The 140,914-nt window shown below is 40.7% G+C and overlaps 1 protein-coding gene and 1 pseudogene across 4 annotated transcripts; one reads left to right on the forward strand and one right to left on the reverse strand.

The window, feature by feature from the left end:
* The first annotated feature begins 55,392 nt into the window (after positions 1 to 55,392).
* On the forward strand, positions 55,393 to 121,683 carry TSPAN12 (tetraspanin 12). Of its 3 annotated transcripts, XM_084786058.1 has the most exons (9): positions 55,393 to 55,416; positions 55,661 to 55,816; positions 56,809 to 56,944; positions 68,654 to 68,736; positions 69,633 to 69,768; positions 91,172 to 91,246; positions 94,889 to 94,996; positions 98,426 to 98,569; positions 120,062 to 121,683. In XM_084786058.1, the coding sequence occupies exons 3-9, from the start codon at positions 56,879 to 56,881 to the stop codon at positions 120,365 to 120,367; spliced, it is 918 nt and encodes a 305-aa protein (XP_084642184.1). In that variant the 5' UTR covers positions 55,393 to 55,416; positions 55,661 to 55,816; positions 56,809 to 56,878; the 3' UTR covers positions 120,368 to 121,683. The 3 variants fall into 3 exon arrangements, with proteins under 3 accessions (XP_084642184.1, XP_084642183.1, XP_084642185.1); XM_084786057.1 differs by lacking the exon at positions 55,393 to 55,416 and having other exon boundaries at positions 55,521 to 55,816; XM_084786059.1 differs by lacking the exons at positions 55,393 to 55,416; positions 55,661 to 55,816 and adding an exon at positions 56,436 to 56,562.
* LOC311599027 (large ribosomal subunit protein eL33-like) lies at positions 117,291 to 118,520 on the reverse strand (annotated as a pseudogene). Its single transcript has 2 exons — positions 118,508 to 118,520; positions 117,291 to 117,749 (listed from the first exon to the last, which is right to left on the reverse strand). The product of its transcript is annotated as a large ribosomal subunit protein eL33-like (transcript).
* Positions 121,684 to 140,914: the final 19,231 nt, after the last annotated feature.

Here is a 140,914-nt window from a genome sequence, read left to right on the forward strand (position 1 = left end):
ATTGTTAGCTGGGACTGTAGGTTATGGCTTTCTTTCCCAGGGTTAGACCAGGAAGCAAAGATTATATGGAAATTATTGTTCCTTTTTTACTCGATCGTGGCTTTGGTCCTCTATTGATTCTGGGATAAGTTTCCTTGATAAGGAGCAGCCACTCCTAACAGTGGAATGATTAACGATGCATTACTCTAGAAACCCAGGTACTTATGTGAGTGTGGTAAAATGATACTGCTGCAATTGAGTTCATCACAAGCTGTCATGATTAATGACACAGAATTCTCTAAGCAAAGGCATTTATTTATACGAGGAAGGTAGTCACACACTCCTCACAGTAAAACATTACTTCTCCCTTAATATTCTTTTTTCTTTTTTAAAGGCAGATTATATAAATGAACTGTGTTGATTTTCAATGTGTAATATCCTCTAGGAGAAACTAAGTTTTAAGTTATTGGAGTTTAGTTACAGTAATTAATGGCTTAAAGTTGTTCTAAATTATAATTTAGGATAAAAATACAGTAGCTAGCATAAATTGAATCTTGTAGTTAAGTTTGTTTGCTAAATTTTGATTAAAGTCTCTGAATGCATAGTGCAGCAACAATAATCTTTTCAAGAAATAGTTTTCTGAATAGCGTTGGAATCATTAGGAGGTATTATTAAAGCATACATCAGTGACTTGTGGAAATTCACAGCGGAGAGTATATCCCACTACAAATTTTTTAAACACCTCATTGGGCAAGCTATACAAGTTTATTTCTGGCAGTTTCTGCACACTACTCTGGAAGCTCAAAGAATCACAACTTAGAAATGTAGGACAAAAGAGATGGAAGGTTTTTTTCCCCTTTTCTTTGAGTAGCTAGTAAGCTCTTCAGCCCATCTCCTTGTACTCTTCATCCCATTTGCCCCACAGAGTTAAGAAAGGGTATAGAAAGAAAAGATGTATGGAAATATAGAAGATATGAAATTCCAGAAATTAAACTAAAGGGTCACAGACAGCTGTGAGAAACTGCTTCAAAGTTGGAATGTAGATTCCATACTAAATATCTTCCTCCAAACTTAACTTTCTGTCTTCAAATTAAGCATGGCACTGTGTGCTTTAATTTTTTATTTTATTATTATTATTATCTTGTGTGTATGGGTGTTTGGCCTGCGTGGGTGTCAGTGTTCCACATGCATGCAGCGTTCTTTGAGGCCAGAAGTGGACATCAGAACCTCTGGGACTAGAGTTACAGTGTTGTCAGCCACCATATGGGAGCTGAGGACGGAAGCCAGCTTTTCTTTAAGAGCAGCCTGTGCTTTTACCCATGAGCCATTGCTCCAGCTCTGGGTTAACTTTTTTTAAACTGAAGACTAACTGATAGAATGTGAATTCATTGAAAGCATTTGTGAGAACATATACAAACACAGAAAGCTGCATCCATAAGATGTATGATATCCCATAGGGGTGGGATCTAAAACAGCCCTTCCATGCTCATGGATTAGAAGAATTGATACTGGGGAAATGACCATCCTATCAAAAGCAATCTACTAATTTAATTGCAAAAAACAAAACAAAACAAAACAAACAAACAAACAAAAAACACTCAGGGCTTTTATTCACAAGCACAGGAAAACTGATCTAAAACTTTATATGGAAGCACAAAAGATCATGAGTATCCAAGGAAATCCTGAGCTAAAAGCATACTTTGAGTGAGGGCATCACCATAGCTGATTTCGTGCAACCCTACAGAGCTATAGTAATAAAGAAGAGTAGGGGAAAAGTGGGAGGGAGAGAGAAATGGGAGGATACAAGGAATGGGATAACAATTGAGATGTAATATGAATACATTAATAATAATATATATATATAATAAAAATAAACACAGCACATCGACACAAACATAGGACATAGATAAAGGGGTGGGGCAGGGATCCGGGTGCAGGTCCACGAAACTTGTGCTGCACTTTCATTAACAAGGATGCCAAAAGGTACGGAACAAAGGATGCAGGAAAAGCTACATCAGAACCTATGATTTTGTTACTCAAGTGAAAATTATAATAAAAGGAGATAGTAAAGCACATGTGATATTGAGATATTAGATGAGGCATGTTGGGGGCTAGAGATATAAGTGGGGGTGGGGGAAAGGTATAAGGAAAATGAGGAATCAATTAACCAAAACTGAGGATGTATGAAGAGGTTTTATGAAACACTATTAGTATGTAAGCCATTTAAAGCACAATTTAAGAGGAGAAGAAGGAGAAAGAAGAGGAGGAGAAAAAGAGGGGGAAGAGTGTCAGTAAAGGTATCATCCGAGGGTGAACAGTGCTGTCCCACAACACATGGCTTATTAAATAAAAATCTCAGTGCCAGTGCCTCCCTCCAAGTCATTGGTTAAGGAGGCCCAAAGGAACCCAAAATAACACAGGATGTTGCTATTGCTGTGTTTGCCTCTCATAGTTAGATGATAAGACCCTCTTGCTGAGGACACCACACAGTTTGGGGCCAGGAGGGAAAGAAACTAGCCTTACTGACCAGAAACCTCTCTGCCTGCTGAATAGCTTTCACAGTGGTGGGGAAGTGCTGTGGAGGTTGCTGGGAGAGAAAGGGCATTGGTGCTCTTATCAGTGATGGAATCCGCATGCTACAATAATGGCTTGGCAGACAAGATGCCCTCAGTGGGTCTATAGTGGCAAGGCAGTTTATGGGGCTAGCTAACTGCCCTCCATTGTATTTGAAGCCTGGTCCACACAGAAGGGAGTTGATTTCTGGTACTGTAAACATGTTCAAATTCCATGACTAGAGAAGCCAGATGCCCTAGGAGAGAACCTACTGATGTTCGCTGAATGGCCATGTTGTCAAACTCCTTTCAAAATATTTGTTTATAGCCACGGTTTTTGCTGTTGTTGTTTTTTCTTTGTGTTTTTTTTTTTTTTCCTGATTGCAACCTTGGCCAGGAAGGCATCTTATTACAGAGGGCAGTGATTAATACAGTCTGATAGTTTTTCAAAATGCTAAAAATAAGCAACTGTGAGTACTCAGCCATCAATGGAACATGTATACTATCTCCTACACACACATGCACACACACACACATGCACACACACACACATGCACACACACACATGCACACACACATGCACACACATGCACACACACATGCACACACACATGCACACACACACATGCACACACACACATGCACACACACATGCACACACACACACACATGCACACACACACACATGCACACACACACACATGCACACACACACATGCACACACACATGCATACACACACATGCACACACACACCACCCATATCATATCATATCATATCATACCGGAGGGGACAGAAAGGACAGAAGACCTGGAGAGTGGAAGGAGTGCCATGAAAGACCGTCCTGAGGAAATGGCAGGCTGGGACACACAGGAACTCAAAGAAGCTGTGCTTACCTCTGTCAGACCTCCACAGGACCCAGACGATTAAACATTCCAGAGTTCCTCTCTCAGCAGGGTTCCCTCTTTGCCTGATCTGTAGCATCACAGAGCACTCAAGGAAGATTACAGGCCAGACCCTTTCTTGATAAGAAACCTGTTCAGCAAGCCCCTGGAGAATTCCTGGAAAGACACGCCCTATGCTAATAAGACATCTTGATGCCTTGACTTTCAACCAATGACCTTTAAGTACCTGGAGACTCTACCCCACCCATAGGGTAATTAAGCACTGCTTCCCCCTTCTTACCATAGGACTGTTTTGTTACAGGTAGATTAAGTATGCCTGGCACTCCGGACCCCAGAGAATCAAACACTCACCCTCCAACCCTCTCCCACCGCTCAAGTTAATAACGTCCCAGTCATGAAAATAAAGGCTTGCTCTCACTCCACTGCTCCGCTACTACCATCTGAGATTCATTTCCTCTAGGGAAGAATCACCAGGGCTTGACTACCGGTCAGGCAGCAATGGCAGAGCTGCCTTGGCAGCTGCGGAACGTTGCTGCATTGCCTGCTGCCCAACAGTGACATAGCCTCTAGGCCTGTGTCTCACTGTACTTGCCTTCAGGCTGGTCTCAAGTGTGTGCCCACTTACTCTGCCGTGCTTACCATGGTGACTTAACAAAAGGTTGTAACACTCTTGGAGTCACCACGGGCTTTTGGAACTCCAGAATTTCCACTGCTGTCTCATACCAATTGTCTCATTTTAAAAGAGCTAACTGTAACACCTGAAGGCGAGATAAACCTATTGTTTAGGATCCCAAGTGTGGGTTCGGAACAGTCTTGTGAGAACAGGTGAGGTTAATCCACCAGAAGACCAACCACCTCGTGCAGGGAGCTTGATTGTTGCCAGCTGAAAAGATCCCATGAAGAGACTCTGGGAGGAGCTATATAAATGAGCCCAGAACAGGAGGCGAGCCTGCATTTTGGAGACTTGGGATAGTTTTGGCTGTTTATCTCTGCACTTTGAGACACTCCTAGAGAGAACCGCTCGAGGGAAGGCTTCAGGGCTCTGGCTCCTGCTGAACTTCCGGGTTCTGGTTACTCCAGGTTCCAGCAGAAGAAATCCTGCTGATTACACCAGGATTCCTTGGAACTGATATCCTTACAGTTTTGTTATTGTGTTCCTTAATCCTCTTTTCCTATTAGTTTGGTTAGTTGGGTTATAAGTGACTTATGCTCGGTTAATAAGTTGTAATAAAATATATTGGTTAAGAAAATCTAGCCTACAAGCACCCAGTGCAAACACACATTTCTCCCTCCTCAGTGAGACTAGGAGCCTCGCCTGGTACACCAGCCTCACCCCAAGCACTCTAAGCTGCTCCTGAGAGAGTAAGTCTGGAGGTTCCTCTGTTCCTGTCCAGAAGCAAACAGTGCCTGGACCGGCTTGTGGGAGAAATACGCATGTCTGTTTCCCACCCAGCAGCTTGGTGGCCAGAAACGCAGTATAACAGACTCCCTGAGACAGCCCAGGCTACCCCGAGACAGCCCAGGCTACCGACAGACACAGAAGGACAAGTAAGGTGCCCAGGTGCCAGTGGATGCATGCACATATGGGTGCCACTAATTGTATTTACTGGGTTATATAAAAAATCGTGACATGAAGTTAGATGGGTGATTTATTAAGGGGTAACAAGAGGGAGAAGAATGGATATGACTAAAATACATCGTATACATGTATGAAGTTTTCAAAAATTAATAAAACAATAAAAATTTTAAGAAATCTTCAAAGATGATCCCAGAGAAAAGAATATCCCATCTGCTCACTGATCATTCAATTCAAAAAGTTTACCTTAAACTCATGCCAAACATTGTCCTAGATTCACATTTTGAACAGAGCAGAGGCTTTGTCTGCATGTAACGTATCATATAGAGGAAGACAAAACACATGAAATTGGAATACAAAGCACACGTTTTTGTTAAGCTGCAGGAGGAAGGGTTGAGTGTGCAAAAATGACCGAGCAAAGGAATAACTCTACAGCTGTTTGAAGGAGTTAAGCAATAGCCAGTCACATACGTGGGGAGACGCTTCCAGGACGAGGCAGCAGGAAGTTCGGTCTTAGGCAGGCACGTGAGTGGTGAGTTACAAGAGCAAGCAGGCCGATGGGGATGGGGCCGAACGAAGGAAGTAAAATACAGCACAAAACAAGGAAGAACAACTCATAAACACGTCAGCCCATTAATCTGCTAACCAGATAGATTTGTTGTAGACCTATTACCTGTTGTTGAATATTTATTAACCTCTAGAGGGCTATTTTATAAGCTGGCTAGCACCCCCGAATAATTGAGTCAGAGACCTATCGATTTATTAAGACAGCTTGCGCACAATAACTGTGGGCAGGTATGATTTAAACTAATTTTCTAAGCTAGTCTGGCTACCTTCCAGCTGCATTTCCCAAGTTACCTGCCGATAAGTCGGTTTGTCCAATAGGCCACATCCTCTTTCTCCATCTTCTTTCTTCTCTTCCTCTGCTCCTCTCAGCCTCATGGTCCCTACTTGAGATGGCCAGGCTGGGAACTAAGGCTCTGACTGCCTCTGTTCTGCCTAGCAACAGGTTACAGCCTTTCTTTATTAGCCATCCAGAGAAAATAAGAGAGCAAAGTTTTCACAACATTACTTGGTGTGTGCATGGGAATGTACTGGCCTGGGCAGCAACCAGATCTTGGGGCCCAGTGTTTAGCATTTGAATACACAGCAGCACCAGACCGACCCCCAACAACTCCCAGCAGAGTCCGGCTCCGGCGGGGCTCAGGAGATGGGCAAAGCAGCATGAAAGCTGTCTGTCCCCTTTCAAAGCCCTGTGCCTTTCCTGAGACCTTTATGGAACAGGCTTGTTTTGTGCAGTATCTTGGGCTTTTTTTTTTCTTTCTCCTTTTTACTTGTTTGTTTTTAAAGCAAGGTCTCATGTAGCCCAAGCTGGCCCTCAGTTCATTTTCCTCTTGTCTTAGCCTCCTGAGTGCCGGCAGTACATCCAGGGCTGTTTCTTGGTCTTCCTAAGAGTCAGCGTCCTAGCCCTGTTTTTGCTTAAATGTTTGCTTGGGCTTTCTTGGTTTTATTTCTGTCTACATTTAGCACAAAGATATGATATATATGTTTAATTTATTTGAACGAATGTCTTGCAGCCACTGAAAATCCACCATCAGCACTTAGAGAAGGAAGTCTCAGTTTGCTAGGCCATAAGTTAGCCCTGCATGTCACGTTCAGTTTGCTTCGTAGCTTAATGTACCTAAAGCAAAGTCCCTGCCGCCTCGATGCCGAATGTAAATCACTCATCTTCCATACCTAACTAAGGAGCTATGGGGCAGGCAAGCAGCTAAGCTGCTCTCACTCTGCTTTCCACCTCCTTGTAGCTGCCGACATGAAAGCCGACCTTTTGGATCCGTCATTCGTTTTCCGTGATTACTGGTAAAGAGCCAGAAGGAGAGTCGGGTCTCAAGAACAGCAAGGAGGACGCTGAGCTGAGGAAGCTTGAGAGCCCTCTGTTCTCCAGTCTCTTCCTTCTTCTTACGTTTCCCGCCACTGAAGCGTTTTCATTTTCAGTCTAGATCACTATTCAGAGGATTTGCCATTTTTAGGGCAACATATGATTGGACTCTGTGGGCCTAGCTTCTGGGGGACTAACTTTAGGACACCTGAAAATTCTTTAATTCTCTGTGGCCCTGTGTGGGCTGTCCCACGAATCAACTCTGTCACACTAACTACTGGGGGGGGGGGTAGTATGCTGTTTTGTAGGTTCAGGGGCTCTGCTCTCATAAAAATGCTAGGTGCTGCCACCAAGACCCTAGGCACTTCTGTCCAACCTGGGAATAAATGCTCCTCTCCACGTCCTAATTCAGTAGACCTCAGGAAGAGACGTCTGCTTGTCATTTATCATAACACATATAGATCAGAAGCAGCCAAGTCGGTGGGGTGCACAGAGTGGATGGAGTAAGGGCTCTGCCGGTGGTATAGAGCTTCCAGGACCTGTAGGACGCTGCGGGTAGTATAGAGCTTCCAGGACCTGCCTGGTGCTCCCAGCACATCGATATGCTTACCAGCATAGAAGGTCTTCAAACTACACTTTATGCTAAACTAGATTATGGTTGGATATTTTTGCTTTAAGTTTTAGGCTGGCAAGATGGCTCAGAGGGTAAGGGACCTCACCATTAAGGCTGACAACCTGGGTATGATCTTAGAACCCAGTTTGTGGAAGAAGATTGACATACCCAAGTTGAGGCATCGTCTGCTATGGCACACATGTATCTGCTCACACATGAAATAGGTAGATACGCATATTTATATTATAAGCTTCGGTTTCGCTGTGTAGATTAAATTTAATTTTAGATAGATTAAAGGTTGATTACCAATTTTTGAATGCAGTTCCAGCCCTGTGTCTTTTTCACTAGAAGCCTTATCTCAGGAAGCAGGGGTGCTAAAAGGCTTAGGCATCACCCATGAAAGGCTGCCAAGTCACCTCATTTTCATAAACTCAGGTATGGCTGAAGGCATCGTCATATCTAACAGCATGTTTCTATCAGTCAGGAAATCCCAAGGGTTTTAGCTTTGTGCCAGCAACAAGCAACAAATTTTAAATATGTATATTTTTTATTATACTGTACCTACCTATCTTGGGTCCTTTTATATTAGACAGCATGAGAGCGCATGATGCCATTAGGAACTGTGCTACAGGAGCTACCACAGGCAAAATCTGAGACAGATAAATGACAGAAAAAGACACTTTTTTTTTTCATTGAAAATACTTTTTTCATGTGGTACATTATGATCACAGTTTCCTCTTTCTCATCCCCTCCCAGATCTTCCCTAACTACCCACCAATCCTACTCCATGCCTTCTTTCTCACTTTCTTTACAAAACAAGCATGAAAAAAAAATCAAAGATCCCAGAATAAAACCTACCAAAGAAGTAAAAAAGCTTGAAAAGCACATACATGTGTGTGCATGTACATCACACACACACACACACACACACACACACATCTCGTAAAAGCACAAAATAGAAAACCATAATATTCAAGCAAAAGACCAGCACACACAAAAAAATCCAAACATAGTAATAGGAGACAGAAAATATTCTCCAAAAAGGTGCCCTTCAGTGCGGTTTGTACATCCAGTGAGACTACAATGGAGAAAATTAAATTTTCATCAGCGATGCTGATTCATGTCCACTTCATCCTCTCAGCTCTGTGACCCCTTCTGGCTTGCACTGCGCAGGCCCTGTGGTGCTGCCACATTCTCTGTGAGCTCACATGCACATCCGTCCTGTTGTTGCGTAAGGCATTATATCCTTGGTGGCCTCCACCCCCTCCACCCCCTGACTCTTATAATCCTCCTGCCTCCTCTTTCTCAGAGCCCCCTGAGCTGAATGTTCCAAGGTCTCTCACTCTCTGCACATTGTTCAGTTGTGGCTTTCTGTATTAGTTGCCAGGAGGAAGCTCCTCTCCTGGTGACAGAGTGAGACACTGATCTATTGTGGGGCAGGTGAGCCCTGGGACTGTGGGAGCCGGCCCAGAGCAAGAGTGAGATCCAGACTTGTCCAAACCCTGAAAATCTCACCTTGAGGCCGGCAGGAATAAGGGACATTCCCTCCCTGTTGTGGGCCTCCATTTCCCATAGTAAGTAGCCTATGCCACTCTTGGGGTAGACACAGCCTGGTGGCCTGGTGTCAGGTTAAACCTTCCTATTTCCTTATAAGGACATGTCTATCTGGAATTCTCCTTCATGCAAATGAAGACTTCCCAACATCTAAGCCCCAGCCAGTGATGCTCACTCACCCCAAAAGTTCCTACCCACTTCCCCAAAGTTCATATAACCCTTATGCCCTTTACCCCAATAAAAGAGCTCTTTCACTGAAAACCGTCCTGAAGAAAGCTGTTTCTCCCACACGCACAGCCTGATGGACGTCCTGCTAATCTGCCTGCCCAGTTAAGCTTCTTTCCTTCCAGCCAGTGTGCAATGGTATCTAGACACCTTGAGGGGAAAGGAGCCCCTGGAATGGCAGTGTATGGGTAAAGGAGAACGTCACTGAGAGTCATTTCATTGATATGTCTCTTTAGCAGAAAGAAGTATTTGTTTTTTCTTTTTTCTTCCACAAAAAGCCAATTTTATTATTTATGTTTTACTAATGGGATTATACACATATTAATTTATTTAGCCATAATTTTGCAGAAGTTGGCAATCATTTGTAACTATGAAGTACAGTTCTAATGCATCTGTATACTGTAGAATATTAATGTAACAATGAGTAGTTTTGCCAGTAGATCAAATTGTTTGCTCCTTCATATCATCATGTTAAATTTTGGAATTTATGTCATTTGCTTTGAGGGTATGTTACAAGACAGAGTAAAGATTTATATCTTTATAATATATCCAGAATATACCAATATGCTTCATTTAAGTGTATTTTTGTACTAAAGTTTGTATTTGTTTTTCCTTAAATCCCTGGTCTATCTAATCTCAGGTTCTTGGCCACTGGAGCAATGTTAGACATGAGTTCTATTTCATAGAGTAAGCTTTAAATCCAGTCGTATAGTGATTGATCTTTTCACTATTGCACCAATGTATCATGCATGCCAGTCACCACCATTGATGGCAGGGCTTGTAACTGGATTGCTATTGAGCTTTCTCCTCTAGTGTATGCAGAGTACTTCCCAGTATCACAAACTCTAATCAGTAAGGGGCGAAGGCTCTCGTAAGGCACTAGCTGGACTTCCCCATGTTCAGTGAGTTGTGTAGGAATTTTCTTAGGGCCAGTTTGTGAAGAGCAACCAACAGCCTTGCCAATAGCCTGAGTAGTTTGGGAGTTTTCATAAGGCCCTTTGGCCAACAACTGAGTAGTGATACACAGGTCTGGCTTAATAATGGATGCCATTACACATATGCCAAAATGTTATGAAAGATGAGATGTTTGCATAACATCAAAGTATCTTTCCCCAAATATTTATTAATTAGAAGGGAAATGGCAATGGATTTTGCAACTGAGAAGCCAGACAAACCACTAAGCACACATGATTAATGTTTAACATCAACAAAAATAAAGCACGCAAATGTCCAATGCCTCCCATATGAAACTCTGGAAGAATACACTGTCCCTGCTAGAACATTCAGCAAACTGGAGCATCTGTATCAAAACGTATGATCTGAATCAACTAACATGCAATATCAGAAAAACCCAGAGTGGAGGTATTCTGCAAAATAATTGGAGTATAATGTTTAAAACTTGCCATGATCATGTGAGAAACAAATTTAAAAGTAATAGTTTTGGAGTAGACTAAGGAACTTGGCATAGGATTCTTCATCATATAATTGGTTAAGTTTGTTTTTCTTTTAAAAAACATTATTTAGAAGAAAATGAAAGATGCTTGTATATTAAAGCATAATGCTTTATTATTTCTAATGTCCATAGTCAATATATACGCATACAAAACATAGAAATCTTTTTCCTAATACAAATTGAGGTGTTCAGTGCAAAAAAAAAATTGTGCAACTATTCTCTCTCATATATATATATACATATGTATGTATATATATATACACACACATATATATATTTGTAATGCTAAGGACTAAACCAAAGACTATACATTTGTTAGCAAGTTCTCTACCACTCAGCTACATTCTCAGCCATATATATGTATGTATCTATTCCTAGCTATGCATATATATGTATATATGTATGTTTCTTGAAGAATTTGAGAACTATTTTCTGAACAAATTTTACACTGCATGTCTGTAATATAAAGTATATAAAAGGTTGCATACTGTATATGCAAATTTTAACAATTGCAGAATCTGAGTGAAGAAAGAATTGAAATTATTTTAAAGCATAAAATGACATGAAGAAAGTTTAGCTCTCATATTCCACTCTAGGCTGAAGGAATCTACTATGGAGCTGAAGACCTTCAATGACTGTTCCGCCTACTTGAGCTATGGGGGTGGGGGTGGGGGGACTCTTAATAGTAATATGGTCCATTGGTCTCCTAAGGTTGCCATAACAAATGATCAAAAATATGATAATTTTAAACAACAGGATTTTCCTCTTTCTCAGTTTTAGAACACAGAATTCTAAAGTCACAGTGTCTCAGGGCTGCAGTCACACCGGAGACTTCAGGAGAGGGGTCTTCTCTTTCCGGTCCTGACGGCTGTGGACATAGCTATGACTGCCTCACACTGTAGACATAGCTATGACTGCCTCACACTGTAGATATAGCTATGACTGCCTCACACTGTAGACATACCCATGACTGCCTCACACTGTAGATATACCCATGGCTGCCTCACACTGTAGACATACCCATGACTGCCTCACACTGTAGATATACCCATGGCTGCCTCACACTGTAGATATACCCATGACTGCCTCACACTGTAGATATACCCATGACTGCCTCACACTGTAGACATACCCATGACTGCCTCACATTGTAGACATACCCATGGCTGCCTCACACTGTAGACATAGCTATGACTGCCTCACACTGTAGATATACCCATGACTGCCTCACACTGTAGATATACCCATGACTGCCTCACACTGTAGACATACCCATGACTGCCTCACACTGTAGATATACCCATGGCTGCCTCACACTGTAGATATACCCATGACTGCCTCACACTGTAGACATACCCATGGCTGCCTCACACTGTAGACATACCCATGACTGCCTCACACTGTAGACATAGCTATGACTGCCTCACACTGTAGGCATAGCTATGACTGCCTCACACTGTAGATATACCCATGACTGCCTCACACTGTAGACATACCCATGGCTGCCTCACACTGTAGATATACCCATGGCTGCCTCACACTGTAGACATACCCATGGCTGCCTCACACTGTAGATATACCCATGGCTGCCTCACACTGTAGATATACCCATGACTGCCTCACACTGTAGACATACCCATGGCTGCCTCACACTGTAGACATACCCATGGCTGCCTCACACTGTAGACATACCCATGGCTGCCTCACACTGTAGACATACCCATGGCTGCCTCACACTGTAGACATACCCATGGCTGCCTCACACTGTAGACATACCCATGGCTGCCTCATACTGTAGACATACCCATGGCTGCCTCACACTGTAGACATACCCATGGCTGCCTCACACTGTAGACATACCCATGGCTGCCTCACACTGTAGACATACCCATGGCTGCCTCACACTGTAGACATACCCATGGCTGCCTCACACTGTAGACATACCCATGGCTGCCTCACACTGTAGACATACCCATGGCTGCCTCATACTGTAGATATACCCATGACTGCCTCACACTGTAGGCATAGCTATGACTGCCTCACACTGTAGATATACCCATGACTGCCTCACACTGTAGGAATAGCTATGACTGCCTACACTGTAGATATACCCATGGCTGCCTCACACTGTCTGGGCATGGCTCTCTCTGCTGTTGCCCATCTCCACCTCCCTGGCCCCCTTTTCTCTTCCCTTCCCCCTTCTCTCTTTTCTCTTCTGCTCAAGTTGTCTTGCCACTTACAGTCTTCTGTAATCCAAGATAATCTCATCTCAAGTTTCTCACTTGTGTCTGTAAAAACTCTTTTTCCAAATAAGGTCACGTTTACTGATCCAGTGCTATGATATAACCACATCTTTTATAGAGTTGGGCAAACTTCCTACCACCGCTATGGTCATCTATTTTTTTAAAGAATAAAATTTCCAAAAGAAAAGTGTTTTAAATATGTTTGAGTGAGACTTAATGTTTTCTCATTTCAAATTTTCTACTCTCATACTTTTTACATTAGATGGCTTTGATGCTGGTGTGAGGGGATCTCATGGGAAGTTGAACAGGACATGGCTTTAGTGTCAAAGATGCTTAGGTAGTTTGTTTTTGTTGTTGTTTTGCAATTACAGTGAAGCAATTTAGTGCCGGGATGGCTTCCAGGAATACCAGTATGCAAATTATACTGGCTTACAAAGAAAGGTGCAAAGCCATGGACATATTATCCTTATATGTCCTATACAGGAGACGCATCATGTTCCTTAGCAGCAAGTGTTGCGAACACATGGCTCAGACAACAGGAAGGAGGAGGTGGGTTTAATCGCATCAAACTGGAGGTTTGTGGAAACTTCTTCCTGTTACCTTGTTTAGAAATTGTGAGCTAAAAAATTGAATCTTGTCAATGTTAATGCTGCCCAAGTCTTTCATATCAGTAATATACATGTCATTGCAGCATGTAGACTCATAACTTCACACTATTTACATGTAATCCATGTGGAAGTTCATTAAAATTGTACTTCTCAAAATGCTTATGCTTCAAGGTGTCAAATTTTAAGTGTCCTAGAAATTAGCATAACTAGGGGTGAGTCATACACTTTATGCATTGAAAGTTACTAGACTGCTCGTAGTGTAAGTGTTTTATAATGATCTCGAGAAGTATGCCTTGTTACAACTTAAATATGCACATTACTGTCAACCCAGTGAAGTGACCTAATGAGATACCAGTTCTAGTGATAAAACTACACCCTTGACAGAAGTTCACATGTTTTTCAAACAATCTCAATATTTATTATATAGCTTTATTGTATACCTGCAATATGCTTCTGTATACTATTGACATCAACATCAATATTTAATCAATGATTTGAATAAAGAGCAAATTATATTTCTATCCTCTCTGTAGAAGACAATATTACAAAATAATTACAGGATAAAATTAAAAGCAAATATGGCCTAAAACAACAACAACAAAAAATTCATAGATGAGCCAGCCTGGTCAGGAATAATGTTTGCTGATAGGTATGGTTTTTAAATATATGTGATACTTCTCACTCTAGAGGATTTGCACTTGGTTTGTCTTATGCATTTACATGTAGAAAAAAAACCCCTAGCATTATATTGCATGAGATTTCCACACACACAAAATCTTTAACTTGTTATTGTTTTCCTTTTCATTAAGCATGTGTCCATTTTGTATTTATAAAGTTATATTGCTTTTTGAAGAATGAGGTTCTGATGCACACGTATTTCAGGGTTTCCCTTTACCTGGCCTAGGAGACTTGAATAGATGTCAAAGTCTGGACATAGATGAACATTAGCAGTCCTGTCTTAGCACAGGAGGTTGTCTTTGTGGTTGTGGTTTGAATGAACAACGTCCTCCATAGGACCATGTCCTTCAACACTTCCCAGCTGGTGGTTCTGCTCAGAAAGGCTATGGAACCAGTAGAATGTAGAGCCTTGATATATTTTATTACAGCAGCAGAAAAGAAACTAATACATGTACAGATGCAGTGTATCCTCTGACACCATATTACATGTAAAACAAAGTTTATAAGATTTTAAACGGCATTCAGATAGCTCGCATATCTTAATTGTGACTTATTTTTGGAAAGGTAGCCTACAAACAACTAAAACAATTGTCATAAAAAAAACACATATTGGCAAAAATAGAAAAATCATGAGTTTGAATTTGTTTTCTAAATATGTACACTTGTTTCACAATTAGAAAAAGGGAACAACTGTATTAGGTACTTTTTGTTGTTGTGATAAAATATCATGACCGAATGGGTCTTACGGAAGAAAGCATATATTTCGGGTTATAATTCCAGAGGCAGAGACTATAACGATCAGTGAGGCATGGCAGTAGGGCAGGGGCAGGAAGCTCCTTCAACCATAAACAGGAAGTAGAGAGTAAATGGATGTGGGGAGAGGCTATAAACTCTCAAGGCCCACCCCAGTGATGGACGTAGTTCCTCCAATAAATCTCTACCTCCGAGAGGTTTCTGAACCTCTGCAAACAGACGCACTAACTGGGGACCAGAGTTCCAATGCCTGAGTGATGCTGAGGACATTTCTCAGTCAAACCACCACAGTGACCATGTGGACACATTTTCATTTATTTTAAACAGGAATTAGAAGCAGAAATGGAGCTTTCGAGAATCGGAGATGGATCCCCAGCAGCCAGGCAGACAGCGGCAGCAGCGCGTTCCTGCAGTGCCAGTACTAGGGAGGTCGGGACAAGGGACTTCAGGCACCTAGGAGGCAGGTGCTCTAGCTGATTGGGTGAGCTCCTGGTACCTGAGAAAACCTGTCTAAAAAAAGAAAGAAAGAAAGAAAGAAAGAAAGAAAGAAAGAAAGAAAGAAAGAAAGAAAGGAAGGAAGGAAGGAAAGAAAGAAAGGATGAAAATGACAGAGAGGGCATCTGAGATCAACCTCTGACCTCTACACATGTGCACGCGCCCCATACACATCCGTGGAAACCCAACCCCACACCATCCCGCTCCGCATTTGTAGTTTAGTTGTTTTGAAAACGGACTGTTATGTTTTCCACATTAATCTTGGCCCCAAAAGAAGAGAAAAGATATAATTTTTGTTGTGATGCTAATATGCTCCTAGGAAAGTGGCTTGATTATTGCAATTGCTTGTTTTTCACGATGACAGTTTCAGATATTTCTTACTGGCACAAACTGTGCCTGAAAAACGAAACCAAATATATATATATATATAGGAAAGAGTTTTTTTCAAACCAACCTTGTCTCTATCCTGCTGCTGTCCCGCTTCAGTATGAATAATGCAGTGAGTGTACTTACTGGTAATGAACCAAATGCTTGAAACACTAGATCATTAACAAGCTAAACCCGCGTTATATATATTTAGTACACAAGTTTTGTCAATAACACATCAATATTTCATTTTTTAGTTTACCGGGGGATTTCCAGTTAATTACTTTCAGGGGAAGAGATTTTTCATACGTCAGTGGCACAAATGCTCCATGATCGATGTGGTTTGGGACGTAAACTTCATCATTCTTTGGCTAAACTGTAATCCCTCAAGAGGACGGTCCGACGTTGTGTTCGTGGCAGCCTCCTTCACGCCTGCGTGCAGCCAAGTCTTTATCTGAACTCTGACCCCTGCGTCCTCTCCTCATTGCTGTGTCTTCCTAGCTTCCCCCTAACCAGCGTCTGTTCCTATTGCTTTTTGTTTATTTTGTTTCAGTAAATTCAGCCTGATAATTGTGACCGCAGAATCAGAAGAGTCACGTGATCACAATTACCACGGTGTCCCTTCATCAGCAGAGTTCTTAGCAATCGCCAAGCCACGTCTTTGGGGGAATCAAACATTGATCTTTGAGTGACCCAGTACCTTCTGGCCAGGTTTCCGGAGCATGGGACACAAGGCATGGTTCAGGCTATTTCATTTAGTGTTAAGCAACTGCTTTGAGAGCTGGAGAAGAACCAGTCAGCAAAGTGCTTGTCTTACAAGCAGGAATTCAAACTCCAGGGCGCGTGTGGAAGAGCCAGGTGTAGTGGTGTAAATTCTTAATCTCAGCACCAGGAGATGGAGACAGGGGAATCCCTAAAGCTCTCTGGGTGGCCAGTCTGGCCTAATTAGCAAGTTCCCCGCCAAAAGACAGACCCTGTCTCAGAACAAAACGAAACAAAACAGAAACCAAAAAAAAACGGGTTGCATCTATGGATCAATAGCTGACGTTGTCTTTTTCCCTCCACATGCACATGGCCACGTATGCACACACACACACACACACACACACACACACACACACACTTAAAGAAGGCACTTTAAAGATATAATGCACATTAAAAAAAATTATGCTAGAGAAATGCTACATGTGTTCAACAATTATTTCAGCCAAACCAGGATTAAAACTATTACTACATAAAAACATAAGCAGACACAAAGTGGAAATAATACACTAATATGCTAAATAAAACCCAAATTGGCCTGACTGGAAGACAAATTGCCTTCAGGTTCCCAACCAAACTAAAGGTTAGATGAACAGTGGCAGATTCCATATGCTTGAGGCATATTTGTGAGATTCCCATCTGTCATAATTACAGTATGTTATTCGGAATATATTTCATCACCATCAAGTGGAGCCATGCCTTATCTAAAATGACCAGATAGTATCACCACCACCAAGATTCTGGATCCCAGCCAGTTCTCTGGCATTTCAGCCATCCCCAACGTAACCCAACACCACTGTGAACAGGATGTGGACGCAGCTGCTGTTGCAGGCGGCAGGGCGGGGGTAGCATGTATGCCCAGTGGGCAGAGGACCATATCATGATTGAACAGAGAAACCTACAACACTGTAATCATGCCTTCAGCAAAACAATCTTCCTCAAAGTGTACAAGCTCAGGCTAACTTGCAAATCCAGCAGCTATTACTCAGAGAACATTTCTGTTTTTATGAAACAAGATTTCTTCATTTATTTGTGCGGGCATCATGTAGGTTGTCCAATTTTGAACATATCTTAACATGGGGATTTGTTTTCAAGTCATCTTGTAAGTAATTGAAGAAAGAACATCCCAGACTAGGAACAGAAGTGGTAAGAAAATTGAATAGGGGGAAGTGGGGAGTGGGAAGCATGATAAGAATATATTGCATAAAAAACATCTATTTTCAATAAGAGAAACAAAAAATATTTAAATGAAAACACAATCTCAAAAGGAGGCACCAGTGAGCTGAGTCATCACAGAAAGCCATGGGAAATGGACTGGAAATATGTGACCCCAGAGTGAGAAGAGAATGGGCTGGCTTGTAGCATCAGCACCTCTAGGTGCTTAAATTAGAAAATCTTTAAGAGGGGATAATTTATAAAGCAACGATGATACATGCTTTTCTTCTCTCCATTGGCTATCGAAATGCATTCCATCTTTTCAAATTAATTTTCTCCCTTATACTGATTTCAGAAAAGCTCCCGGCTTATTCGACAGTATTCCTGACGAATTGTTAGAAGGAGGCATCGGGGCAGAATGCGAACAATTTGAGGACCAGAGAAAGGTTTAAAAACTAGAGTTTTCAAAGGAGCTCTTTACAAGCCATTTGGTAAAGGACACAGACGCTATCATGTAAGAGGGACAGATGAGAAGGGAACAGGCTTTTATAATAGATTGTGTGACTTCTTTCCAGATTTGGAGGAAAAGACATGACGAACATAAATGATTTAAAATCATTGCTTAGATTTCGGTGTCCTGGCTGCCTTGTTGATCCCTCCCTGGACCCCAGGGACTCTGATTCTATAAAAATTATGTTAACTCGTGCCTAATCCTTAACTTGATCCAACAGCTGGGCCTGCTTCTTGTTGAGACTACAGTGAAGAAAGGGAGCCTAAATAGTGACTTGGATGATAAATAGAGAAAAATAGCACAAAAGAAACTATGACTTGCCTCATTAATCATCATTGACCTTGTCCTTGGTGATAATGGCTTCTTTCTTGCTGTACTGTGAGTTAAATTATATAAAAAGCTTTAATTGGTAAATTTCTAATTTTAGTCACTCCCTTCTATTTTTCTTAACCATAAATTTTCTAAGGAATTTTCAAAGATACGACCTCTGCAGTCAGAGAGCTACTATGGTAGTTTAAATTTGTCATAACTTATTTTTCTTGTCTCAAACATACAATTTCCTCTCTCCTCCCACATATGTCTGATGCATAGATACCACGACACAAACAGGCAGGTAGAACACATGTACAGTCCTCTCCCATCCTAACTTATCCCCTTTCTCCCCACACCCCACCACACACACTTTCTTTATTAACACAGCCTTTTAAAAGGCACAGTGAAAAAAGATAAGATGTCTATCCTTTGGCATAAGGCAAAGCTGATGGTGGTAAGCTTCCATTAAATGTTACAGTTTTAGCCATCATGAGAAGAATCCTGTATCTTAGAACATAGTTAATGGGCTATAGGGATGGTGCATTCGGCTAGAGTTCTGGTTGCACAGTCACGAGGACCTCAGTTTGAATTCCCAACACCCATATAATAAAACAAACTTAGATGTGTATGCCTATAAACCCCAGTACCCATCTCTAAAGCGATAAGGTGGAATGACAAAGGAGAACACCTGAAGTTTTCCTCTGGCTTCTGAGTACACATCCACACATGCTTGCACTTATAGCACACCACACCACACACACACACACACACACACACACACACACACACACACACACACACTCACACATGACATATACACTGCCACACATACATATACCGAAACAAAATTAAATGAAATAATGAAGGCCCAGGTTTCCTGGAAAAATGCAAATTTAATATTGCTACATACTACCTGCCAAGAGACAAGCTACAGCTAAATGGCCTGATACCCTATGGCTGTATTTATATGACTGAACCGTATAGAGACTGCCCAGGCCATAAAAAATTTGGCCAGAAGCCATAAGTCCCCCATAACTTTCCCACCACGATGAACTAAATGTTCATTTAAAGCCCCATGCCCAAATAAATTTTTGGTACTCTGTTAGGTATTTTGTCAAAGCAATAGCAAAGTGATATATGTTAGCCAGAGTGTCTGCTTTTCCAAGAATGACTACTGCTTGACCAAGATGAACACATTCCTTCTGCCTGGAGAGTTTTTTCTCTCTCCTCACTTTCAGGTTAAAGAGTGAGTGGATAGCTTCGATGGAGAAAAGCTTGAAACATCTCCCATGTGGGAAGAAAAATGCCACTAGGACATTTAATGATAACATCCATCCTTCTACTTAAGAAGGGGCCATTTCTAGTTCAATCCATTTGTCCACAAATTTCTGGAATTCCTTGTTTTTAATAGCTGAGTAGTATTCCATAGTGTAAATGTACTACAGTTTCTTTATCCATTCTTCTACTGAGAGACACTTAGGCTGTTTCCATGTTCTGGCTATTATGAATAAGGCTGCTATAAACATGGTTGAGCAAATGTTCATGTTGTGTCCTGGAGCATCTCATGGGTATATTCCAAGGAGTGGAATAGCTGGGTCTTGAGGAAGCCTTATTCTCACTTTTCTGAGATAGTCCCAGATAGATTTCCAAAGTGGTTGTACTAGTTTGCATTCATAATGAGTTAGTTAACCCAGAAGCAGAAAGAGCCAAATGGTATATACTCATATCTGGACACTAGCCCAAGGGACATGTCCCATGAAAGTCTTCACTCACCAGGAAAGTGAGACAGAGGGGAGGACATCCTATTGGGACTCTAGGTGAGAGAAGCATAGGAGAATGGGGAAATAGAAGGATCCAGGGGGTCCTAGAAACCTACAAGAAGAACATTATGATGGGCAGATCTGAGCCCAGGGGTCCTGCTCAAACTATGGCACTAGCCAAGGACAATATAGGCAGTAAACTTTGAACCTCTACCCAGATCTAGCCAATAGACAGGACATTCTCCACAGTTGAGTGGAGAGTGAGGTCTGACTTTCACAAGAACTCTGGTGCCCCATATTTGACCATGTCCCCTGGATGGGGAGGCCTGGTGGCACTCAGAAGAAGGATAACAGGCTACCAAGAAGAGACTTGATACCCTCTGAGCATATACAGGGGGAGGTAATCCCCCTCAGTCACAGTCATAGGGGAGAGGAATAAGGCGAAAATGGGAGGGAGGGAGGAATGGGAGGATACAAGGGATGGGATAACAATTGAGAAGTAATATGAATAAATTAATAAAATATATTTAAAAATATAAATGGGTGAGGTGAAAGAAAAAAAAGGGGGGGCATTTTCCCTGAAGTCCCTCCTGTTCTGTTTTGACATTTTATTTGTTACTATTTTCCAGCACTTGTAAGGCTTTAAGATGATGTCATTCTACTTAGGATAAATGAGAAAGCTAAATCCGTAGGCTGGTGTCAAGGTTTAAAGAGAAATTTCCACCATAATCTTTGGCATTTTGACACTTGGTCCCCAGTCGATGGCAATGCTTGGGAGGGTTTAGGTGGTGTGGCCTTGCTGAAGAAAGTATGTCACTGGGGAATGAAAGATCTCACCAGTCCACTCTGTACTTTGCTCTTGAGGTTGTGAGTTCTCAGCGTCCTGCTTCTGTCACTATGCCTGCCACTTGTTACTATGCCTCCCCACTAGGATGGACTCTTATTCTTTTTTGAATCCATGGACTCAAACTCTCTTCTATAAATTATCCTAGCCACAGCATTTTATTACAGCAACAGAAAGTAATGCAGATGACATTTGTAATATAAAATATTTTTACTTCTAATATCAAGGAAGCCTTCAGACTGTCATTTCTGTATTAGGACTTTGATTGAGATGTTCCATATTTTCCACTTACATGAGTGATACATAAACTACTCAGGTCTAATTAACCAATAGTGCCAAATAAGAACAAGCCTCTGTAATTAATATGGTATTGATAATTTACTTACATGCATGCTATTCCACTACTTAGATAAACTTAGAGCAGTTGCACAGAGTAGAACAGCTACATTCATAGCTGCTTCCTCATGACTTTCCACTAATATTTTATAGATATGTTCTATTTTCTCAATTAAAATATTATTCATAAACAAAGTTACCAATACAGGCTTTAGAGTCACAAAGGAAGATAGTTTTCATAATAAATTCATTTTTAGAGAAATTTAAAACCTTACAAACTAGCTCAATTAACACAAAACATATTACTGTCCTAGATATTTGTATAATTCTTTGGAAATGGCTCACAAATGGATAAATAGATTCTCAATGTATCTAGATCTATGTTAATTTGAAATAGGTTATAAAAATTTTAACATCACTGGCAGAAATAAATAATACATCATACATGTGGTATAAATAATTTCTGTAACCATGCTATAGCCCTAAAGAACATGCTCAGAAAAAAATGAACTTAGTGCATTGCTGTGTACTATTTTCCTGGAATACTGTCTTAAATGATGATTTGATAGAAAAATACACTATATACAATTTAAGTCAGCACTATTTGGTATTTGCTTTCATGGATTGAGAACCTGGCTAGCAGTGGGTCACATAGGAAGTTTAGGAAAAATGGTAAGAAATAAAAATTTCATAAATCTAAATTCAGGGAATGTTTCTTCTTGATGGCACGATTTCATCTCTGTCTCTGTCTCTGTCTCTCTGTCTCTGTCTCTGTCTCTCTCTCTCTCTTAAAAAAGCAATGCTTCTATCTTCCAGATTTAAATGGAGTACATTTTGTATATATTTATTATACTTTCTAGTAATTATTCATATTTCATTAAGGTTTTTTCCTGAAATTTAATTTGTCAATGAAATTATTAAATGAGTTTAGTTATAAGTAAAATCTTCCATTAGTTCATAATTTTAAAAACCATGTCATAACTTTGCTTTTTTTTTTGTAGTTTGAAATCATTCTACAAACTAGCCATTAAATACAGTTAGAACATTTTTCTTACTTCTGGCAAAAGAAAAGATTGATTCTCTATGTACATTAAATAATGAAAACTGAGCAAAGGAGAACAGCTGTGAAGGCGGCATTGCACTTCCTGTTTGGGCAACACAAAGCATACATTTTTAAAGAGGCAGACATGGCTCTACATCACATTTATTCGGGATCTGTAAATTCAATGTCCACAATTTCTACCCCAAACTATAGGAATATTTTGTATCTTAGAAATTCCATAAAAAGAACTACATCAGATTTTGATTCATTTACTGGCATTGTTTTATAGGTACTAGAAAATCTTTTCCATTTGTTATTTCTAGCATTTATTTTGACATTTATTTATTTTGATATATCTCACATTTATGAAATAACTGTTGAGCCTTGTATAACGTGAAGATTAAGAGCACTGACTCTGTGCATAGTCGAAAACAGAGAACTCCTGAGTCTTCAAAAACTTAACCAGCCTATGACTGACCAGCACAGTAATCTAACATGCTTTATGACATAAAGTATATATCATGAAAATATATGGGAACTGCCAAAAATTACTTCTTACTGCCATCTGCAGTTTACAGGAGAGGGACAAACTGTTCACACGAAGATGATTAGTGTCACATGCATCTTATGTATCTTAAATTTAAAAAAATTAAATTCACTGCAAAAGAAAAAGGAAGAAACTATAACATTATTACAGCAATACAACTTTAGCACAGCCAATTGTATATAGCTTTAAATTAGTAATGCACCCTTATATTTGTTTTTATTTCTCTTGGTTGAAAATAGAATCATGTATGATCTGTAAGTATTTGCTCAGTAATTTTAGTAAGAACTAGATATATCTATATTTTATGATATTAAACAATAGACTACTATCAGGATAGTTTTTACATTTTCACACATTTAAAAAAGTTTTTTCTTTGTAATGTCTCCAGGTTTTGTCCTTCAAGACTTTTCAAGTTATCACAAATACATTTGTGTGTGTGTGTGTGTGTGTGTGTGTGTGTGTGTGTGTGTGTGTGTGCAAATGGACCCCTGTACAGTTTGTGTGGTCCAATGGTCTGTAGTTCTTCCTGAGTTTTGAAAGCATTCCACTGTTCAGATATAGAACAGTTCCACCATTTCCCTAGAGTCACTGATGCCCTTGGTACTGCTGTTCCCACACGCAGGCTGTGAGCGGCTCGCTTTCTGCCCCTATTTTACATTCACAGGATGTCACATAAATAGGTTTAGACACCATGTGCATTTTGAGGCAGATTATTTTTTATGTAGCATAATGCATTAGATATTTACCATGATTCTTGCCTATCGGGCGAATATTCCTTTTAATAAGCATGAGGCATTTCACTGATGACTATGGAATGTTTTATTAATCCATTCTTCATTGACAGACATGTAGATTGTTTCCCATCTTAACAATTTTCATAGTTTCTGTAAACATTTCTAAAGTGTTTTGCATTAATGCTTAATTTGGGGGGTACTAATCCTAGGGTTGGAACTGTTAGGGTGTGTGTTAAGTATGTTGAGTGTATGTTTGGCTTCATATAAATTTGGCTGTGTGTTTCCCAAGATAACAGGAATCTTTACAATTCCAGTGAATGACATTATGGCTCACACTCCATGTTGGTATTTTAATCCTTTTAAGCCTTTCTAGACAGAGAGTCATGTATTTCTTTGTGGATTTAACTGACATTTCTCTAATAGCTATTGGTGTGTTGCATGAGTTTGGCACTGCATGGCATCTATCACATCTCTTCTTTTGTTCTTTTAAGATACAACCTCACACTGTAGCCAAGATCTCCTGTAACTTACTCTGTGGCTACGGCTGGCTGTAAACTCCCAGCAGTTCTCCTACCTCAGCCTTCTAAGTGTTCGTGACAAGCCATGGCACCTGGCTCATAAAATTGTTGCCATTGAAAATAGTTTAAAATATTTATTTATTGTTATGTATACAGTGTTTGGTGTATGCCTTCACTCCAGATGAGGGCGCCAGATCTCATGATAGATGGTTGTGAGCCACAATGGGGTTGCTGGGAAATGAACTCAGGACCTTTGGAAGAGCAGCCAGTGCTCTTAACCTCTGAGCCATCTCTCCAGCCCCAAATATAAATTTTAAACTGAGCACAGTTGTATAAGTAATGTACATAAAGGCAGCAATTTTGATTTTCCATTTTGACTCTGACTTGTACTTCTTGCAATATACAGCACTTTATTTTTGTGACATAATTGAGATCAATATTGTATTACTTCAATCAAAACCTTTGCAACTTTATGTTGTAGTGGTCACAAATATTGCATCTTTACACACCGAGTATCCAATTAAAGAATACCATGATTTTAATTTTTATACTTTGTACATATTATAAAGTATTTTAGTAAAAATGACTGATTTTTGTGTTATTCATTTCTTTAAAACATCTTTTATTCTTCATTCTTGAATATTCAGATTTTTCTACTGCAATTGCCCTTTGCTATAATAACTTCAGTTAGTGTTCTTTCATAAGTTTTCTAGAGCTTGCTAGGCCCTTTTCTTATAAACATTCTATATTTTTCTTCTTGAAATATGTTTTCCATAAACTAGTAATTGGGGGAGATAATGCATACCTTTGATCCCAGCACTCTGGAAGCAGAGGCAGGAGTTTCAGGCCTTCCATTGCCACAAAGGGAAATCCAGAAGAAGAAGAAGAGGGGGAGATGTAAAAGAGGAGGAAGAGAAAGAAGGAGAGGAGAAAAAGGGGGAGGAAGCAGAGGCGCAGGAAAAGAAAGAAGAGGCAGAGAAGGAGGAGTGAACAAAAAGGAAAGGGAAGAATAAAATAATTTGGGAATGGAAATTCTTCTCTTTCAGCAGATCAAAGATTTTTCATCCATTGTTATATGGCCTCCGTGAATTCTCCTGAGAAATTCATCACTTTTTTTTTTTTATTTCTTTCGTAAGGAAAGAAATGAAAAGTGAGGGACTTAGCACCCAGGCCCAGTGCTTCAGCACGGTCTGCCTCTTCAGTCAGCTTGCCCTGACTGACTTCACAGTCTATGGTAGAATCCAATCCAATTTTTATTTATTAGTGGGAAGGGTTGTCTCTAGTGGGGTATGACCTATAATAGAAGAGAAATTGTATGAAACACTTTTATGAAATTGTGTGCTTGATCCTGAATATGTTCTTAAGCTTTCACTCATAGAGAGGATGAACTCATGGAAATGGGACCTAATCCACTTCAATCAAGATATCCCAGCACCGTCTTTGGAGATATATTCCTTACAAAGTAGTCTTTACGGCTGATGGTGAGGGCACAAGCAGGTTTTCTTCTCTGGTGTCCTTATCATCTCGGAATTCTTTACCACAGTGCCTGAGACTCAGAACACACAGACACTTGAGCATCAGCTTTTCCACTTGCATAGTTTACTGTGTATGTATAAACCACTAAAATAAGTCCTTACTTGCCTTTGAAAAAAAACAAGACCATAGATAGCAATCATAAGATCTTACCCAGGGGGAAAGTAGAATTCCAGTAGCAAAGTAATGAAAGAAGCATACAGTAAAGGAGGGACAGTGTGTTCTTTTTCAAAGAGTAGCTGGCCAACGCTGTAATCAGTGCCATGTAAGGCAATGGAAAGGAAGCTTACCTGTATGCTCATGACATGGGTAAGGAACTGGGAATGCTGAATAACTGTTTCAAGAAAAGAGGCCAAATAGTGAGCATATATGCTATGCCTGTATGTGTTGATCTTTTTTTGTCAAGACAAATTGGTCATGAGGCAAATGTTCATGCATGAATATAGTTGTAAGTAAAGGGATTTAAAGCCATGGCTTCAATTGCAAACTAGGTTAACATTGGAGTAATTATGTATGATAATTCATAGGTTGAATGCAAGACATTTACTGCACAGACATAGATGAGTATGAAGATAAATCTGTTTGCAAATACTTGTGCATAAAAGTATTTATTCAAACCTTTCAAATGAACAAAACCTACAAAATGTTTAAATGATATTCATAGGGGAAGCAGTAAATGAATGTCAAACCATCTATGCAAAGCAAATATTTATAAGTATGTGTTCTAATTATTGCTATCAACTGAGAGGAATGAAACTACAGTGTTATTATCGGAAAAGGCTGTATATTGATGTGTATAACATTGCCCTACTTCTGTAAACCAGTAAGCAAATGAAAGCTGTGTGTGTGAAAAAGAAAGAGAAAGGAGGAGGAGGAGGAGGAAGAAGAGAAGGAGGAGGAGGAGGAGGAGGAGGAGGAGGAGAAGAGACAGAGTGAGAGATGGGCAGACACAGAACATGCTCATGAACTGGCTTCTATAACCATATGGGAATGTTGATTGTCTGAGTTGAGTGAGGAAAGGAGTACTTAAAACATGAGATATGAATCTTTCCTTATCGTTGTGTACATTTTGCATGTCTCTCTTGTTACCACTACCATCTGACAGCAACTCAACAAAATTTAAATTTAAATATCTGTCTAAGAAAACATGAGCTAGCTTATCACTTCACCTCTGGCTCCCTGCAGCCAATCCATGGTTCATCAACCAAACCTCTTGGGTAGCTACCCACCTTTGATAGCTTCAGAACTCCTTTATCTAGAGCCATAACATGAATTACTCTTTGACTCTGAACATGTTTTTATATTTATGTGTGTTAAATAGAATATCCAAGAAACTTTAGCCTTGAAAATTTCTATGAATATACGTATATACAATATACGTATGTTCCAACTGAACTGATAATAGCAGATGGGGAAAATGAAGTATGTATTGTTTGCTTTGAGCTTCTGCTTCTACTATTTCTTTTCAACCTTGAGACCTCTAAAGGACTCTCATCAACCTCCACATGTAGCACTCTGGTTGAGAAAACTGATAGGTAAAATAACAGTTGTCTTCTTTTTCCTTCACCTTTCAGAAAGAAAGAAGATCAGAATGCATGGAAGTCAAGCCTAGTAGTGAATTTAATTAACATGGATTGAAGCTGAAATATTCTATAATGAAATTTATAGCATATTAGCCACTTCTGTAGTGTATCAAGTGACAGAGTTGTGTAGTAACATATAACAGAAATCTAATATGTATTCAATCATTTATTCTTCTGAAGCTGACTTTTAGAAGGCAAAGATTATATATTTGGGTTTCATAAATACTCCTTGCAGACAGTCTTTCTATTTTCTTCTGACTCAGTTTGGTGTTTGCTTCTGGTAGTAGGGATTGAATCCAGAGCCCTGCACGTGCTGGGCAAGCTTTCTACCACTAAGCTACATATCCAGCCCCCTGGTACCATATAGATAGACTACCATATGTCCAACAACTTGGTTAAAAATTTCAAAAGAAGTCATTGTGTTTTCTATAGATCACCAGGGTATAAGAAAGAAATAATTGCTACTTAAAATCCCCACTAACAAGGAGAAAGTAATACAAGAAACCTTCATCTTATTCCCTGTGAATGTTGGGAAATCTATCTGCTCTGTTGTAAATTATTGAATAAATATGTTCTCTCTACTGTTTATAGGTATAGGCATTCTACGTATCATAAAGAAATGTGCTGTGTGATTGCTTCGGCCAGTAGTGATTGAGGAGTACAGCTATTTTTTTTTTTCGTTTTTTCTTTTTAAAAATAATGAATGAACTTAGAGAAATCTGCTTACACGCCTTTATATACACCACACTTAATAGCAATAGGGTGATTTGATGACCATCGGATTGTAGGAGAACTGGCTAAGACTGTGGGATTTGCAGTCAAACTGCTCAGATGCTCATCTCTGACCCATTCATTACTCTCTAAAGATTCCTATGAGTCGGTTTCTCTCAACATCGTCTTCCACAGATGCAGTTATACTACATAGAGTTGTGAAGAAGACACCAGCGAGAGTGTTCTGTAAAGTGTTTAGTACAGTGCTTGGCACAGGAGCAGCACACTGTTAGCTCCTACTCATTACTGTCTTAGACACACTCAAGGGGTGTCCACATGGCTTACATTCACTGAGCTGAAGAAAAAAGAAACTGCTTTCTGCACTTCCATATGCTTCCATTTTCTAGGTCTTACAAGGAAGCTCAAAAAAGTTATGTGAGTCCAAGTCAGCTAATCCTCATAAGAACCAGATCAAAGAAAATTGTGATCTCCCGACAATAGCGCATCCTATTTGGAAATGCTGTGGTCTTCAGGAAGTTGCCTGCAGTCTTAGTGTCAAAGGAAATAGCCCACAGGAAATGGTCCCTGCAGCTTTTGGGAGCAACAGTTTATTTAAAATAATCTTTAAATACTTGAGATGGTCACTATGAGGAATGAGAGGAAATAGAATGTTTTTCTTTCTTTTTTCCCCCCTTTTCTGTATTCTTTTCTTCTTGGTGTCTGACTACAGTTACAATTTGCAGTGATTCTAGGAAAAAGGCAGGATGGGTTCAGTGGTAACAGCAAAAGATGGAAAGGTAGAACGGTTGCTTTCATTAATTATGTATCATTGTAACCTTAAAATAGCAGATGCACTTTTTTTAATGCCCAAGTTTAATGGGCCGGGGAGCAAAGAGGAAGTACGGATTCCTCAGCTGCCATGTGTTTGCACTACCTCATGGGGTCTTTCCATTGATTGCATAAGATGTTCGGTTGGGTTAGACAGGTCATCCTGTGGTAACAGAGGGCAGGCGCTGACGAAAGCCGGCAATTCTCAGAGTCACTGGTTGACCACAGTGCTACAGCTTTATTTCTTTATTTTGGTAATACATACTTCCCAGAGTGTTCCAGAAATGAAAAAGGTATCTGCAAACCTTTCCCAAGTCGATGAACACATCCTCCAGAACCGTCTTTCCTCATTGGCCCATGCAAGCTCGAAGATACCACTGACAAGGTGGGAGCTACAGATACCGACATGCAGTCTTGTTGCACATGCCAAAGGGCAATTTTTTCTTTCTTTCTTTCCTTTTCTAAAGATGAGAATGTGAGAGTCTAGGATATGTGGACAGCAGAGACAAATTCATGCTGCTAGTTTACAAGCTACTGGGGTGCACCTCCCACAGCTGGTCTTTCTTTTCCATGTTGTTGCTTCACATACATTCGCTTTCACATTAACACCAATGCAACACACAAAACATATATGCGATTTCCCTATGGAGCCGCGAGGGCGTAACTCACAGCACAGTTGAATCCGTGTCCCAGGTTTGAATGAGACACTGATATTTAATCACGCACCTCCTTTATTAATATTGAGATAAATATTTTCAATTTCATAGTCCTGTTTTGTTTTGTTTGTTTTGCTATCCCAAAGTCCCTTAGCACTCATGAGGCCTGAAGAGCCTCCGCGTTCTTCCAGCCCAGCAAAACCATGGCATGGAGTTCAAAGAGAGCCACCAATTAAGCTAAGAACCTTTTCCAGATTGAAGGGAGCCTCTGCATTTAGAGTGTGGTCTATGGATCAGTGGAGATAGTAAGCAGTTCAAAGGAACTGTCCCGTTTAGTAAAATAAGCACCTTGGCTACCCAGTAAATTTGCCTTTGTAAATAAAGTGCAGCCGGCTTCTCTTTGATCTTCGGAAGACAGTTCAGCATGCTATACATAGCACAGAGATGAAAGCAGACTAGGCTGCTTCTAGAGAAACATGCTGCCGAGTGATCTACAGCTTTGACACCGCCGGGAGAGGCACCACTGACTTGTAAGTAATGTCCTTGTTTTGTAGTATTTTCACAGGGCGGTTGACATTAATTTCAGGGTTTTAAAAATTCATATAAATAAACAATGGGCATTTCAGGGAAAGTTATAAAACATGAGGCATAAACATGATTTATGGTTCATAATAGCCTGGGTGTACCTATTTTCTTCCTTAAAAATTACATCGTACTTTCATATTATCTCATCAAGTAGCCTTCGTCAATCTCACTGCTGTGTAGGACACTATTTTTTTTTTAATTAAAAAAAAAAGTCTCAATGACTTACACTTGATTTTTTTCCCTACCTGCTTGGCATGGATCATGTTTCTTTTGGTAGAGGAGGGTGTGCTTAAAACAGAAAATAAAACGGTTATGGTATTCTCTGTCTCAATGAAGAACTATTTGCTCCACGTGGCTTAGGCATACCTCCCCTGCAAAGGTCAAGTTGTGTCTTAGTTTTTAACGACTGCAAGGCAAGGTGTCTGCTCACATCCAGCTTCTATTCTGTGTTTTAAGTCTAATGGAATAAATTTCTATTGGGTTGAACTTTAACACATGTAAGAGATGAGATAGAAGAAATGGGCAGGATAGGGTACCAGCACCCGCTTCCAAGCTTGCTTACTTTACCCTGTAGAAAACTTTCTTTTGAAGAAATAGATATGATATGTAAAAAATAAGCATTTTATTTTAATCTTTTCTAATGTTTGTTAGACAAATTCTTATCTTTAAAAACTTTAAGCCACTGCCAAAGTCTGGGTTTTCAATATTTATCATATTGAGTTTTCTTTAATAGCTTTTAAAACAATGCTTTCAACTATTTTTGTTATTATAAACAATATCTTCTGCGTTTTGCTTAAAACTTATTTTGGATAATGTTTACACTCTACAGTGTATCTTCATGTGTTTAAAATAAATTTTGTATCTTTAAAAGTTAGAAGAAAGTTGCATATAGATAAATACATAATGATGTATTAGTATTTCAGATCCATATGTGACAGGAAGCACAGTGGATCACACAGACGCTCTGTCTGGATCTTTGGCAGCTACATGCATGCAGTAGTTTGTTACAGCAATAAAAGAAAAGTAATAAAGGTTTTGGCACCAGCATTAGCCCCAGACAGAAACACACATCAGGTGTGCGTGTGTGTATGTGTGTGTGTGTGTGTGTGTGTGTGTGTGTGTGTGTGTAGGTGTGTTTCTGAGGACTGAACCTAGATCTCACACACACTAGATTCAATGCACTTTCACTAAGCTACAGCTTCAGCTTTCTTCCCTTTTAATAAGAAATTTGAAAAAGGAAGTTGCATACACAATTTCATTTCCTTTTCCTATGTAGAATTTATGTCTCCTTTTTAATGAAAATAGCTTTATTGAATTTTCTCATTATACCGATAAAAGAAGAATATTAACACAGGAAAAAATTCATGAGCACAATACAGTCCAAATTCGTTTTAACTATGTGAATCTCACCATCTTGAGACATCTGCAGTTAATATTTTGGTGATTTCATGTAAATTGGGAATATATTCTATGCTTATATTAAATCATTATTTCAATACTAGACTCACAATGACTTTTTATAAAAACTATAACACTTCTGACCTATATTCAATTTTGCCAGAAACAAATCCAGGATGACCAATTAAATTTGAATTTTGAATAAGCAGTGAATACTTTATTTTCAGTCAGTCCCTCTAGGACTCACTAAAAAACAAAAACAAAGCAAAACAAAACAGAAACCCCATGGCTTATCCACAATTCAAACTTAAGTGGGTATCCAGTATTTTTATTTTCTGTGTGCCTTATGTTTCCAGTATGATTTGGCCACCTTAAGTAAAACTAGAAGATTGAACATAGAGTTGTAAACTCACATAGACTTGACAAGGTGGGACAACGCCTGTGAAAAGTAAGAGCCCACTGGACCTCACATTTTTATCAACTCTAAGATATTTTTTCATATTTAATATGATTAAATTGTAACCAATGGTATTTTCTAGTGTTGGTTGGACAGAAGAAGAGACTCATATTTTGCTACCCACAGAAGCTTCTTGTTACCTTTAGTAATAGAGGTAGCATATAGCCATAAATGTTTTAGTTAGCCAACCACTTAAGACTGTGACTTCTGCTTGTTGGATATAGCCATGCTTTTGACATATTTCGGTAGGCACTAGGATGTGCAATTATCAAAGCTGGAGAAAAGATGTCTGGTTAGGAAAAAAACTTTGGATCTTTTCTTGGAAATGCTGCAGCCTCAGTTCTATTGGTGGCACAGAGAAAGTGTGTGGGACAGCATCAATGCCAGCGATGTCAGATCAAAAACGCGACTGAAGATAGTTAAGCTTTGAATGAGAAATACTAGGAATATTTTAAGTGTTTCGTTTTTCTATTTACTGTAGATAGTAGAGAGACATAGTGTAGAATCAGTCCAAATTAATCTGGGAGGAGATTTAGTAACTACACTATAATAAGACTTAGCCCCATCTTTAAGAATGTCATCACAGGAATCAGACAGCACAGTGCATAAGAACACTTGCTTCTCCTGCAGAGGACACAGGTTTGGTTCCCAGCCGCAACATAGTGACTCATCACCATCTATAATTGTAGTTCCAAGGGATCTGACACTTCCTTCTGACCTTTGCAAGGACCAGGCATGGATGTGGTGTAGGTACAAGCATGCAGCCAAAATACTCATACACATCAATCAATCAATTAGTCAATCAATCAATCAATTGAAACAAATTATCTGAGAATATGGGTTTGTGGTAGAGTAGTAGGTTAGCATGCATCTATCCCTACGTTCACTCCCCTGTATTTCAAAAGCAAGCACATAAGATTATCATATTTTTATAGACAAATTTTTATGTTCGCTAACAGAACACAAACTAATATTCTGTGTAAGATTTACTAAGAGGTGAGCTGAAGACTTAGCTTGATTAACATAATTCTTGGCTAGCATGCAATAAGCCCTGGATTTCATTCTTGCATAATACAAATATAGTAGAAAAGAATGGAGGCCTGAGGATCAGACAGTCAAGGTCATTTTCAGTAACATAGCAAGTTCAAGGCCAGCCACAGGTACATAAGCTTTTTCTCAAACAAACAAACAAACGAACAAACAAAAATCAGAGTCAAACAAACAAAAAAAAGAATCAGTAGTTCAATAGGAAGTTGGAGTAGATAAAACAGTGTTTGTTAATGATTTGCTTAAAGTGATGTAAAGTTTTGAAAAATATGTAAATCTCCCTTGTTAGGGCTTTCCTAAATCTATTCAATAATGAAACTCAGTTTTTTATGTGAGCTATTTTAATTTTTACACATAGTGTTCAGTGGGACTTTATTTTGGAGACACAATGTCATATATGCCTATTTTTTTGTCATTGTTATGCTGGTAATCGGGTCAACATCAAGAAGAAATTGGTATTGAGTGGAAATTAAAATAGTGATCCTTCTTCTCTTCTTTATCCATTAACTTATCTAATCTGCTTGTTTCCTTTTTTTGAGATTATATTTTAATCACAACATTTCTCTCTTCCTTTTCTTTCCTCCAAACCCTCCCATATACTCCACTTCATAATCTCCTTGAAATTCATAGCTTCTTTACTCACTAACTGTTATTGTACACATATATTCCAACATATAACCTGTTCACTTTGTATAATGTCATTTGTATGTATGTTTTCAGGACCAACTGTTTGGCACCAGACAACTAATTTGTGTGCTTTCCTTGGGGAGAACTGCCCCTCCCACCTCCAGCTTCCTTCAGTTACCTATAGTTGCTTGTTGCCTTTATTCAGGAATTGCTTGTTCTGCAGTGGTTAGATTTAGGAAACCAGTAGATGATGTTGAAATATATATATATATTTCAGTGAAAATTTGATAATATAACATTTGCAATTGCTGCTGATGAGTAAAGAAATAAAATTAATAGAGTACACCGAAGTCAAGCTTTAAATGAAGGAATTTTAGTAACAAATACATAATTTCGTTTTGTTGTATCCAGTATCGCACCACAATGGGTGCATGGTCTAGCAATCATGATTGCAAGGACACAGAAGGGGGTAGGACGAAGGTAAAGCCTTAAGCCAGCAGTTAGAGGAGCAGTTAGATGGCGGAGTCCTAGCTCATCAGCAGTAGACCGTATCTTCCCTCTCCTCTGATTAGTCTTTCCAGTAAGCCTCTCAGTGCTCCTACTGTGAGTCTGCAGGAGCACTTGAAGGGAGTCTCCATTCCTGAATTTGGATTTGAGGGAGTCTGAGGTGTGGACAATGGATCAGAGAAGAGACAAGCAAAAGCCAAGTAGCTTCTAGGCCTATTGAACTTGGCGCCGGTCTGAAATGATGTATTGACAGAATTGTAGACACACTGCAAATGAGGAAATGGATGAACTCACTGTAGAAATATGGGATGGTGAGACCCACAGGGGCTTGTAAATACAAGCAGCATCCATCCTTACTGCGTGTTGCAGACGCAGTGCTCAGCTTCTCCCTGGTCCCTTAGCAGACAGACCTCGCCTCCTTTCTCCTCTTCTCTCTCTCTCTCCTGCCTTCCCTTATCTGTCCCTTGTTCTTTTTCCCACCATATCTCAAGCCTATCTTCCCATATGATGGACACAGACATTTTGGTCTTCTCTATGGCCTTGTGGTCAGGGGCCTAGCTTTGAGGTGGTAGCTGGGATTGAACAATTATTCCAGTAACAGGTTAGGTGGATTAATGCATTGGAAAGGTATTATCAGGTTCAGTTTGTTTCATAGCCAAAGTTTTGCCTTTTATTCATTCTTCATCAATAATACATCTGACATTGTGAGCTTTATCTGTTTGAGTCAATAATTGCTTTTGAGTGTATACTGAACCTGCTAGAGATGGAAGGGACACTGCTTAGCTGGTTATCGCAGGTTGACGTCATTATCCAATAATATTCCTGACTTTTCTTCTTTTGATCCATTGGTATCAAGATGCACTTGAATGCTAACTTGAGCCTTCATGAGGCTTATTTCCTGGGAAATAGTGTGTGTGCTAGATTTTAAGTGTCTGATCTCCTTGGCACTTATATTCCTTCTTCTGAATTAATAAATAACCATTTGATTTGGCACTTCACTTTTATAAGCCTGGTTAATATGTATCTGTCCACAAGAGATAGGTCACTCCACAAGATGATCTTGACATTTTTATGCCAAATAGGCGAAGTTGCAAGAGATTTCAGAATTCAATCTGATATGCTTTTAATATCAGGAAGAGTTGCATGATTTGATTAGTGTGACAAAATGTATGATTTCTTTACTTTCAAATATATTCGCCTTGAGGTGTAATTATATTTGCTTACCTTAAAAACTGGGAAAAACAAAATCAAAATCAGAAATGTAGTTAGCTGGTTGAAAGTTAATAGACTTTAAACTGACTTGATATTGGATAATAATATGATTCAATTCTAGTACATATGAGTCATGTGACTTCCCCCCTTTTCCTTGTGAAGTTCTTACTATAATGTACTGTAATCAATCTACAGAGCTCACAATATTTTCACATCACAGACAAGATAAAGTCTTGTCCTAGAACTACCCTCCACTCATTGAGAAGCTCAAAAATTATGGTGTGGAAAACTCCATGGGTAAGGGGCTGGAATTTAGTTCAGATCTTCAGCAGCCAGGCCATAGCTGGTGCCATTTGTAAACCCAGCCACGGGGAGATGAGGAGGTGGGCCTCTGTGGAGCCCATGAGCCAGCTGGCCTAGCCAGTCAGCGAACTTCAGGCTCAGTGAGGTAGCCTGCCTATAATCCAAAGTGATAGAGGAAGGCACCCAACATTTCCCTTTGGCCTCTACACACATGTACCTACATAAACCGGCACACACTCACGCATGCAACAGACACATACAAACATGTTGAAAAATTCACAACATCTTGTGAGATTTTCTTTATGGGAAAGGTTATCATTGTTGGTAGGCTTTTATAACAGTATCATGTTAGTCGGTCTAGACCAGAGATTCTCAACCTGTGGGTCACGGCCCCTTTGGGTGGTCATATATGAAATATCCCATATATCAGATAGTTGCATTATAATTCATAACAGTAGCAAAATTACAGTTATGATTTAAATTAAAATTAAGTAGCAACAAAATAGTTCTGTGGTTGGGGGTCACCACAACGTGAGGAGCTGAATTAAAGGGTCGCAGCATCAGGAAGGCTGGGAACCACTGGTAGAGTATTCTCACATTCCTGATCTTCCTGCACTATCCTGCCTACTGTTAGGCATCACAGTGAGCTCTAAAAAATGCATTTCTTTCATGTCTAGGGAGATCTAGATTTAATTTTAGAGAGGCTCAAGGGAATCAAAATACAATATAAAATTTACATTAATGTGTACATAATTGCTGTAAGAAATGTCTGGTTGCATAAAACATTTTAATCCACTGGAGTAGGAAGCTTGTAATGCCATTTAAAAATATCTAACTGAGAATCAATTTGGAATTGTGCAGCTGGATTGAATATAATTAAGGGTATATATGGAACCTGAACATTTGAAGATACTTGAAACCAGCTTAAAAGTTTTTTTATACACACTGCTCAATATTTGAAAAAGTTTATAGATAATTTATGTATATATAGAAAAATTGAGTATATTAAGTATATTAATGAAGTTTAAAATGTAAAAAAGAATTTAATTAACAGGGTTTTTTAAAACTGGTTCCTGGTAATAATTAAAGAACTTTTTAAAAGTGACTAAAATTTCCAATTTCATGAATGGAATTATAATGATTATAAAATGAACTTAAATTGTAAGGAACTAATACTTTTATTTATATCTTTAATAAACTGAATATTTTTAAAAAGCTAATATAATCTTTTAATGACTTTTTCCTACACAGAGTCATGTTGAAAAAAACCAAGCTCTTATTTCAGTATCCATTTCAGTAGTCAGACAAATCAAGTATCTACAGTAAAAAAAAAAAAAAAAAATAGTGGTCATGGGAATTCACTAAAATACTGCCAACTCAGGGTGGGTCTTGGGAACTAGACAACTGACCTCTAACATTGCAGTCTCGCTCCATTATTAGCAGTTCCTTTCCCTCTGGAATTTCTACAACTGCTTTATTAAACTACATCATTCCTTTGAGAACTGAATATCTAAAACAGCATATATTGAGGTTAAAACATACATTTTGAGGGCTGGAGAGATGGCTTGTGGGCTAAGAGTACTTCCTGGCCTTTCAGAAGACCCACATTCAGTTCCTGGCACTCTTAGGGCAACTCAGAACATTCCGTAACTCCAACCCCAGGGATCCAATGCCGCCTTTTGGTCTCCACAGGCATCTGCACCTGCCTGTGGTACACTTAGCCGATACAGGCAAACACACACACACACACACACACACACACACACACACACACACACACACACACCACATACAAGTAAATAGTTTTTTTTTTTTTAACCCACATATCCTTTAAGTGATAATTACAGGTTCTGAAAGTTTCCAAGCAAATCAGTTTTGTTAATAATAAAAATAAGCTTGTACATTTAATAATACAATTAACCTAACCTCATAATGACCTTTCAAAACATTTCACCTCACATGAGCTTTTGCCACTTCTCTGGGTCCTACTGTGGTGGCTAGAAGGATTGATGACTAGATATGAGCAGGCCGACCGTGAAGCCCAGGCGACCTTTGTGCTCACTTTCAGAACTTAAGATAAAGGCCTTCAAACTCCTAGCTTTCAAACTGGGTGATAACACACTATAGTGACATTGTAAAGTTTTTAAGTGTCACACGAAAAAGCTTGTTTCCTGGCAGACTCAATAATACGCTTTTGTTTGTGTGTTTGTTTTCAGTGAACCCAGAACATTCATATGGTAGCAAACACTATTCTGATAGGTGCATGTAAACTGAGATAAGAAAGGGTTAACTTATTGCAGAAGGCTGTGTGTGTGTGTGTGTGTGTGTGTGTGTGTGTTTTCAGAACCAGCTGCCTTGACAGCATTTCCGATGCAGTGAGTCATGGCTGTCTGCCAAACAGAGGCTCCAAAGACTCTTGTGCAAAGATAGATGAGGATCTGCACAGTGTAAATGATAGCCTGCCGAGCTCTGACTTCAGGCTGCATGGGGTGGGAGTGCCACACAAACCCCCAGAGAAGCCACACTTATTACAACGAGAAAAGTCGGTAAGCCCAATGATTATCTACAGGGGCTTTTGGAGATATTTACTTAACTCTTTAGAATTTCTTCCCTTCATCAACTTCACCCCCAGATATTTTGGTCATAAGACCACTGAGTGTCTGCATCCCTTCTTGCCCATTTGAGCTGAATGATCAGAATTTGAATCCTTTACGGATCCCATAAACGAGCTTGTCTTTCCCATACGGTTGGGATTTGTGTAGATCTGATGCGGCATTTTATACCAAGCTACAAGTCTAGATTACATTCCAATAACTAACAGGATGGTCCAGATTTGGGAAGGTGTAGGTATCAAAGATGACTGCAAAACATAAAAAGGAACACAATGCCTCCTGCATTGGAACACTCTCTAGTTTTCTCTGAGCTGTTTGTGTATATAAAGACACCTTTCACATGGCACAATAGAGATGGGATCCAAAGACTAGCAGGAGGAAACTGATACCAATCCCACAAGGTAAAGAGAGCTGAAATAAATTGTTTGACCTTCATGCCAAATCTACTGTGCCAAAGTAAAAGAAAAAAAAAAATCCCTCTTCATAAACTGCTTCATGGAATTTCCCCCAAACTAGAGCAGATGAAATGAAAAGTTTTAATTATAAAACATATGTTAATTGACCACCTTTTTCAAGGGTTAATTGAGTAGTTGGGTAAACTTTTTAAGTACTATTTTAGAGAAGTTAATTGTTTTAGTTTAAAAATATGTTTGGAGAATTCTTCTGGAATAGTGCTAATCCAGTTGAAAATGAGTAACAGAGATCGAATTTTAAAAGGTTACTGTCTAATGAGGAATATAGATGAAAATCATTATAAAGTATAATTTACCTGTCAAATGGCTTGGTGAAATGTGTTATAGGAGTGTTGGTGAAGGCCACTTAGCTGTCTTGGGGCTGTGAAAAGTTCTGTTTTCAGTATACTGTGTTGAAAATGCCAGTGGGTTATCAGCAAAAATATCTGAATTTATTTGTAGCAACTTCGAGTAAAAGTTATAGATAGAGCTAGGGAATATTCACATTTAGGGAAAAAATCAAATGCTTCTGAGAACATTGTTATTGAATATAAAATGCTGTCTGGAGCCTGGGTAGACATGAACAGTCCCATTTTTCCCAAAGATGCATTAAAAACTTCTCATGGGGAGCTCCAGGTGCCTGTCTATCGCTGACAAATGTGTGCCTAGTGTCCCACTAACAGAGAGGAAGCATCTTCAGCCAGGAAGTCAAAGGAGAAGAGGGGCTTCTCTTGTTTCTGTACACCTCTTCAAAAGTAGCACTAAAAATATCCCCACATTGCAGTGGGCTATCATAGCCCTGGGACAGCGGGTGGACTGCACTGGTGGGTGCAAGGTAAAGACAGCTAACAGGCTGGCTGTGAGGTTAAAAAAACACAAGTCCCATCTTCACACTGCTGGGTCAAAACCCAAAGTCCAATTTGCCCAGACTTGACCCCTCTTGCTACCAAGGAAGTGTGCTATTCTTCATGATTAATTTGAAAAAAAAAATATGGAAATACAAGTTAGTTATAAATGTTATTATGGGTGGCTATGGATCTAATAGGTAAAGATTTGATCATTTTTCTCAGGACTAATATAAGAGGAAATTAACTCCTTGAAGTTTATTGTCCTAATCAAAATGCACAGCACTTTTTGCTAGTCCCTATGACATAGTCAATGAAATAAAAAAAAACATTAATAAAAAATTAAAAGCAACATAATTAGCTATTAGTTGATATAAAATGGTCAAACATTCCAATTTAGCATATTTTCTTTGTCACTTTGAGATACACTTTGGCCCATTTAAGTTTTATTATAGCTTTCTCACATGTAAAAATACATGGCGTTAGTAGGGGACCTAAAAAACATGGAGAAATTAGGGAGACCTTGAAATCACTTTAAATTTTTTTTTACTTTTGCTTCGTCTCCACAACCGCTTATTATTCTTATATTTTGTACAATAATTTTATTGGCTTAATTGGAATTTCTGGCCTTTCTTATTTGGAAGAGCTTGAAGAGTATTTCTTTTTTAAAAATTTTTATTAATTTATTCATATTACATCTCAATGGTTATCCCCTCTCTTGTATCCTCCCATTCCTCCCTCCCTCTCATTTTCCCCTTACTCCCCTCCCCTATGACTGTGACTAAGGGGTCCTCCTCCCCTTGTATATGTTCATAGGGTATCAAGTCTCTTCTCAGTAACCTGCTGTCCTTCCTCTTAGTGCCACCAGGTCTCCCCCTCCAGGGGACATGGTCAAATATGAGGCACCAGAGTATGTGTGAAAGTTAGACTCAACTGTGGAGAATGTCCTGTCCATTGGCTAGATCTGGGTAGGGGTTTGCAGTTTACGGCCTGTGTTTTCCTTGGCTGGTGCCATAGTTTGAGCGGGACCCCTGGGCCCAAATCTGCCCATTATAATGTTCTTCTTGTACAGTATTTCTATGCCCACTATCCCCATAGACACAGGGCAGTAGCATAACCTAGCACATCTAACTAGAGCGAAACCCAGACCTGTCATCTGATTGCTTATATCAAGGGAGCCAAGTTGTTCAACACCTTAATGAGTTCACCTGGACTAAATGTCCAGCTTTGTCATTTATTATTTTTAAAAGTTACCCATATTATCTGTAGGCCCAGCTAGCAATCAATCAAGACACAGACACTTGTTATATTTTAAAATAGCCTTAGTTAACCTGGGACAAGGAGATATCAATCCTCTAAACTGCTTTCCACAGTAGGGCCTCAGGCATGGGATCCCTGCCTCAATCCCATGCCATCTGATTCTAATAACTTCTATCAAGCTACCTCCCATCCATAATCCCAAATACTTGCTAACGTTCTTCACCTGGGCTGGATTCCCCATCCACACCGCCAGCCATGAGCTTCTCCTCCAGCTAAGCCATGGCGGCCTTCCTCTTTTTCCCTTCGGGTCTCTCTCCTTTCTCCTCCTGGTGGTGGTCCTTCTTCCCAGAATTCCTCTCTCTCCTAGCCCCTACCTATCTCCTTTGCCCTGCCCAGGTGAGATGGCTTTTTATTAAGCAAAAGGTTGGTTAGACAGACAGCAAGCAGCAATTAGCATCAAAATACATCAGACTACCCCCTAACAGCCGTTTTAAACTATGTGGCCTTGGAATTTAGTTTATGATGTCTAAAAGAAAGTCTCAAACATTAGAAGGGCAGAAGCTAGAGTATCTAGGTAAAAGGCACAGTGCGTGCGAAGATCCAGGGAAAGAAAAAGGGCAGTAGATTTGAAAACACAAAACAAAACCAAGAGTGATCGATCGACAGGACAGGATTGGGCAAGTAAGGTTTGAAGGACAGTTCATCTGGCAAAGGCACTTGCTTGTGACCTGAGCTTCATATTTGGAATTCATGTCAAGTTGTCATGAAAGAACTGACTCTACAAAGTTGTTTTCTCACCTCCACATATGCACTGTCACTGTAGCACTCATTTTAACACTCATGTGCATGTGTGTGAGGTGCGCGCGCACGTGTGCACACACACAAACACACACACACACACATCATGTATGCAAATATGAGCACCCACCCACACAGATAGTAATACTATTTTGAAAATTTAAGTAACCATGGTGAGGAGTTTGTACTCCCCGGTAACTACAACATAAATATATTTCAGTGTTTAGGTGTATGAATTATTTATTTTATTTGTGTGTTTAGAGACATCAGTCTACATTTTAGAGTGAGTGGATGATTGTGAGTACATGCAGGTGTGACACAGGCTGTGGAAGCAGTCCACTGGAGGCACTGAAGGCATTTGCTTAGGTTGGATGGCCGTAGACCCAGAGAAAGAGAAACATCTGAAGTAAAATCAATAGAATTTTCCATTCAAGTGACCACACATAGGGATAGGAAAAACTGAGGGATTCAGAACTAAATTTCCAGCTGGGGAAAATACATTTTGAGTAAATGGTGACACTATTAACTACTTACTGGAGAGCAATGTGATGTGCAGTGCACTTGAGATGCCATGTAAAAGTTTGTATACAAGAGATTTGAGTTCTAGAGTCAGGATGTACCTGCAACTCAAAGCTGGAGAACTTATTGAGATTATACAATAGGATGGACTGACTGTGGGAAAAGAAGAAGAAGAAGAAGACGAAGAAGAAGAAGAAGAAGAAGAAGAAGAAGAAGAAGAAGAAGAAGAAGAAGAAGGAGAGAAAGAAGAGGAGGAGGAAGAAAACAACAACCGGAAGAGATATAGTGCTCCAGCATGCAGCTGTTCTGCACTCTCAGAGCCCTGCAGGGCAAATCAGCTCTTGAAATTAATCCTGGGTTAATTTCGTGGAGTAGGACAGGAACAGTAGAGACATATATGAAACCCCTAAATAGAAACAGCTGCTCACCCTTCTGTGTAGTAATCCGGTGACTATTTCTTCAGCTTCAGTAGAATATTTTTATGCTGTGTATATCTTGACATCTTATCAATGCTTCTTTGACTGTATGGACAGACTCACAGAAAGCAAGCGCGCGCACACACACACACACACACACACACACACACACACACACATACACACACACACACACACACACACACATACACACACACACACACACGCTTTTTTTGAGAAAGAGTTTCTCTGTGTAGCCCTGGCTGTCCTGGAGCTCACTCTGTAGACCAGGCTGGCCTCTGTCTCCCTCAGTGCTGGGATCACAGGCATGCACCACCACTCCCGGCTTTAGAAAGGTATATTTTTTTTATGTAGAGTTAAAGTGTTCATAGTGTATAGAAAAGTTGGAAATATCATATGAGCTACTCTAATGAGCAAACACTAAAGCTGTAATGTTCCGTGCATCGTAGACAACGAAGTGTCGTCTTTCTACCTTTCATGCAGTTATCAAAGAAAGTAAGGTTACATTGGTACCGTCCAAGCTATGCAATATTTAGTAAGTGACGGTTTTTTCAGTTCACATTTACTGGAAGGCAATAATTTAATAAGCCCGTGATAGCTTTTAAATAACTATTTCACAGACTAAGAAGCTTTTCTTCTTTCTCCTTATTTGGCCCTGAAGCCTAGAGACCATTGTTTGGCTCTGTTTTCTTTCTTTCCTTTTTCTAAGGCATGGAAGAGTTGAAAATCTAAAGCAACCCTCTTATGGTCTGGCCTGGGTTACTTAGCTAAAAAACAAGTTCAGCGAGTTTTAAAGAAAAGACCTGTTGGTTAAGTATGAGGCAAATATTTTCTTTAGTGCTGAGTGGGGACAGGAACGTCTCAGGTGACACATCCCTGTTTCATCACATCTCAGCAAAGCTCGTTTATTGCACAGAATAGGGAGTCAACAGGTAAAGTATTTATACTAATGTTAATTTACATCAGAAATCATACCTGTTTCCTCATACAATACAGAATGAAGCAAGCATGTGGTTTTATCCAGCACCTCTGGTTTTGTTTTTGTATGTAAAAAGAAAAGTTTTTTTTTTTACAATCATTTGGATAGGTTTTTGACAAGGATGGAATAACTAAAGATGACAAGATGAAGACACTAAATGCAAAAAGGAAGACTGAGAAAAGTACCTTCTATGGCTGTCCCACTTTAATCACGTGGTGGAGCCAGCACATTCCCTCACCCCAGATGCCTCTGAAGGCTCTACTGACCGGCTGGAAGACAGCTATGTCTGTGCGCAGCGGAGGTGACCTGAGGCTTGCAATAAGCACTAGAGGGAAAGATTTTTTTCCCTTAACAGTGATCTTAGTTCCAGAGAACTCAGTGTGAAAAAGAGAGAGTCAAAGTGTTCCGCTTTCAATCTATGAAAGTTACATATTACTGAGAAGGACTGGTGTCTGATACTTCAGGTACTTTTAAAGTCTAAAGCAAAGTTCTCCCAAGACACTAAATGATGCATTCACAAAGTTTCTATAGGAATGTGAGGCGATGTAGGAATGTGCTTGCTGGAGAAGTCCCATGTCAGCTCCACAAATAGACTATTCTATTGAGGGACCAGGGCAAGTAAAGAGGCAAAATGTCATGGTTTTCCAGCATCACTCAGAGCAACATCGCAAAAGATCAACAGTGGGAATGCAAGTTCAGACTCATCTCTAAGTCTGCTTTAATGATGCCTGCAGGCACACTGAGGCGAGGTAGCCTTGTTGAAAGAGGGACTGGTATAGAAAACTTGGCAGTTTGAAAGAGAAAAGTCCTATGGTTATAATATCATTGTTCCAATTTTGTGGTTTTTGAAGTTTGTAGTATGTGTTCCATTCAACGACAGTACTAAAATATTTAATGTATGGTCAAGACTCTAACAAATTAGGATAGGTGTCCCAAAACGTTGGGGAGCAATTAGGTCATGGAAGTGCTTATAGAGCAGTGACCATGCTGTTCATAATACAATTATTTTAATGATGATTTTCCTCACATCAAAGCTTGCTAAAAGAATGTGGTCTCTGGAATAATTGGAGAGCAGTTTTCAAGTGTTTGGTTTTAACTTCAATGACATGTAGCATATATTTTTATAGAAGTGGCAGTCTTCACTTGTATCATCATCAATATTATTTCACTAACATCAATTTTGATAGTAAAAAATATTTCAGAAGTTCTTACCTTGAAATTCTCTTTATACTTCAAATAATCAAAACTGAACTATTATCATGTGGCTTTTATAGGCCCAAACAAATCTTCCATTTATGTATGAGACATTTACATATACACATACACACACACACACACACACACACACACACACACACACACACACACACACTTGAAATATCTCAGTACCATAGTACCTGAAGATTTGGGGAAAAACTCATTTACCACAGCTTTCCCAAGCATGATTTTTACTGGAAAATATCTTTTCTAATCATAGATTATGAATGAAGTTATTTTGCCATAATTGTAAGCATGTCAAGAGGATTCAAGACCTCTGCATTGGCTCTTGAATTCATCTTATTTGTGGACCTAGTCAGTGTGCCCAAAGGATACGCCCTGACCACCCAAATAGGGCACATATATCAAATAGCTCTTCTGTATCAAAATTAACCTTTCTACCCTCCTACAGACCTTGGTGATCAAGTGCCACATTTTTCAGGAGGCAGTAAGGAATGTGGTCCTGGCAAACAAAATAATCCAAGGGGGTTGGCTCAGAGCTCTCTTGGTTACAGAGGAAGGAAAATAAGCTATTAGGTAACTGGAGAACTTTATCTCTTAAAAATAATAGGTCAAATTTAGTCCTCTCTACACTTTTCTTCAGAGACAGAAGGATACTTAACATGGGTCTGGAGACAGGGCTCAGCCCTTAAGAGCTGTCTGCTCTTACAGAGGGCCTGGGTTTGGCTGGCAGCATCTGCATGGTGGCTCTCAGCCATCTTTAACACCAGTTTCAGAAGATCTAATGCCTTCTCCTTGCTTACATGAACAGCAGGTACACACACACACACATAACAAACAAAGAAGCAAACAACCGCTGAGGAGATGGCCACTAAAATACAAAACAAAGTAAAAACAAAATGTCATCAATCTCTTTCCTCTATTGGATAGGTGTGATAGACAGACAGACCAGGAGAGACTGATAGGTGATGGATGAATGAATAGATAGTCTAGATAGTCTCTCTTTTTCTCTGATATATATATATATATCGGGCTTAGATCACCTGCTGAGCAATATGAACACAGCATGGTCTGTGTGTCTAGCATCCGTGTCATTACCACTTTCTTTTCCATTCCTTCCCCCCCCCCCCCGCTTTATTCTAGTGTCCTTGGCTCTCCATTTCTCTTCCCTCCTCCTCTCCGCATCTTTCTTCTACTTCCTGCTGTCTTCTTTCCTTTTTGCTCTCTTCTTCCTTCTCAGCCTCACTGCACTCATTTCTTTCTACTTCTATTCATTTGATTCTCCTCAAAATCCTTTCCTCTTCTAATGCTTTGGTACCCACAACTTGCATCCATGATGGAAATTTGGGCACGTTTCTGAGGTGAGGAGGTAAGGATGCCTGGGAAAGGCTTTGGGATTGTAAAATATTCAATATGCAAATATACTCAGGTATGTATAATTAAGGTCCCTAGAAGAACATATAGAAGGAGACAGATTAAACCAAATGTTCCTTTGCGCTTCTCATTAATTAGACTAAGTGAATGCTTATGATTTGTTTTATCATTTTTACATTAAGAAAATTTCTCAGATGGAGGATAATTACAGCGGAAACCTAATTGCATGCTAACAGACCATAGTCTTTCTGTCCTGATGCATTAATGGCTTCTTTTGTGTTGTAATTGTTATATTTACCAGGGCATGGCAAGTGTGTTCTTTTCAATAGCCATGTGGAGAATGCAGGCTGCCAAGTGGGGGATGTGACACCGAGGAATGAACCCAAGGCTTGAAATGGGCTGGATATTTCCAGCTCAATTCACTGCAGCTTTACTACCTGCATTTTGAAAAAAATTTTAAAACACTTGCAGTCTCCTGTGAGTTTTTAACAGAAAACAGGCCTTTTGAAAAATCAAACTTTTCCCTTAGTCTACTGAACTGAACATCACAAGAAAACTTCCACTGAGTTATTGCAGATCACTGATTCAATAAGCATGTGATGATTTTCAAGTTAAAAAATCCAATCATATCGTCATTTGGCACTGCCAATGGATGAAGGTAAGTTAAATGTGTCATGATTTATAGACTTGACTCTGGGCTAGAAGAGCAAACCAGTAGCTATTGGTTAACACAGGTTCATAAAGGGAAATTAAAATTCTGATGAATGCTTGAGGTCTAAAAGAAATTAGGGGAGCAAGTATGAATGTGAATATTTTACACAACGGTATATTTTACTGTTACTTATTTTAAACTTGAAAAGCCAAAGGAGAATCAAAAGAAAAGCATGTTTAAACGTTAAGATTCTAGGCCAGACAGTGGTGGCGCACGCCTTTAATCCCAGCACTCGCGAGGCAGAGGCCAGCAGATCGCTGTGAGTTCAAGGCCAGCCTGGTCTATAAAGTGAGTCCAGGACAGTCAAGGCTATACAGAGAAACCCTGTATTGAAAAACCAAGAAAATAAATAAATAAATAAATAAATATTCTTAGATGCACCCAGAAAACCCATGAATATTGGACCTATATAACAAATGGACCATTTCTGAAGTTCTCTTCAAAAAAATTTTTTTATTAAATAATTTTAAACATACCTTTATATTATTACATACATATACAATAGACTATCTACAGCAAGAAGTACCATAAAACAATCAGGAATTATATATACATACATATATATACATATATACATATATACTCACATATACATACTCATGTATATGTGTTGTATTCATAGTGTTTTGGCTACTTGTATTTGACAGCCTTGAATAAAACATCTTTCCTATCTTGGTGAGTCTAAAATTCTGAATGTAAATGAATATCTATCATATTTCATCATTATCAACTTAAAACATCTATCTAGACTTAAAAACTTCTTAACCCCTAAGCAACTAAGCTTAATTGTAAAACTAAATATATGGTCTTCAATCCCATCAGAGACTTGAGAAGGAATAAAATTAATTACCTGAGTATACAGGGAGTGTAGGTTAGCAGCTTCTCAAACGAGAAGATAACAGAGATAGTTTGCTGCCTGAACAGAATGACAGGTTAACTCCTGACAACACCCAGCCTGCCTCAAAGAGGATGATGAGCATCAAAGAACCTCCTTATGGAGATGGCTTCAAATGTGGCAAACAAGCCACTAGGTAAAATGTCCTCATTTCTGCCACAGACAGAATTTTGCCTAAAAACAGACAAGCTTTGATGCAGGCAGAGTTGATGGCCAAACTCTGCCAAGACAGGGTAAACAAGTCCTCAACAGTTCCTGCCTCACAAATATGTCTGTCAGATATATGGGGCCAGAAGGCTGAAGATGATGATCCAACATTATAGAGAGTTTTGGGTGACTGTTCAGGCAGCAAAGTGTCTCTGAAGTTCTCTTAAACAGGAGATTCTTGTCGTTGTTACTTTGAAGGAAAGATAAAGTATTCAAACTAATCTTGTACCTCTGAAACCCTCCCAAACAGAGGTAGGGTTTGTTTCTATGAAAACACTGAGCTACTATTTTTTATAGAATTAAAGGGCACCCCTTTATCATACTAACGTTGTTTAGATGTCTAAGAATGGACATCAGAATCATGACTGTCCCTCATGGGACACAGAGGTAGTGGGGAAAGGGGAGGCTGGAAGCAAACGTGGCGATTCTTCTGTGCTATCTTGAGCGACGGAGGGGAGGCCTGTGGTAGGAACAGAATTTCAGAGGCAAAGTGCCTGATGGGAAGGAGAAGGGCTGGCTTTCACGGCTCTGCGGCAATGGCCGAGGCAAGTTCTTACCCTTCTGTCCTCTCCTCCATGTCCCTTCCTTCCTTTTTCTCTCCTCCCTCCTTGTTTTCCTTGTCCTCGCTGTCATATTTTTACCTCATATCTAGCTATTTCCTATGCCCCCTCTCCATCTCCCTCGCCCGCCCTCCCTTCCTCTCTCCCTCCCTCCCTCCCTCCCTTTCACGCACAGTTCCCTTCTATTTCTACTATATGTCTCTGTGTTTGTGCTTCACATCTTCTCCGACAAGTCCCCTAGAGTGACTGGGCGTTTATAGAAATTAGTATTTATTAAAACATGTCCGAAGGAGCATTAAGCTTATTTGGTATTAATAAGAGTCTTTCCTACAGGAATTATCAGAATGGTTAATACATTGAAGGGTTTGCCAGTGTGTAGGAAGCAAATACGATGGCTACTGTTTCCTACGCCCTTAGACTTCTTAAAAGATCAGTGTTTAGCCAGGCGTGGTGGCGCACGCCTTTAATCCCAGCACTCGGGAGGCAGAGATGGGTGGATCGCTGTGAGTTCGAGGCCAGCCTGGTCTGCAAAGTGAGTCCAGGACAGCCAAGGCTACAGAGAGACCCTGTCTCGAAAAACAAAACAAACAAACAAACAAAAAATCAGTGTTTATTCCCTTTTTGTTAAATAATGCCAATAGAGAAGATATCAGATCCCCTAATCTTTTTTGCCTCTGGCACATCCTACCTATTGCTATCAAAATAACCTTCCTAACTACCATCCAGCCATTTATTTCCACATATTCTGCTGAGCTATTAGGTATTAGAAGACTATGGAGCCAGACAATCTAGCGCTGCATTAAAGGCTCTGGCATTTACTTAAATTTTTCTCATAACTGAGATGGACAGAGCATTAAATTGTCACTATTTGTACGATGTGTAAAAATAGCATATAGTAAGTATTGTTAAAAAAAAAAACAAGTTTGCTTATTTTTATTTTTAAAGCACCAGTATTTCTCTTACAGGAGAAGATTATGTGAAAGCCAAAACTTCTAGGCAGATCACAAAATAGAAGAGCTAAGGCAGCCATTTGCATGAGAAGTTACCTGGGATGTGGAGAGGGCAGTGAGTGGGAGAACCAATCAGAAGGGCCCGGAGGAGGGGCTGCTGGGAAGACAGGGACTGCAGCAAGTCTAGTCCTGTTAATGCGTCTTTGAGTGGTCTGTGAGCTGCTGCAGAGGCGCCTCCTCATTCCTTGAGACACTAGTCAAAAGCAGCAGTGACTATAGTCTGTACCAGCTGCACTTTAGAAAAAAAAAAATGTCCCTAACGGCTGTCAAAAGAAGACTGGCGGGCCTGCACAAGGCAGAACAGTATCTGTAAACTGCATCAGAACTCTCGACCTATTTCCTTCTTGCCCCATTCTAGAATGCCCAAAGGGAGTGCAAGGTGAAAACATTTTTACCCACTGCTTTCAGGAAGTGGCTTAGCCTATTCTAGTTAAACCTCAAAGGGCAGTGTGACCCCAGCTAAATTTAGGTCAATCACATGCTACACAACCTCCAGGGAACACTTCTAGAGGCGGGTGTACCGTTAAGGAAACTGAGGCTTCTGGAGGTCTTGGTCATATCACTAGTAAGACATAAAACCAGCACTCAAATACAAGTAGCCCTTCAGATTTCTGCTGTGCGTTGCTGCTGTTCATACACGAATGACAAGCGCGCTCAGGGGTACTGCCTCTGCCTTTAAATTAACGACAATCTGCTGAGCCCAGCGTTAAGGTCTTCAAAAAAGGAACCGCAGGTTTTCCTAATTAGAATACTGGACTTTTGAAAACTAGGCTTGGGAAAACGTTCCCTGGAACCTTATTTCCCAGTTGTGCGTAGACTAGAGTTCAGGTCTCAGGATCAGCCTCAGAGCTTGGCTTGGCAAAGAGTGTCTAAGGCGGCTGACATGAAAGAGAGTCTGGCTTCACAGAGGCTTTCTGCGTTCCTCCCGCCCACCTCGCTTCTGTCTCTCCTTCTCTCCCTCTCTGTCCCATTCTCCCTCTGCCCTTCGTTCCTTCTTTCCTCCTTTCCCTTCTTTCTGCCTAACTCCTTCCCTGTGACTTCTGCCTTTCTGCCAGGGCACCTGCCCTACGCCATTTGCAGTGCCTTTTTGACACTGCCATCTGCCTTCCTGCTGAGATTTCCGCGCAGGGCTTGCCAGTGCATTCCCCTCATTCTCTGTTCCGCTTGACTGCCTGGATTTCCACTGCCTTTTGATGAGTCTTTGCTCGCGTTCCAGTCACACTCTAATTGATTGGTCTAGATGTTAGCTTCTGGCCATCCCCATCTGCTCCCATAACTAAGGCTGTATGTGAAGGCCTGGTGCGCTGCAGACTGGCTGAGTCTGTCTGGGAGACTTAGAGCCTAATAGAGTGAAGGCTGTGCGGCCGAAAGAAAGGGGGAGCTGTCTTAAGTCATCTGTCTGCAGGAAAGTTAACCACACCAAGGGGAAGGACAACTGGGAAGAGAATGGATTTAGGGAGCACACATTTCCCTGTTGGGTTCTGATGGGAGGCGTGGCCATGGGGACGCAGTCAATGGGGTGACTCGATGTTCAGCCCAGGCTAGCTGAAGCTTCCGTCCTGAAAAGAGAACCACTTCATCAACACATGGCAGATTTGGAAAGATTCCTTTGTGACCCAGGTAACAGGGACTCATCAGACATCACAGAAAACTCTCTCTGTGTCTCTTTGTCTCTGTCTGTCTCTGTGTCTGTCTGTCTGTCTGTCTCTTTCTTTCTTTCTCTCTCTCTCTCTCTCTCTCTCTCTCTCTCTCTCTCTCTCTCTCTCTCTCTCTCTTACACACACACACACACACACACACACACACACACACACACACAAAAACTAAAACCCACACATAGTTCTTACTAATTATTTTGGAAAATACTTATACATTTTCCAAACCAATCCTGCTATATTCCAAGCCTTTTTTTTTTTAACAGCTACTTATGGTGACTTTGATGATGAAGTTAAAAGATGTACTCAACTGGTAGAAATGTCTGTAAGTCATTAAAATTAATTGTGGAGGTTCATAACAGAAGTCATATGTCCAACAGGTTATCATTCTCTCTTTACCTAAGAGGTCAGTGGTCAGCTTATATTCCTGTCTAAGAAAGAAAATCAGTCATAAAAAGATACAACATCATAGAAAGCATTTGTGTCATTAAGGTAAATGTAGCATCACCACGAAACATGAGATAAAAATTTGCTACAGCTTTAGATCATAAAATATGATTTTGGCTAGCAAGCACATATATGTACACCTTTCTCCATACATGTACACACATAGATGCACACACATGTACACAAAGACATACACAAGCCCACATATAATAAGAAAAAGTTAAAATTCCAATGACATTATTTTTGTCCAGAGTAAATTCTAATCATAAAGTGGTAGCTGACCTTACATATAAATCTTATGTTATACATGATAGGATGACATATTTGTGTTTGGGGTAGCTAAACAAAAATCATTTAAAAAAATCAAACGTTCACTACTGTAAATGAATAAACATTTTATCATGTGTCCAGTTGGAGCAGGTACTAGAGGGGCAGCATGTGAGTATGTGTCACAGTTTGCGTACCCTTTATTTAATTGTTGCACTGTGAACATGACAAAAAGCTCCTGGTGCAAGGGGGTGATTTGTGAGGACCGTGTTAAAGAAAGTATGATTCGGTGTCTGATAGTTATACAGACCTGGATTCTTCCCCCTCTCTTTACATTTACTTTGAATAACTGAATTAATTTTTTTTTCATGAAGAAAAGGCATTTTTAGATTTTCTATAGTTTTCTTTCTGAAGAGAGAAAGTGTGCCAATGAGTCTGGCATGCGTGAGAGTTGGACTCTCTCTAGAACTTTGACTCTCTAAGGTCTATGTTCCTAGTAAATGACTCAGTGGACATCTACCGAGTATTGATGAATTATTGGGTTCCAATGCCCTCTTAATGAGTCAAGATCTCTGAGGCTGGGACAAGAGTGGCCCCAAGTGTAGAGACTATTCTGATTGGTTTAATATCCATCAGGGTAAAGGCATACTTATTGCTAGCCATTAATCTATTCTTGTATGTGTAGCAGGATGATAGGAATTATTATTGTATATGTATATTCTTGTATATAGGAAATGAAACAAGTGTGACAACTTGTCACAACCTCCGGGCAGGTGTGGGGGCAGGGTGGGGTGGTGGTCAGGTAGTGGCTCTCTAATCCCTATAGAGATCCACAGGGAGGAAGCAGTTTCTTTTTCCCTCCAGAAAACAGTGGTGACTGAATGTGAGGTCTGGGTTCACATAACGGCTTTGTGACTATGAGAGATGAGACGGCTCAGTGAGAGGATGCATGTGTCAGAAGAGGCAGGAGAGACAGACTTGACTCCATGACTTTTACAGAGTAAAAACTGTGTTGGATGTTCACTGTCAAGTAAAGTTGTTGCTTACCTAGTGGAGTGGCATTTGGAATAGAATTTCTAGTTTCAAATTTGCATATTATGTTCAAATTTAGTTAAGAAAATGTTAGGCTTAGAGTGGGTTCCTGCCTCCTGGGCAATGAGTAGAACATACAAATATGTTACTCTTTACTCAAATAGTAACCACACACATGTAGTGAGTGTTGTTGAGAAAATTACAGAGCCTACAGAATGGCAGCTGTGATGCTCATCACCTGAGCGAGCAGGGAAACTGACTACCCTCAAGTAGCCAAGAGCTACCTACTAGAAGATCTTGCTCACGTTATGAAGTCAAAAGGGCAGGATAAGGGCAGAAAGGTTGCAAGAAGCATGGCCAACTGCAGGCCATTACAACTGCCCTGTGTTGCAGTATTTTAATCTGATGAGGTCTCTCATACAGAAGTTGATTAAGCTCCTAAAAACCATTTTGTTGGGAATATTACAGAAGTAACTCCAGTTGATTTCTTCTTGCTTATCGAGTGGGGATACTCTCAGTTTATCAACAGGCAAGCAAGAGATTTAATCCTGCTACCCCCGAAGCATCTAGGAAACCCTGGTAAACTTTCCTGCACACTCAGTTGTCTTGGAAATTTTGAAATAAGTTGCACACTAAGGCCACACACCTTCGGGAACTCTGACTTCAGTGTGCTGGCATCCGCCAGAGCACCAGGATTTTTCTCAAAGCTCACTGGTAGTGATCCTAACCCAGGGATTTTGAGAGCCACCAAAGTGGTGTACTAGACAGACAGCTCAGATTCCAGACAATAGTGGATTGAGAAGTGGTCATGTTAAGCTACTCTTTTGGCTTTCCTTTGGTTCCACCTTTCGTATTTACTATGAAGAGGGGACAAACATGCTTCTGAAGCACTATGTCTATTTTATTATTTTATCTCACTAGTTTGTGGGTCAGGCAGAAAGCACTTAACGATCTTCTAGCAATGGAAGAGAGTTTTTGTTCTAAGACGTGGGCATTGCTGGCATCCCCATTCTCCATCTTAATGGCAAAGCCTCTTCTATATGTGGACATTTTTACATCTCTCAGGAAGTGTGTGGCACCAACAGCATTTGGATGATGGGTTGTCTCAGTTGCCTTCCTTGTAAACCAGGCAGCTGCCCTTGCTTTTGAACACACTGACAAAGGGGAAAAACAAAACAAAACACCTTTCTAGCTCCTCCCCTCAATTCCAGAAGCCACTCTGTTGCTGAGTGGGAGTCCTCTGATGGATGACTGGACGCTTTCCTTGGCAATTTGTATGGGTGGCTGTCCTTCTTGTGTGCATTTTAGGGCACGTTGTCTTAGTGATTTGCTTGGGAAGAATGTTAATAGCCTCTCCCTGGACAATCACATTGTCTCACGGTCTTGACCTCAGTTACAACCAATTCAGACCATGTCTCCTTGTTGCTTTGGTCACACTGCAGACAGGTGATGATGGACTTGCTGCCTACAGCTGCAAGTTGCCCCAAGGACTACAGTTATTAGTTTTTCTCAAAGATGTTTCTTGGATCTCAGGTAATTCACATTTGTTGGTGAGGTTTTATTTGCTGTTTGATGTGGAAACAAATGATTACAGCAACATATACTATTGTGAAGGATAAAACACAATCTTCTACGGGAGCAATGCGAGCCAGCAATTTCAATTTTTAAGTGTGAAATTTCTTCTGAAATAGAAGAAAGGGTTACAGATAGCTCTGTGGCTATTGTGATACCTCTCGACTTTCTAGTTTAAAAACACAAGATGTCTTTCTGAAGACTCACTACCCTGTGTGCATTTCGAGATTAAATAAATCATAGTTCAAACAGTCAACACTCCCGTATCAGGAGAGATTTTGAAAACTTTGGATTTACTTGTGAAAGCCTTAACTGGTCTTTTCCCTAGCTGAGTGCTAAACCTGTACAGGGATACATGGATGGTTTTGCAGATATTAGCGGGCCGGAGTAAGAAAGAAATGTTTTACATATTTATTTACTTATTTTTGATCGGGGAGTCAACAAATCAATAATGATCACAGGACAGCACGTTAATGACAAGTCACAGGGGGCGGCTCCGTAAAAGTTGTGAAAACTAGTCTCTCATTGCCGGAATTGGGTTGGGCCACCCGTGGCCCCCCTTCTCAAACACAAATATTTTCATATAATAAAAGCTCGTTTCCTTATGCTTATGACCCAGCCTCCATTCCCGCGACTCCACCATTTTATAGGGGTCTCCTGCAAGGACTCCTCCTAGCTTTGCAGGTTCTAAATCACTCTGGCATTCTATCTTGTGGAGGTAAAGAATCTCTCTGGGGTGTCACTCTGGGTGAAAGGGACAAGAAACACCCACTAGGACCCAACCGGGCAGCCAGCGGCCGAGCATGCGCTGAGAGTTTGTGCAGCTGGCCCTGGCTGCCGCTGCTGCCTCGTCCGGACTTGGCGAGGACTTGGGAGGGACAGCGGCGTTGGGAGGTGGCTTAGCAGAGACTTTCCAAGGACTGCTGCCCGGGACTTTTTTTTTTTTTTTTCCTTTTTCCCAGGAGTCAGCGACGGCGACGGCTGGGGAGAGGAAGACAAGGAAGCGTCTGCTGCTGGAGCCAATGCAGCCCTTTGGCTCTCCCGGAGGAAGGTCCCTGCCCGGATGAGTGTCCGCCGTGTGTCCCTGACTGTCCCCCGGCAGGAGCGCAGCTCGGACGGTGAGTAGCTACACGTCTCGCATCCCTCCTGCCTGTACAGGTCTCGGCCGCCGCCTGAGTAGCTTCTGCGCTGTGCGGAGTGTCCTGCCGGGGGCGCGCGGCCGCGGTGGCTTTGCCTGACCGCTCAGGCTTTGTGCTCTGCGGGTGGCGGGGACCTCAGGGTCGTGGCTCCACGCGGGGCCCCGAGGTTGGGGGGTGGGAGGAGCGGGTAGTGAATGATGGCTGGCCCGGCGTGGGCACAGCTGCACCAGCCCTGATTCCCTTATGTCCCCTCCCTGCTACCCCGACCCAGGCTCATCCATTATTCCCGGGCGACAAACAGCATTTCTCACGTTCTCCCAAAGAAATCATAGTCACCCGGCGGGATCCCAGCTCCCCGCGCTCTGCGCCCCCAGTGGTCCCCCGAGTTCACACCCGAGCTGTGGGCGCGGAACTGGGGCACAGGAGCTGCCCACATGAGAAGGGCACTCGAGGTGTGTGTGTGTGTGTGTGTGTGTGTGTGTGTGTGTGTGTGTGTGTGTGTGTGTGTGTGTGTGTGTGTGTGTGTGTGTGTGTGTGTGTGCGCGCGTGTGTGTCGGAGCATTGGGGCTGGCGGTACCGGTTGGAGCCTGAGGCATCTCCAGAGACGCAAAGAGTTTGTAACCTTTAGGACAGTTGCAAGTAGAGCTGTCCCCTAGGAGGGAGCAAAGAAAGTCTCATTAGAATGCAGGGGGCCTAGATACAGGTCCCCTAGGAATCAGTTTACTGTAAGTCTTCCACAATCGGGAGAGTGAATCTTTTCTTTTGGCAGCAGGTGTTATCTGAAGCCAGGTTAGAAGTTTTGGGAGTTTTGTTTGCTTCATGACTCTAACAAACGAGTTTTGATGAGAGGATATCTCGAATGAACCAGGTTTGGGGATCTTGGGGACCCAGCTGAGGGCTGGCATAGTAGTAGGCTGGCAGAAGGGCGCACTTGCTGTGAAGTTAGTTGTTTGCTGTGCCCGCCCCTGCAGATCGTAGCTGCTTTGCCTGGACCGGTAGGATGTGGTGAAAGGATGGGGTTTTTCCCTCTGGAGATTCACAATGGCCAGAGAAGATTCCGTGAAGTGTTTGCGCTGCTTGCTCTACGCCCTCAACCTGCTCTTTTGGGTAAGTCTGGCAGTTGCACTCTTCCAGCAGGTGGGCATGGCTGGACCCGGTTTTCTCAACCACCAGAAAAGGCGCCAAAGGGCACGGCTCAGCATTAATTAATGATATGAGATCACATCCTCTGTTTTTTAGAGAAGTAAAATTTGACCTTCTTAGAATGCCTTTGATCTAGCTCAGGTTTCATCTGTAATTAGACAAAAAAAAAAAAAAAATCTGCTCCTGTATACAAGTGCCAGTAACATTAGACACGAAACTAATCTAAGGATATAAATAAATGCACGTGCTTGTACTGGTAGATAAGGGAATTATGACACAAGGGTACCCTGGAACCGCTTGTTTGCAGGAATTTTAGATAACTGCGCAAATCTTACATTTTTTTTCTTTATGTCAACACCACAGCCTATAAAAGTCGGTTGGGGCAACCGGTGTTAATACGCTTTTGGTAGAATTCATATCTAGATCTCCAATCAGTAGTCTGGGTAGGTTTCTAAAAGAAATTCCATGCAGTCTAAAAGGTGGTTTTCACATAACTATTTCTAAGTTGGGAATGTTTGAGGAATTTTATGTATGCTTTTGGAAAAATAAACCCACAGCCATTTAAGGAAACAAAATACATAAAATTTAACAAGCCCGTGGAAATTATGCTGTATGAGTTAGTGGCTCTGGATGTTTTCTATCCATGCATAAGTTTTCCTAAAATGTTACTATTGTGTTATTTACAATGCTTAGGGAAATAAGAATTTAAAACTCTGAGTGATACTTCAGAAGGCTGTCATGTTTGAACAAGTTTCTCTTTGCCACTTTTGTATTATTTCAATAATTTATATTCAACGTTTCCTGCTGGAAATTTTAGTGTGCAGTTTATTTCTCTGTTGGTCTGGCATTGGTCAGGCCCCTTATTTCCCCGCAGCAATTATATTTGGTCTCTAGAGGATGACATTTTTGTTAAATTGCTCCTTTTAGGATTGACACCATTCTGAGATGTCAAACTGAGTCTTTAATAATAAGCCATCTGAACAGTATCCAAATTAACAACTTTCTAAAAGTCAATATGAAAATTAAATCATTGACTAGTTTACATTCACCAGTTGGAAATAAAAAATAGCTAATTGATCTTACTGTACATTTTGGATCTAAAAGGGCACATTTTCAGGTTGTTTATTAAATTACTTATTTAGCTATTGGGTATTAAGCCATTGAGTTCTGTTTCTTCTAAAATGTGTAATTATTACTCGCATTGCTAGGTTTTCACTTACCTACATCATGCTTTTTAGTGATACACTTGTTAACACTTTCTCACTAAAGGGGCATTTATGGAAGGCCTGGTGAACTTCCTTTCTTTGTAAAATCAGGAAATTGGCAGTGAGTTAAATGCCATGTCAGAGGCCAGCTCTTCCAGTGGTGGTGGCGCCAGGGACAGACTCAGCCCTTTCGCACCCAGGTGATGCCTTTAACATGCAGCCTTAACTCACTTCTGAGCCTCTCCATTATTAGTAAGATCTTTCTGTGGTTCAATAATAATAATAATAATAATAATAATAATAATAATGATCAAATAATAATAATAATAATAAAGCATGGAGAAATTTCTTAATTTTTTTCATTAGGAAAAGCATACTACAAAAGTATTGCTTTTTTGGAATAGTGAAATTTGTTCAAAAACACTCCTCTCTTAAACATTTGCTGGCCCCTTTATGCTACTAGGGACGGCAAGATGTTATTCTCTTATTGTTATCCTGCCCTTGAGCTTTCAGACCGTGAGAGTGCAAGTGTTCTGACTGGTGTGTTTATCTAGATTGCTGCCCACTCTGTCTCCAGCCCTCCTTTTCCACCTCCCAGTATCTCGTCGGTAACAATCCAGTGGGCTGCCTCTACATTTTAATTTGTTTTAGAGAGAAGTACCATTGCTATCCACATATGTCTATTTATGTTGATAGGTGCTCATGGCTTTTCCCTACATTATCTTTGTCATTGAGTTAGTCGTAAGACATGAGATTGCTTATACCAAAATATATGTGATCACAGCAGTAACACAACAAATGTATAAATCACATCAATAAAACACCAGTATACAAAATAGCTCATATACCAGGTAGATTTAGTGCCTTGGCTTTCTAGTTTTTAAAACAGTTTCAGAGGTGTTGTGAAAACTCAGATCAGTGGCACAGAGTGCTGGCTGCAATGTTGATAATCTCCTCAAGGGGACAAACAGGAAGTTGGTTGCTACTATTCCCGGCAGTAGGCAGTAGGAGTGCTGAGTATTGTTGTCCTAATTAGAACTGCTGCTGCCACTTTGCTTTTGATGCAGTAACCTTGCCTGGGCTTTAGATAAAGGCATCAATATATGCTAGTATTTGTACGGAAGTATCTTTCTTTCCATTTTGTTAGAGCGATCTGAAATTTTTAAATATTATGTTATTTTTACTTTTTTTTTTTTTACCTCTCCCAATACCAGTAAGACTTACCACCTTCATATATATTTACACAGATTTTTGATGCGTTTTCTTCTGTGTTTTATATTCGTTGCCTATTTTGTTCTTATTGAGGTTTCCCTTCTTGCTTGTTGATTTTATCTTTTGCTATACAGTAGTAAAACACATTTTAATACTTTATTTGAAGTAGAACACTTTAATACTTTTTAAAATATTTTTTTGTAGATGGGTATATGTACTTTTATAACTTTAGCCTTTTTTGGGGGGGTTCTTGGTTAAGGTTTGTTTTTCCATATAAACTTTAAGATTTTTACAAAGTGTGTGTGTGTGTGTGTGTGTGTGTGAGAGAGAGAGAAGAGAGAGAGAGAGAGAGAGAGAGAGAGAGAGAGAGAGAGAGAGAGAGAGAGAGATATGGAGGGGCAGGGTGGAGGTGGAGGTGTCTATAGGTCTGACAGTAGTGTGGCCTGTGGGTGGACATCAGAAGATGACTTTTTGGAGCCAACACCTTTCTTACACCTGCATGTGCATTCAAGATTTTGTACACAGGTACGAGGCAAGAGGCAAGCTCCTTCTGACTGAGATGTCATGCCAGCCTAAGATTTTTTTTTTCTTCATTCAGTTAAAAATATCCACAGGGTCAGGCATGATGGTCCATCCTTGCAGTCCCTGTTATAGGAAGGCTGGTGCAGGAGGATTGCTGTGAATTCAAGGCCAGCCTGGTTAGGCAATGAGATCTTTGGACACAAAGTGAAACTCTGTCAAAAAGCAAAGCAAACAGCAGGAAAACACCAGCAACAGAAATCACAGAAGTTTGTGCTGAAATCGTATGGAATGATTACCCTAACTTTGGGGAAGCAGGCAATATCTTTTGGAAAAAAAGCAAAATCCCTTCATTTCAAAGCAGCTTTTAGCCCTTTGTGAGGCTTGCTCCTCGGCATCTCTCGCCTCTCTAGCTCTCACCACAGCCCTATAAAAGAGCTCTCTCCTTCCTTCCTTTTTTAGATAAAGAGAGCAGGGCTCAGATGAGTTCAGTAACTTGCTGGTAAAGCATCAGAACAGGAAGCCCAAGCCCAGTTTTGTTTGTTTATCCATATGTAGAAAAGCGATGCTGTCAGGAACCTTGCTGACTGCATTGGCAGTGACGTCAATAAACCTCCTCAGTAGGAAGGACCCACTGTCCACCTACTCATCCCAACCCTCTAGAGCTGGCCCCTGTGTCCATAGGTGCGTGAGAATCACCTGAGCGTGCTACTGCTGCTACTGAGTGTGTGTGCATGTGTATGTGTGTGTGTGTATGTGTATATGTGTGTGTGTGTGTGTGTGTGTGTGTGTGTGTGTGTGTGTGTGTGTGTGTGTCTGTCCATGTGCTGCAACTGGATTGAGGGCCTTGGACATGCCAAGCAAGTCCTCTGCCACTGAGTTACATCCCTATATTTCAACATGTTAATGACGTCTCCCTGTCATATAATTGATCTAAGCTTTTCCCTTTCTTCTCCAGAGCAAGAACCAGTGTTGACTTCTAGTTCTCACTGGAATTACAAATAGGACAAAAAAAAAATGTGGTATCTACAATGTATTTCCTAAATCAGGCTTCACATCTTGGCTGTGGAGAGGGGATTGTTCCTCTCTCTAGTTTGCAAGTTGACAAACGTTTCCTTGGTACCCACAGGCTCGGAACTAGAACCTTCTACTCTTCGCACTTTAAATGTCATAGCCATACCCTTTAAATGGTGCCTTGGCACTCAATCCCCAGTGAGGTGTTTGTTTTGTTTTGTTTTGTTTTGTTTGTTTCTGCAGAAGGGAGCAATGCATTCTAGTTGGGAAAACGCAGCCCGTGCAAGTTTTGCTTTTCTATCCTCAGAATTGAAAAATCTTTAAGTACAAGGGCAGATCTTGAGTATTTCGCGTTTTATAAGTATGAAGTGTGGATGTGTTCAAGAGGAAACGCTCCCCGCGTCCTCAGATGCCACCTGCTCTGTGGTCTCCTCATTCCTGAGGCGCTGTCACTCTGACACGGGGAGGGGCAGGGAGACAGGCGCAGCTTCTGGTTTCTACTGTTTCCTGAGGATTGTGCTGTTGTGTGGGGAGCAGCAGAGGGGGTGATGCTGAGAAGCTGTTTGAGATGATGCTCCTCACTGCTCAAGATGGTAGACGGGTGGTGATTCTCTGTCTCTGAAGTATCGCACTCTTCCTGCTCATAGGACATAGTACGCGGAGAACTGAAAGCTTTCTTCTGTTTTAAGAATGGCTTCTGCAGCTTTGTGATATGAGTGCTCTTCTAAGGCCATATGTGCCTGTTATTATAAAGAGCGAGTATGATTCTTTGAAAGTTTTTGAAAATGGCAAACACTTGGCAGCTCATGAAATATGTACTTGTCTATGATTTTCTAACAGCATGCTACCCTTTCTGTAGTGTTTAACTGTCATTTTCACTGATCATTTGAGTGTTGTTGGTGTTTGCTTACCATTGTAAAAGCTACTTAGAGTGGGTTTCCCAAATTAAACATGAAAAGAGACTTAGAAAGCCTAAAAGGTGAACAGACGGTCTTGTTCCTGACTTAGTGTGGGTTGGGGATAGATGAGGGAATTCTCCTTCTGTTCCCTAGCCATCAGCATCTATAGCGAGATGGTCTTCAGTCATAACACACCTTAAAAAGTTACACTCTTGGAAAGTGGGAGTTTGCATGCAAACAAAAAAGTTATTTTGTCATATTAAAAATACTCCTTAAATCGATATTTTCAAATTTATATTATGAATGACATTCAAGTTTTTTTTAACCCTTTATCTAAGTGGTGGTGAAAAGCTCTCTGATTTCCTTGAGCTCTCTTAAAATAAATTTTCATCATGAAAGAAATAAGTCAAGGCAAAACTATCATTTAAAAATACAAGATGCTTCAACTGTCATAGGCTTAAGTCAATGTTGACTCCTGGAATGCTTTTGTGGAGTAGAAGGCAGATTCTGGGTTTCATCCATTCCTGATGGAGATAGAAATCTTGAGTCCCCACTTATTCTACTAACGTCGTGTGTGAGTCACCTCATGCGGGAACTCTGTTGACTGCAGCTGACTCAAAGTAGTGCAGAATGGAGCGTTCTGCCTTTCTCTGCTGACCATGTTAATTCTCCTGGAAGCCAGTGTGATTTTGAGAATGAAGGTGATGTCTCCACAAATTATGTCGGAACGTCAGAGACTTAAAAATGAGTCTCTCTGGCCCAGGGAAGGAAAAATCATAGTATATAGGGAGATATGATGATATATGAAAACTCCCATTTCAAATTGTTACTCTGATTAAACCACTTATTAATGGGGGGTCTGTGCTTAAATTATGTCCATAAGTACTTTCTCAACTTTCTCTGGACATTATTAACATTGTCTAATCTTTCAAGACATTGATAAATAGTGTTGTCTGTTTCTTCTTCTTCCTTCTATCTTCCACTCCTCCACAGGAAGCTGGCAAGGCATGTAGGGCAGCAGAAGAGGTGTCATGTGAACATGTACTTTGGCATCCAAAGTAGCAAGAGTTTATTTTACTTTTAAGCGAAAAAGGACAGTTTTTTTTTTTGTAAGAGAAGTAAGGCTTTTACTTCAGTCTTAGTATTTTCAAGACGAGTAGATGCACATTCAGAAGCTACGCCTCTTTGTTGGAATTCTCTTTGTGGAGACAGTTGTAACTAAGATCTAGACTTCAATGCCGTTCTATCGTTGCTAAGAGGTTTGACACACAAAGGGAAGTTTAGGAAGGCGGTTTTTACACATCTATCATTCTCGAAGAGAATTTGTGCCACTGCCGTGTTCTGAGACTGTGATTTATGCAAACAGTTGAAGGATTTAAAAGCCTTGCCTTTGGCAATGACCTAGTTTGTGCAAGCTATAGGTGTATGTTTCATAACACAACTTGGAAAATGTGGATGCACACCATGCTTTGATTTACAAAACAACTTGATTTAACATCCTTCAACACCCGTTCAGGACATTCAGGAGAAACTAGACCATGCCCTTGATAGAGCAGACTTCATATTTCTAATTAGTTGTTGAGAGCTAGCATGTTTTTAAAAGCACTTTGCAAAACAGGACGTAGCAAATGTCAAATGTGTACCTATGAAATGATACTTGTGTTATGTTCTACCTATTTCCTTGTTGTCTTGATAATATGTGACAGCACTGGAGATCATGCATAGCAGGTAAATAGTTATGCCCCTAATTTGACCCATATGTAGCTAATAGATTATGAAATACCCCATAAGTATGGATAGTATTTTTATAAAGATTTATTTATTATGTATACATGTGACTGCCCATCAGGAGAGGGCACCAGATCTCATTACAGATGGTTGTGAGCCACAATGTGGTTGCTGTGAATTGAACTCAGGACCTCTGGAGGAGCAGCCAGTGTTCTTAACCTCTGAGCCATCTCTCCAGCCCCCTATGGATAGTATTTTTTATGCTTGGTCAAAAATAGGAAATATAAGACTAAAACAAACTAGAAGCGAATTTGGATAACTCACAGAACACACCGCGACGCGGTTTAGTCGGGAGTGTGAGTCATTCCTGTAAGCGATACTACTAGGTTGCATGGTGTCAGGGAGATGTACTGAAGTGCGTCCACTTTGGTCTAGTCCCTCGGTGTAGCTATGTTCTATTCGTGCCTCCTGTCACCTCCTTCGCAGTGTCAGGGTAAAGTCATTTCTTGAGGATGAGGTTGTTTCCAGGCATTTAAGGCATTCATTTTCCAAGATGCTTGCAAACTGTGGTGGAAGGCTCTGTGTTGACGCTTAATTTAACTAGCGTTCCAGGTACGGCTGCAAAGTTTGGGAGACACCTCTCAGGAGAACATAGTGAGACAGGGCCGAACGTAAAGGATATAATTTAAAGCGTTTCTGTATTTCTATACTAGTTTCTAACCTACACTGTAAGTCACTACATAGCCATTTGGCCTGCATCCTCCTGCAGACAATTTCCAGCAAGTGGAAGTTTAGTTCTTGTTAAAGCATCTGATTTTGTTAAAGATCTCTAATACTCAGCTTGTTTAAGAGAGTAGAAAACATTTTCATTCAGTTTAGTTTTTTTTTCCTCTCGTTCACTCACCTAACTGGTATTAGGCCCTACTAATTGTGTGAGTCCTCTTCTAGTAGGTAAGTCTAACAGGAAATGAGCTGGAGCCACCCTACCGCCCCCCCCCCCCCCCTGCCCCGCAGGGCTGTGCAGAGAGCATTCAGAGTGCTGTAGGGGAAAGGGAGAGCCTGAAGACAGTCTTTCCACTCTGACTGATGTTTGGGCTGGTGTCCAAGGAGAAGTGAAGGTTACTTTGCTCCTGAGGATTAGAAGGCCGGGCAGGGTAGCGTTCCCAGCAGAGGCAACTGCAGAAGCAGACACGAGATGTTGGGAGTTGTGCATGGTGGGTGCCCTTTGCGAGGATTTCCATCATTGTTTAGCTATGGGAAGGAGCTGGCAGCAAACAGGATCAAGATTAGAGAGTGAGTAAGAGGGCCTTGTGTGACCTCCTCAGGCTATTAAACTTTATTCTCTAGGAGGGAGGTGAAGGAAGAGGAAGTAGGAGTCGGGAAATAGCGCAGGGGCAGCAATGTGCCGAAGGGCGGAGGTGGAGTCTGTGAGATGGCGAGATACCTCACGAAGATGATTGCCACATCCTGGCAAGAGAGGACGGGGCTTGAACTAGCCTGAAGCAGCAGGAAACGGGGAGGGATTTGCCAGCCGCCTCTCAGGAACCACGCAAAGGATCCAAAACTAATTAAATGCTGAGCAAGGAAGAGGGAGAGGTTCAGGCTGTCGGCCAAGTTGCCGGTTGATGTGACTGAAGGGTTCGTTATTCCATCCACTAGGCTTGTAAACACCGCGAGGGGACAAAGGCTTGAGGAGAGTGGGTCTGGGATCGGCTACAGACACGCTAGCGTTGAGAATGGTCGGCTGTGTGCTAGCCGCCTGGTAGATCTTCACGCATCCGATAATTCCATTTCTGAACTGATTTAGGGACAGTCTAGACTCTTACATTGAGAACGATTAAGCGAAACCCCTAGGTTAGAAGTGATACAGGATAATGATATTTGGGGCCACTTCATCATAAGGATCTTCTATAAAGTAGAGTTTTAAAAATATGATGGTTTAAAAGTGTGTGTGTGTGGGAACCCTGAGACTAAGGAAAAACTAAATGTAATACCGAAAGTCATCAGGTACAGAGCTGGGGTTCCTAGTTGGAGTTCATTGTTCAATGGCTTCCCATTGTCGCCACGGACAAGGACACACACCTGCAGACGGCTCCCAGGCCTACACTCTGACCCTTGCCTGCTTGGACGTCCCCACCAGGAGCAATTTCTCTCTCCTGCTGATATCACGCCGCCTTCTACTCTGGAACCTTTGCTCTTCTTTTTGACTGGAAAGTTCTTTTTATCCTTTTCCTTCCTAATTAACTCGACATTGCTCTTCAGATCTCAGCTGCCACAGCGAAGTCCCCTTGACCCCGTGGATGAGGTCAGACAGCCCAGAAGGACTTGTTGAAGCATCTTGTACTATTTCTTTCCTGCTCTTGGTACGGTTTGCAGTTGCGTATTCACCCTTCTGATCATTTGGTAATGTGTGTCCTCTTCCCTTCGTTAATTGCATCATGAAGATAGTGTCTGTTTCTTCTCATTAGTGTCTCTGGCGCACAGCTCAGTACCTGGTCAAGATCAATGTACACGCTTTGAATGGAGTAATGACTTCAAAGACAAGGCTTTATTCACTCTGCCATTTAATAAATGTCATGAAAGATACAATTCAAAAAGAAATAAATTTTTCCCTCCTTATTCTTTCTTTTTTTTCCCTCTTTGCTTTCTTTTTTCTATAAATGGAAGAACTATGTCTAATGATCCCTTCTGTTAATAATGAAGACTCAGAGTTGGAAATGGACTCAGACACACAAGGATGAGATGGAGGGGCAGTGGGGAGGGGTGGATATGATCAAAATGCACCCCTGCAGGAAATTCTCAAAATGATTTAAAAGAGGCAGTAAAATAAATAAATAAATAAATAAATAAATAAAAAATAAAAAAAAAAGAAACTCAAGGGTGGGGATATCAGGGTCATTTATTACTACTTTGTAGAGGTATAAAAGGGCTGCTTATTACTGTAAACAAACAATTTGAACATTTAAATTTGAGCTATTCTCGTGACTTTTACAAGATAAGGACCCACACACAGCTGTGTAGATGTGAGGTGTGTGGGATACGGGTTTGTAAACAGGTGATGGGATGGTGAATTCGCTCACTGGCTTCCCATCAGAGGGCCATTATTCACGGTTGCGAGCACAGGAGCCCTCCGTGGAGCCTTTATCTAGAGTGCCTGTCTTGAGGTCAGTGCCTGCACCAGTTCGCACCCATGCGCAGCTTAGATCACCCTCTCAGCATTAAAGCGGAAATAACTGACGCTCCTCAAGATGCCAGAAATGTTAAAAATCTGGTTAAGTTGAATTTCTTGAGCGTTATACTATGTTTAGGAAAACAAAGACACATTTACAAAAGATTTCAGATAAGAAATAGGGAAGTTTCCAGAATATAGGATCCCGCTTTCCCTTCTTTAGACCAGGTTTCCAGGCAGAGTAGTTATCAACATGTTTTAGGTAGCTTTTTTTTTCTTGCGTTTTTGAGTTATGCAGATTTTAAAACACAGTTCAACTTGAAAGGACTATAATTAACCCCCATTTCCTCATTGCTCAGTGTCAGTAGCTGCCAAGACACCCTGCTCCACTTTCAGCTAACCTTCCCAACAGGACATGGTTATTTACTGCTGCCTCTCAGTCATCATTAAATTTCATCCATAATTCACAATAGATCACAATAGAAGGTGAGGAACCTTTAAAAGTAAACTGAATTTGTATTCATGCCTAAAATAATAGTCAAGTTCTTAGTATTTTAAAACATCTAATCAATGTTAAAATTTCCCTAGTTGTGTGCAAACAGTTTTTGTTTCCAATTGATCTCTTTGAATCAGGGTTCAAAGCAGGCCAACACATTAGATTGGGAAATCTCTCGAATGCTTTTTAACTTTTACAGCTTCTTTTTTTAAAAAAAATTTATTTCAATATCTACTTTTTTTTTTAAATCAGAGAAACAAACTTGTTTGTCTTGTGAAATAATCTCATGCTTTTAATTTCATTTACTATATCCCAGAGGTGGTAGTTAAAGCTATACGTTGCACAACTTGTTGATGTTTGATTGGTTCAAGTTTGACTTTTCGGTGACATATATATATATATATTTCTGGGTACTGCTGATTCCTCAAATTGTGAGACCTACAGTGTCTGATTGCCTCTATTATTGAACTAAATGGGTGGGTGGGAGGTCTGGTATCTGCAGTTTGGTGTTTCCATTGCCCCACCCCTCTGAGCCTTCTGCTGCTGCCTGGTCCTCAGACCTGTCAATGGATGGAGATGTCTATGGAACATACACCTAGGATTCCTTGTTGCTATTCCAAGAGCTGGTCTATTGTGGGCACAGGAGAGGTTTAGTGCTTGGTCACTCTAATGTACAGGCAAGACTAAGACTCTCTGATCTGTTCATTTTGTCTGGCACTGAGCAATTTCCTGTAGAGCTTCAATGTTTCAGGAGATGTGGTTAAATGGTGTTCTTGCAGTATATAGTGGCTGCAAGCATGCCTGGGAATTCTGCTATCAAAAATTTCACTCTGGCTTTGGTTCTGCTTTTGCTTCATGTAGAAAAAAATAGAATAAAAATAAATAAGAGAGTCATGTCAGTTTCTGAGTAATGATCAGAGTGTCCATCATGGTACAAGGATCACCACTGTTTTTTTTTAAACATATTGATGTTTCAAACCATTACATTTATTGCTATTACTGTTGTTCTAATGTCACTTTGAATTTTACTCAATAGAAGTTTTTTTTTGGTAGCTCCTGTGACTCTTTTGATAAAATATAATTGCCCAGTAGCCATATTTAATTGCTTCTTTGCTTTTAAGGGTTGTAGTTTTAGGTTCATCTTTTACATTTGAAAATTGAATTGTTTATAGGGAATTTCTGCACTAACTTGAAGTCACCCACTCAGGAGTTCACTTGTTTGTATTCTACTAACACATGTTCTATTTAGTGGGTATGTATAATTACTAAATGGACAAGTGAGATATTTATTGTACCAGTAAATTCAATATAAATCCCACAATTAGGAAAAACATGAAAATTATATAAGCAATCTTCCACTTACGGTTGTTAATGTTGATGTGACTGCTGCGTAACTCTATGGTAACAGGCTTGTTTATTTTTTTCTCCTAGTTAATGTCCATCAGTGTTTTGGCAGTTTCTGCTTGGATGAGGGACTACCTGAATAATGTTTTAACTTTAACTGCAGAAACAAGGTACAGTATATTATTGCCTATTGAATTCTTTCAATTTATCCCTCCAGCTCCCAGTTTTTAAACATCTTTGCTCTGAGCGGTTCATTGGGTGGTTCTCCTCCAACATCCTGTAGAACACCTTTTTCTGCACCAACAACTTATTTTCTAGAGTTTACATTTCCTCCCTATTCTCATTAAGGAAGGCCACCAGACTTACAGGACACCAGGTGACAGTATATTTACATGGACATTTGTGTGCTTATTAACATATCAGTTGTGTGGCTTGTCCTCATCTCTGAGTGGAGAATGCAGTATATAGCACTGTGAATCATAGTAAGGATCGAGTGAGAAGAAAATTTTTTTTATTAAGTCTACATTTTTTGTTAAGATACAACAGAGCTTATAAGCACCGAGTGATGACTCAGTTTCATTTTCATCACCACCACAGCCTCTGGGTAGTGACTACATGTGTCCAGTCAAAAAGTCCTCTCTCTACCTTCTTTTGTGATCATTCCTCAGATTCCGCATGCACTCCTGTTTTCCTCACATTAGAAAATGATTAGCTAGCCAAGAAAGGAAAGTACTGCACAGTCTCCAAGAGCAGAGAAGAAGGCAGCTCCTCCTAGTTGGGACCTTGTGTGATTCACTTAAGCTTGAGAGCCTACATTTAACATGGGTTGGGGTAGAAATGCTTTCGCTTACATAAAGATGCCATAAAACTAAAACAGAGGTAAAGCAAGCAACAGGACACAAAGCACAGTAATTTTGAAAATATCCACAAAACCCACCAGCTTTTGAAGGACATAACTTGGAAAGCCTGAGCTCACAGTAGCATTTGCTCAGTGTCTGGGGTCTGGGGAGCATTTGATCATTTTGATAATGTTTTATTTATCTTGTGATATGGTCTTGTGTCTTAGGGTAGAAGAGGCTGTCATCTTGACTTACTTCCCTGTGGTTCACCCGGTCATGATTGCAGTTTGCTGTTTCCTTATCATCGTAGGAATGCTGGGGTACTGCGGGACGGTGAAAAGGAATCTGTTGCTTCTTGCATGGGTACAGTGTTTATAACTTCTCTTTACTTAACTTAAAGTATCATGTGATAATGCAGTGCTGCACTCATAACTTTATTAGCAACTATAAGAAGTGGTCATTACACATCATCCTGTAAGAAGGGCCCTTTCTTCCCCTGAGATGACTTTGGTACAGATATTTGCTATATTCATATGATGAGAGGAAGATATGTATGCTATTTAATTATTTCACTCTGGCTCCCATTTGACATTTTTATTTGAAGATTTTTTTTTTAATTTTAGTGGTCTAGACCTTTCTCCCTTCAAGACTAGAGTTGAGATGTCATAACATCCTATCTGGCTACCCTATGTAGAAATTCAGGTGCAATGATATTGAAAGTAAACTGTGATCCCCACACTGCCTTATATGGTCTGGTGGATATAAGAGTCTTGGTATCTTTAATTATAGCTACTGTTTTGCTTCTTTAAAAAAAACTTTAGAAGAGTTGTATTAAATTATTTCTTAAATTGATTTTATTCCTTTAGCTTCTATAATTAATCTTATAAATAACAACTGTTAAACTTTTAAAATAACAAATGAGAGCCAATCAAAATAGTTTACATGTAAATTTCTAGAAGGACACTGACAGCGGCATTCCAGTGACATCAGGCAGTAAGTTATGGCTCTGTGAGACTCCTGGAAAAGGAACTCATCAACTGTTCCTTTCTTTGTAATAGTCTCAAAATGAGTAGTTGTTGATGAACCGGATCTTCGGGCAGAGTGAAAGATCCACTCTTCAGCACTTTGAGTACTTCCATAGGGCAAGCACCACAGCATGGCTGACTTCACTGATGTCACTGAGTGTGGCACTGGGGAAGAATGAGTGCAGATTGGCTGTGCTGTGCTTGCCAGGCTCCCGTCCATGCCAATTCCAACAGAATCTTGGTGGGAAGCAGAGCTAAGCTTTAAATGTCACAGGGGCAAGTTTTATTAAATTGTCTGTAGGTTTCTTAGAGAGTAACTCCTAGGTTGGAGAACAGGGGGGAAAACTGTAGAAAATAAATCATACTCAGAGAGTGGGAAAACATGCCCAGCACCTTACTTTCACTGAGAAAAGAAGAATGGCGGAAGAGCTTCAGGTCTTACAATGTTCTTAAAAGACTTGTGTAAGTTTAAGAATTCATGAGAATGAATTAAGTCTCCTATAATCTGAACACTAGGCAAATGCCTTTCAAAGATAAGACAATCTCAGCAACCTTCTTAAAAACCACAATGCTACAATGACCTCTCAGGATGGTTTCTTTTATAACCAGTTTCAGTGTGGTTGGTATTTGGTGCTTCCTTCCAACTTTTACTCCATATAGTCCCTGGAAAATAGTACAAGGTGCAGTGGGGTCAGGTATACTATGGGACCAAAAGAACGTGTGAGAACACATTTTAAAAACCACTTATGCATTTCACTAAGCTGGTTCCATGCTAGCAAAAGAAGCTGATGGAATAATCTGGCCTGCTGCTGGACGTAAGACAAACCACAGATTTGTGAATGAGTGTCTAATTTGTAATGTAGGAAAAGGCTTTATAATACATAATAGCATGGAAGACTGAGGTCCTATTGGCATTGACTTGTTCACCCATCCATCCATCCATCCATACATCCATCCATACATCCATTCATTCTTTAAGCAGTTATTGAGCATGTATATACTACATTTTTTTTTTTTTGCCATCAGAACAGTGCACATGGTAGGCGGACAGGTCCACTGCTCTCTGATAAGACCTCTAATAAGGTTTGCACTGGGTACGCTGAAGCCAGAGAGGAATAGCTTCAAACTCAGTCCTCAGGGTCAGTTCAGGCCTGGGCTTGTAGTGGGGATGTTGAGCACATCTACCTTAATGCCATTTTCTATCTCCTCTCCCCATGTTTGTTTTTAAATTTATTTTTAATTTATATATTTATGTCACACGCCATTACATCCCCCCGACCTCCTCTCCGCCTGGTCCCTCCTTCCACCTTCTTCCCCTTTTTCCCTTCTTCTTCTCCTCAGAAAAAGGGAGCCTCTCTCATCAGTTCACCCCAGTACATCAAGTCACACCAAGACTGAGCTCATCCTCATGCACTGAGGCCACGCAAGCCAGCCCCGTCATGGGAAAAGATGTCTTTGTTTGTTGGCGTTCTTTTCTCCTGAGATACTTTCAGGCTATGGCTGCTCTCTAAGCCCATCCGTAGGTGCCACCTACCTCTTGGTTCCTCTTCCCAGTGACCATCTTTGGCTGTTTAGTCTCTGCTATCATTATTACTTTAGTGCTCACAGCAAGCCTCTAGGGCTTGCTCTGTCTAGACCCAGACACAGCTTCTCCATTGCTAAAAGTAAACCATGCTCTCAACTCCCAGTGGTCCGTCACTCACAACTAATATGTATCGGCTGTTTCTCAAGCTGTTTATACCCCAGCTTCCTCCCTGAGCTCCCCTTGCCATAGTCAACTCCTGTGGGTCTGGGTTCTGCAAGCTCAGGAACTCAGCCCCCTTTTCTGCTCCTGTTTGGGTTGGTCTTGTACAAGCTCTCAGGACGTAGAGTTCTCTGCTTCTACTATTGCCTACTCTAACCCAGTGTGGTTTGGTTAAGCCAACACAGCCAGCATTATGTTGCTCTTGCTTTGCTCTAAGACTTTGCTAGTCTCCCCATGGGTATGAAGTTGTCAGGCATCTGGAACATGCATTAAGCCCTTCCATAGCCAAGCCTTCACCTGCCAGGATTAGCTCTCTCACCTGCTTCATTATTGTCTAGTTAGGGTGTGTTTTCTGATCTCTGGACAGTTTTTCTTCTCCTCTTTCCCCCTGCTTTTGTTCTTGGTGTCTCTTTAAGAATATTTTCTCTTAATATTTTTGCCTAGCTACTACCATTCCATTAAGATGTATCTGAAATGTTAACTCCAAGAATAATAATGACAACGATGGGAAAAGTAGTAGATGGTATTTCTAAGATGTTTCTCCTGCCAGACGCTGTGGAGTTTTATCCTATGATTGTTATATGAAGATTTTTGAATGAATTGATCAACTTTATTGTCCCCACAACTCTAATGAGATAGGCGTTATTACTGTGAGATAATCCAGGTGAGGACTCGAGACTACAGAGATGCTAAGTGACTTCTCTGCTTCTCCATTGCTATTAAACAATCTGTTGCTCAGACCACAGCAACTCAGTTCGGATAACTTATATTTTGCTGTTTTACTATATAAACACCAACTTTTCCTGAGTTCCTTATAATGGGATGATAGCAAGCATCTGTGACAACTAAATGTGAAATGAAGCTCAGAGGACTTAGGAACAAAGCCCAAGGTCACTGAGTGGAGAACGATGGCCGTGATTCAGACAGACCTCTGTTCTCGCTGGGCCTTTGCTGCAACTTGGAATTCCAATGAGTTCTTATAAATGTGTTATGTAAAATCAGCCAAAACTACCATACTTGGAGCAACCATTCACCTTTCCCGTTGTTTTAATAGGTGTTTATTAAGTACAATTATGGGCAGGAAATTAGAACGGTGAGAGAGAGCAGGCAGCACCTTACATGAAGACGGTCCCCGGGAGAGAGGGAGAGCAGATGGTGAGAGCGGGTGATGGGGTGCTTTAGATGACAGAGAGGAGGGCTTGGGGCAGGGGAATCAAGTTGGTGCAGAATGAGACACTGTCAGCTAGGTCTTGAGTAAATATTCCTGAAGCCATCCTGGTGGCTTCCTCTTTTATACTCTTTGCCTTTCATCCTAATTGGAAAAAAGGAAGTTCCTTTCTTTTTAATGTAGATATGAATATTTAAGTATGTACAATAGGTTTCTCAAATTTATCCATTTTCCTGTGTTTGGATTTATTTCAGTGTTAAGATTTATAAGCCAGGTTAACATAAAAGAAAAGCTATTTTTGCTTGGTTTATTTTTTCAAAACAATTATTTTTGAGAGATGATGTGTCTCTTGAATAGTTATGAACACAGTACCTTCAGTGAGACTGCAGTGCCATTCAGGTAAAGTAAAAGTGTCATTATCTAACAGTCCAGACACACACACACACACACACACACACACACACACACACACACACACACAATTCTTCCAAATACATTTTTATAGCCAAGCTGTTCCTGCCATGCTCAACTCCAAAGAAAGACACTAAATTAAACTGAAGCTAATTGTCCGTAAGCAAACAGGCTGCCTGCTAAAAACTTTGGATGAAGGGCTTTTTTTTATGGCCCTTGTATTGGATTATTGGTTCATAGATGCAAAGGGCTAAAAACACCCCCATTTAAGGTGGCTAAATAAGACACACAATGTAATTAAATTTAAGATAAATAATGGATAATGCTTTTATGTGAGTATATCATGTGCAAAATTCAGAAAATACATTTACCAAAAATATTATGATGTGGGATTTAAATGAGCATTCTGTACTTATTAATCTGGCCACCCTACTTCAACTAGAAATTTTTCTCCTCTCCTCTTATTTCTGGTGCTAGAGATAAAACCCAGGGCCTTGTACGTGTCATGCATGCTACACCTCAGCTCTAGATTTGATCTTAATAAGTATGAAACTCTCATAGAATAAGAACACAACTTTACATTTTTCCAAAGGCTTATTTTTATGTGTATGAGTACTTGACACCAGCTATATCAGGATACCAGGTGTGTGCATGGAGCCTACAAATGTGAGAAGATGGCATTGTAAGCCCTGGAACTGGACTTACAACCAGCTGTGAGCCTCTGTGTGGGTGCTTGGGACCAAACCCAGTTCCCCTGTAAGAGTAGCAAGTGCTTTTAACCACAGAGTTATCTCTCCAGTCCCAGAAACACATATTCCTATGAAGAGCTTAAGAGTAATTAAATTCTAATTACAATGAGAACATTTTCTTTTTCTCATAGGTCAGAAGTAATTGGGAAAAGAAACTTGGACATGCAGTGATTTTCCAAGTAATTTCAGTAGCGCAAATTCCTTCAATCTTTCAAAGAGAAATTGAAGCTAAATAGAAATTGGTTTTAAGCTTTAGATAGGTACTCCCCAAGGCTTTCGCGGTAGACTAAATGAAATTCATTTGTTATTGCAGTTCTGTTCCGCCATTAAAGCAGGCATTCGCAAAGCTGTGCAAGCTCAGGGGGAATGTAAACAGACGAACAGACACCCACACGTACAGGGGTGACAGCAGCCGAATGTGGCCATCAGGTCATCATTTGCCAGAATGAAGGGCTAACATCTCTGCTCCGGTGTCAGCGCGTGATAGGCAGTCAGGTGCTGGTCAGGCCAAGCCGGTGGGCATGTGGAGGACCTGTGAAGGCTCTCAAAGAAGGTTAATTTTCCACTTATTCATTCTGGATCATTTGTATAACACAATTGAGTTTGTGGAAGCATTTCAAACACTTCCTTAAAATATGCAGTGATTGAACCAGCTCCGAACACTTTCCTTTCATGAAAATCAAAGAAATCTTCAATAACCTTTGGGTATTTCCTTTCTTCAATTGCTTTGTTTAAAATGATACTATACATCTTGGGAGGCAGAGGTAGGTAGACCTGTGAGTTCGAGGTCAGCCTTGACTACAGAGTGAATTCTAGGATAGCCTGGGCTACACAGAAACCCTGTCTTTAAAAAGAAATCATAATATAAAACCAAACCCTCTTTATGAAGTAACAGATTTTCAACAAACCCTTGCTTTAAAATTTTCTCTTAGGTAGCTCTATATTTTACAGTTACAAAACTATTCATAAGTTATCAAGTTAAAATGAGCTAATTAGGTAGATATTTTTTAACCTGGTTTTGAACCTAACAACTTTATTTGTAGATTGAGGTCCCCTGTGCCATTTCCACATGCTCAGGATCCAGGAAGTTTTACTCTTGCCTTCTCAGGAAATATTCACTATGATTATTTTTGGATAGGCTAGTTACAAAAGTCGAGAAGTAGCGTGCCTGAAGATCCACAGCTGGCAGTGCTGCAATTAGCATTCAAATACAATCCGTATGTAAAGCCCGTGCACGGCAAGATGCCGTGACCGTCCATCTGACGGCCTACCCTGCTCATGCTTCTTGAACGCCTAGGTATCTATTGCTCATTACTCTTCCTCACTTCATTTTTTCAAAATATCATCTTTGTATTTCATTAAGACTTTTTAAACCACAGTTGCTCTCACTGATTCCGCCAAGGAATCATACATGTTCCTCGCTTTCTCCATCTTTCCCACTGCCTGATCCTCTCCTTTTCCTCATTAATCACATGCAGAGAGTTTGCAGCCTGTGCTAGGCACCCCATAGACAGAGATGAAAGGGGCAGAAAAGCAAAGTTTAACCAGATGAACATATTAAAGTTATAAGTAAGTTACTGTGGGAATCTGGAACCAGGAGCAACGGAGATCCCCTCAAAATGTGTTCAAAGGAGGGTGGCTTTGCTGGGTGTTGAAAGTGCATTAGGAATTTTCTGGTGGAGAAGTAAAGGAAGGGGATTTAGAGCCACATGAACAGTGTGGTGGATGAAGAGTCCGGGTGTGCATGGCAGGTCTGGGCGTTTGGTATGGCTGTGCAGAATTGAGGCACTAAGATGAAGTAAGTTGGGTCGTGACGTCTTCGTGGGAATGCCTACACTTCTATAGACTCTAGGGAGCTGCTGCCTGGAAAGTGAGCTAGGGAGGAGGATATCCAGTATGGGATGGAGTGACTCACATACGGAGGAGAAGGCAGTAAGAAGTCCGGCCGTGTGTTTAGTGTGTACGAGGACCCATGGCCTTGCTCTTTGACTGTTTCTGTTCCTTACACAGTGCTGGTGTCTCTGTCCATAACTATGTATTAAAGAAAACTGTAAGCAGACATACTTGGAAGTAGATGTAGAACCTGAGACTGAACCCCAAGAAAACTGTGTTAGACTCACTGCTGTGGCGTTGGCCTTAGGGAGAAGACTGTGAATGCTCATTGGCCCTTTCGATTACTTCAGAGATTGAAGAATGAAGGGCTCTATTTTTGGCATTCTGACTTGTGCATCATTTACACGCACCCTATCATAATAAGCACATGGGACTTTGGAACATACTGTTTCCTAATATGTTTGAGATACGTCAGCTAGAGAGAAGCCTATATCCATTGGCTTGGTGACTGCTCTGAGGTTGTGCAGAGTTTAACGCCAGTGCTGCCTCGTCACCCTGGCCTCGAATGCTGTTCCGCACTCCTGCTCCGTGTGCTTGTGTGCTGAAGAAGGCGGTGCTGGGAAATGTTTCTGCTATCTGACCTGCTTCTGTATTGTTTATTTTCAGAATGTCATTCGCAAACGTCAAGTAGTAGCTATTCCTTTAGGATCACGTAGCTCTTTAAATGACTTGAGAGAAACCACTTGTACTGCAAAGTCCTAAAGTGAGGGCAAGCAAGGAGGTAAATCATGAGAAAAGTAAGACCTGTAAAGCAACAAAGAAACTAACACCCAGATAAACTGCCTAGATAAACTGTGTAATGGCTAATTATTATTAAGTAATATATAATGTAATGGCCAATTAATTACTAAGTAATATTATGAGTGCAAAACCATTTTGAATGTTAATTTTTAAAGGTTGGAATCCACATGCCTTTATTCTAAGATGAATTTTAGCAGCTCAAATAATAAGAGTAATTTGTTTGAATTTTGTCTAAATGTGGAAAAATATAGTTATACCCTCTATTAAGCAATACATAGAATTATCCTAAAATAAATGGCTATTTTTAAAATTTTCTTTAGATTGTCATTACTTTTGTGCTAAAACTTTAGAGCTTGGAAACTGCAAATCTGCTTAAAATGATTGCACCCATGAAGGTGTTGTAGAAACAGTGTGTTCAAGAAGATAAGAATTTTTGTTACATTTTAAACTTGATAATTTTAAGAATTATTCTTTTTAATATATTTTATTAATTTATTCATATTACATCTCAGTTGTTATCCCATCCCTTGTATCTTCCCATTCCTCCTTCCCTCCCATTTTCCCCTTACTCCCCTCCCCTATGACTGTGACTGAGGGGGATTTCCTCTCCCTGTATATGCTCATAGGGTATCAAGTCTCTTCTTGGTAGCCTGCTATCCTTCCTCTGAGTGCCACCAGGCCTCCCCCTCCAGGTGACATGGTCAAATATGGGGCACCAGAGTTCATGTGAAAGTCAGTTCCCACTCTCGACTTGACTGTGAAGAATGTTCTGTCCATTGGCTAGATCTAGATAGGGGAACTATCTCTAATTAAGTGAAACAGTGAATAATTTCAGGGTCTTTCCTAGGTAATACCCTCTTTAAATATTTTATAATTTAAAGTTCTGTTTGGGATTTTGCACCACTGAGTTTGAAGCAGAGACCAAAAACTTAATGGAACATTACAAGCTTGCCTTTCATAACTAAAATAGTTTAATTCCATAAGTTTCCTTTGCATGACTAAAAGTATTTTGGAAGAAGTCTGAGGAACAAGTTTGTAAATTTGTCTTGTTCCATGGAGAGTATTTAGTAAAGGCACACAAAAATATGTCTGAGGTGCAACGTAAGGGCTGAGGATGAAGACAGGAGCTGGTAGGAAACAGTGGGTAGGAGCAGAGAGGTCCCCAGCTGGGTGCCTACAGGGAACAGGGGACTTTTGAGAAACTAATACGACAGAGCAAGTCTATTGAGGTTAAGAAGCTCCTGATGGCTAGGAGCAGGGCACATCTGTGTCGTAGGGTAGCTGAGTTGTGGGAGCTGGGATTTGGTTAAAGCCTGACAGTTCTGAACATCACGTGTAAGATAGGCACTCTCAGATTTCAGACAGCAGACTGATGCCCTCTGCCTCCTCCTTAGGGCATATCGGTGTGTGCTCTCAGTTACTTTGTGGTCTTTTGTTCAGCAACCTGGAGGAAAAACGACTAGCTGACTATGCCACTCTGTACTGAAGCAGAGCCTCCTGTTTATAGACCCTCTTTTAAGGATAGAAGAGAAAATAGAAGAGATTTTTTAGTACTCTCAAGACACCTATATTTTTATAGGTATCCATTGTAAATAAAATCGTAGCACTCTGAGTATTCTTAGTGCAGATCTGATAGCAAAAATATAGCCATTGAGCTAAATTGTCACCAAGAAACTTCATGCTGGGCTAAGATGTTTGTGGAGACAAGTGTGCACCTAGAGACATTGTTGGGAGCACAATGGTAGTTATTTGGTATGCTTTTGGATTTTTCTAGCCTCAGAGAAAACAGTTCCCTAGACAGCAGGGCTTCCAAGCACTCAGGAAGCCAAAGCAGGTGGATTTCAAATTTGAGTCTAGCCTGTGAAACAAAACAAAACAAAACAAAACAAACAAACAACAACAACAACAAAAAGAAACAAAACAAAAAGAAAGAAAGAAAGAAAGAAAGAAAGAAAGAAAGAAAGAAAGAAACTGTGGTACATATACACTATGGAATACTACTCAGCTATTAAAAACAAGGAATTCCCAAAATTTGTGGACAAATGGATTGAGCTAGAAATGATCATAATGAGTGAGTTAACCCAGAAGCAGAAAGACTCAAATGGTATATACTCACTTATATCTGCACACTAGCCCAAGGGACATGTCCCATGAAAGCCTTCACTTACCAGGAAAGTGGGACAGAGGGGAGGACATCCTATTGGGACTCTAGATGAGAGAAGCATGGGAGAATAGCAAAGTAGAAGGATCCAGAGGGTCCTAGAAACCTACAAGTAGAACATTATGGTAGGCAGATTTGGGCCCAGGGGTCCCGCTCAAATTACGGCACCAGCCAAGGACAATACAGGTCAGAACATTCTCCACAGTTGAGTGGAGAGTGGGATATGACTTTCTCATGTACTCTGGTGCCTCACATTTGACCATGTCCCCTGGAGGGGAAGACCTGGTGGCACTCAGAGGAAGGACAGCAGGTTACCAAGAAGAGACTTGATACCCTATGAGCATATACAGGGGAAGGAAGTCCCCCTCAGGAACAGTCATAGGGGAGGGGAATAAAGGGAAAATGGGTGGGAGGGAAGAATGGGAGGATACAAGGAATGGGATAATAATTGAGATGTAACAAGAATAAACTAATAAAAAATTATTAAAAAAATAAAATAAAATAAAATAAAAAAAAGAAAGAATCCCCACGATCAGAAAAGTTCCGTTAACAATTAACTTACATGAAGGATTGTGGTACAACTGGTTAACTTGCTTGAGATTGGAAGCTTTGACTTGGAGATAAAATACACGTGTTCTTCAATCATCACGCATTTGTTTATGAGTGCAGGTCTTGAGTGCGAGTCACTTTTCAGCGCTGTTCTATTCAAATGCTTGTAACAAAAGTGCATTTCTTTGGGTTTGGAGAGTCGTGTGGTCCAACTCACACTCTTGCTGCTGCTATCATCTAGACTAGCGGTTCTCACCCTCCCTAGGGCTGTGACACTTTACCACAATTCCTCATGCTGCAGTGACCCCCAATCATAAAGTTATTCCGTTGCTACTTCCATAACTGTAACTTTGCTACCACGTCCTAATGTGAATATCTCATATGCAGGCTATCTGATATGAGCCCCAAAGGGGTCATGACTCACAGCTTGAGAACCACTGATCTAGACTGAACTGTTGCTCTTTTGGCAACTTGACATTTTATGATTTTCCCACTAACACATGGTTCTCCTCCTTTGTAGAGTCCTCAAATATTGTCTTTCTTTATTATTGTTCTTATTATGGTGTGTGTGTGTGTGTGTGTGTGTGTGTGTGTGTGTGTGCGCGCGCGCGCGCGCTCGCATACGTGCAACTATATACATTAGATAGCTCAATTGAAAATAAAGGTAAAATAATGCAATTGAGAACCTGCTTTTACAGTTGGGAGGTTTTGAAGTTATTGGGAAGTTTTAAAGTTGACTTTTTGTACTTTCCTCTTTCCTGTTTGAATATTATCTTTGTAGACTTCCAGTTTCATATTTTATTCAAATTATTGTCATGGTGATGCCTGCTGTCAAAGATCCCTGGCACTCTCTTCTTCAGGAAGGGCCGGTACATGCAGTTGTTTTACGTGAGGTCATGCTCTGGGTCGTGCAGTCTAGCTTTGGTTGGCTGTGCTGCACATTTGTGCACAGCTTCTGACAACAAGGACCCCCGTCTCCTGTTCTGAGGAAAGGCCCAATAATCTGTAGCCGTTGCCTCTTTGGAGACCAGGAACAGCCCATAAATTATCTGAGATGTGGCTGAGCTTGCAGACTTGATCCGACCTAGCTTACAGGGTAACAGAAGCCGTATACATGGTGACCTCTCTAGCGTGTCCAACTGTTTTATTGCCTCACCCTTAATGCCTTCCCTCTCATGATATAGGTCATTGGCCTCTCTCCCCACAGGAACTTATATCACTCAGCCAGACTCACAGAGCCTGGCAGAACTCATTTCTCCAATGAGCTGTTGAAATATCACATGATGCAAACACTTAACTGATTTGAGGCTCACCAACAGCTTTGCTAAAGACATTGGCTCAGCAAAGACCAGTAAAAGTAAAATTGCAAGGAGAGTAGGTAACTGTATTTCCACCTTTGAAATAGCCTTCTATACATTTTTCAGACATCAAGCATGGATGTGAGACCACAGCATGCCAATCCTCAGCTGACTGGGACTTCTGCCCACGTAACGTCGTTACAAGACTTAAGGGTTGTTTCTTCAACCACACTTGTCCTAGCTTTTTCCCAAAATTAGATTAACCTCATTTTGTTTATGGTTGTTCAAACGAAGGATACTTCCTTGAGAAATATGTAGGGCGGCGTTAGACTTGGCCCAGGTGCCTGCAGAATGTCCCACTCCTGTCTCTGTTCCCACTTCTTCTCGGGAACTAGCTAAGCGGAGGCTGAGTGTATATGTGTGTGTTTAAGCAGCAACCATTCCTGGACTGTTAGCATTTCAGCCCCTCTGAATTCCTAACAGAAGGGCAAGCCGTTCCATTATCTTGTACAAATATTTGGCACTGGAATTCCCTTATTTACTAACTATAAGGAATATAATATTTTTAAACCTCCCGTCACCGAGGGAGGAAAAATGAACAACTGACATAAACATACTTAGTGCAGAAAGCTCGCAGAGTTCAATATTTGACAGGGGAGAGACTGGAGTTTGTCATTTATCCTGTAGTGAACACAGGCCTTTAATCACACTTTTTGTTTGTTCAAAGAGTTGTTATGTAACAGGGAGAGAGAGAGAGAGAGAGAGAGAGAGAGAGAGAGAGAGAGAGAGAGAGAGAGTCAAAGGGCCTGTGTTTTTAAAATATTAAAATGTCCCATAAAACACGTTGTATTTTAAAATTACTTTATTTGGAAATAATGTGTGAATTTTCCTAGATAAGAAATTCAGTCATTTGTGGTTTTAAATTATGTCAAATATTCTGTATGGAGTGAAATCTAACTGGTTAGCTATAAATTAAGAGAGTAGTAGACTTAACTTTTATAGTGCTGATCACCTTTACTTATTTGCAAATTATCTTATTTTCTTACAAAATAATGTAAACATTACAATTTTGTTTTGTTGAAAAAATCTTTTCCACTTTTTATTTTTGAGAGAAGCAGGGTGGATAACAATAGCCTTATTTTTTGATGCTGTGCACTGGGGTTTGGTGTTCATCCATAGTATATACCACATGGTTCTTACATAGAATTGGGTGGAATGCTGTTGTTTTACACAGAGCATATTTCATTAAAGAAGACTACTATAATTAAAAATTTCATTTTCTACATTTCTCAATGTTGTACTAGGTTTAGCATTGATTTTGTTGGCAAAGATTAGTTTTGTAATCCCAGTGGATTGTCAAAAGTTAGAAACAAAAATATTTAGAAAGTCAGCTTCCCTAGAAATGAAAACGATTTAAAATATTTCATATAAAAGGCACATATTGCCTCATTTGAAAGTTTACTTTTTAAATATTGTTAGTAGTACAGATATAAAAAGAAATAAAATCACTTCTGTTAGCTTCCTGAACTTTGGACACTCATCTGTCTAGTTCTTTCTTATAAAACTGGGGCATGTAAATAAAATGAATTACTTTTATCATCAGAAAGAAGCTAACCTAAAATTGAAAATATAAAAAGAAAAAGAATGGGAAGCTGGAGAGATGGCTCAGAGGTTAAGAGCACTGTCTGCTCTTCCAAAGGTCCCGAGTTCAATTCCCAGCACCTACATGGTGGCTCACAGCCATCTAGAATGAGATTTGGCGCCCTCCTCTGGCCTGCAGGGGTACATGATGTGTATGCAAAATAATAAATCTTTTTTTAAAAAAGGAAGAGAATGCAGAGCTGCTGCTTGGTAGGATTTGGTAGTGATTCAACAGGGTGACTAAGGTTGTGTCTTTCAATACCTAGAGTGTGACAAAGGGAAAACAGGTTTATTTAGTTATTTTTTGTCATTTAAAAAATGATTATTAGTAGTTTCTTATTTTTCTGTACCTGGAAAGGTAAAATATGAATACACAGGGCTTGGTGGGAGCATTTCTCCCGAGTTGAAAGGCAAGAAGAGCTTTTTATGTATATATAGATAAGCACGGTTGTGTGTGTGTGTGTGTGTGTGTGTGTGTGTGTGTGTGTGAAGTCAGTAAGAGTTACTGAGGAAAGCTCCCAATCTTTGGCTTCCATATGCACGTGCACATGTGTAAGCAAATTGTATTAGTATATGTAAATCTCTGACATAATACATGATTTGCATTATGTATGTACATGTTAATGTGCATCTATGTATTGATATTTGTGTATAAATATGCTTGACTTTTGCCTACATTTTGATATGTATGATCTGATTATACCCATATGTGGATATATTTCTTCAGTAAATAAATTCGGGTCTCAGAATATTGCTTTTATTATAGCATCTTACGCTTCATATTTTGTTATTGTAATGAACTGTTGTGGAATACACTGTATCTCATTGATTTAGGTAGAATTGCACACTGTGTTTAAGGGACAATATTTCAGAAGACACCTTGATGTCCAGTCCAGCCCATAAGCCACACTTAAGTGCATACTTCCTGTGTTTTGCTAAGCCACTCCTATTTTGAACAATTATAGCATAGTTAACAAAAGGAAAATAATGCTCGAGCATTTTGGGAAGTTTCCAAATGCCATTCACAGCATTTGACTGTAACACCCTGAAGTATATTTCGTGTACTTACAATTTTCTGTGTTTTGGAATGACTTCTTTTAAAATTGATTCATCAGTACAAAACACACCTAAAGCCTTCTGGCTCCTAAGTTTTCTCTTTTTGGCCCTGAGGCTGCAGGGGGAGATATCTGCTTTAAATCTGTGTCCTCCCTCCGTCAGAGCACTCCACGGAGGTAATGTAAAGAGTTAATGTAGAGCTAAAAGCCTTATGAAATATAGAAGTCCTTCACCTCTGCCATTTTCCACTCCCAAAGGCGACTGCTATCAATTGTGCCTCAGCAGATTCCTCTGTCATCTACCCCCATCTCTCTAAATCACCTTTTTATGTTCTCACCCTTCCAAGCTTAGTTTTAAACGCCTCCCGTGGACTTCGGTGAGAGATGGACGCCTGGCTACCCCTTCCTCCACCATTGCTGCCTTTCCTCTCCTTAGCACAGAGGTATCACAGCTCTGGCTGGTTCAGTGTTTACGTGACCAGAACTATGGGGAATCTATTCACAACTGGGCCACATAAAACCGTGAATGTATGCGTTCTTTCTGAAATAATGCTTCGTTAAAAGCAATAACTTATTCTCTTATTATATCTTATATAATCATAACTTTATCTGGTATCTTTCTTTTTTTCTTCACACATTGAAATACACTGGACAATTCGGTTTCTTTCTCAGATCTCTCAGAAGGTTCTTAAGATTTCTCTTGCCTTGGTTGGCCGGCAAGGCTGTTGTGATCCTGGAATGATCTTTTTCCACTCTGGGATCTCATGTACCTTCTCTGACTTTAGATAGCTTTTCCTTCATTTTACCCCACTTCTTTTTGTTTATTTATTTATTTTTATTTCCCACTGTGCTTTCATGGTAAAGCCCATGAGATTTTTTTTAAAAATGTATATCCCTGGAAGTGGCTTTTTAAATGTTCATACATTGCTTCTGAAGAGTTACAGCTTGGAAATGATCTTTTTGTCAGAATTTTGGAGACCTTTTCCCACTGACCTTTAGCTTAACATGTTGTGTTCGTCCACTTTATTGAGTTATGAAACTCTGTAGGAAAGGTGTTTAGATCTGACCTTCAGAGCTGCGTCTATGATACCTGCTGCCCCCTGGAGTGTGACTGCTGAGTATCTCTGTGGCCTCATTATCTGGTGGAGGTGGGGTAGTCACCCTGTTCCATGGTATTTGTGGAGGGAGTAGTAATAGCAAAGGGTTCAATGTTTTATTTAAGAGGTTTTCAGCAAATGTTCTTTTTCAGAACTCGTCATTTCTAGGAGCATATTGAGCTGCTGGTAGTTAATAGGAATCAAGTTGTTCTGAGATTCCCCCTCACTACTTCACCGTTAGCCTTTTCAGAGTTACTCCTAGACTTGCTCTTCTGCTCTCTGCACTTTCCTAAGCATGTCGGCTGCTGTGCCATTTTGTGTTCTGTTTTCTCTGAGATGAGACCTTTGTTATTATTTTAGTGACATTTTAAGAGAGAGAACAGACAGGCAGGGCACATCCTTGATCTGTTTACATTAGGGCGGAGTCCTGGTGAAGGAGTCATCAGGGAACCAGAGCATTTCTATAAATAATTGCCTCCTTAGTAAACTCAAGGTTTTGCTGTTGCTAACCTACACATGCAAAGGAGTGAATGGATCTTTAAAAGGGATTGGCAATAAACACCCTGTTCTTACTGAGGGGCGCATTTACCACAACTCACCAGGGGCTTAAATATGTCTGGCCTTCACCCCTGCCAAATGATGGGATGCTACAGCTTTCCATTACTTTATAGAAATTTCCAGTGGACCAGGGCTAGTCATTGGCGACACACTGCGATGCTGTGGCCAGACCTAGTTATTTTAAGACAACAAACACATTGACTTCAATGCACCCAAAAAGCTGACCTCTCTGCCCTTCACACCACTCTGCTGCAGTTTTCTAACGCAGATATTTTGAAAAGTTCCAGTTGTATTCTCTCCAGACAGATACTTTACTAATGATTTCAGTAAATGGTCTTTGGAACATTCTGTTGCGTGGATGACACTTACAGTGTCTAAAGGATGAACAGGTTTTTTTGACATGGTCATCCTTTAGTCATAATGACATAATGACAACAGTGCTGTCCTGGCCATGTGCCAGGAGGTAACTCTAGTTATTTTAAACATAATGTGTGTCTCAATAGAATCTATTATGTGATTAAGAATGACTACCATTTACGGAGTGGTTAGAATGCAAGGGTACATCATGTCATTGGATTCTGAGTATGCCACTGCTAACCTAGTCTCACTTTATAAAATAGGGAAGTGGGTCTTGCTGGTTTCTGGAAGACCATCAATCTATTAGCTAAATTAGTCAGAGCTTGAAGTCAGGTGTATTAGGTAAAAGCCCGTGTTTTTCTATTGCTATAGAATTTTCAAAGAAGGTAACAATATACCTCAACATGTGTGTTTTATGTCCTATTATCAGAAAACCATAACATATTACTAGATGCTTTTTAAAAATTACAATATTTTGAGGATAAAAGTGGTATGTATAACACAAATTTAGTGTTGTTAGAATAGAGGTCCTTAACTATTTTTAAAAATCTTACATTGAAAAAGTAAAATGGTAATGAAAATAATTATATTTGACTTTCCCTATGAAAGCTTGCATTTTCTTTCTCTCCTTTTTTTATTTCTTTAAAATGCTTAGCTGCCAGTAGCCCAAGAAGGCAGGAAGCGGCACAGTGTCCTTCTCTTTTACTGTGTAAATAGGCTTAACTGTTTCCAGGCACACTGAATTATCAAAGTGTAGTCTACAAAAACAGGCATACAGAAAACAGAGGGGCAGTATTTAAAATACATGTGTAGACGGAAATTAAGGGAGTCAGACGTTAACAAGAAACTCAAGGTTCAAATTAGGTAGAAGAAACCTAAGGAAATGCTGAAATTAGCCTTTTGCATTTGCAAACTGATCATTATTTCCACTGACATTTATTGAGTACCTGCTGTGTGACAGGTACTGCTTAGGCACGGGGAATAAAACAATGTTTAAGAATAAGGTCCTGCCAGCTGGAACTGATGGCCTGGCTATTGACTGACACCATAATTTGTGGAGAAGGCAGCCGACTGGTTTAGGCTTCTGAGGCCTGAAATGTAGACCTGAGGAAACCTGAATGCACAGAGCAAAAGAGAAGAGTCCAACGGTCAGGAGCAAAAGACAACATTCTGGAAGACACCGTGTCCCATTGTGGACAGTAAAGGCTGTGCTGCAGGGAAGAGAGGAGTCAGCGGGATTTCACTGGGTCCCACAAAGCAACACAACAAGCACATCAAACAAGCCACATGTGCTGGGAAGGCAGGAAGTCGGCTGTACCAAGTGGGACGTCGCATACATGTTCCTCCACTGGATGGATGGACGGGATAGGCTGTGAAATGCAGTACGGCCCTCCTCTTCCTACTGTAGCAGACCCGGGCCTCTTGCCTAATTCCTTAGCTAGCTTCATTCTATTGAAGATCTGATGACCATCACGTGTCAAGAAGTTTCAAACTCAGCTCCTCGGTTAAAGTAGCGATTGACTGTTTCTCTGCACAATGATTGGTAGGAGATCCTCTTAATCAATAACTCAGATTTCACCAAAAAGAAAAGGAAAGAGATGGTACAGTTGACTTGTATGCTGTAGGAAAGCATTGGACATGTGGAATGTTCCCAGAATTGTGCTACTGAATGTTTCAGGTTAAAGTAATAATAATAGAATAAAAATAACAGATAGGGACATGTAGCATCCTTTGTAAAAATGATTACTTGAATTAAAGTATACATTTAACTTACTTTGGGAAGGGTTGAAAATGTAGTAAGTGCAAATAAGTCTGTCTTCCTGAGTTGTTAAAGGGATGAAGGCAGAGTGATTGTTTTAGTGGAATAACTTGCATTAAGTGAAACAAGTGGAATTTTACAGAGTCAAAAAAAAAAATTGACCAAGTCAAATGCAATATGCTGTGTCATGTGGTCAAAGGTCAGTTTTGAGTTTTGAAATGAGAGCATGTTTTGATATATATGCTTTACATATTCATGTCTGTTGGTGCTTACGTAGTGATGGTAACTCACTATAATGGTCCTTTTAATAACCTGGAGGGTCTGGAGAGATGGCTCAGTTTGTAAGGGCATTGGCTGTCCTCAAAGAGGGTCAGGGTTTCAGTTCCCTGCCCTGGGCTACTCACAACTACTATAACTCCAATTCGAGGGGGAGCGTAACACACTTCAAGTGGCCTCTATGCGCACCTACATACACTCAGGCACACATATACACACAAGCACATAAAGTAATAAAAATATACAGGAACTGGGCCTGATAGCATAGATATTGCTACAGATCTGTGGCTTGGATCTGTAGGCCTGGCATTTCCTTATGTATTAGACGCGTTACATCATCTGAGTACAGCCAGGTCCTGGGGCCTTTCCTAAACTCACCAGTGACTCCAGGAGGCAGCGAATGAGAATGCTAAACCATATAAGGTCATGATTATCACCATGGCACAGTCAGGGTATTTCCTTTTCCCATTCAGAACACACGGTTACCACCCGGTGCATGTGTGTCTTCAGTGGTATCTTGCTTTCTGAGGATGGTTTTGATTCTACTGTGAGTGGACATCAGCTTTCAAGAGTTCAGGTTAAGGCTTTATGGAGCAAAGGTATTCATTCCATAGTGTAATTTTCTCTGGAGCCTCATGCCTCCAGCATCTTTTCTTATCAAAGGTAAGAGCATTGGTCCAGTAGAAAACTACTGAACTTTATCTGCTGTTATCTTTGTAACACAATAGTAAACACATTTCTCATGTTAAAATATTTCTTAAGCGTTAAAGAGCGCTCAGAGAGAAACTGATGGGGAGTAACTCGTTCCCTAGCTTTCTTCTCTCTGGCCTTTCAAGGCTCAACATTTTCAGTTCAGCGCTAGAAATAACACATAAGATATACGATCTGAGTCTTGAAACTGACTATGTTGGCATCAGTATTAAATATGCTGGAAGTAGAAGCTCCTGGCGAACTGGGAGCCCCTTAGCAAATCCTACTCTATCTTTTGAGCCATCTCTTGTTTGTGAGCCGTGCTACTTAGAGATGGTGCAGGAAGGAAGGAAGCAAGCTAAAACTACTAGCAGTGATTTCTATTTTTAAGTAATAAGGACGGTTTCATAGAAATAGAAAACTGTGTGCTTTTTCTACATCTTTTGACTGCTCTTCTCTTTTTGACAAACTTTGAACAAAGACTCTACATATGTCTTTTTTAAAGTCAACAGTCCCATGCCAGTCAACTCCTCTCTCTCTGCTCTCCCATCCTACTTTAGCTGTCCTTTCTGTAAATCTCATGACCTTGCTTTTTCTGTAGATATAACAACTAGAAATGTTTTCATAGTGTGCATCCGATCATGGCAGCCGTTAATGGTTTCATCACACTTAGAATAAAATGCAAACTCTTCTTCCCCAACTCATAGTGCCTCAAAACATTGCCCGGCATCCGCTCTACTGACCCAGCCACGTCTATGCTCTGGTTACCCTCAGTTTTGATTAACTCACTCATCCACAAAGTGACTTTGCGTTTGCTACTCCATCTTCCAAGATGGCTTTCTCTGGGATGCCAACCGTTTTGCTTCCTCTTAAAGATCACTTTCATTAAGAGGTTCTTTTTATGATTACAGTCCATGCAAACTGCAGCCACTGTCAATTCATTCTGCTTTGTTCCTACTTATTATTTTGCGTGACAAGTACTTACCGAGGCCTATGTGATAGAGGAAAGTGTAGGTGTTTGCTCTTTATAGAGCGTTGCTGGTATCTAAGGGGATATCTCAGGCACCACCGTCCAGCACTACCTCCCAATCCCGTACTGCCCAGGAAGCAGGAGACTCATGAGTTCAGTTTTGTTCTATTCCTGCTGGAATTGGAGCATAGTAGCCCACTCTTCCTCTCATTTTCACTACTTGCTTCAGGAAGATTACCTTCGCCCATGGGGAGTGGTAAGAAGAACACACAGAAAAACGCTTCAAAGATCTAGTCCATAAGATCTATTGGGCGTGTTCGTAAGTCACATGAACCTACATTTTGCATTTATTTCCTCATGTGTGGGATGGGACTGTTTCAGAAGGCTCTTGACTAAACTGAGAACTTGATAAATCAAACACCACTCAAAAGTTACCTGGCTTCTAATAACACGAATAATTCCCAGTTCCATTCTCGGGTACCTGAGTTCTGAAGTTAACCCTTCTAATGGAATGTATTTATATATTTTTCAAAGAAAGTGCATCCTTTCATCCTTCCTCCCACAGGAGAGTCTTTCTTTCCTATTCCTCTCCTTTGGGGAGATACATCTTTCTTTCTCAGTCTGTAAATTGAGGTGATCTGGTGACTTTTTCTGTACTGTCGGAAGATACTGTTTCCCACTTGTTTGCTAGGCTATCACCTAAACTCAGGGCTCCACCTCAGACCTCCTTTTTGTTGTCCTCTGAGCTTTTCAACTCACCCCTCGGTCCTTCCATTTCAATCTAATTATCACTCGTACACTATTTAACCCACGTATGTCTTTGTATGTCTTTCTCTTATTCAGAACCACTGAGAGATGCCACCTCATCACCCACACCATATATTTAAAATCCAGTAACGGATCACCCGGTGTACCCCATGATGTGGGCCCATCATTTCTCTTCTGGGGTCCCGGATGCCTTGCTGTACGACCCACCTGCCTCTGTGTATTTGTTCACACCATTTCATCTGTCTAAGCTTCTCTATTGTCTTTGTTATAGGTCTGCTTCCTGTTCAGGGTCCGGCACCTTCCCTATTCCACAGAAACACCTATTCTTTATTTGCATTTCTGTTTCTAATCCTGCCTTCCGTTTTGTTACCTGTTTGCATTTGTGCGCCTCCTAAGAGCTCTTCCCACAGTGAAAACCCACTGTTTACTGTTAGCATGAGTAGCAGAGCTTTCCTTCTATAGTGCCCTTTTCACAAAGGTAAAGCAGCATCCCTCCTCTTACCCAGAGGAAAGTGTAAATATGCCCCAGGTAAAGCAGACCTCGCCTCATTTACTCTAAGGGGAACTAGATATAATTTTCAAAGGACTTGATTCAGCTTTATTACATTACATAGGTTATTACTTAGCTCAATAAAAACCACTGGCATTTATAACATTTTTATCCTAGCAGCTGGCTAATAACAAAACAACAACCCACTTAAGGAGCACTGATGGTTCTCGAGGCTGGCCCTGGCCTTGGGGAACTCGCTTCCTGGGATCCCTGAAGAGGGGTGGGACTCTTATCACAGAGCAGGATCCTGAGTAAGGTTTTGCCTCCTGTGGTTTTATGTTAATGGCTCCTCCTGTCTCTCCACAGTACTTCGGAACGTTACTCGTCATCTTCTGTGTAGAACTGGCTTGTGGTGTGTGGACATATGAACAGGAGGTTATGGTGAGTGCCCAGTGGGACAGAATCAAAGTATAGAGCAACATCCAGGCTTTCCAGTCAGACCCTGCAGAGTGACTGTGGCACATGGTTTTTACTCTGTATGATCACATTACACAATAAGGGTGAACATTCCTGATACTTTTGAAAAATCACACACACACATACACACATATGTATATATTTCTAAAGCATTTTCAAGTCATAATTTAAAATCTTGGGTACTGCGATAAATCTTTAATTCCATAGATTTCTTTCTTTCTTTCTTTCTTTCTTTCTTTCTTTCTTTCTTTTTTTTTTTTTAATGTGGGCATCGTGGACTAGTCTAAGATAATTGCACCAACTTCTGAGTTCATAATGAGGACGATTAGCATGTGCTTGCTGGAGAGTGCTACAGGGCCTGATTTAAGCCCAGCCCTTGCTGACCACAGTGGAAAGCAGTGAGGAGAAAGCTCACATCTCCTGTTTGCAACAAGCTGGACCTCATGGCACTTTAAGAATGCATTGGAAGAGTTACCTTGTGCTTGCTTTGCTGTAAAGCCTCACAGCTTGAGATCTGGCTGTTGAGAACAGCAGTTCAGCATTTCTCCCTCTTCTTCCAGACACTGAAGTCACTAAGGAACCTTCCTAGTTTCCTTAGAACGAAAGAGGAGTTTTCCAGCTTTTTTTTTCCTTTTTTTACATCAGTTGTTTTGTCCCTTGTCCTCTACTCTCTAACGCACCCCACCCCCACCCTGGCCCTGGCTGGTGCTTAACTTGCCTGCTTCGGTGGTGAAGTTAGCACAGTCCTTCCCAGTGTAGAATAGGGTTTCTTCGCTTGTCTGTGAATGCTGGCTGGAGTGAGGCCTCACAGCTGATTCTGTTTCCACAAAAAGGTGCTTTCCTAAGTTTTGCCCTTGGGCCTTCTGGGGAGGTTTGGAAGGTGATACTTAATCACGTGCATTACGACAAGCTGTGCTCTATTAAAATGGAGAAAAAAGACAGGGCCTGGGGACCTGATGAGTTCCTGGTGAATTTTAAACACTTAAAAATTCAAGACATCGAAAGAGAGGGTGACGATTTTTGTCTCTGTTTCAGAGATGAGCAGAACATTAGGCATTTGGGTAAGAAAACTGAAGTAATGTCTGATGTCGCTACAGTGATTGACGATTCTGTGGTGAATCTGTAGCGTGCTGTGACTATGGATATTCAGGGGCTACCGCAGACGAATGTCGTCTCTGCGTGCTGCCTTTTACCTGTGCTTCAGCATACCTGTGCAGGCCACCGTGCTAGTCTCTGTGGCTCTGGGCTGAAACTCATGACTCCAACTATGAGGCCCTATGGGAAGAAGACAGAATCCATGGGAAGTTGAAGAGTCAGGGAAAGTCCCACGTAGCTCAATATGAAATGGAGAATGTCCTGGCGGGGGGCGGGGGGGAGGGACGGGGGACCTCCCATGAAGATTGACATTGAGTTGCTTTCCTTTCAGTCATGTTTTCACGTTATCCCTAGAAACTTTGTATGTTAGAAAAATTTAAAAAGTAGTAGTGCTCCAGATTTTTGTTTTAGCATAAGGAGATTCATCCTGTTTTCAGTTTTCACTAATGACCTAAATCCCTGACATGGTTGTATTCTATTTGGTTGTTAAAATATTTTTAGAAATGAGTGCGTTTCTATGGATTCATTCATTTATTTACTTTAGAGACAGGCTCTTACTTTGCAGCTCATGCTTGCCTGGAACTCACTACGGAATGCAGGCTGTCCTCAAAGTCATGACAGTCCTCCTGCCTCAACCATCTAAGTGTTACAGGATTGTTGTGAGGCATCATATCCCATGATTTCTATGCATTTTCTAAGTGGACTGTGAAGTGTATGCCGTACTGATATGTGACCAATATGGATAGAACTGTAGGGAGTGTTTGGAGGGGGCACTTTGATTCTAAGAAGCGTAAGAAACCAGAGGAACTTATATTTGCTTGGACCCTGTCAATGGCTTCAGCTCCTGGGGCATAAATGAACGCACACTGCCATTTCAGTCCTGGGCACATGGCGTCATTGTTTTGCTTGTGTAAATCTTCCCCATGACCTCACCAGGAGCGAGGAAGGAAGGGCTGTTTAAAAGCGAGATGTGGAAAGCAGCCTTGCAGAAAAAGAAAAGTCTGCGCCACAGTTTTTATTGCTTCAGCAGTAGTAACAATGTAAGAGAAAAGTGCCATTAAAGTTTATTATCTGCCAAATTTCGCAGACTCCAACCTTTGTATAGAATGGGCTTTGTGCTCTGAGCTGGTTCATGCAAGCAAGCCGTTCACTGTGTGTTCTGCCTCATGGCTGGAGCCCAATATGTGGAGCCAGGACCTCAATGGGCCTCTGTTTTCTTGCCACATTTGGTTTCAGATTGATGGTGGCCTCAGTGAAGAAACAGCCAGTGTTTATTTTGGAAAGCAAAAATTTAGAAAAAAAGTATTCTATTAACTAAGTCAAGAGGCTTGACATCTGTCCATTCCCTCATTATTTTTATTGTTTCTGTGTGCTCACCTCCTCCAATACTCCAGTTTAAAATATCTGTCTGTAATATTAACTGTTTCAGATGATATATTTCTTGAGAATTTATTTTACTTCCATTCACTTTATGCCCTAATGGATATGAGATAATAATAATTTATAGTGGGTAGCTTGAACTTTGGCTAGTTTTCTGAATGTTATTAAGCCATATGGATAGAATGCATACCCAACCAACTTGCTATTTTTTCAATTATGTGTTTCCAAGGGATTAGTAAAAAAAAGAACATACAACATACAACAACATACAAAAGAAACCAAATTGAAGAATTTCTGTGGCCAAGAAAGTTTAAACTCACTTCTATTGATATTACTATTTTTTTTTTCGGAGATAGCTCTGACTGTCCTGGAGCTTGCCTTGTAGACCAGGCTGGCCTTGAACTTACAGAGATGCACCTGTATCTGCCTCTCAGCTACTATGACTATTATCTTAATTTTAACTTAGTAACATGTATGTACATATATGTACACCGTGTGCATATGTGCTCACAGTGTCTACAAGTGCATGCACACATGCTCAGGTGTGGACATCAGAGGAGAACCGATTCACCGAGGGGACCTCCATGCATTATTCCTTTGAGACAGCATCTCTCATTGAATCTGGAGGGAGGTTGGCATTTTCTGCTTGTTGGTACCCTTAAGCTCCAGTGATCCTTCAGTATCTGCCTTTCTTCTGACCTCCTGAAGTAATGGGATGTGCATGTACATGTGGTCATAGCCAGCCTTTTCCATGGTGGAGAGCTGAGCTCAGGTCTTCATGCTGTGCATTGGACACTCTTATGCACTGTGCCATCTTCTCAGCCTAATTTTAGTAAGGTTTCCAAATTACCCTAGTCTTAGGCTTTTGAGGCTTATACATACACCTCCCCTTTCTGTATCCTGGTTTTCAATCCCCATGTCAGCTTCAAGGACGTCGGGCTCACTTTCCCGAGATGAGTCTATAAGCAAGTATACACCGAAATAACATTTTTCAGCTTTAACACAATCTTTATGCGTGTGGTGTGTGTGTTGTTGGTGTGCTTCGGGTTGTAGATTTGCATATGGGGAGTGAGCTTTTGCCTGGCTAGTTGTGCTTGTGTGTTGACAGTTTGCTTTTTTTTATATCTCCAGGTGCCAGTACAGTGGTCAGATATGGTTACTCTGAAAGCCAGAATGACAAATTATGGTTTACCCAGGTATAGATGGCTTACGCACGCTTGGAATTATTTTCAGAGAGAGGTAAGTGCTGCTACTCCTGGGGGTAGAAAGTGTTGAGTAAGTGGCAAGCTGTCAAAACAGGTGTTCAAAGCGTTTGTTTTGATCGTTTTTTTTTTCCTGCACTGAAAACCGAAGCCTGTGCAGCAGTCATCACTGGCGCAGTTTTCCCCCAGCATGCCTCAAGTCACTCCAGACTTGTCTTTCATCTCACATACAACCTTTTCATCTTTATTTCTTCTGGTCCACATGCGTCTGTTTAGAAGTTGTTTTGCTGAACTACTCTGAAGTTTCTCATTCATGAGTTTTTTTATTAAATATCCGAGGTTTTATGTAGACATTTCTCTTATGATAATCTACTTTTAGCATTGCCTATGCTTTAAACGTTATTTCAACATTTTGTAAGGTTGCTTCCATTCGGGAATTTAGCATGGACACTATGGGCCTGCCTTTCTAGTCAAGATGTCCTCGATTCAACTCCCAGATCTGCTACTTACCATCAGTTCACTTGACTCTGTGAGCCTCAGTTTCCCCGTTGATGAAGTAGGAACACTACAGGCACTTGCCTCATGGGGTGTCAGAACAGCATCATCTTGATCGCACTTAGCTTAAGCTTTTTAACAGTACTATTACAACACATAACTTTGCTCCCAAACTGTTTTGCATTTCATCCAAGTATCTCAAAGGCGAACTGTTTTCTAGATGTTTAAAGTCCAATGATTTGAGGTTAACCATTGATTTTTGCTTCAAACCAGCTCTCCTAAGCATTTTCCTTGTGACTGGAGTAGCATTAGTAAAAGACGAAGTATCTCAGTTTGCTTTCCTTTCTCTTGCTGTGGACTGTGAAGCGTTTGAAAGTGAGTGTCTTTCTGGACAGGCAGCAAGTCTCTGTCTTCCCTGTCTATGCCTGAGACTGAGGGTCAAGCGTAGTGTCACAATTGTTGAGATGGTGAAGTTATCAATGTCACACAGATTTCCTGTTATTTCATTGCTTCCTGACTTTGTTTGTTTGTCGCACAATTGCACTAAAGACAACACGATGAGGAGGCATGTGAAGTGCTGGGGCCTTTGTAGTGAGCCCTGCCTCTGGGAGAGCTCCCAGAATCTTTATTTTCTGGAGCTGATGGTACAACTGGGATGGCCCAGGCTGATCAATAGTGGTCTTGTTTTCCTCACGATGGGGCTCCTCCCCCTTGCAGACACTTTACAAGTACTGCAAATGCTCCACGTGGTTTCACTTGATGTTTGTTCTCTTTTATCCCACAATGTTGGTTTGCAGGAAGAGTGCGGAGTCCATCAAAATATCTGGAAGACTTTCAAATCCCTTTCTATTAGTCTCACAGGGCCGCCATAGTTCAGTGTCATACAGGAGGATGCTCAGGGTAAGCACTTGTTCACTATTGTGGAGGCCAATATTAGTGTCTTGGGAAGCCTCGCCCCTTGGCTTGCTGATGGCTTTCTCCCCATGTCTCCTCATTGCCTTGTCTTCTTATGTGCCCATGCGTAATTTCCCCCTTTCTATAGGGATGTTATTCATACATGATTAAGACTCATGATGGTGACCTTATTTTAAATGAATCCTCTAGTGGCTCTCTCACCATAAACAGTCTCATTCTGGGGTGCAGGCACTAGGATGTTAACATATACATTTAAAAGAGGAGAGACAACTCAGCCTAGGATAGTTTTCTTCCACAATAAATCAGCCTTTGGAACCCCTCATTTGCTGATATCTTGTGCATGCACCGCATCTTGTATAATTCTTAGTGACACTAATATCTCATTTTAATCACATTTTCAACATGGTGGTGGTATATCACAGGTGTTGATATACACCGACCTAAGACTTTGGAAAGTCACCTCACCCATCAAAAGCCTCAGTTTATTTACATGTAAAGTAGGGATTCTGTGGTATTTTCTAGGGCTTAACCGTATCAGCTTGGAGTAGAGCTGCCTCAAAATGAACATGTAGGCCTGACAGCTAGTGGCGGAGCTCAGACTTGTGCGGTAATAGTGGGTTCACCTTGAGGAGGTCTGGAAGGCCCCCATATGGAGACACTGTCCTCTGCATCTCTAGAAATGAGTGGAGACAGCTTTCTATGCATAAAGGGCCTTAAAGACACGGGCCTCAAAATGGGATAGTTTAAATTATTTAGAAATAGAGTATTTTATTCAAAGTATATGCTTTATTTTAAGGGTTCTTAATGCTTTGTGTTGGTCAGTGTGTGACGACAGGTTCGTCAGGCTGTGATGTTCGTTACTGAGGATGTGGTGTAGCTGTGGTATACACATGGTTTTAAAACAACACAGAAAATATTTTTTAAAGTTTCTCAAAACTCTTAGTATTAACAGCTTCCAGTGATAATCTTTCAAGGTACTTTTTGGGATGCCTTTTCCTATTTAATCATAAGCTCTTTAAATCATAAGCTGTTTAGGAAAGTGAGTGAAAAACGTACCAAGTACACTGAGCATTTTCCTTACTTGCTGTTGCATGAGGAATTAGGAATTCTTCCAAGTTGGTTGTGGTTAAGCTTTGAAATGGTGCTGGATTGTGATAGCGGATGATTCAGTGTTAATCTTGAGCACAGATTGGTCCTGCGCTATGTCATTTGCATAGCCATCACTCCTGGCAGGGTTCTTCTCCGTGACTGCCCATATCCCTTCCTTCTGACTACAGAAGGAAAAGCTTCTCTTTTATCCAAGGGCAAAGCTCTCCTGATCACAGTTACTTTTTCTGAATCCAGTCTAAGCATACCTTCAAGCCATGTTTCTAAGCCTTCATCAGAGTTTCTGATGATTTTTGGTGAAATACAACAAGAAATATGCCTTAGAGAAAGGCAAGCTCACTTTTCTTAAGTCCAGCTACAATCAAGCTAGGCATGCCATTATTTCTCTGAGATAATGATACAATATGGTAGCTTTTCAGGACCTCTACCCGTCGGATAAATATCACTCTACAGAGTTTTTGCTTTGGAGAAGGAACCTAAGGCTTCCCAGTTACCGTTGTGATGCCAGCTTTGGTCAACAAGTCTTTCCATAGTTTTTGTAGACACTTTCATCACAATAGTTGAATCTCTTGAGTATTTATACCAGTGAAAAGATACTAAGCAAAATGATTTGCTACGTTCTGCCAACTAGAAGATAATGATAAAAAGTTCAGCTATTGAATCTGTACGTCTGTGTGTGAGATCTTTCATCTTTGTTGTCATCTGCCAGACGTTCTGGAGTTCGGGAGTGAGACACGGATTCGCTCTCAGGAGGGGTGGTTGTCCCAGGTCATAACTGTTGCACTGTGGAGTGAGGACACAGATGTTCCTTTACCATGTGCCTGTCGTCAAGACACGATGCACACAAACCTGTAGCTGATAAGAGAGCTTGGCTCCAACTGTAGACACTTAAGTTAAACAGAAACCATTTTTGTGTAGTTTCTAAGTGTGAGCGGGTATTGTTTTTCAGTTTAAGTGTTGTGGCGTGGTGTACTTCACTGACTGGTTAGAAATGACAGAGATGGACTGGCCTCCAGACTCCTGCTGCGTTAAGGAGTTCCCAGGATGCTCCAAGCAAGCTCACCAGGAAGATCTCAGTGATCTTTACCAAGAGGTAAGACCATGTGTGTTCATCATCTCATGGACAAACATTTTCCAAAAGAACCTTAAATACTATGCTGATTAAAATTTCACCTTCTGTGTACCTCTTTAGGCCTTATTTTTTCTGATATAGGCAGCGTCAAGAAACAAAGTGAAAAAAAATAGTAATAGCCACATTTTAACAAATCAGATTGGGAAAGACCTAATTCTATCATTAATTGAATTTTATTTTATTATTTAAAAATGACCCTTCTCAGTAATTAGATTTTACACTCCAATGCCTAGAGCCAAATTGTCTTGTGTTCTCCTAGGGTTTCTCTTAGAAAGCATGGGCTTTGCTGTGCTTGGGCAGACTATTTTAGGGCCTTGCTGTAGGGGAAGGAAAACTCTCTTGAGAAAAATCTCGATTGCTGCTCTTCGGTTCCCCCTGCTGGTAATAACTGGTAATCTCTGTTTTGGTTTGCTCAAAGTTTTACTGGGTTAAAAAAAAATCTATCATTTTGTACATACTGTGTGTTCTTTTGGAGTTTAACAAAACCACCAGTTGCTCCTTCATAGGAGTTTGTATGTCCTTTCATCTTTAGTTGTCTCACAGTCAGTAACGGAATGCCATTGCCAAATTAAAACGTAAAGTTTAACTGTGGGGTGGCCTTAAGCGCTTAAGGACACTTACTGCTCTTACAGAGAACCTTCAGGTCACAGCACCCAGCTGGTGTCTAATAGCCACCTAGGATTCCAGTTCCAGGAGCTATGACACCCCTTGTGGCCTCCGCAGGCCCCGCACATGCATGTAACACCCTTTCTGACCTCCCCAGGCCCCGCACATGCATGTAACACCCCTTGTGGCCTCTGCAGGCCCCGCACGTGCATGTAACACCCCTTGTGGCCTCCCCAGGCCCCGCACGTGCATGTAACACCCCTTGTGGCCTCCGCAGGCCCCGCACGTGCATGTAACACCCCTTGTGGCCTCCCCAGGCCCCGCACGTGCATGTAACACCCCTTGTGGCCTCCGCAGGCCCCGCACGTGCATGTAACACCCCTTGTGCCCCGCCCCAGGCCCCGCACGTGCATGTAACACCCCTTGTGGCCTCCGCAGGCCCCGCACGTGCATGTTACACCCCTTGTGGCCTCTGCAGGCCCCGCATGTGCATGTAACACCCCTTCTGGCCTCCCCAGGCCCCGCACGTGCATGTAACACCCCTTCTGGCCTCCCCAGGCCCCGCATGTGCATATAACACCCCTTCTGGTCTCCCCAGGCCCGCACGTGCATGTAACACACAGGCCTACGAGCATCAATGAAAAAACTAAAATCTTACTGTAATACAGTAGCCACTGACTATGTGTGGTTATGTTCATTACATTAGATCAAGTACTTAAGTTAGAATTTTATTTCCTCAGTTTCGATAACTACATTTCTACCTGTGGACATGCAGTCAAGGAACAGTGCTGAGCTCCTTGAGCTTACTTTGAGCCTAACATAAATACTTGCATGTTTATAATACAGTGAGACTATGTATCTATGTATTATGTGTATCTATGATAAGGCTGTAATAATAAAACATCTGAGGGTGTGTGTGCATGCATGCGTGTGTGTGTGTGTGTGTGTGTGTGTGTGTGTGCTGTGTGGGGTGTTTGTGTGTGTGTGCGCACGCGTGTGTGCGCTCGCGCATTCTGTATTTATACAGGCAGGTACATTCCCTCACATGTGTGCATGTAGAGGCCAGAGGTTGACTTTGGTTGTCTTCCTCCATTGCTCAGCCTTGTTTTTGGAGACAGAGTCTCTCAAGCTTGCTGTCTTGCCTCACTGGCTGGCAAGCAAGCCCCTGGCATCTGCCTGTCTCTCCTACCCCATCACCGGGGCTACAGATGTGTGCCGCTGTGCCCAGCGTTTATGTGGGCGCTGGGGATTTGAACTCAGGTTCTAGTGTTCTCATAGCAGATAAATACTTTCCCTTCTGAGCCATCTATCCCACCTGCACCTTTTTAACAGGACTTTTTAACATTTATGCATTTATACACTTTAAGAGAATATATCCTCCCCCCAAATATCGCCCACTCATTTTTTTTAAAGGCTGCCTACCAAAGTCGGTTGTGGCGATGCACAGTTTATCCTGCATGCTGGATGGTTTGAATTAATCTGAACACAGTACTGCAAGCTGAGTGGCTTCAACCGCAGAAACGGTTTGCAGTTGCACAGAGAAGAAGTTCAAGGTCACTGCTCACTATGCTTGCCGGGATCGTGTCAGCTCCTTCCAAAGGGTGCATTGCCTGCCTCTCCTCCGGCTTCAGGTCCTGCAGAATTGTCTTCCTGCTCTGTGTTTTTCTCCTCACACGATATTTTCCCACGTGTGTTTTTGTCTCCAAATTTCCCCAGAAAGGTCACCCTGGAGCCCACCGTTCTGCAGTCTGGGTTCATCATCACTTCATTACACCTTCAACAACCCGTTTGTCATAAAATCACATCCTGAGCCGTGAAAAGAAGAGATTACTCATAAATTTTACCAGGGCACAGCCGAACCCGTAGCCAGAATTGTAGAACCAACTGAATCACTCAGCTTGTTTATTTTAAAAGACAAATAAAATATGCATTGTGATCATCCACATTACCGAAAAGTATGATGTTTGGCTTTTAGTATTTTGAAAATGTTATGATTAGATGTATTTGGCTTCAGTGACATGAAGGATGCATCAGATACAGTTAACTGAGCAAGAGATCTTTGAGTCAGTGTTTCCAGGGCCCTCAGTGATTGTGCTCAGGTGAAAGTCGACAGCTCTGTTATCTAACGGATAGTGTAGAACATGAGGAAGTGCAGCCAAGCCATGTCCTTTTCTATGCTACGGAACACAGAGCTCAATATTTCTGAGAGTGTTAAATAGAAACTACTGCAGGGATTTAATTACATTATAACTCACTGCAGTATAAATATAGATATAGACATGTGAGTTGAATCTTATCAACACTTCTAGTGTAAATTTTTCTCATTGTTTGCTTATAAGCAACAGCAAGTCAATATTGAGAGTGACTGGGCTCCCCCACAGTGGGGTAGCTTCAGCCTTGGTGCTGATGATTTGTCACAGCCATGGCTGAGACCATGCGAACATGGCACCATTGTACAGCTCTTCAGAGTACGCATGTGGATAATCTCTTGTCATTTTCACTTACTTAGCTGGAAATTATTTATTTTCATATTTGCTCTTATTTTCTCCTTATAAAACTAATTTTTCTTCCCAGAGTGGCTTAGACTGAGTTGCTGGTGCTTCTTAATGGGTTCTTTCTTTGATGGTTTCTTTTTAGGATGTCTGATGGAAAGATTGGAGGAAGCCATATCTTTGTACAAACTGGTAGCCAACATTAATTTAAATATTTTCATATTTTATTTGGAAGACTTCCAGCAGTCAGCTGATTCAGGCAGTTATACATTTGTTTCAGACACACATTCTGGTTAGGTTGGTTGTATCAGAACAATCTGCTTCTGCATTTTGCAGTTCGCAACTGATGCTGGTCTTAGTAGAGGTAACAGTCCACAGCTGTATGCATAACTGACTTTCAAGTGTGGATCCCTTCGTAGCTCTGTGGTTCAAGTACATCTTTCTGAGATCATCCAGTTACAAAATGAGTGTTTAAACGTAGAAGTGAGGGATTGAGAGCTGGGGGATCTGAGAGGATTCTTGTGAAGTTGAGAACTAAGGGAACTTTTTTATGCCTTCAAATGTCTCAAAGTTCCCATTTCAGAACAGGAACAAAGCACACAGGCTCCAGGGGCCAGAAGTTACAGAAAGGAAAATTTGCATCAATGGAAGGAAGGCCTTGCTCATCAAAATCTGTCCAGTCATGGGACAGGTTATCTTATAAGATAGTGTCTCATTGCTAAAACTATTAAAGTCAAGGTCCGGTAGCTACGTCACTGGGTGCTGTAGTAATGGGCTTTTCAATTAGGAGTGAATCTGTGCTAGAACAGGCTTCAAGGTCCCCTTCATCTCCCATGTGCGCTAAGCTCAGGGATAACTACTGGCTTTCTTCCTGCACTCTTTCTCCAGAAGTCTGAAATCAGGGAAATAAATCATTCTCAACCATCTGGTGGCCTGCCTGGTTCCCTGACCCAATAATACTTTATGACACATTTTGAAACCTGTGAAAAATGATAGAGCAGAAATATAGCAACAACTGCACATTTTCGAAATACCCTCACCGGAGGTGCAGTTAGGTTGGGCACACCAATCCTTGAATGTCCATAATAATTGACATATACACTTGAATAACATTTAGGCTTAATAATTACATCTGTAACTATCTCTGACTCTTTGAATTTGCATATTCATTTACTCAACATACTCTATAATTGTCTTGAGTTCCATGTACTATACAGAATGCTGTAGGCAAAATTCTCCTGATAGCTTAAAGGGTAATAACATAGTCATTTAGCAATGATGAGGAAAAGATGATTACAAAAGAAAAAAGCAGGTTGTAGTAAACACTTTGAAGACTTTGAACTCAGTAATAGGGTGAGACTTTCTTGGTGAGGGAGCGTCTTTAGATAGGACAAGGCTATCTTACAAGGTAGAATTTTAACTGAAACCAATTGGTGACAAGGATCCGGCTGTGCAAAGTATGTGAAAAGTGTATTCAGCTTAGGGCACTGCAAGCACCATGGTTCAGGTGGCCTGGGCCAATTCTCATGGTTTCGTGGAACCCCATTCTTGGCAAGTGTCTGCACAACTGTATCTTCAAACTCAGGATGTCAGACTTGGCCTCAGCTGAGCTGTAAATTCCAAGTTGGAGTTGGTGAAATTCAGTGTGCTGCACTTCTCTCTCTCATCACAAATGCACAATTTCAGGCTCGGCCTGGAGAAGACAAGACGGAATGTTGGAGAAAATACATGAAGGGTGTTTGAAAGTTTCCTATAGCAGGGATCCCAGACCTGCTGCCCGTGGGTGTGGGCTTTGCTCGGAAGAATTGAAAGTTACACCATCAAATGCATTTTCAGTAGTTTGTGTGTGCATTTTGATCATGAGCAGAAGCTATAGCTTTAATCAGTTCTTCGGGGGTCTTTGCTTGGGAGAATAGCTAAAGTTTTTTTTTTTATATATCAGATGAGAAATGAAGCAGAAACAGGTCCTTCTAGGGAAGCCAAAGGCTCCTGTGTACTACCTCAAGAAAAATAGATGAAGGTAACCAGGCTCATAGCAACCCTTCTCCAAATGGACCCACTCAAAATATAAAGCAAAGAGGTACAGAAGGCCAAGCAAAACACATGTCTAGAGGCAGGTTTCTTTGTTTTGTAGTTAAGAGTGATGACTGCTAAAATATATTGACTACCTCTTAAGAAAAGTAATATCCTCAGGGCTGTATGTAAGAGGAGGACAGAGTGAGAGCCTTCACATTGCTGGGTGCCTTTGGGACATTTTTCCTTTAAACCCTTAAGATTTCTATATTTCATGTGTTGGGTGTGAATCTAAACAATCTGTAATGTTCTTTCAAGCAAATATGTTTTTCTTAAAGATTTATTTATTTATTATATATACACAGTGTTTTGCCTGCATGCACACCAGAAGGGGGCACCAGATTGCATAGATGGGTTATAAGCCACCATGTGGTTGCTGGGAATCGAACTCAGGACCTTCGGAAGAGCAGCTGGTGTTGCTATAAACCATGTATGACTTTTTAGACAGTGCTTCTCGACCTGTGGGCCAGGATCCCATTAGGGGTTGAACGACCTTTTCAACAGGGGTCACATATCAGATATCCAGGTTATAATTCGTAGCATTAGCAAAATAACAATTATGAAGTTTTATTGCTGGGGGGGTCACTACAACATGAGGAACTATATTAAAGGGTCACAGCATTAGGAAGGTTGAGAACCAGCACTTCAGATTGTAGTTTATTTCTTTTTCCACTACCACGTATGAATAAAGGAAGTCAGAAAGGGCAGCAAGTGTACAAGTGAAGGGATGTCCCCTTTATCTTCAGGGCATAGTGACTTTGGATGATGACTAGTGTGTATAGATCTTCAAATGCAACATGGACTGGGGACAAGGGCTGGGGACTTAGTTAAGGAGCAGGTGAGCAGCACCGAATGGAAAGTTACTACAAGGAAGCCTTAGGCGCAAGGGGAGAGTTAAGCTAATAGGAGCCAATAGAAATCTCGGTGACAGCCGGCCAACGTGATCAACATTTTCTCAAGGGGGTGTGGGATGGAGGATGCGATATGAAGAATTGTGAACTCTGGGTAACTCAGCAGCAGAATTACTGCTAAAGCGGCTACGTACCGATAGACATGGAGTAGTTGAACTAAAAACGACCTAGAATTTGGTCACCAATATTGTTTGAAGTCGCTCTCCTTAGAGTTTTGTGCGCTGTGTGGTCTGGGCACAGTCGGTTCATGCTCTCTACCCTGATTGAGACGCCGTGTTGTTCTGCTCTTGCCCATCCCTTTCGCATATTTCTGTACCCAAAGAATAACCAGCACACATGCTCTCTTTCCTTTTCCTGAGCACCTGCTCAGCCCTCAGCACTGTTTGCTAATACCCTTCTCTGATTAGCATCTTTGACCAGTTCTAACAGTTAGTGTTCGTTGTGTACGGAAACATTTTCACCTAGCATTTCTGAGCTGGGGTGGAAGTATGACAAAGTGTTATGGGCGCAAAATGCTACGGTGGGAAATAAGCATGGCCTTTCCCAAAGCTTCACTTACTGACAGGGCCGGCGGATTTTCAACCAGGTCACCCTATTCTTTGTTTGTATGGGGTTCTCCTCAGGACCAAGAAGATCTTCACACACGTTACAGACAGGAAATCGGGAGTGAGAATTATAGAGAACGACAAGGAGCTGGGAGGAGAAGGAGTTTAGACCTTCAGGCGAGTTGGCCAAGTCACTAACAGAATAGCCTGAAAGGGGTCTAGAAAATACAGTAAGGATTAGGTCCTCTTGAAGCAGGGTACAAAAAGGAGCTGATATGGAATAGGCAATCCTTAGTTGCCATCGTCTTTATGCTCCAGATACGCAGCGAGAGGGACATCTAGCAGTGGTGGCATCTCATGGGCCTTTCCATCTTAAAGGGTAAGTAGGTGTTATCCAAGCGAAGAAAGCATTTGATTGGCAGGTGGCAGAAAAGGCCCTTTCCAGCTAAGGCATGGTCCAAAGTTAGAGCTGACAGCAACAGAAGAGAATCGCCCCGTCTGCGTGACGCACAGAGCAGGGGCTGGTTATGAATAGCCCTGTATACTCTGCTAACACACAGATTTTACAGGCGTCTGTAATTGCCGAGTCAAAAGGCAAGCGTGCTCACAGACTTGAGGCATTCCTAATGAAAGGAAGGCTTATTACAAAGTAGTCATGGGATGCTGATTTATTAATAATGAATCTCCGTGGCCAGATAAACACACAGGGAACCCCCTGCCCAGATGGTGAGCGACGGGAAGCTTTTCAAGCACAGTGGTTATTTAGATGGAATTTCCCCCATGAAGTTCCTTTCTCGGGGGTTCTTTATACAAACTCAGAGATCTTCCCTCCTGCCTTTCCCGTGCCTTCATTATCTCCCTCTAAATTGCCAGCAGGATCAGGTTAACTGTGGCTTGGGGTCTTGCCTGCTTTATCAAAGCCCCTGCAGGACCAGTTTGGGTGGTTTGTTGGGGCCCAGGAGCGAGCAGGCTTTTATCTTCAGCCTTTGCTTGATCTAATCTCGCCTGGAAAGGCTCTGACAGTTTTGCGGCAGGTATACAAATGCATTGTTCTTTCAGTTGAGAGCTTCCTGTTCCTAATTCACTGTTCAGAACGATCACTTTCCTCCTCTGCTTGTGTTAACAGAGACCAGCAATGTTTGCCTGCAGAATGTACTGCCATAAAAGGCCTTTATAGGATTTTGGCCCGAGAAAGTATGTTACGTAGCAATTACTGTGTGTGTGTGTGTGTGTGTGTGTGTGTGTGTGTGTGTGTGTGTGTGTGTGTGTTAAATCATAATGCTAGTGCTATAAAGAATGGGATGATGAGGCAGGGGATGAAGGTGGGGATCCAGGCTTGAGGTGTAAAACTTGGGTAGGAGACTGGTTGGTAATTCATGTGCTTATAAGGGCTGGGGTTCAATTTGTGGCATCGAAAATGAGGTGGAGGGAACAAGTGTGGAAAAGGCACTTAAAATCAAGAAAAAAAAAATCAGGCTGTGGGGCATGGCAGTGAAGCTGCAAGCATGCTGTCTTTGATTTGGATCCTGGAGACAAGAAGCCTGTACTAAGAGGTTGGGAGCGAGTAGATTTTAAAAAAAATATTTATTTATTTATTAATATATTTTATTAATGTATTCATATTACATCTAAATTGTTATCCCATCCCTTGTATCCTCCCATTTCTCCCTCCCTCCCATTTTCCCCTTATTCCCCTCCCCTATGACTGTGACTGAAGGGGATCTCCTCCCCCTGTATATGCTCATAGGGTATCAAGTCTCTTCTTGGTAGCCTGCTGTCCTTCCTCTGAGTGCCACTAGGCCTCCCCATCCAGGGGACGTGGTCAAATGTGAGCTGCCTTAAAGGCTATGGTACAGGTGTTTCAGAAATCCAGGCGGCAGTACGGAGCTCAGGAGGCAGAACTTGGCCGTGTGGGCTCCGTGTGTGCCAATTAAAGAAGGGTGGGTACAGTGGCTTGGATGGGAGTTTGTTTCTCGGTCCTAGACAGGCCCACGAGTTTGGGCTGCTAGTCAGCTCCAAACCTCAGATTTGTTCAGGGACCAATGGGGATTTAACCTTTCCTCGTTAGGGACCTGTCTTTCAGAGTTACTCCTGCTTTTCCTGAGGGTCCTGGGCAGAAGAAGAGTGTGGAATGGGAGCTTTTCCTGTTGCAGGAAGGGCTGTATGCATGCTATGTTTTGACTTTGCTTAGTTAAGGGTTGAAAGCTACATGGAAGGCAAAGGTCGACACTGTTTCCTCACCCACCCCTAGGGGCATGACTCACACTGTGGAAAGACAGCTTAATATTTAACTCAAAAGGATGTTTACAGCAAACAGTGCCTTGAGAAATGAAAATCCAGACACTTGGGGGAAACTGCTACCTTAAATGTAATGAATGAAGTGTGTCTACGTGGAGAACCGTGTCAAGACAATAGGAATGTGAGCTGGTGACGACCAACCGGCGATAGGGGCACGTCAGCAGGACCGGCTTCAGGGCCACCTTTCCTTTGTCTGTTCATCACATTCTCTGTCCCCTCAGTGTAGAGCTGGACACTTGTCACTGGATTTCCAGGAGGAGGAGGAGGAGATGAGAAAATTAGTTCTTAGCTTTTATAGCTTGGTTTAGAGGATCATAAGTTGAGCATCTGTACCTTGTTTTGAGGACACAAATAAAATAATAAAATAATAAAATAAAATAAAATAAAATAAAATAAGAACAGGAGAGCAGCAGGAGGAGGAGGTCATGAAACCTTGCTTCTGCAGTGCTTTTTCATGTTTAGCCTAAAACTCCATTGTCACTTTTAGGGTAGGAAGTGGGTTAGGGTTAGGGTTAGGGTTAGGGCCCTGTCAGAAACATTGAGTTTTTCAAACAGGATATTAGCTTACATAACATTCCGAGTAATGGTGTTTAAAGTATTAACTCAGTAAAACCCTAAGACAGTTCTCTCAAGATTATCAGCATCTTGTGAAAAAGTAACGCAAGAAGAGAGCAGTTGATTTGGCCTCAGATTGTGAGGTCCTGAGTGAATAAACTTACGTCTTCTTGGTTCAGGAGCCCAGGTTTGAAGTTCTCTGGCCTTAAATCCATGGTCAGGGGCAAGCTGAGTTTACTAAAATTCTTCAGTTCCAAGCCTCAAATTTTTTTGTCTGTTAGATAAGATATTAACAGCATAAAGATAAGCAGAAATCTTCTGCACACTACTGGGCATGTAATAAACACACATTTTCAGCATACAGTGGTAGCTAATGATGCCAATAACAGCAATTTATTAAAGAATGTACCAAACTAAATAGAAAAATTAGTGATCTGCAATTAGGTTTTTAACTAGCTGTGTTGGCTCCTCATTTTGCTTCTGCTAACAGATAAGTTGCATCTTCGGTATATGTATTCTGAGCTAACTGAAGGTGGAGTTCTCAGGTCAAGGACTTTGACATTCTGCAGTCTCTCCGTTTCCCTCTCCTGGTAGTGGAACAGCCAGGGTGGACAAATCGCATTAGGGGAGGTCTACAGGAATAAACCCTCGTGTGAGCCAGGCATGGGGCTTCTTCTGCTGTGTGAACCTGAGTGTGCCTTTTGAGTCTTTAGACTCTAGTCTCTTTACATGTAATTTTGGTAAAATTGCGAAATGTGCAACAAAAGCTTTTATAAATTAATTAAACATTTTGTTATTTTTTACATATACATTTATATTATTACACGTATATACAATAAACTACCTATAGCAAGAAGAACCATGAAACAATCAGGGATTATATAAATGCTACATTCTTAGTGTTTGGCTATTTGTATTTGGCATCCTTGAGGAGAACATCTTTCCTATCTTGGTGCGTCTAAAATTTTGATTGTAAACCAATCTCCATCACATCTTGTCATTATCAACTTAGAACATCTATCTAGACCTAAAAACATCTTAGCCCCTAAACAACTAGGCTTCACTGTAAAACTAAGCTACCTGGTCTTTAACTCCATCAGAATAAACTTGATTACCTGAGTATGCCAGGAGTGCAAATTAGTAGCTTTCCAAATGAGATGACAGAGACAGTTTGCTACCTGAATAGTCATCCAAACCTCTCTATAATGTTGGAGCATCATCTTCAGCCTTCTGGCCCAATATATCTGACAGACATATTTGTGAAGCAGGAACTATTGAGGACTTGTTTACCCTGTCTTGCCAGAGTTTGGCTATCGACTCTGCCTGCATCCAAACTTGCCCCCTTTTTACACAGAATTCTGTGGTAGAAATGAGGACATTTTGCCCAGTGGCTTGTTTGCCACATTTGTAGCCATCTTATCAGGAGGTTCTTTAATGCTCATCATCCTCTTTGAGGTAGGCTGAATGTTGCCAGGAGTTAACATTGTCATTATTGACAATGAATCTTTAAAACAATAAAAAAAACATTTTAAAATGCTATATTTTGCATGTCTCTGAGGTATTTGAAGGCCTTATCTAACTATCCCACCTTACCTTTTTATAGAATCATATCTATCTTTTGCACCTAAGATGCATATTCTTGTGATAAAAGTAGACTAGTGATTGACATGACCATGAGTTGATCAGCTAACAATTAACTTGTATAACTTATTTATCCTAAATAGCCTGTAATAGGGAAGATAGAACAAAAAGTAGATTAGTGAATCTACGCCTCAACATAATGCCTCAATTGTCACTTACAAGGTTATTTTTAATTCACTGGTATAGAATTTTGTATATAGACACAAAATATGTTTAATTCTAGATACAGTGGTATAGAATACAAATGTAAGGAGGTTATTCTTCACACACATTATATATATATATAAATTTATAAATATTATAAATATAAATATAAAAATATATGAATATTTCTACTCTAATATGAGGTATTGTACCAATATAACTCAATTATAATACAAGATTTACTCCCAACACTTTTTAAAACACTTGATAATGTTGCCTTTATTCTGTGGACAATGACAATTCAGTGAGCTATGAGGACCTGCCGTGCATTCAAAACTAATAAAATAAGTTCTCTATGTGTGTTTCCTGTGCCTGGGTAAACTTTACTCTTCACAGGTTACAAGGTGGTGTTTTAGTACATGTTGTCTAGGTTTTTGTTTAGGGATGCACTTATTTCCCTGCTGGGCTTGAGATTTTTAATGAATAATTTTTTGACCAACCTGCTTAACATCTATGAGCTCATGAGCTTATATCATTTAGCTCTTGGGTTCTAAAAGAAATAGAGGTGAAGATCATATTCCTGATAATTACCACCGTCACCTCAAACTCGAGAGCCCTGTTTATCATAAAAATCAGTTATAAAAATATCAATACTACTGTACATATATCGGCACTGAGATCTTATTTATGCTTTCTTTTCCTAACCCTTTCAAGGCCTGCCTAGCTTTCCGATGAGGCCTGAGAATGCTGAGTACTGAGAAGCTGTGGGTGTTCCTTCAATTTTAGAAACTCATTTTGGAGATAGATCAGAGAATAATTTCAAGTGTATAATTTCCTCAAGAGGAATGAGGCATCCTGACATGCCTTCAAATAGATGCCCGGAAATGCAGAGATTCATGTTTTCTTCTTCCCCTCTGATAAATGTGGCGCGGTTATTTACGGTGAACAGTGAGCCAGAATTTTACTATGGCAGCCAGGGAAGCCAGCGGGCCAAGAAGTCTCATTCATATCTGCGAGTTATCTGGGGTTATTAGTGTAGGGCTCACAAGGCTTTAGTTAAGATGAAAGCATATTCAAGGAAAATCAACTTAGAATATTCTATTCATACACACACACACACACACACACACACACACACACACACACACTACGTGCACGCACACACACATGCACACAAGCAAATGAATGAGATTCAGCTATTCTCTGTGGTGAGTAAAAATGAAACACATTTTGATCTCTACTAATTCTGTTTTTTCACTTATGTGTAAGAAGTTCGTGTTTACAGCTACATATCTGTGAACAGTGAGAGATCATACAAACATGTATCCATTGAGATATGTGTGCTGGTGTTTATATGCTTCTACCTTGTGCCTTTTACTAAATTATCTAATGCAGCTTATACTATGCAGTGTGTTAATAATAATGAACTATCAGTACAGTTGGAAAGTCAAGGTGACTAGAAGGGGAAAGCAAGCAGACATGCTTGGCGTGAAGGTTTTCAGTTGCTGTAGTTGAGAGTTCTGCTGCCTCTGAGCTTTCGGACAGACTCCTGAAAACGAGACGTGCTTTTCTGCATAATCCGGAAACTGGAAGAGTAAACAGTCTAATTTCTCAAAGGAAGGGATTTATTTATTATTTATTTATTTTTGATTCTTTGAGACAGGGTTTCTCTGTGTAGCCTTGGGTGTCATGGACTTGCTTTGTACACCAAGCTGGCCTCTGCCTCCTTGAGTCGGGGGTTACAAGTGTGAGCCACTGCGCCCATCTGGGAAGAAAATTATAAAGTAATGTTTGTCAAGTAGGATCTTATGTGTACAACTTATAACATATCTAGGAAAATGGGTTCAGTATTATTTTCACTGGTTTATAGTGTTCTTCAAAGCCTATCAATAACCTTAGTGGGACATACTACAGAGAAGCCCAGTTTAGTATATTGTACAATGGCAGAATTTTGTGGTTTGGTTTGCTAGTAGGTAGAGGTGCCACTTGACCTTATTTCATTTGAACAATCCTTTGATAATACTTCCAAGTGGTTCTTTTCTTTTTTTAATTCTCTCTGCTCTTTTGCTCTTTCTTTCTTTCTTTCTTTTTGGAGAGTGTTTTTCCATGTAGCTCTGGCTGTCCTGGAACTGACTTTCTAAAGCAGGCTATCCTCAAAGATCCACATACCTCCCAAGTGCTGGGAAACTCCACGAGGGCCTTGTTAAAGGAGCATGGAGAGCAGGGAGAGGGAGGGGCACTCCAGAGAGAAAGTGACAGAGACAGCATGAGAGAGGAAGAGGAAGAAAAAGAAGAGAGGAAGAGCGCGAGCGAGGTCAGAGAGGAAAGAGAAGAGCAAGAGAAAGGAAAGAAATAGACAAGGTGGGGTTGCTCTTTTTATATCCCAGGCAGCTGGTCTATCTAGTGGCAGGCAGGTAGTAGAGTCACAGGTTGCTAGGAAGGCTGGGGGAAGTATGCTAACACTCCTCCATTTTTCTATAATTAAAAAAAAAATAAGGTAAGTTAAATTATATAAATGTAGGTTCATTGGCAGCTTTTGGCTGCCATGCCTCGGGGGCGGGGGAGAGAAGAAAAAAAAAAGCAAGAGCAACAAAATGTCCAGATTATATGGTGAAGAAGAAGGAAAATCTCAGCCCTGGGAAGTTCAGGGTAGAGAGTCAGCCATGTCCTGCTGCAGATAGGGGGACTAAGGAGTGCTGCGAGAACCAGGAGCTGTTTGTCCCAGGTTTTGACACCATTGTAGTTATTAAAAAATAAGATACCAGGCAACAGATATGATATGGAGAAGTTTATTTGCAGAATTGTGGGAGAACAGAGCAGGAATGGTGGTGGGGGACCCCAAGGTGGAAGAGAGAGGGAGGGAGAGAGAGAGAGAGAGAGAGAGAGAGAGAGAGAGAGAGAGAGAGAGAGAGAGAGAGAGAGAGAGAAGGTGAGTTTGCCCTTTTTATATTCTGAGCAGCTGGCCTACCTATTGGCAGCAGCTAGTGACATCATAGGTTGCTAGGCAGACTGGAAGCAGTGTGCTAACACTTGCTTCCCAGCAGCACAAATGCCAGGCGCAGAGGCACCCAGCTGTAAACTCGGGAGGTGGAAGGAAGAAGATAGAAGCTTAGGGCCATTCTCAACTGCACAGTGAATTAATTTGAGGGCAGTCTGGGATATAAGATCCTGTCAGAAGAAGAAGGAACGGTGTGGGTAAGACTCACTAGTGAGACAAGGAAAACTATGATGCCTTTAAAACATGGGTTCTCAGCCTGTGGGTCACAACCCCTTTGGGAGGTCTAATGGCTCTTTCACAGGGGTCACCTAAGACCACCAGAAAACGGATATTTGCATTATAGTTCATAATAGCAGCAAAATTACAGTTATGAAGTAGCAGTGAAAATAATTTTATGGTTGAGGGTCACACGAGGAACTGCATTAAAGTGCCGCAGCATTAGGAAGGGTGAGAACCAGTGCTTTAAAACATTGTTAAACTATGCACGTGAGCCTTTCTGCTTTCTTTGCATGTGTCGTGATGTTTTCTTTCTTCCTCCCTCTGCTCCTTTCTCCTTCCTTTCCCTTTCCTCAGTCTCTCCTGCCCTCCCTTTTTCCCTTCTTCCCTCTGTCCTTCCTACCTTCATTCCTCTTCTCTTGCTGGGCACCTTTCTCTTCTTCTCCTTCTCTTCCTTCCAGCTGGGAATTTCAAAAAAATTTTTTAAGAACATCTCTACCCTAGTCCATAAAAGATTCTTGTGGTTGCTTGTTAACCTATTGAGATTTCTATACTAATTTTATAAAGTCTATGTTATTTTAATCGTTGTTGTTGTTATGAGTGGCCTTTGAAGTTTGGGGTCAGTTAGTGAATCGACAGAGATTTCTTTAGGTGATCAGAGCCAGTAAATCTCCTAGCCAAAGAATCTCATGGCCATTTAGAAGTGAGGTGTTAGGGCATTCTCAGCTCTTTACCAAGTCCATGTATCACATTGGGTGTGTGTGTAACTTTCTCAATCCTCACAGATAGACAGGGGCCCTCCCAGGCACACCGTGGGTGGACTCACTATTCCCCAACAGTGAGGTCTCTTAAGCATCTGTTTGGCTTAAAAGTGTAAAACCACCAAACCGTACCTTAGGCTGCCTCTCTGATCAACAGATGCTCTGGTTACCCTTAGTGAGCAATAACAAGGGCAAAGCCGATGATGAATTTGCTGAGCTCCAAGGTCACATAAAAACAGTGTGGAGTTTTAGAGAAACACCAGAGCTGACCAATAATGGCAATTCTTATTAGGAGTTAGTCTTTAAAAGGGCCCGACTCCATTCTGCTCTTCTGTGCCCAGCAAGCTCCATGGATGTAGACTGGTTTTTGAGACTACTGCAGAACTGAGAAGAGTGACAGAACAGGAGACACCCAAATGCCACAAAGCTTCCTGCTCTTCTTGAGCACCAGGTGCTTTCTGGGGGAAAAACATACTCAGATTGCTGCAAATATTTAGTTAGTTCCCAGATTCCTGAGAAAGTTGATTCTGACCAACTCTGTTGTACTGCCATTGCTTGTGTGGAAGACACTGCTCAGAAGTCTTACTGGGCACATTTTGCTGATGTCACTGATTCTATTGCTATGCTTTAGGAACAAAAGAAAGTGGGCTTACTGACTTCCAAGATCCAACTCACTCTAGAACATTTATATCAACTAATGTATCATCTCATTCCCAGTGCATCTTAGATAATACAATTTATTGTACATTTTAAGTTTAATATGATGTTGAAAAATATCAACACTGACTTCTTATAATGCTAAATTATGAAGCCTGACCAACTTCTGTTATGGTTTACTTACATACTTGAAAAAGAAATATTACCTCTTTTATGAACTTTCTGTTTAAAATGAATTATTCTAAAGGGAAGAGAGATTTAATACAAAGATGAAAATATATAGGCAAAATTTAAGTTCCAGAGACTATTGAAGGGGTAAAATGAAATAATTGATGTATTGCATTTCAAAAGGTTGAGCCATCAGCATGGATATTTCTCAAATGCTTTGCTTTTAGAATGCATTACTAACTGTAGTCATTCTGTTATATAATAGATCTTTTGAACTTACTTTTCTCATTTAATTGAAAATTTGGATCCTTGAGTGGTTCACCTTTCATTCTAAAATTTATCATTAACAAGATATTAGAATGCCCACACTGTGCATTAAAGACTCATATTTATACCTCAACACTGCAGACAGAGACAGACACCATCAACCCAACACCGCCCAAGGCTGATCTATGTTCATTTCCTGAGAAACTAATAGAAAAATATGATATATATTTCTCAGCAATAAGGTTAAAGGAAATGTCTGTCTATATTAATGTTCATGTGTCTTAAACTAAAACTTTTGAATTTAAATGTTTTTGAAGTAGCTGTTTCTGAATTATATACCCCTTGTGTGTTTGGCCAGAAGGCTAGAGATCTAACCTCCTAATAGCAGGTAGACATTTTGGACAGTGATTTGACCATCCTAAAAAATACCGATGGCCACCTGCTCTTGCAGTTGGTGACATACTGCTATATTTCAAGGATTTTCTTAATCTTACAGAGTGTTGCAACTCACTCTCTATCTGCTGGCCATCAGTTTTACCAACTGCATTTATATTTGATCTTTCTAACCTGTAGACTGACACAGAGATCAGAATCAGCACAGCTTTGCCCTAATTGTGTTCTAGACACAGTTCTGAGTGTTAGTTCATTAAAACTCCCAACATCCCAAACAAGTGGCTCAGGTCATCTGCTTTAATAGGAGGGTGGTGAGGCTTCAGTTCATGACCTGGGCACCACAGTCAATGGCACCACAGTGCACCAAGTAAAGATTATACATGAGTGTTTTAAGCATGGATAGACTCTGATAGAATACCCGAGTGGAATGACTCCAAATCTTGTTGAGCTTTGTGAAATTGTCTTGGTGATTTGCATTTTTTTCTCTACATATTCCTTGAGCATGTTTCTGTGTGTTCATCTTTCTTGCTATGGTAGGAAAACCAGAGGCATGACTACAAATTGATGTTAAATGTTATACACTCTTAAGCACTTTAAATTTACTTTGGGTAAGATTGACAACCCTTAGCTGTTTTTTTTTTCTTTAAAGTTTTTATCCAAGGAAATGGTAGTTACTGCAAAGTGTCTGCCTACTTTTACAGAATTTCTTATGGTTTTGAAGTATTGCAATATTGGAGTAAAATTACCAAGTAGTATTTTTGCAAATGGAAGAACTTCCTTCCCTCCAATAAGATACATGAAATGATAACTGATTTCATGTCTAGTTCTCATTGATATATGAATTCTTTGTGGACTCTGGTAAAGCAGACGAAGAGGCAATAATTTAAATATTTATGAATTTCCTTTTATTCAACTGGCTATCTTTATAGGGTAAGCACAGACTCACTTTTACTGGAAAGCAAAAGCTTTCAAGGTTTTTAAGATGTGTTATAAAATGATATCTCAGCTATTCACCCGAACTTAAAATTAAATTCCTTTAGCCCAGTGAATCACTTGAGCAGTAGGCTCACAGTGGACAGAGGTCTCTAGAGACAAGACAGCCTGAAAGTGGTTCCTTCAGAAGTTGAAAGTGCAGTTCTTAGACACATTACCTTTTCTTTTTCTATTTACTTCATTTTTCTTTGTCATGATTTTTCCTCCTTCTACTTTTATACATGCTTGAGTGCTGGGTTCACATCATTTCCACTACACACTCACATTCCTTCAACTCTTTCTATTTCCCTCCCCCACTCCCTCTAAACTCCATCGTGGCTTCTTTAATTATGATCATTATATAACAACATGTATGTACAAATGTGTCATGATAGTTCCATTTAGTGTTGGCCATGTGTACATTTGTTTAGAGTTGACCACTTGGGGTTGGAGAGCCTGTCCCTGGGGAAGGCTGATTCTCTTTCCCTCTTAAAAGCATTTGATCGCCTGTAGCTGTTTGTGTAAGAGTAGGGCTTTGTGAAATTTCTTTCATCTAGGTTGGGATGTCAACTGGTGTTGTCATAATGTCAGTCTTTTTAGGCACCATATTGTTGAGATTTTGTGTGTTCACCTCCCTGTAATATATAGATGACATGTCTTGTAGCTGACATTCTGGTTCTTTGTGTCTTAAAGTCTTCCTAGCCCTGCTTCCAGGATGTCTTCTGAGCCTTAGGGCTTGTGTTGTAGATCCACCAGTTGGGGATGAGCACTCTGCAGTCAGTTGCTATTTGCATTTTGCCAAGTTGTGGATTTTTGCAATGTTTCCACCTGCTGGAAAAAGAACCTTTGATGAAGGCTGAGAGAAAGTGAGATCATGGGCACTAGAGGCCCTGCTACTGCCATGTTCCTAAATCAATATAATTAATACCTATGACTATAGTCATAGAGTATAATTCTCCTCCTCCAACTTTTGTTTACTGCTTATTTTCCTTTAGGATTTTAGTATATGCTGTACTTTCTTCTTAGACTTTTTCATAAAACTAAACACCAACAATAACCTTGCTTTTTTCCCCCTACAAATCCACTTTTATTTATTTACTTTTCATTAGTTTAAATCTAGGAAGGGTACAGCATCACACGGATTGTGTATTCAATGGCCTTCACAGGAAGGTTGCTTTGGAATTTGGCACGAACCATGCCACTGTTTCCATGGGCTCTAGTTACTTTTCTCCAGATCACTCTGGTTTTGTTCGGTTTGCCTCCAGGAGTCACTATGTTGTTTTTGCTTTATACACATGAGCAAATGTCTTGCCTAAGTAGAATTCAGTTTCATCCCAGGCATAAACACCTTCAATTTTAATAGCTATGTGCACTCTTTCGTTCCTGAGACCTCACTTGTAGCCAGCAAAAATGGCCTTGCACCATGGCCTTCCAGATAGATTTGCTTTTTAGAAGTTCTGTTCCCAGCAGGTCTCCATAGGAGCCAAGCTGGTGGAAAGATGACCTTGTCATTTTTTAATCTCAAGTTTCTGTGACTGGTATGGGGATTTAATATATATGTTTCAGAGCCTTCTGGTAGAATAGATGGCACAGCATGACATTAGCTCTCCCATAAGTACTCTTCTTTGTGCAGTATGGAAAGGTAGTAAGGAATACAGGTCTGTTTCTTCCCTTGTACTAGCATATGTGGAAGCCAACTGAGGAGGTGCTTGGGATGTTGGAGGAAAAGTCTCTGACCAACTAAGGTATTGCTCCAAGTAAGCACTGACCACTAACAACAGCAGCAGCAGCAGCAACAACAACAGAAATAACCTGGCTATATCTCAATGATGAGTCAGAGGATTATAGCCTAGAGCCACATCTGGCCTGGCTAGAGCCACATCTGGCCTGGCACCTTTCTGTGCATGGAATGTCAAAGCAGCACCCGCCTCCACTCATCACCTATTGTCAGTGTCTGGTTTTATATCATGGGAGCAGGAACGTGAAGCTGCAATCTAGGCCATTTAGGCTGCCAAGCCTAAAATATTCTCTACCTAGTCCTTTACACATACATCAAAAAGTTTGCCAACTTTCTTAAACTGTGGTTCATGATCACATATGGGGTGTTATGGAACTTTTGGCAGCAGTAAAAGGTTTCTGAACATGCTATGCCCCAAAATTAATTCAAAATCAAATTTTTAATGAATTATAGTTTTTTCTGACAGTGCTTGTCCATGTCACAAGATTCAGTGCAGCTTTGCTTTGTGGGCACTTGTGCACTTCACTTGCGTTTGATCATTCCACACAGAGCCAATACAATTGCCTGAAACAGGTCAGGTCACATATATATGACTGCCATTCGCAAATTGCAAATTGCAGTGTATGCTTTTATATATATATTTAAAGGCAGGGTTTGTGTAACAGCCTTGCCTGTCCTGGAACTTGCTTTGTAGACCACATTGGTCTTAAACTTACAGAGATCCATCCACATGTCTCTGCCTCTGCCTCTGCCTTGTGAGTGCTGAGATTAAAGGCATGCACCACCACACCCAGGTGAAACATAAAATTTTAACCGTGAAAAATACTATTTTCCTATCATACCATAACATTTAATATTAAATTACACACACACACACACACACACACACACACACGCACATACACACACACATATATATGTATACCCATACATATATATATTCTTACTGTGTAAGAAATTGGTCTTTAAAACTGATGTTTTAGTTACTGGTTTTAGTTTATTAAAAACTATTAGATGAATGTTGATTTGAGATTAGAATAGAATACCAGCAATTTCTGAAATGGACTTAATTATACTCCTGGCCACTAAGTATTTTATTCAAGACAATATCTTTGTCATTGGGATTATGAAATGAAAATACTGATCATCTTTGAAACTCATGGTATAGGATCAGACATTGCAATCTGAAACATTCAACCAAGACTTGATTGTTTATGTAAAAGGCAACAAGCAGACCCATTTTATATTACACAAATTTTCTTTAGTCTTTCATAAATTTATAAGCACACTAAAAATTTAAAATATTTCTTTGCACGTCTGTGTGTGTACTCTCGAGTGTGTGCAGATACACTAGCCTGTGCTTAAGTACAAATCCAGAAGAGAGCACCTGGCGCCCTCCTCTCCAACTGTTCCTTTTAGACAGGGCCTCTCCTTGAACCCGGATCCAGACTGGAAACCAACAACCCCAAACCAACAACTAGTAATGGAGTCCTGGTTCCACTGCTCTGAACTTGGAATTTACAGGCCTGCACAAAACTAGTCTCATGCGTGCTTGGGTCAAACTCTGGTCCTAATTGTAAAGCAAGTGCTCTTAACAGATGAGTTACCTCTCCAGTTCCAAAGAACTGCCTTAAAATACATTTCTTTATGATTTATTATCAGTAAATATTTTATTGGTACAGCTATTAAATAAACCTATAAGCCCAAGGTTATATTAAATCTCTCAGGTGAAAAGCAGTCACCATTACAAAATATTTAATAAGCTGTGCTGTACATACTGGGTTTTTATGTAAGTCTCTGTGTGTGTTTGTGTGTGGAAAACAAAAGAAGACTAGTCAGAATCAGCTAAGGGGGCTTTTCGGGGTGCACACCACTTTCTGTTGCTCATGGGTCATTAACTTAAAATTCATGAATTTAACTAACTGATTCAGATTGTTTGGTTTTTTTTTTAAATCACTGGCTTTGACAGTTTGGCACAGACAATGGGAAATTAATTATGATATTTCTTTTCTTTACAGGGTTGTGGAAAGAAAATGTATTCCTTTTTGAGGGGAACCAAACAACTACAAGTACTAAGGTTTCTGGGGATCTCCATTGGTGTGACACAAATCCTGGCCATGATTCTCACCATTACTCTGCTCTGGGCTCTATATTATGATAGGCGGGAGCCTGGGACAGACCAAATGCTGTCTCTGAAGAATGAGACTTCTCAGCACTTGTCATGCCACTCGGTGGAACTGTTAAAACCAAGCCTTTCCAGGATCTTTGAGCATACATCAATGGCAAACAGCTTCAATACACACTTTGAGATGGAAGAATTGTAAAGAATGTCAAAGAAGGAAATCACCACTTTGTGGGACGAGCGAGTCTTGGAGTACACTGTTATCTAGTTCAGAAAAGTTTAGACATATTAATCGTCTGCAAAGGATTGTCTAAGCACACAATTTTCACTCTTTAAAACAAAGAGAGGTTCCACATGTTAGCATGAAAACAATAATTGGTGCCCTTCAAAATGCTGAAGACAGAATTAATAACCGCTGTGCATTTCTTCTTTCTCTTTCTTTCTTTCTTTCTTTCTTTCTTTCTTTCTTTCTTTCTTTCTTTCTTTCTTTCCTTCTTTCTTCCTAAGCACAACTATGTTTTGAGGTGACACAGTTTGACCATTGTTTCTGCATATACATATGGAAATGGCCCGTTATGGATGGTGGCACTGGCACCTCAGTGCAGGCTGCCTAGCTTCCTCTGGCTAGCCTTTAAACTGTCAGCTGACTGCTAACATAGGGATTTAGACTGTACTAATGACCTTTGTTGCCTGATGTATTGCTTGGAGGATGATTTGATTATATATAAAAATCTTTCAAGAGTGATGGCTACCTAAATTTGATATTTTGTTTGTTATTAAGATAATCTTATTAATAACACTTGTAAGAACTAACACATTTTCTTAAACTTATCAGGGATATATATGTATATAAGTCTGTGTCATGTCTGTATAATTCAATAGATTTCAGTTCTTATAACAACATTTGAAAATGACAAATTTGTCTTATACAGCACCATTACTTTTTGTCTTTCCCAACAACAGAACTTTAAAATTCTGCCTTGGGTCTGTACTATATCCACAACTGTTAATTTAAGCTCTTAACCACTAATTTTGGAAATTACCAGTGGGATACATTAAGAATCATTGTAACCCTGGTGGCAGGAAGTATTAACTACGGAATTTACACAGAGTTGATTCAGCAGAAATTCAGATGTGTTTTTTTTTCTCCCAAGTGAGGGGGTTCTTGACAATAAACACTTTGTCAAAAAGCTTATTTTTTTCCTTTTGAAAACAGGAAGCAATATCTCTTGAAGTCGACATAATTTTAACAAGGAAAGAAAACCACGTTATTTGCAGAGAGGTGCTGCATGGAATCTCTAAAATAAGTGGCAGTTTAACTAGTGGGGATCGTTGATTTATTCTACCAATTATTGTACTGTGGCAAATTACACAGAATATTAATTTTTTCACAAAGGTAGAAGATATTTATTTGAAATGGGAAAAGTGCATTTTACTGTATTTTGTGTGTAGTGTTCATTTCTTGGATTATAGAAAGAAAATTAATACAGGTGTCAATAAATATTTTCTAGATCATGATGGTTTGTGCCTACTTATTTCAAGACAAGGTCTCACTATGTAGTTCTGCCAAGTGTGCCCGTTTAATACACAATAAGCACTTTTGTCAGTGATGAGCTTAGCCACTGAGAGAAGCCGGTGTGTGTGGGGAGACCTCCGTGACTGGGAACAATGCAGCCTGCAACCCCAGGACGTGTTTCTCAAGCTCCTCCAACAACCTCCACATCTTCATGCATTCCTGGAGGAGGGCACTGGGTTCAAGTGGAAGTGCACCACTGAGGGTGGTCACCTGAAGACAGCAAAGGAAGGTGCGAATAGCTTCACCTGAGACCCTAGCCCCAGGCCCCAGGCACGGTAGGTGTGGCCTTGTAGGCAGATAACACACTGGAAGCCCATGCTTTGAGCCCTTCTGGAGTTTTCTGTTTTGCCAGTTGTGATGAAGCTTCAGGGCACTGGAGGCAGCACCCTGAGCAGGTTGTGCAATGAGAGCCGGCCACAGGTGCCAATTCCCTCCAGTTAAAGAAATTCCAGTGCTTGTCTGGAGTGGGTCTCCTTTTCTGTGTCCTCTGCCATAGCAGGCATTGCTGTCCCCAGGATAGGCTCTACTGTTTCACTTCTTTTCAAGTGTACAGACATGTAGTGATATCCTGCTTAGTACTTGACACAGCTGCCCCTCAAAATGGCCAAGCTACTCGCACTCACTAGCCAGCCAAAGAAAGACTAGAGGACTGAAAAGTCAGAAAAGTCAGAACCTTGGGCCAGCCTGTGGGTGAGCGATAAAATGCACACACACACACACACACACACACACACACACACACACACACCATTGATCTTGTTTGAAGTCTTTCTAGCTAAGGGTCAAAGGCCAGAGCAGAACTGGTTTTATGAGGCTTCCATATGTCCCATGTGGTCAGGGTCAAAGAGGGCTCCTCTGTCTTTTTTCTTTTTGAATCGCACAAGGGTGGAAGTTGGGTATGTTGCAAAGTATAAACTGAAGTATACAGACCAGTCTATCCAATGATTGAATACAATATTAGTAATATTCAAACTCAGTAACCAATATGTAAACTACATCTTCACCGAAAAAAGACAGGGTGTTTTTATTTCTTCAAGCTCATATTTTTGCTAAGTGAATTTGATGTAGTAAATATGCTCGCTTCTGTTAATTTATCTTCTCCGTGTTTTCATTTGTTGCAAATTTATAAAAGAAAGAGACTTGTTGGAGAATTGCTGTATGCTGTAATCTCAGCTCCTAGGAGGGAAGAAGCTGGAAGACCACTTAAGCTCAAGAGTTCAAGGCCAGCCTGGACAGCAAAGAGAAACTCTTGCTTTTCAGAGAGAAGATGCTGAAAATGGCAACAGAGCATGAGGTTATAGGATAAAATTTCAGTAAACCACCTCCTCAGATTTCACTTACGACTACCAAATAATCGACAAAGCTACGCATTTTATTTGAGTCGTTTCAATAGCTGTCAAGTCCGGGGGCATCTCTTCTGGTTGTCTCATAGTCATACAACACGCTTATGCTTTCCTGAGCTTAGGGGGAAAACACCAGTCTTCAAATTATAGGAATTGACTTTTTAGAGTAGGTATTTTGATATATTACCCAGTTGAGTACCCTCTAGAATAGTCACATAAATTTAGACAATCATCCTCTATATAGTACATTTGCTTAATGGGAACAAATGACATTTATAGCTATGGTCCACAAAGGCCTCTTATGGTAGCAGCGCACCTGGAATAATAAAACTGCAAGGAACTTTACAAAGCACATTTAATGGTGCAGAGCTGAGGGAGTGCTCTGTTTGGGTACAGTGGAAGGGGGGGGGAGACTGTTAACTGTGTCTTTGGGAACCTTTAAAAGCCTTTTTTGGGTGAAATAACAAGTTTTAAAGTAAAAAATTTAAGAGATTATTTTTAGATTGGCTAGCAAGCAACTCAAAGCACCCTCCTGCCCTCCCCTGAGACTCCGAGAAGGCAATTAGAGACGATGTCTGCTAGAAAGCTTATAAATTTTTGGTTAGAGATGCTACTTTACCCCAGCAAGAAGAGTGCACAGTGAGTGTGGCCATACTGAGCAAGAAGAGGAGGAAAGTGGACTGAAGGCAGTTGACCAGGGAAATGATCCTCCAGCAGAGTCGAGAAGCGAGTGTAGAGCTTACAGTGCTCATGACAGCATTCCACAAGCCAGTGCTCTGAGATCTACAAAATTCCACACAATTTTCAGGATATAACATATGATTCACAACGACTGCACAGCACAGTATGCTGGGAATGAACACCCAGGGAAAGGAAGTAGGTGAAATGTGCCTTGGGGCTTCATTCTGTAGATTCCCATGGCAAGATGCTGGAGTGTTTTCAGAAAAGGAAGTGATGCGTGCTCAACTCAGAACTTCCACTGTTTCATGTGAGCAAGAGGGATGGGCTCTGTGACGCAGGAGTGGTGGTTGTACCAGTCCATGGGGACAAGGCAGGCTTTCCTCCTGTCTAGGGAAATGGAGGCCTCTGGGGCTTCAGCTCTGCAACTCTGGGTAAAGGATAGAAAGACGTTTTCTGGGCTTGTGGAGAGAGAGAAAGATCCTCACCAGGTAGATGCAAGTCAAGGAGCAGGGTGCATAAAACAGACCAGACTACTGCGGTGCGAATCTATGCAGGTTAGCTTCAGATTGACACTGGGGTTCTGCGATAGAAAAGGAAAGGACCAACATTTCTAGGTTTTGTACCTGGTAAGTTGGCAATTGTGTTCACCCAGATAGGTGGCTGCAGGAGAATGAGAGTGTGGAAGGGGGATTAATTTGGTTTGGGATGTACTGAGTTGGAGATGCCTGCAGGACATGCAGATGGAGAAATCTACAGGCAGCTGTAAATTCCAGTCTGCTGCTTAGGAGAATTCACTGTGGAGCCTGAGAATTTTTATGCATTGCTTTCCCATTTCAGGAAGCCTGACAGAAAATGGGCCGAGGACCAGATCTCATGAAGAGAATCTTAAGCAGGATGCTACAACAGCTTCTCTTTGTCTGAACTCCTCTTCCTACAGATGCGTCAAAGGAGGTAAAGAAAAGTGAAATAAATAAACTACTGAATCTTCCATGACAAAAGAGCCTGCCTCCTTAAAAAAAAGAAAAAAAACCACTGCCAGCTGCCATGTTGCTTCAGTCCCCCACATTCTTATCACTCTGTGATTTGAAAGTTCATTTTCCTTTCCTATTAACAGATTTCTTACTCAAGCAAATCCCAGAAACATATACAGAAGAATCTTGAACATCACCTTGAATACTTTCTATTTTCCATTTCAGTATGGTAATTGCAGACTTCTGTGTGTTCATGGCAGTCTCAGAAGTGCCAGGCACAGCCTGCAAGGTGCCAGACACGTATTTCCTCTGTTCTCTATGGTGATTTTTCACTTTGTACGCATCATTAGTTCCATTTTACAAACAAGGAAGAGCAACTTAGTCTATTGATCCAGTACATACCAATGAAGGACTCTAATTCCCAGCCCTCCACTGTGATACATGGCACCTTTATCAGCCTGTGGTGAGTCTGAGCTCATCCTCCCAGTGAGAAACCCAGGTCTTCCTGTGTGTGACTCAGTATCTTCAGGTGCAGTTTTCCTTCAGAGTGATGCTTTTATCCATCTAATTTCATCCCTCCTACTTATCCAGAATAACTCCATGTCATATAAAGTTCCGACGGATGGCATCCATTGCTCGCTCTCTCTCTCTCTCTCTCTCTCTCTCTCTCTCTCTCTCTCTCTCTCTCTCTCTGTCTCTCTGTCTCTGTCTCTGTCTCTCTGTCTCTCTGTCTCTGTCTCTGTCTCTCTCTCTCTGTCTCTCTGTCTCTGTCTCTCTCTCTCTCCCCACCACTGCAACACTACTAGGCTATCCTGTACACAGAAACAGATCCAAGTTAATGTCTAATCCACATTCCTGTCTTAATATATATAGCATGCAAACATGGATGCAACCATAATCAGTCAAGAGGTGGAGCAGGAGTACTGTTTCAGCAATGCCTTCTTTATGCTTTCTTGTAAATCCTACAATACCCATTCACCTCAGTCACCTCCGTCAACATGGTCCTGCCAGAGCTTTCTTATTTTAAAGAAGGCAGAACAGTCTAACTTAGTAGCATATGTATCATTTACAACTCACATTGGCATTTATCAGTCATCAGCTGTCCTAAGACTTGTCTGCTTAACACAACGATTATAAGGAAGCAATGGCTCAACCCACAGGCTGATGTCTTATGTTAGAGAGTTCAAAATACTGACAAGCTAAACAAAGTAGAAGAGCATTTACATTTTAGAAATATAGTCACAAGAGTGTTGGACTGATGGTGTTGGTGCTCTCTTCTCTTCTGTTAGATTTCCCAGTGGATACCGCCACATTCCAGGAAGACTACATCACTTCCACCCTTCTAACCTATGTGTAAGGGGGGCATGGAGACACATGCATGCAGCTAGCCAGGAAATTGTATAACTGTTCTTCAGCATCTATGGAATAAATTCTTCCCTGAATGAATTCCTTAACACTTTCCTATGCATCCTGGACAGACATGATCTATTAAAAATCTGTAATACACTATGTATCCTAGGTGTAGTGGTTTGAAGAGTTATGGCCCTCATAGACTCATGCATTTGAATGATTGGCTAGAGGGAATGGCACTGTTAGGAGGTGTGGCCTTGTTGAGTAGGTGTTGCCTTGTTGGAGGAAGTGCGTCACTGTGGAGGCATGCCTTGAGGCCTCATATGCTCAAGCTAATCCCTGTGTGGCTCCATGATGCCTGTGAGTCAAGATGTAGCTCCTTCTCCAGCACTATGTCTGCCTGGATGCTGCCATGCTCCCCACCATGCTGATAATGGACTAAACCTCTGAAACTGTAAGCTGCCCCAATTAAACGTTTTACTTTAAAGAGTTGACTTGATCATGGTGTCTTCTCACAGCACTGAAACCCTAACTAAGACACTAGGTCTTCTTGATTTTGGTTACATCACAGACTTCCTTGATATTCTTTCTCTTTACCTGTATGTCACAGCCCAGCAGCTAAATCTTCCTCAAAATATCTTTTTTTTTCCTGCTCATTGCAAGCCCTCTCTTAGTTCACAATTTATTTGTTAGTATTCTATGTATATTACTCTTTGTATTCCCTATTTTATAATATACTTTTTCGTTTATGTTGGTATTTTATTTGTCTGAATTCTATTGACAAATTATTTTGTTCTACTATTATTTCTACTCAGTATGTGCATAGGTCCAGGTGATATTTCTAATATTTCACTTGTATGTATATTTACCAAATGCATCAGTTAACATCTGTATAAACAGTGAGCACAGGAAGTAACTCTAAAGCCACTGTGCATGATAATTAATAAGGACAAACCACAGTAAAGGTGGCCATTTATTTTTCCTGACTTGGGCAGAGAACACAGGGTTATCAAGGGCTAAGGAATCATTTAGCTACAAATGGATGGAGATTGGATCTGCAGAATGTGTTTAGGGCTCAGTCAAGTCTTATAAATGTCTTAAGAAACTCTCAAATTGTACTTGAGGTCTAATAATGTAGCAGTGCCTTCGATTTATGAAATGCTTTTATGCCTAACCCTGGATCACTCAACTTTGGATATACATTTATTTGATTGGTCATGTACAGAATAAGAAGTTAAGTGTACATCACAAAGAAAACCCCAGGAGATGAGAGACTGAAGCAGATAATTTCTAATTGCAATTCCTATGCTAGTTAGAAAGTGACTTGAGAAAAGCGACGCACCCGGAAGTGCGTGTGCATGTGTAACAAGCGGCACGCATTGACTTTTAATTAGAGAAGATGCTGAAGAACACTGGCAAGTAACTGACATACTGGCACCCAACCAGGCTTGCTGAACTCCAAAGCCCATGCTCTTAACTACTTTACAAAGGAGCTACTTTGTTAAAGGACTTACAATATCATTCCTTATGACCATGACGTATTGTTATATCAGAATGCTGCTTCATGTAGATAACTGATACTATTTAAAAATTTTGTGACACATCTAAAATTTATATGTTTGCTTAAGTGTATGGATATATTTCTCCGTGGCACATACGTATTGAGTATAGGCTATACTTTTATAAATGCATTTACTGTAGCCTAAGAATTTGGAAGGTGTACACCCCATCTTTAACCTCTATCATCACTAGATGGGAGACAACAGGACGTTCTCATCCCGTCAAGGTAAAATGACAGGAACCAGGGAGAGACTTAACTTCCTGCCTGACATAAGCAGCTAAACACTTTGCACCTAAATATTTTAAACTAATTATTTTTGGCATTGTCCATCAGGTAATAGAGGAACAGGACTGAAATGAAACTGGTGAAGATGAGGTCAGTCCTACGGTTCCTCAGTGTACTTCCCTGAGTGGGCTCCAGCGTGTGGTAAAGGCAAAGAGAAGCTAGGTACAGCCTAGGACAGTGGCTCTCAACCTTGCTAATCCTGCAACCCCTTAATACAATTCCTCATGTTTAGGTGACCCCACGGCCCTAAAATTATTACATTGCTGCTCTAGAAATGTAATTTTGCTACTGTTATGATTTTTAAAAAATATTGTTGGCTATATTGTACATATTTTTATTGAGAGGTAGGGATACATGTTATGTTTATTTTTAAAATATATTTCATTAATTAATTCATATTACATCTCAACTGTTATCCCATCCCTTGTATCCTCCCATTCCTCCCTCCCTCACATTTCCCCTAACTCCCCTCCCCTATGACTGTGACTGAGGGGGACCTCCTCCCCCTGTATATGTTCATAGGGTATCAAGTCTCTTCTTGGTAGCCTGCTATCCTTCCTCTGAGTGCCACCAGACCTCCCCACTCAAGTGACACCATGCTGGCGAGGATGTGGAGAGAGAGGAACACTCCTTCATTGCTGGTGGGAATGCAAACTAGTACAGAAACTTTGGAAATCTATCTGGAGCTAGCTCAGGAAACTGGGAATAAGGACTCCTCAAGACGCAGCTATTCCACTCCTTGGAATATACCCAGAAGATGCTCCAACACACAATAAGAACATTTGTTCAGCCATGTTCATAGCAGCCTTATTCATAATAGCCAGAACATGGAAACAGCCTAAGTGTCCCTCAGTAAAAGAATGGATAAAGAAACTGTGGTACATTTACACTATGGAATACTACTCAGCTATTAAAAACCGATTGAGGATAAGTGACCTAGAGGATGTCATGAATGGAAGAGTTGCAATTGAGAGTGCAGGCACAATGTTACCAGCATTCATGTGGAAATCAAGAGCAAAAACAAAATAATGTTAAACAACTCTGTACCATAACATTTTCTGTAATGATACTGAAACTTAATGAATAAAAAAAAATCCTTGATCATTATTTAAAAAAAAAAAAAGAGAGTGCAGGCACACCAAAGTGATACAATTTGGAAGGCAGAGAAATTAAGAGGAGGGAGGCATAAACAGCCGCACAGGGAGGATGCTTATCTCATGTGACTATTCTGTGTGGTACTGCTGACTAGAGATGATCAGGGTGAGTTTTCCTGGTGCCTGCAGAAGGCTAGGAATTATGTCCTGGAAAAAATCTCATTGCTCATGGAGCATTGTGTGGAACACTCAGGACTGTCCCACCTTAGGTCCTGGGCAAAACCGTAGAGTAAACACAGCTTTTCCAGCACCAACGATTCACCACGGTAACACCCCGAGTCATCAAACTGCTTCTACGTTATTTAACTGCACCCAGAAAGAATCTCAAGATTTATAGAAAAACCTATGTATTTAGTGTCCAAAAATACTCTTACAATGTTAGACAGCCAATAAAAATTATCAAGGCATGCATGAAACGCTAAGAAAATAGGACCCATAATGAGAAGGAAATATCAATGGAAAGAGACATGAAACTGCCACTTGTGTTATAACTAGAAGCAAAGACAGCATAGATAGTAACTATGGAAGCATTGCACACATCCAAGAAGTTAAGAAAAAAGGAAGTTTATAAAAGTAATTTTATTGTCCTGGCTCAATTGTTGTCTGGGAGGCTTACCGCCTCCTCCTGCTAACCTAGGCCTAGTCCTGGAAGCTTCTAGCCTCTGTACAATCTAACCTAGGCTTAGAATGTTTTCAGCCTCTGAGACTCTGCTTAATAAGCTCACCCTTACTTGGTCTTTCTGAGCTGTGGGCTGGCTCATTCAACTCAGCTGTTCTGGCTCAAATTCTTCTCCCATCTGACTTATTTAATCTGGCTTCTCTCTCAGCCTGGAATTGCTCTGCTTGGCCTCAGACTAACTCAGCCCTTTGCTCCAATCATCTGGCATCTTCCCATTTTCTAGATCATTCCATCTTCACCTGAGTTCTCTTTCTCCAGCCCATCTCTCTATTGCTGTCCTGGTAAAAACTTCCCCTCTCTCTCTCTGAAAAACTGCCTCTAAAGTAGCTTTCCTTTCCTCTCTTCCTGTGAAAGTCGGGTGTGTTCTATTCTGTCAAATCTTCTTTGATTCGTCACCTTTTCTGCCACTCAATTAGACATCACTTTCAAACATGGGTGCTTCCTTCTATAAACTAACTATCTTTGTTTGGGATTAAAGGCATGTATCACCATACCTGCATCTAAGCTTTTCTCTACTCGCTTCTTGCTTTATACCAGCCTGGCCTTTAACTCAGATATGTTTGCCTCTGTCTACTAGATTAAAGGCATGTTTGTATTCCAGCAAGATCACACAGAAGTAGAAGGTCTTTGGATGTGATCTCTTGCCAGAACCGCCATATTCTGAATTAACATTCCTCTATAGAAGATGTGTAATTGAAAGTCTCATATAAAAATGTATAAAAGAAAAAAAAACAACAGGGAAGATATTCTCAATAGAATCAACATCATATTTCTCATTGTAGAAGAACAAAATAGCAAGCATCAAAACACAGAAACATAAGAAAAAGAAAGAGAAAAAAATTAAAACAATTAAAAGGCAATCAATCCTTACAAACTTCAAGTGGCCTAATGTGTATGTAACTGGATCCTCAAGGGAGAACATGAGATTTGAATGTTAGACAGGTTTCCAAGTTTTATTTTAGTTTTAAATAAAATTACCTTATTTGACTAGATTAAAATATCTGTTCAAATGAACATTTGCTCAGCCCCAAGCTCTATACATTGCCTGAAGCTGTGGAAATTCACTTGGGCTTTAAGTTTTAACTATCAATTACATTTTTCTGCATCTATATAACACAGAAAATAAAGAAGTTCCCATTACAGTTTTAAAATTAGGGAAGCAATTAGCTCTATATATTTCATCACCAAATTTGAACTTGTAAAAATACAATGTCACCAAGGAAAGCTGTCAATTTTGTCTAACTCAGTCATACATAGAAACATTTTATTGCAGTCAGATGAAAACATCTCACATGCAGAAGGCTTAACCTAAGGATGGCAGCCAGCCTTTTAATGGGTGTAGACAATATAGCATCTCCTACTAAAATAAAAAATATCATTATCTATAGTGTCGTGGCCAGTTTTATGTCAACTTGAAGCAAACTAGAGTAATCTGAAAGGAAGGAACCTCAATTGAGAGAAAGTCCTCAATTAGATCCATCTGTAGGGCAATTTCTTAATTGGTGATAGATGGGGGAGGGCTATCTTTGGCCTGCCGGTCCTGGACCTTATAAGAAAGTATTCTGAGCAAGCTAGTGAGCAGCAGCCTCCGCGGCCTCTGCATCAGCTCAGGCCTCCAGGTTCCATCCAGCCCTGCTTAAGTTCCTTTCCCGAGTTTCTTTAACAATGAACTACAATGTGGCAGTGTAAGCCAAATAAACCCTTTTCCCCTCAACCAACAACAGTATTATCTACAGAAAATAGTACTATAAGAACTTTTAACAAACCTATAAAAAATGATGTCAGTTAGGAAAATATCTATGTAGAAAAAATAATGAAAATGTGTATTGGGCAAATATATTTAAAAGATTGAAAACTATACAACACAACTAAGAAAAATTTATAACTGTAAATGGAAACATATGGCATGCAAATGGACTATGAAATTTCACATTAACATGTCAATGTGCCCCAAGATTATTTTTAAGTTCAAAGATTTCTCCATCACATGAGTTTTTACATGAATTGTGAACCTTATTCCAATAATATGAAAACTCAAAAAATCTACAAAAATAAACGAGTGTGTAAGCTGAAAAATATGAACAAGAGTGGGAAGATGAAAGATTTTAAGGTTTTTTTGATGATATCAATGTAGTGTGGTTCTGGTGTTAAGACAGACAAATAGATGAAAGGAACGGGATAAAGAACTTACACACAGACTTGATATATAGACAACTGATTTTTTACCATGATGCCAAAAAACGCACTGAAAGGAAACTTTTTCAAACAAATAATGTGGGACAATTAGGAATTCCATATGCAAGAGATAAGTGAGAGGATTTTGCTAATATATTTAAAAATGAATCTTAGACCCAAATTAAGACCTAAAAGAACATACCTCTAGGAAAACTGATGATAGAGAAATTCGTGGCCTTAGTCTTATGCACAAAGCTAAAGCACAAGCCATAAACTAAGACATTTGGAGAGTGGATTGCATCATATTTTTAAAGATCCTTATTTACTAAAATAGGAGAGATTCAGAGATAGGAATGAAGAAGCCAGGGAGATCTCTCAGAAGGGATCGTGAGGAGGGGAACAGGAGCTCTAGGCAGGGGTGTAGTGGGATACAGGTGCTGTGAAGGAAGTCAAGGGAAAGCGGGGTGAGGGACTGCAGCTGGGGAAGGGAAGGAAGGAGAGTAAGTAAGCACAAGGCTGTGTGAAAAAGTCACAGGGAAATGTATTATTTTATAAACTTGTCCTAAGATGCAGATATATGTGTGCATACACATATGTGATGTATGAATGAATTTGTGCCTCACAGGGTGACTGTGCTCCAGGCAAGAACCGTCCACTATTTAACAACATCCCACTCCTCTGTGTCAAGTATGGCAACCTTCTCCAAGAGTTGTTTATCTAGAGACTCCCAGCACAATATGGTCTATGGCCATTGTCCTCGGTTGCCATTCCAGACTTGAAGGAAAGAGCCTATTGATGACTCCACACACCTTGGGCATAGTATCCCCATGGAAGGGCATCCTGAGATGCTGACACCCAGCAACCTCTGAGAGGAAGCCTCCTCAGAAGAGGCCTCATAGCTCCCAGGCGAGGGTCTCCCCAGCTGAGCTGAGGTGCTCAGGAGTCTCAGCCCCACTCTGCTTTGTGGTTTCTTCCGTTCTTCTCTTCTTTGCTTCTTGGCTTCTTCCAGTGAGTCACACAAGGCAGCAAATATCATAAAAGAGATTTTTTTGGGAGGGTCCAGGGTGTGGAGGGAGGAATCCAGGGCTGGTTTCTCCCCTGCTTGAGGGAGAGGACAGAAGGGAATTATGCAGATACAGCCTTTATATGATTTTTTAGGGGGAGAGCCTTCTAGGGCAGAGATTTCCAGGGAGAGGATTGGTAGAAATCTCAAGTCCTAAACTCGGGGGAGCTTGGGGATTGGTGAGTTTTTCCTGTGCAGGAACAACTGAGCGGTTGTCTCTATAAAGTAAAGAAATCATCACACTTTTCTTTATTTCCACATACTTTCTTAAAATTAGTTTGTACAACACACATTCTTTTACATCCAATCTTAAGTAACCAGGATATTAAATACTATACATGCCATGTGAGTAATTGCAATGGATGAGAATGACTGGCAATGTTTACATTTTTCCTTTGATCCTATTAACAGTACTTTAGACTTGATTTGCAACTTCCTTCGTTTCTATGCCCAGTGCCATCTCACAGAATTCCTGAGCAATATTATAAGAAAGGGTTCGATATTACCATTAGCAGTCCTAGAGGACTTTTTATTATCTCACAATGAGAACACCCCAGAGCTCTAAATGTTCTTTCAGAAACCTCGTACAGGTTGTGAGCGACTAGCACCAATGTTCCAGCCCCCTGGACTGAAGCTGTGTTCCCCTTTATAGCCCACATCCTTAAGAGGCTGGCAGCATCTCTTCTGTGGTATTGTCTGGGCAACACAAATCACATCTGCCCAGGTTCAAGAGAGAATTAGATTCTGACCCTAAGAGGATGAACACCTTCTTCCAGAAAAGCACAGGGTACAGATGAAGTCGCCTTTGAAGAATAGAGTCCGACATAAGGCCTTAAAGTTTGATTTTGCCTTTGTGAGTCAAATCCAGGACACACATGGTGAGCACACATTACAATGTAGTTCCATCCCTACCTACGCTACACCTTGATTTTCCGTGAGTTCAGTGGAATAGTGACATGTTATTATCCATTTTCATGTTATATTTTTTTCTGGAAAATGACTTTTTAAATTTATTATTTTAAAATTAAATTTTAATTGTTGCTCTATATACAATGGGTTTAAATATGATATTTTTTATACCTGAAGATTGTGTTTCGCTCATATCCACCTCCCTACCACCATCGATTTTCCTTATTCCACTTCTACTGGTCCTCTTCCTCCTTTCATGCAGTCTTCCTGATATATACACATATGTAGTTATGTGTATACGTATTCACACACTATACTAAATATAGGTAAATCTAACCTCCTAGCCTGTGAGAAAAAAATGGGATACATTGTCTTTCTTAGTCCCCAAAACATTATCTTCCCCTATTCTCTTTATACGTGGCTCTGAAAATAATTGCTTTACTACCCTATTAAATATAACTACACACACACACACACACACACACACACACACACATACACACACACACACCATAGATATACCTGCACATACACATATGGATGTCTAGATTCTGCATATAAGAGAAAACTCACAATGTTTGTCTTTCTGAGACTAGTGATTTTATTTAAACGTAACGAGCTTCATAGTCTTCTACCTACTTATCTGCAAATAACAGAATTTTGCTTTTATTTGTGATGGAATGAAACTCCATTAAATGTTTATAGCCATTTCTTTATGTGTTCATCTGTTGGTGAGAAGCTCAGTAGGCTTCACATCTTGGCTATTGTGAATGGTTTCGAAATAAACTCGGTTGTGCACTTACCTCTGTGGTATGATTCCTTTAGATGTATCTAGGGGAGGATACAGCTTGCTCACATGATAGTTCCATCCTATTTTATTTTTTAGAAAGCTGAATAATGCTTCCAATAGAAGCTGCAATAGTTTGCATCCCAACCAGCAGCGAGTAAAGATTTCTTTACACTCTGCCATCGACTTGCTATGTAAGTAGCCATATTTGTCAGTACTGTCATAAAAAAAAGATTTATTTATTTATTTATTTATTTATTTATTTATTTATTTATTATGCATATAATGCTCTGCCTGCATGTACACCTGCATGCCAGAAGGGGGCTTCAGAACACATTACAGATGGTTGTGAACCACCATGTGGTTACAGGGAATTGAACTCAGGACTTCTGGAAGAGCAGTCAGTGCTCTTAACCTCCGAATCATCTCTCCAGCAGCAGTAATGTCATTTTTTTCCCTAGAAGATAGCCATTCTAACTCATTAATTGTTCTGAAACATAAGTATAGTTTTAGCTTGTGTTTCTCTGGTGGCTAAGGATATTTAACAGGGTTTGAAATGTGTTTATTGACCATGTTAAAGTTTCAAATCTGAGACAAGTGATTGAGGTACCCATTTAACATATCAAAGCAGATCTGGCTGCCAGGCCCTGCCACCTGTTCCAGGACCCTCCTGGCTGGCACAGCTGCTCCCTACCCTGAACTCTGCAGCCCATGGGACTGGGCTGCTCTTCCTTATATAATCCAACATCTTGGGCTATCTTCTCTTTGTACATGTGTACCTCCTGGCTGCTGTACTCTCTTCTCCTGTTTTTTTTTTTTTTTTATCTCCTCCCCGGCTCTCCACACATGGCCCAGGTCAGGGTCATGTCTACTTTGAACTCTCCCAGGTTTCTCTGCTTCTGGCTGTGCTGTCTCTTTTATCCATAATAAACGTTCTCCTCCCCTACACCTAGAAACAGTCATGTTTCCTTTTCCTTTTTATTTCTTTTTTTTTATTCACATGCATACTTCTTTTAAGATCTGTCTGTTCAACTCCATTTGCCAATTTGTTGACTGCTTTGGTGTCCAAGATTTTTAAAATGTTGCTGCCTGAACAGTCACCCACAGCTCTCTAAAACATTGGAACATCATCTTCAGCCTTCTGGCCCTGTATATCTGACAGACATATTTGTGAGGCAGGAACCATTGACTCTGCCTGCATCCAAGCTTGCCCCTTTTTAGGCAGCAATTTTACTCCTCAAGTCTCTGATGGGATTGAAGACCAAATACTTGAGTGTCACAATTGAGCCTAGCTGTTTGGGGATTGAGATGTCTTTAGGTCTAGGTAGATGTTTTAAGTTCATAGAGATGAGATATGATAGATATTGAGTTACAGTCAGAATTTTAGACTCCCTGAGATAGGAAAATGTTTTCTTCAAGGTTGCCAAATACAAACAGCCAAAACACTATGAATGTAATATGAATGTAATTCCTGAATGTTCTGTGGTTCTTTTGCTGTATGCAGTTTGTTTTATGTAGGTATAATAATACAGATGTATATGTAAACAATTGATAATGAAAAAGATTTTAAAAATTACTTTTAGTTTCTGGGCATTAAATTCCTCTTATATGAAAATTCATCAAACATTCCTCCCATTCTACAGATTCTCTCTTCACATTGCTATTTGAGAAACAATGATTGTCCTGTTTTTATTAGTTCATGAAAATACTATCTGAAAGCAAATGAATAGAGAACAAGGCCACATTGCTGCAAGTATGCTAGGTAAATGAAGAGATATTGCTGATGGCGTTTGAAACCCAGTCTCCCAAGGCCAGGTCTTCACTTGACTGTCAACTTTGCTTCACTTCTTGCTTTGTTCCCGCTTCAATCCGATGTTCTTTGGCTCAGCCTGAATCTGGTACACATTACATCCCTTCTTCAGTGTCCATTTGAGCAGCTGATTAAGTAACATCCAGCAGCTAATACACTGTTAGGAGTTGGCTAAGTTTATCTTATTTCAGTTTAATGTGGTTTGATATGAATAGAGCTGAACAAATCAAACATTGATCTTGCTCTTAAAACCAGTCTGCCGGGGAATTGAAGCAGAGATTCAGCAAGCAAGGAACTCTCTTACACGACCTGTTCTACTGCTCAGAGACCATTCGACTGTAGCCTGGGGCATCTCTGTTATACCCCAGGATACACCCCCTTTTATCCAAGGGGGAACTTTACAAATCTAAGTGAAAAAAGAAACAAAACTTTGTCTTATCTATTAGGAAAACAAGCAGACAATATTTTGAGATGTGGTCTTGATGTATTGCCCAGGCTGACCTTTTTAACTCCTGAGCTCAAGCAATCCTCCTGCCTCAGTCTTCTAAGTAGCTGGGAATAAAGGCACAGGCTACCTTTCTGGCTAGCTTTGTCTTCAGAACCTCATTGTTCACTGGCTTGGGTACTAGTGCAGGGTAGTAGAAGTTGAACATCTAAAGAAAAATTTTGTTATATTTTAAAGAAACTTAAAATTAAGACTATTGCCTTTTATATTTTATAGAGATACACATGTGCGACTTGAACATGCAGAGGTTAAAACTCCTTCATCTGCTGGAAATCTGTACCCCAGCGCATTTAGAAGAAGAAAATTATGGTGGGGAAAGCTGCGCTATTATTCCGCCTGAGCTTCAGTGGGAATCAATGTGACAATCAAATGTCTAATGGTAATTCCTAATTCCCATCTATTGTCTCCTAGTTTTACTTGGAATTCATTTTCTTATTTTCTCCTGCCAAGTTTGAGAGCAATTCAATTCAAGTCAGTAAGAAATATTGAGCATCTGCTCCGGAGAGTAAGTTGGACTGAGCATTGGAGATCAGAAGAAAATTGTAAGACCCAATCTCCGACTCAAGGACCTCCCTGTTTACTTGAGCAAAGAGGCAGGTGGACAGACACAGAGTAGTTATTGAGTGCCTGATGCAGTCCCTGGCAGAGTGAAAGAACTCATGAGTGTGTGAACTGAATGAAGCAATGCTGGAAAAAAAAATGGCATAAAGCTCACTGAAAATATGTGGGGCAAGGATATGGGGTACCAGAGACGTGGAGGTATCTAGGGATAGGCAGACATTTGTGCAGGTTACTGAAAGGTCATACTTCCATAAGGAAGGTTTGAAGGAGAAAAAAAAATTGAATGTTGGTCTAGGTTAGGCTAAATATAAAAGAATAAGGGAGGTGGACTCGTGTGTGTGTGTGTGTGTGTGTGTGTGTGTGTGTGTGTGTGTGTGTGTGCGCGTGCGCGTGCACACGCGTGCGTGCCTATTCTAGAGCATCCAGCCCTCTAGCTAGAAAGGTGGAGAAGATAAAAACACAGAGATGACAAGACTTCATGATAATGTTGGGATATATTCAGAAATCATGGATAATTCCTTCCAGGTCCTACCTTTGTGTTACTCTCAGGACAGACTAGAAAAAATACACCACAAAGGCAAAAAGATGTGAGTATAGAAACTACTCAAGTATTGGTTACTTGGAGTAAGATAGCATTTTTGAGAAGGAAGAAATGAGCCTTGAGAAGCAAAGGACAGTGATGTTTGCTGAATACAGCAACGAAGCTGAGCTCTTGGTTGGAAAAGTCAAAGATGGAGAAGAGCACAGCCAGAAGGCAAAAGGAGAAAGCACAGACTTGTACAAAATGTTTTGTTTGGGGTTCACTTTTGAGAGTGTTTTGGAAATCTGGATGACACAGTTTTGAAAGGAGAGCATCATCTTAGGGCTCTAGACTGTAGACTGGTGGGTGTAGGTCCTTGGAAACATCTGGGCAGTCTTTTATCTCACTATCGTCCCCTGTGCTTTCTTTTGTTGTGTTTCATAAGCCTGAAACTAGCTCATCAAATTGTCTTTTGTGGTTTTGGGGTTATTACAATAAGAGAGACTTTTATGTGGTTTAGACACCCAGTTCTCAAATCTCATGGCAAACTACACACTGAGTTTTCATCAGTGCCTTCACCCCATGAGTTCTTGTGTTTTTGACTCTTGGACTCACTCCTGCCATAGGAAAATAATGTATTAAATATTTTTCTACTAAACACTCCCAAAGAGGAACCTGCTTTTCTCATGAGTCCTGAGACAGATATATTCTGTGTAAAGAGAACACGAACAACGACTGAGATCACGCTACAGTTCATTGGGGAAATGAATTGGACAATAGATAGAAACAGCAAAACCCACAGAACATTCAGGAAGTATTGGAAAAAAAAAACCCAGAGCCCACCTTGTAATAGAACTCAAATGGGAGGGAGTTGGGACTGTGAAATGAGAGATTAATTTTTTTTTTCAGGTAAAGGGATGAAACAGAGGGAAAAAAAAGAGACTGTGTATCGAGTAAAAAGGGCAATATTTGTAAAGTCGAGTGACATCTTATCAGAACTCAGTTCCAGTGTAATGGAATTTCAATATGTTCAATTCCAGGACCAGCATGACATTAGATAGGACATGGGGATGATTCCGATTTCTGGAATTTGGCAGTAACAAGAATCCAGTTGACATGGCCCCCAAATGACTGCAACATCTCTTCAGTACAGTCCCTGCTGTCAAAAGAGAATCACCAGAATTAATGGAAGCATACGAGGTTTTCATTAGGAGGCTCCATGTTGACAGTTATAAATATGAAAGCATAGATGGCTGACGTGACACACCAACTTCAGGGCCAGAGTGTAGGGCATGCCATTTCTAATTTAAATGCTTCATTTCTTAATAATAAAAGACATATCTGAACCAAGGCAAAACACTAACATTTGTTTGAGCTTAATGGTGTGAAGACAAATGTTTGTTTATGCTTTCTAATTTTCAAAATATTTCATATTAAGATATTTTAACATCTTAAACAATTGAAATAAAACTAACAGTTGTAACTAAATATGTCTGTACTACAATTCATGTTGTGAAAACATTGCCTGTTTGAAAAAGTAATTTTAAAAATAAAGATCCTTAAAAGGAATTCTTTTTAAAATACCTACTGAGCTGGGGGTGTAGTTCAATTGTACACCATTTGCCTCTGGCTTCTACTTCTAATAGTACACACACACACACACACACACACACACACACACACACACACACACACTTCTAGAAGACACAGACAAAATGAATGGATAAATGAATTTGGTTTTTGTTTGTTTGTTTGTTTGTTTGTTTTTTGAAACAGATATCTGCCTACCTCTGCCTCTTGAGTGCTGGGATTAAAGGTATGCGCACCCGCACAACCTGTTACACCAACCATGGACAATGCATGCAGTAAACCTAGGCCCCCTGTTCAGATCTAGCCAGTGGATAGCTTATTCTCCACGGTTGCTCGGAGAGTGGGCACTGCCTGTGACATGAACTCTGGTGCCTCCATTTGATTACTTCCCCTCAGTGGGGAGGAAGGGAAAGCAGGCTATCCAGATGAGACCTGATAGGCTGTGGTCATATGGTGGGGGAAGAGGTCCCCTTCTGTCAAAGGTCTAAGGGGAGGAGAATAGGGTGGGAGAGGGAGGCAGGGTGGGAATGGGAAGATACAAGTGAGGAGATAACAATTGGGACGTAATCTGAATAGATTATAATAAATTAAAAAATTCTTAAAACGTGTTTGCCACCACTGCCTGGCAAATGAAATTGGATTTTTTTGGTTGGGGAATAAATTTACTTTATTTTTGATAGTTTCATACATGTGTGTAATGAACGTTAGTCCTTACTTCCTGTTATTCTGTCTCGCCCTCACCTCCTTTCTGGCTGAAACTCTTCTTTCCCTGCAAGTCCTCCCTTCTACTTTATGCCATTTTGATGTGTGCAATCCACTGGGCTTAAGTAGGTGGTCCACATAAGCATGGATGGGAGGGTATTTACTGGAGCTAGGGAAACAGAGTGGTTCTACCACCAAGGAGAATTATATTGCTACGAGCTAGTCGTCTTCCACGGCGAAATGTTGAACGGGACAGTTTTAAGCAGGTCTAGTACAGGTAATCACAGCTGCTATGAATTCAGGAGCACATTAGCCCTGTTATGTCCAGAAGACTGTTTCCCAGCAATGCTCTCCAGCCTCTGGCTCTAACCATCTCTCCTTTCCTCTTCGGGACGTCCTCTGAGCCTGGCAGCCCACAGTCGCTTACTCTCTGCGCTAGAATGGTGCTGAGTCTCTGTGCTTAGGCACAGTCCAGCTGTAAAAGCAGCATTCTAATGAAGGCTGGAGCTGCAAGAGCCCATGGCTAT

Source organism: Acomys minous (assembly GCF_964271855.1).
Source record: "Acomys minous genome assembly, chromosome: 6".
NCBI lineage: Eukaryota > Metazoa > Chordata > Mammalia > Rodentia > Muridae > Acomys > Acomys minous.

Excerpts from the sequence above, each read along its gene's own strand:
- TSPAN12 (XM_084786058.1), top strand. The coding sequence starts at position 56,879 with ATGGCCAGAGAAGATTCCGTGAAGTGTTTGCGCTGCTTGCTCTACGCC. Across the intron at positions 91,247-94,888 it reads CATATGAACAGGAGGTTATG|GTGCCAGTACAGTGGTCAGA; the intron begins GTGAGTGCCCAG and ends TTATATCTCCAG. Across the intron at positions 98,570-120,061 it reads TCAGTGATCTTTACCAAGAG|GGTTGTGGAAAGAAAATGTA; the intron begins GTAAGACCATGT and ends TTTTCTTTACAG.